At 38.0% G+C, this 119,116-nt stretch overlaps 5 protein-coding genes and 1 long non-coding RNA gene across 6 annotated transcripts; 3 read left to right on the forward strand and 3 right to left on the reverse strand.

Annotated features, from left to right (window-relative positions):
• The first annotated feature begins 2,352 nt into the window (after window positions 1–2,352).
• Window positions 2,353–11,889, forward strand: LOC140231047 (uncharacterized). Its single transcript, XM_072311200.1, has 7 exons — window positions 2,353–2,479; window positions 3,917–4,945; window positions 6,063–6,201; window positions 6,919–7,086; window positions 7,802–7,956; window positions 10,985–11,058; window positions 11,668–11,889. Exons 1-7 carry the CDS (start codon window positions 2,353–2,355, stop codon window positions 11,887–11,889), a joined length of 1,914 nt encoding a protein of 637 aa, XP_072167301.1.
• Window positions 11,890–15,457: 3,568 nt separating this feature from the next.
• On the reverse strand, window positions 15,458–17,741 carry LOC140231048 (uncharacterized). The gene is made up of 3 exons (XM_072311201.1): window positions 17,464–17,741; window positions 17,212–17,309; window positions 15,458–16,667 (listed from the first exon to the last, which is right to left on the reverse strand). The coding sequence occupies exons 1-3, from the start codon at window positions 17,614–17,616 to the stop codon at window positions 15,458–15,460; spliced, it is 1,461 nt and encodes a 486-aa protein (XP_072167302.1). The 5' UTR covers window positions 17,617–17,741.
• A 7,047-nt stretch (window positions 17,742–24,788) lies between these two features.
• LOC140230845 (uncharacterized) lies at window positions 24,789–75,038 on the forward strand. Its single transcript, XM_072310993.1, has 31 exons — window positions 24,789–24,911; window positions 25,498–25,625; window positions 26,144–26,345; window positions 27,585–27,851; window positions 28,460–28,665; window positions 29,284–29,415; window positions 30,497–30,589; window positions 31,490–31,600; window positions 32,445–32,669; window positions 33,124–33,350; window positions 34,301–34,460; window positions 36,363–36,578; window positions 39,696–39,877; window positions 40,234–40,388; window positions 40,694–40,962; window positions 42,209–42,433; window positions 43,070–43,174; window positions 43,991–44,128; window positions 44,832–45,014; window positions 45,737–45,877; window positions 46,654–46,785; window positions 61,166–61,339; window positions 62,154–62,252; window positions 62,704–62,838; window positions 65,516–65,679; window positions 66,127–66,214; window positions 66,908–67,046; window positions 67,487–67,647; window positions 68,154–68,356; window positions 69,639–69,717; window positions 72,369–75,038. The coding sequence occupies exons 1-31, from the start codon at window positions 24,809–24,811 to the stop codon at window positions 72,417–72,419; spliced, it is 4,893 nt and encodes a 1,630-aa protein (XP_072167094.1). The 5' UTR covers window positions 24,789–24,808; the 3' UTR covers window positions 72,420–75,038.
• Window positions 55,832–60,096, reverse strand: LOC140231317 (uncharacterized). The gene is made up of 4 exons (XR_011901432.1): window positions 59,990–60,096; window positions 57,936–58,120; window positions 57,118–57,230; window positions 55,832–55,946 (listed from the first exon to the last, which is right to left on the reverse strand). It is a non-coding gene; the product is annotated as an uncharacterized lncRNA (long non-coding RNA).
• Window positions 74,937–92,234, reverse strand: LOC140230844 (uncharacterized). The gene is made up of 7 exons (XM_072310991.1): window positions 91,966–92,234; window positions 89,278–89,416; window positions 88,587–88,645; window positions 87,884–87,976; window positions 86,675–86,802; window positions 78,066–78,258; window positions 74,937–77,610 (listed from the first exon to the last, which is right to left on the reverse strand). Exons 2-7 carry the CDS (start codon window positions 89,339–89,341, stop codon window positions 75,976–75,978), a joined length of 2,172 nt encoding a protein of 723 aa, XP_072167092.1. The 5' UTR covers window positions 89,342–89,416; window positions 91,966–92,234; the 3' UTR covers window positions 74,937–75,975.
• Window positions 92,235–93,776: 1,542 nt separating this feature from the next.
• On the forward strand, window positions 93,777–111,179 carry LOC140231049 (uncharacterized). The gene is made up of 7 exons (XM_072311202.1): window positions 93,777–93,787; window positions 94,463–94,527; window positions 99,541–99,546; window positions 100,326–101,496; window positions 104,145–104,283; window positions 109,180–109,318; window positions 111,058–111,179. Exons 1-7 carry the CDS (start codon window positions 93,777–93,779, stop codon window positions 111,177–111,179), a joined length of 1,653 nt encoding a protein of 550 aa, XP_072167303.1.
• Window positions 111,180–119,116: the final 7,937 nt, after the last annotated feature.

The following is a 119,116-nucleotide window of genomic DNA, read 5'->3' on the forward strand; positions in this document are numbered from 1 at the left end:
GTAAAATTCTAATGTGAATTCAAAGTTTATTTCATGAAAATTTGTTTTGAAATGGCTGAGATATCAAAACACAAAGTAAAACAAAGCAATCCTAATAAAAGCAATCCTAATAAATGCAATCCTAATAAAAGGTGGGTCTCACCTTTTATTGGGATCACTTTATTATGGATATCTCATGCAACCATTTCAAAGCCAATTTCATCAAATAAACTTTGGATTTCTCTGAGAACTATATGCTCTTTCATATTTCAAAAGAGATTTCTCATTATCTCAAAAAAAAAAATCATCATCAAAAAATGTTGGAAACCTGAAGTCTCATCTCAACCGAAACTGTACCATCTCTTTAAGCCATAGATATAGATTTAAAACCAAAACGTTTGTACATTGTACCCAGCTAACAATTGGACGTTTTTGAACGTTCTTGAAACATTTCAAGTTTGTTATTTGAGCGTTTTGTCTAAACACTTTTCAGAACTTCCTTTTGTGGAAGGCTTTCGACGTATTCAAAACGTTTCAAACGGACGTAAAAAAAGCATTTTTTTAGAGTAAGAAATAACAGATAACAATCAAAAACCTTTCAATATTTTTAAGGACCTGCTGATAACCTGTTTGAGTTACTGAGATACGTCAAAAAAACTTTTAAGAATATTCAAAACGTTCTGTTAACGTTCTGAGGACGTCCAGAAAACCTTTAAAACTCATTTAGAACGTTCAAAAAACATTTAATAATGTCTAAAAAAGTCTTGTGACTCTTTTCACACCGTTTAGAGAACCTGTAATATTCTTGTAGAACGTCCAGAAAAAGTCTGATGAACGTCTAATGTGTAAAAAGTGTTAAAAAATAATAATAAAATACTTCTTAAGAACTTGCACACAAAAAAACCGTCTTAGAACTTTTCAGGAATGTCTACAATTTCCTATATAAGAAAGCTCAAAGAACTTTCAAAAGGTGCCAAAGGGACCAAGTGCTAAGACCATAAATCATGCACAAAAAAGGGGGGGGGGGGGCAGCCCCTCCCCCCTCCCCTCCTCCCCCCTCCCCCTTACTTTTGTTCTCTTGATTATCCGTGGTATCAGTTTTCTTTATTCAAATTAAAGGTCCAGTTTACCTTTGGGAGCAGTGATTTCAAAAATGTTCAAGATATCACATTTGATGCATATGTGTAGGTCTGCTGTATCATAAAACATCCTACCATATGAAATATTTGCAATGAAACCTAAAATATTCGGAGATATCAGGGTTTTTCTTCATAAACCGTAACTGTATACGGTTTAGTCTGGAAACATCTTTATTATAACTATTGTTCACATTTTGTGTATTAAACAACACTTAACATCGATTATACGGATTCAAATTTTGACAGTGGTCGTTTCTATCCCTAACTCACATTTTAGAACTATTTTAAAGCACTAATGCTGGGTTTTTGTTTCATATGCAAATGGTAAATTATGCCTTTAATGTCGACCCTCACCAGGGCCGTGACAAGCATGTTTATAAATAACTGGTGATCTAGTACAATCGTGTTACCAGTCCGATCAATTACGGAGTACCGGCACGCGAGCTATTGGATGGGCGGGGGAGTTCAGTTGCGTTAACGTTGAAATGTCGAAACGTTTTACGGCATTCAACACGTAGGTCTTTGCGATAATAGTTATAACCTAACCCTAACCTTCCTGTCTTTCCACCAGTGTGCGTCGACAGGTTAAAGGAATGGTGTAGTTATGGTTGAGGTGGGGATTCCGATTCATTGACTTTTGTGAGATAATTATAGAAATCACTTTAATGAAATGTTAAAGAGCATATAATTCTTAAAGAATTCAAAGTTTATTTGATGAAAATCGGCTTGATAGAAAACGGCTGAGATATCCAAAATCCACCTTTTTATTCTTCGATATCTCAGCCATTTCACAACCAATTTTCATCAATGTTATTAAACTTTGAATTCCTTTTAGAATTTTATCCTCTTACATATTTCCAAAGAGGTTTCTCATTATCTCCCAAAAATAGTTGGAAACCTGAAACGCCCTATCTCAACCAAAACTATATAATATATAGTTTTGAGTAAGATTGGGTTTTTTAGGTTTCAGGTTATCAGGATATTATCATCCCTTTAAGTACACATGGAGTGTCAGGTTTTATCCCGAGTAGATTTTTAACCTTTATTGGCCACGCTCCAACTTGCGCGTAGTCATTCTTCGCGAGGGACAGAAAGAAGCCACGTCCGCGAGCCAAAGGCACGAGCAATAGAAGAAACTATTTCACCGTGGAGTAAAACTGTTGTTTCTGGAGTCCTTACTAAATGAAGCTTGATGGACTATACATGTCTGTGAGATTGTTTCAGTATATCCAACATGGCAGTTAGTAAACTGTACGTGCAGTTGGCCGCATGCTCTACAGCGCTGCTTGTAGCGGCCTTGTTTGCATTGCGTAACGCGTGTGGATCCGCGGCCGGCTCGTGTTGGAAATGCATCGGCTGGGGTAAGGAGAGATACTCGATCGCAACTGTTACATTCAAAGTTGAACGTTCATAAGCATGGCAATAAGGGCTTATGAGCTACTTCAAATCATCACCATGGTCACGCATAACATACAAAGCGTAACCACTGTCAATCCCGTTAAGTCATTGTTTCTGAAATGTTTGTTTCGAAATGCATACAGCGAACCTACTTATTGTTCAATATAAATGTGTTGAATGCATGCTAATGGAATATGTGACTGATTCATTTTTTTGGGGTGCATGTTCTTAGAATTACCATCGGTGTAAAATTTTGAGAAAACAAACAAACAAACAAACAAACAAACAAACCACAGATTGTTTAAATTTGTTACATTGATGTAATTCATTTTTTATTTGATTTGATTTGAGAAGCAAAATAAATATGAACGAACGAAACAACGTGATTCAGTGCCCCCCCCCCCCCCCCCGAGATGCCCGACATACAATTTTGGTCCTGTGAAATCCCATTCCTACATAGATGACTTCTGCTGATATGACAATGATCTTCACATCACAATTTCCTAGGGTTTGTTTTGATGAAAGTATTCATATACTTAAATTGATATTTCTGTATTTTACTGTAATCAATAAAAGAAACAAAAATCCCTCTTTTCTTTCATCGATGTCTGTCAAAGTAAAATCATCTGGCAAATCCCAATTTGTGCACCTTACATACTCAACCCTGAAACGTTTCTCACGTAGGAATGACCGATTGCGGTTCTGAGGTGTTATTCTACTCTAGATGCCCTTTGTTATTGTATAGCAGTTGACTTCATGGTCGAAGGTATTACGAACTTGAGACAAAGGATTGTGATAATGGAGAGCGTTTATTAACTACATAAAAAAAAAAGGAAAATGAACAAAAGCCTACATATTTTGATCAAATCATTCGGCTTTTTGCATTTTGTAGACCTTGTCATATCGTCAAAAGTTCATGGGACTTGATGTCACGGGATCTAGGACCTATATATACATATACACATAATTATCATCACTGTTGAGAAATTACCTCGTAGCATTATAGTTTTAACTACAACGTGAAGCAGTCGATATTTTGTAAACACTTAGCCTCACCTAAGTCCAGTCCAAAGAGACTTTAGAAGAGACCAAAGAGATCGTAGAAAATCCTCCGACATTCCGTCATATTCGACTTGGACAATAGCATTAAAATGTGTTTATATCCACGCAGGGTACAATTTTCCTTCGACTTAGCCATTTTCACCTTGTATCCAGCCGACTTAAGCAAGGTTGACAACCGATACACATTCTAATGAACGTTTAAGGGTTACTATTGGTATCAACATGAGCTTTTGAAAATATTGCTATACCTCGTCCTGCCGTTGTTCCATCAAATTTTCCTTATTTGACTCTGTTTCAGAGCCAATAACAGTTGCCATCAATATTTTCTGTTTTCTCAGGAATGCTGGGCCTTGGGTTGCTCGGGCTGTCCCTAGTGTATCTATGGATCCTTAGTCAGCGGCCATCCAGGCGGCATACCTTTAAAACTGTGAGCCAGTTTGGATTGATAGTCCTGGTCATTAAATGCCTTCACAATCTGAGGAGCTACCCAATTGCCAAAGCTTCCTGGCAAAAGCCTAGAGAGCATCAAGAGCGTTTGTTGATCGACATCATCAAGAAGAATGGCAACACCGAGTACGGGAGGCGATTTGGTCTGCAGGGGGTGAAGTCACTGGATGACTTACGCAGACGGCATCCGTTGACAACTTATGAGCACTATCGAGGGTACGTGGAAAGGATGATGAACGGGGAAACCAACATTCTCACCGCAAAAACGCCCGCTAGCTTCGTTCGAACAACCGGAACCACTGGACGGTCGAAGCACATCCCACTCACCTCTAAGATTGATTTGTTTGGAAGGATTGGGACAACGTTAAATCTGACACTAATGGAGAATTATCCAGATGTAAGTCTGCTGCAAAAACAGTTGAACTTCTACGTGTCACCCCGGGTATTCAGGGCCAAGAGTGGTGCTCTTATCGAACCAATAGGACGGTTTCCGGATGAGTATAAAACTCTTCTATTGGGCTACACTTCTCCACCGGAAGGATTCCAGCTCGAAACGATCTTTGAGGCCAATTACATTCACCTCCTCTTTGGGCTGCTCGACAGTGATGCTGGCATGATTTACGTGACTTTTATGCACTTCTTACGGAGCGCCCTCCGACAGTTGAGTCGGTGTTGGCCGGACATCGTCCACGACATTGAACACGGGACTATCAAGAGCTCCCTCGATCTTCCTCCGCATATCCGTGCCTCGTTGACGGCAGCTTTGGGAGGTGGTGATCCCGGGAGGGCCGCTGAATTACGCCGAGAGTTTGAGAAAGGGTTCTCAGGTCTGATGAAAAGAGTTTGGCCCCGCTTGAGAGTCATCAACTCCATTGACCACACGGGAATCTGGCCACAAATAGAAGGAACATGGGCCAAAGGTTTGTCCCATACTGTTACTTTTTAGGGGGTGATGCAAGAAAGTTGAGTTGCAATCAATTGCAAATATCTTCTGCAAACTTTGCAATGGATAGATCTATTGCAACTTGCAACCAATCGTAAGTTGCATGCAACTTGCAACCAATCGTAAGTTGCAGTCAATTAGCAATCAACTGCGAAGTTGCAATTGTTTTACAGTCAATTGCACCTTTCTAGCAACAGAATCGATTGCAACTTGCAATAATAATTGCAGGATTTGCCATGGACTTTCGGAAGTTGCAATTAATTTCAACTTTCATGCAACAACCCCTTAGCCCGTCTGTTAACTTATTCCCCATTCTCCATTCGCACCCTTTCAACCATAATTCTTATAGGTTTACCTGGAGACAAAGTCGTGATCGCTTTATCACATTCTCGGGTAATATTGTTTTTTAAATCACGTTTGACACATTGTTTGAGTATATGCTGTCGATTAGCTCTAATTGTTCGATGCGAGCAAAAGTTACATAAAGACATACAAGAAATATTCAATAAAATGCCCTTCCAAATGTTCCGTCCAGGGACGGAATATAAAAGAAAGTAATTGACATCCATTGACGCTATCTTGTACAATGTTCTCTTTTGTAGGATCCACTCCTTAGAATTACATGTCCCTCGTATCAGGAGTCAAAAAATATACATGAAGTTTGCAAAGTTGTAGAATTAGACATGAACTGAGCGGAAGGAAATCTGGACGTCCGTGTGCTTTCATTGAGTGCAGCTGACCTTCCTGTTTCCTTTTTCTTCCTTTTATCTGCGATTTTTGAGTGTACGTAGAGATATAGTTTTCTTCCCATTTGAGTTGTAATATTAATATTAATTTTATGATAGTGTATGTATATGATACATGTATATAAATATATTGCTTGATTCACTGACAGTTTTATATCTTGATCTTTGTAATTCATTTTTTATCCATATGTTCCTGATACTTTTATGACGTATAAATCATTGTAAAACAGCACGGGCCTTTGGATAGTAGTTTTGTACAATTGAATAGGCCAGTTCTAGCTGCAAGCTAAACTAAAGAAAAGGCAATGAGGAAAGGATGATTATGACCTTTCCTTGTCTCGTTTGCAGGAGTGGATCATCTTCCGTTAATGTTTGCTTCGTCGGAAGCTTTCATCTGCCCCTACCTGGGTCTAAAGTCCATGGACGTACATGGCCATTTGCCGCTACCCTCAATTGTTGTTACAGAATTCATCAAAGATGAGGACTCGTGAGTTCAACATCAATGGCGGATCCAGAGAGGGGCGCGCCGGGTGCCCCCTTTAATTTTTCTGAAAATAAAAGAAATAAAAAGAAAATATGGAGTCAAAAGGGGCCTGAGCTTTCGATCCTATAGCAGAATCTTCGTCAGAGGCAAATGACCTCTGACGAAGATTCTGCCTCTGACGAAGATTCTGCTAGGATGAAAAGCTAAGGCCCCTTTTGAATCCATTTTACTCCATTGCCTAGCCTTTATTGGATAAGTATTTTTCAGTAGCTTTTTTTTTTTTTTTTTTTTTTTGCTACAGAAAGAAAATGAACGGGTGCGCGTGCACCTCCCCTTTTAATAATTTGAAACCCGGAAGTAGCATCAGAAATATATATATATATATATATATATATATATATTTTTTTTTTTTTTTCAGGTCTGAGACAGATATATCTAGAAACTTGGCAAGCTTTTGGGGACTTTAGAAACTAAATCATAAAACAAAATGTGCTCAATGTGAAAAACTTTGTTAGTCGTAAATGAGGGGTTTGAAACAGTCATAAGAAGGAAATAAATGTTTTGTACTTTTGTGTACCAGGCTCCTATACATATTGTATCTATTCCCTCTGAGTTATAGGCATCATGATTTTGTATAGTTACACAAATTTGTTTGCAATGGTAGATAAAGCACAGTCTGATTTGTCTCGACATTTTTATATTGTATTTGATATTTGTCAGGGATCAGAGTCAACCTAAAACATATTTCATGGATGAAGTAGAAGTCGGACAGTGCTACGAAGTCGCTCTAACCCACGAATGGTTTGGATTCTACCGTTATCGAATGGGTGACATCTTTCGAGTTGTCGGTTTCCATGAGAATTGCCCAATCTTACAGTTCCAATACAGGTTTGTGGATCCAGCCTCATTTTCCTTTTATTCAAACTGCGCCTCTATAGGAATGTTAGAACTCTGCTCTGTTTCAAGTAAATGATATTAACATAGAGGACAAAATCAATCAATCCAAATATAAACTCCCTCAGAATGGGAATATGTATTTCTTGAAGAGTTCCAGTTATACTGATTATCATCAGGATATATATTTCGGGTGATATAATTATTAGGAATGTATAGGGTAAGGTGGTGAGCTCGTGAAAAGCCTTGAAAACATCGACTTGGTTTGCATGCTATCTATTCATGGCCAAAATATCAGAGAAGAATGGTTACCATTTCATCTCGAGAAAGATTATTACGGATGACTTAATGATGAATTGATTGATTAAATAATTCAAATCAAATTTGTGGTTTTAACAACTGATAAGTTGTTAAATAAGTGGGCGTATTTTCGTTGCACAGTGATTAATTCGTGCAATTTTATAAATGTAGTACACGAATAAGTGAATGACTAGAAGTGATGGTTATCTTCACTAATGTTTATGGATCCATTTCACATTTTTTAGAAGTGAGTTTCATTTTTTATTTTTTTTTTTAACCTAATTGCCTATAGGACCCAAGGAGTGGCATGGGTACAGGTATTTCCGAATCTCATCGGGATCGTGTCAATTCTCAGTTGCCATACATATGAACCCTCTCCCATTCATCTGTAATGTTTGCCTAACCATAGAACAGGCCTGGTTCTCAACCTGTGCTACGAGAAGCTGAACACACACGTGGTCGATGAGGCGATTAAGGCAGCAGTGGCCCGCTGGCCTGGCGTCAGTCTTACGGAGTATACCGTAGCCGAGAGTCCACTTGTTCCCGAAGATTCTCCAGGTGACAGTGTGTTTTAATAGCGTACCATAAAAATTATTTTGAACTATCGTATTATCATTAATTTGCATCAAAATGACATGTAGGACGCCCGATAAGATGAAAAACAGTTCAGCAATGGTCACACACATTCTCTGGTGTTTTGTAATATTGTAATCAATATCATTTGCAGATTTGTCCCCGCCATAAATCACATGCTGACATGCCATTTATTTTGTCAGTCACCATGTATTAACCTTGTATTAGAACTCCAAGACTGTACCATGTATTAACCTTGTATTAGAACTAAAAGAACTCCAAGACTCCCGTGGATAACCCAATCACTTTTAAGATCGATTAATAGAAAAAATAATTTGTTTTATAAATACAGGAGTAACCCTACGGATAAAAATAGACAAAAATATGTGACTTATAAAAACACGCTTACTAATTTATTGCGTTTACAAAAGAGAAAATTTTATGTCAACCAGATAATGAAATATAAAAATGATATCAAGAATACTTGGAAAACAATAAAAGATGTTATGAATACATCTAATGATGTATCTAGTATTTCAGAAGTACGATGGGGTAATACCTCAAGCAATGTACCTGCTGGTATGGCCGAAATTTTTAATGATTTTTTTGCATCGATTGGGAAAAATTTATCACAAAGTATCCCTTCATCTAATAAAGAGTTTTATGATTTTCTAGATATACCTAATCCTAAAACTATATTTTTGGACCCTACGTATAATGAAGAAGACATTGATATTATTCATAATTTGAAAGAAGGGAAAAGCCCAGGTTGTGATGGAATCGATAATTATTTGTTGAAAAATATAATTCTTCAAATAATAGATCCTTTAATATATATTATTAATTTATCACTTAGTACTTGGCTTGTACCAAGTCAAATGAAGACTGCCAAAGTTATACCTATATATAAGAAAGGGGAGAAAAATGATGTCAATAATTACAGACCAATATCGTTATTAACTTCAATTTCTAAAATTTTGGAAAGAATAGTATATATCCGAACTGTAAAATTTTTCAATATGAGTAATATATTTACGAATTTTCAATTTGGATTCAGAGAAAATCACGATACCACCCACGCTGTACTTACCTTTGTGGAAAAGATTACACATGCACTTGATACATTTTCGCATACAATAGGCATCTTCCTGGACTTTTCAAAGGCTTTTGATACGATTAATCACGGTATACTTCTTTCTAAGTTATCCCATTATGGTATTCGCGGAAAAGCCTTGCAATGGTTTACGAGTTATTTATCTGACAGATTTCAATATGTACATGTCAACAGTTTTGATTCTTCTATGAAGAAAATAGAATGTGGTGTTCCGCAAGGAAGTTTGTTAGGCCCACTGTTATTTATAGTTTACATTAATGATTTTTATAGATCTTCAGATAAACTCTCTTTCATATTATTCGCGGATGATTCCAATCTTTTTTATTCCCACCCTGACCCTAATACTTTGATTAGTACAGTGAATGATGAATTGAAGAATGTCTCACAATGGATATATGCAAATAAATTGTCACTGAATATTGAGAAGACAAAGTATATGTTTTTCAGTAATTCTTTAGATAGATTACCAGGTAATGTTATATTTGACACTACTCCTCTAGAAGAGGTTTCGTCTATTAAATTCTTAGGTGTTTGTGTTGATAATAAGTTATCATGGAAGTGTCACATAAACAATATTTGTAAAGTAATTGCACGTAACATAGGCATAATGAATAGATTGAAATATTATCTTCCTTCTTCGGCTTTGATTACGCTTTATTCAAGTTTGGTATTGCCGTACTTGAATTACGGAATTCTTGCTTGGGGGAATACATATTCGACATTGTTAGATAAACTTTTTCTTCTGCAAAAGATGGCGCTCAGAATCGTTTTTAACCTTCATATCCGAGCACATACTGACAAGCTTTTCCTTGAGCACAAAATTCTGAAAATAAATGAGTTGTATTTGTTACAACTTGGTCAATTTATGTTTCATTACAACTGCAATCATCTACCCAAAATATTTTATTCTTTATTTCACCGTAATCGCCACGTACATAATTATCCCACTAGACAATCTAAAGAATTTCATCTTCCCTTAGTTAGAACTGTACACACTCAAAATACATTTATTTATACCGGACCCAGATTTTGGAATAGCTTAGATAATGATCTAAAAGAATCTGTGAAGTTAATTACATTTAAGTATAAAGTCAAAAAATATTTGTTTTCTAAATATACCAGTTAATTCTGTTCAATGAAAAAACCCGTCATGTTTCACTTTTCCTTGAGATTTTGTAGTGTGTCCACAGACCTTTTCCATCCCTCTCCTTTTCCTTCTCTATTCTTCCCTGCTACTTTTTCCTCGTTCTTCGTTGTCCAGTATCTGTCTGAGTGCATTTCCTCAAATTTTGTTATTTCTGTGTATTGTGTTATTGTTGTTGTCGTCGTTATGTTTTTTGTGGCCGATTGCATATCTTTTTCCATTCAATTTTCCTGGCACACCTGGCCCCATAGTGTCTGTGCCACAAATGTGATATGTTATATAGTTTATACGATTGCATCCTAAAATCCTAGTAAGTATTGTTCATAGTATCAACATCATTATATCAATTAGTAAAATGTACAATAGTATATAGAAGAATTTAAATGAATATGTCTATTTGGTATAGCAAATTGGTGATGTTGTTGTTTTGTTCCAGTGTTCCACGTTTTACAAGCGTGGCTTTTTTAGTGGAACACTGTTTTCCATCATTGTGATTATTTACTATTTTTGTTGCCATGACAAAGTGCATTGTTTCTTTTTTTACGACATCATTCGTGTATAATATACTTTATATTGTATTGAAAAAATCCTTTATCGGACGAGTGTAAGAGAAATGAAAAAAAAATTGTATCACTTTGGATTATGTCAACTTTTTCTTTTCTTTTCTTTGTGATGATGGAAATAAATAAACTATTGAATTGAATTGAATTGAATTGAATATTACTGATTGTGTATTACTGCAGAGTACGAACCCAACGAAGACTTACCCTACTATTATGTCTTTCTGGAGCTAGCACCATCTCAAAAATCTCTGACTGATGAAGAGAAAAAAGCGGTGAGATCTTATTTTGTAGTTCGCAACGGAAGTGTAATTAGGAAGCTTGACTATGGAACTAAAAGTATGTCAAACATTCTTTTGAACTTTTTCGCACGGATAATAGTAACATTTTTGTTTTACTTTTTAGAGTACTGTTATATATCCTGTTCTGTTAAGTGAGTTGGAGGGTTTTTTCCTGATCTCTGTCACTAAATTCGCTACGTTATTTGCGAAAAGGTATTTCCGTTGTTGCCGATTCTAAAAGAGTATGTTTTTGTCGGTATGGTAGATGTAGGCTACATTTTCATTTACTCTCAGAAACTGTTCCGTCTGTGCCAGTAATTATTTGAGAAATCAGTGCTCTTGCAACTTTGATTACAACATTGCGTATAGATGTATTCGATCATGACGGAGGCTATCAATGCTAGCCAGTGTATCATAATGTAGCGGTGTTACGGTATGAATATCTTGATCAAAAGTTCATAAAGCTTATCGTTTATGATGCATAAAACTTACTGTCGCAAGTCTGTTGCGCTTTACTTACAGCTTTGGGTTAGAGAGAATAACAGCTTTAGCGATTAGCAGTAATAATCTATTCGTGGAAATCCCCTTTGTCATCATCCCCAGGTCGACGACGAGCTTCGCCTTCGTAACGGTGACTACGACCGCCTTCGTCGCGAAGGGAGCATATCTCACCCAAGGGTATACTCCGTCAGATCTGGGGGCTTTGAGGCGCTCCGAGACCACATACTGCAGAACACCAACGCCACGCCTAGCCAGTACAAGATCCCGCAGAAATTGCGCTCCTATTCCTTCTTTAAGATAATGGTGGCCCAAAGTTTGCCTTGAATATGCACGGACACCCACCCACCCAAACGCACACACACACACACACACAAGCACAAACACAAAGTAGCAAACAAATAAACAAACAAACAAACAAACAAACAATTTCAGAGTTGGTAATATTCATGAGATAGCAATTTGCCCGGAACATAGCCTTTTGTCAACCCTCTTTGATAATACGTGCTGGGTTTTTATTCCACATCACCGCAGGACTTCATTGAGACTAGTTTACCACGATGGAGGAGGCCGCGAGGCAACGGATGAATGCGCAAAACCACCGTCTTTTCGGACTAGGATTTGCTTTCCCCTCTCTATTAAAAAGAATATATTCTATAAGGCATGCATATACATCATGAAATATTATAGTAGTCTCTTGGCTGTGCGTCATTGCACAGTCCAAGCGAGAGATCGAAGTCCGAATCAAGAGTTTGTCTCCGAATCTTCCATTGCTTTACTAGGAGACGAAAAAGTTTTTACATGTATCTAGTTCCATACCTTTTATTGTAAACTTTGGTCGTAATAATTGATATAAATACATTATCTGATGGTTTAATTTATTACTTAATCTAAATGTGGCAACATCCAATAATATCGATGGTACCTGCCATGCTATAGTATCTCTATATATCATACAGCAATTAAGGCACTGGCCTTTGTTATTATATCGCTCTCCTCCTAACCTCAGTGTGAAGACTCGTGTGTGTCGAGTCCGATGAGAACAGAATTTATCGTCATCATTGTTTTTGCGTGTCTAGATCTGCACAGCGAACGTTGGCTAATGTTATATGAACGCTAAGCTCGCTGATTGACAGTTGCCATTGTGATATATAGATAATTCGAGCTAACATTAAAATCATTACCAAACCGTAAAGAGCTAGCAACACTACGTGTAGCTCCGCGATTCGAAATGTTTGTATATCATTTGTATAGAAAACCTGGATAGAGGGAGCTGAAGTTCATCTTGTTTTCAACGGCTAGAGTCTATAGAGAGAAAATAATGAAGATTATAAGTTGGTTTTTCCAACATCATCAGTTAAGCGTACACATACGGTGAAGAAATTCGTAACTATTATCATACATGAACACATGTCATGATATGCCACATGTGATAATATGAAAAAATAATAATACACTACATAATATCTCACAACCAGATTATCCTCTGCAGTTCTTTGATTTCTTTGCAATTTTGTTTTAACGATCTCAAGAGTGTCTTCATTAAGTTAGATAAGAAGATCGTCATTATATGTGGAACTTCATTTTTATTGTGGCTTATCCACAAGCCAACACAAATACATGTAATACTCTCAGATGATACATTACTTCTAGATGAAATGGAAAGGCATTCGTCATTTGTACCAAAGATACTCTTGTTGTGTTTCTTTATATTCATGTGTATTTCAGAGAGTGCTCAGAATGGTGTGTAGGCGCACTTTGAACATGTTGAAACTGTTTTTGTGTGCATTCCTGCGTATGTGTGTTGTTCAACAGTGTTAACAATATTATGATTCATGCCGTGTGTAAATACTATCAATACAATAAACAGAAACATCTTTGTTTCGTTTAAGACATTTTGTGAGATATTTGAATATATTTCATACACAAACTGTAACCCCCCCACTAATTTCCCTTGAAAAAAAGAAACCCTGCCCAAACCTGTACCTTCCAGGAAATACGTTTGTATGCTACAAAGATTCACAAAAATGTATAAGTCAGGCCTAGCGTAAAATACTCTTGAGATTCCGGTGAAGGAATTGAATATTGCTCGTGTGAACTGAAATAACCATCTATCGATCGCAATCAGAATTCACTACAGACACTGAATGTCAACGCCTCCTCACAGTAATTCACTTTATTTGATTGCAGTCAAAATAATGTAAAGAGAATACATGAGAATGTTGTTGCCATTTCCATCTTACTTTTTAATCTCATAATATATTAATCAGCCTTTTCCCTATCATATGAATGATCACGACTCTCGTCAACATAACAAAAAAAAAAACCAAACAAAACAACAACAACAAAAAACCCAAAACACGAAACGAACATACATGCCAACGACACAAGGTGTATGTTGTGGTTATCTTATTACGTTAATAATGGTTATTACGTTAATGAAATGCTAGTACTTAAATATGGCGTTTTCATATTTCCAAATATTCCCATTTATTTCTTAGTTCAAGACCGCTTCATTTCAGATTTGAGAGCATAAAAAAAAAATCAGTGTTTTTCTTTTTTTCGGGGGGGGGGGGTCATTGTATAGCAACGATGAAAGTAGCAACTGCAGTAGACTATGAGACATTGAAACCATTAGGCATGAACCTATTCTTAGAGACTGCGGTTTCATAGCTAAAGATGAAGTTAGATTTCAATTTGCCTTCCTATCAGATGAAGATCTGAACTTCTTCTGTATTGATCCAATTGCAAAGAATGGAAAACAAATTGCATACTATGGACTTGACAATTAAAAATGGAATTATCAAACACATTGTTGTTTATACATAATGGATAGAATTGACAATCTATCCCCCCCCCATCCGAGCACTAGGATTTCCACCTTAGAATTATGAGTAAGCCTATCTGACTGCGTAATTTCGCAGCGCCGAACAACCTGTCTCGGTTTAGAACCCCCTCCCCTACTCCCCCCGGACCCCTCACGTGCGTCTCTTTCTTTCTCCTCGTTCTCTGTCAGGTAGGACGTGATTTCAAGGTCACGGGTGAGTTTGCCATTAAAAGTATTTTCAAGTTGTCGATCTTCACGTTGAAATTTAAGTTCCGCTCGGTTCGTCCAACCAGAGGCCAAATGTGGAAGACTGCGATGTGTAGTTTGCACTAGCAGTGTCCCATGACCGTGCACTGTAGCTGAGATGCTTTGCCACAGACTCGTCTACGGCCAACAAAATTAGAGTTTGTGCCTGCATACTAAGTGATGTGCTGGGCTGATAAACGCCAGAAGCAGAAGGGATCCCGCAGTTCCAAGACCTCTGGAAACAATTCGATATCTGTGAAACAAAACATTAGAAAATATAACATGCATTTTAAATAAACACAAATACGATTTTAATAGGTTTTTGTTAAAAGGCGATTGACAGACAATGACATTATTCCACGACATCACCAATAACGGTAATATCTGATGTACACAAATACATTTCCATGCACTGACCACGTTACTTTCCTGGCTTTATCTAAAAATCAAAATCATTTTTCAAAACCATCTTTCTGTCCATTTTTTTTTTAACCTGAAATTCTTTATTTTTCTATATCAAAATTTTCATCACAATCTTTATCAAAATAAGACAATTTATATTCAATCTTCATGAGAAATACAAATAACTCTAAAAAAAAAATGTGTCAGATTGTGGTCACACCAGCAATTTACATAAACTGTAAGAAGATATCGAGAACAATGACTGCACGTAGACCATGGTACATTGTACTAACCTAATCATATGAATGGAGGAAAAGGGCTCGGATGCTAGCTGAGCAGATAGGGAAGCTCCAGTGCCCGTGTCACATGGCTCCCAGAGAACTGGTATGGAGAGCCCGCTCTTTTACCAAGGATCGAGACCTACGGAGCTTGCCTTCGAATGACCATATTAGCAAGGCTGTTCAAGATCTCTACCATAGACGGCCTCCTCAAATGGCTCTCTTGAGTGCAATGTTCTCCCAGTCTGTGAAGCACTTGAAGGCAGGATACATCGCCAATTTTCTTCAGAAGCCTGCCCAGCTGAAAAATATCACTCTGAATCGATGTCCCGTCATCAAGCACTGCACACTCCGGCGCTATGTGAGGAAAACAATTACCCTTCAGGTAGTCCTGCTTCTGGGCATCTGTAAATTGGTAGTAGAGAGGTGATGACTGATGACATAGATATCCCAAGTCAATCAGTCTACCTCGCCATTTACCATTTTGATCTTGATGGAGGAGAATGTTATCAGATTTCAGGTCATTGTGTAAGAAAGATTGAATGTGAATGTATTCCAGGCCCTTGGAGATGTCTCCAGCTATTTGCAGCCACTCATTAGGTGAAAGTGACGACTGCCCACCGTGCAGGGCCTCATACAGTTCAGTCGTTTTTCCGGTCAGGTGATTTCCGACGAACTCCATTGCTATCCCCCAATGTTCATTGTCGATCCTGAACGAACCGTAAAATCTTGGAAATGCCGGGTGTGAAGAAAAGGTTAATAACATGTTAGCCTCCTTGTCGATGTCATCCTTCACCCTTTGAAAATGATCGGGGTCAGACTTTGACGGAAGAGTGAAGAGCTTTAGGGCAACAGGTGTCTTAGACTGCAAGTGCTTCATGAGATAAACTACTCCAAATGTACCTCGTCCAAGCTCTCGAAGATAACCTGTGTTGTCCATAGGCACAAGGTCCTGAAATTGAAGACTTCCGCGAGGTATGCTTACTGCTACTGGTGCTACTGCTGATGAGGAACTTTGCTGAGGAGTAGCACCCCAAATGGTAGAAGGGGTTGCAGATGTTGCTAGTCCAGAAAGAGCTACACCCCAGATTGGTGATGGGGTGGCCTGTGCCACCACAAGTCCAGAACATGAAGAATGACTCTGATGTTGAGGCGAAGGACTGGTTTGCCCTACTGATGTCACACTGCGAACCGATGAACAAAAATGTAGTGATGGTGCTGATGATGACACGGTCCCGGAGTCAGAAGACGACGATGGGGTGGGGGATATGACTCCAGGAGATGGTGAACTTCCTGTAGAAGTGCAATGTGGTCTTCGGGGACGTCTGGTGATGAATTTAATTGCAGGTTCACTGCATAACATAAAACAAACGAAAGCAGAGATGCTGGTGTTATTCCGCAAACAAACAAAGAAGAAAAATTTACTTCATGTACTTGAAGTAAAGTCTTCCCAGAATTTTCACAATCTTAGGTGAACTTTAACTTGGAATTGCTCAAGAGGCACTCTCCTATGTATTAACTTTTCGACGGGCATGAATATAGAATAGAAATCTGATCGACATAAACATTGAGTTTGTGATTAACATTGTCTGTCTTAACGCATCATAGAGCCATTGCCCATTGTCTGTCTTAACGCATCATAGAACATTGCAATTATGAAGAATGATTACATCTTCATTTTTCGTAATTTGACTTAAACTCCTGTTTGTTTTCATCAATTGCAATATACCATCTGAGATCTGACGAAATCAACAGTATGATGTGCGAGGAAAGATGAAATTAAAATGATATGCCAATACATGCTATAACGTCTAATTGTCCGGGGGAGGTGGGGGGGGGGGGGGCTGAACTGAAGTGAACGAAATTGAAAGTGCCAAATCATGAATGCAAACTTACTGGACAGGTGATTGGTATGGTGCGGGGTTGATGGTCCTACAACTTCTCAGGTTGATGGATGAATTCCTCAAAGTAGGCGCTAAGAGGGCAGAACCGGCCTATAGAACAAAAACGACAATAAAAAACAACAACAAAGTCAAATTTGAAGACAACACACTGAGCAGTTAGATATGTATTTTTGTTATTCATTTCACAGTGTTCTCACACTTTACTGTGCCAAGTTTGTTAAAAGTTTGTCACTCTTTTCCTTACTTGGCTTGAAAGAGCCCGCTTTGCCTGACACTCTCTCCACTCCGCGGCCGCCAACCTGACCTCCATTTCAATCCTGATTCGCTCAGATTCCTCCCACATCTGAGTGATACAGTGTAACAAATGGAGATCGTCTCCATCGATGGCCACGCCCATTCGGACAGCCAGATTGTGTAGGAAAGATATAAACCACTGAGATGTAATACAATGTTACATGGCTACGTTAAATGACATAATGCTGAGCCGGTGATGTAACTTACATTATCCTATGTATTGAGGCTCCACCCCTTTCAAGCTTTATAGCTCACGATGGTGGTTTCCTGCAATCAATTATCTCTGATATTTACTGTATGTCGTATCTATGTACATTTTTTTTTTCTTGGTATGTTTACTGCACAATACTATTGCTTATGTTTATCTACTCATGCAATCTTAAGTTATCATTTCAAAATCATTGTAGTTACTATTCTTTGCGTTTGCGTCTTTGAAAATTGTCTTCAATTACTGATTGAAAATCAAAGACTAGCTAGTATCTAAATAAACTATGTTTACACAGAATCACATTTTCTCAAAGCGTATTTTCAGAGGGTTATAGTCGATATGGTAACATACATTTGGGAAATAAAAAAGAAAGAAACATTTCTACTCATTTGGATCACTCACTCTCGTAAGACTCGTGTTTTAATGAGAGATGATATTCAATCATTTCTGATATGATTTCTGACATATTGAAGATAGAAAAAAAAATAATGAAATAAAAAAAAGTGAGGAAAAATCCGAGTTCTACATGCTAATAAAAGACGTAACAGAAGTAATAATTATATTGAATATAACATAATGATGACGCCGATATTAGTATTGATACCGAAGGAAGCATATGCAAGACTTAAGCTTTGGATACCTTAAGCTGCCTTGAAAACGCATTCCTTCTCTCGGCATCGGTCTTGTACTTGACAAGGAGCCTTCCCGAGAAATACACAGCCAGGTGCTGATAACAACAGAAAATCTTTGGTCATTTGATTGGGCTATTCGTTGTATAACTATCTATTCAAATTATGACCTATATGATGTCTGCCTTTTAACATTGTTTATATTCAGCAGTTCTTTGTATTCAAGTTATGACCAATATAATAATGTCTACCTTTTAACACAGCTTATATTACCTCGAAACTAAGTTCTTCCATAAACGTGTCTAAAAATGACATAATCGACGCATCTCTTTCTTTCTCTGCACGAGGCATAATAGTAATGAGGCATATATACATGTAAGGTAGTATAACAATGTTCGATTACGAATTAAATTGAATGCTGATTTAATATTTCCATGCATGAAGTCGTTACAACCAAGTGCTGAAATCTTTGGTCGTTATTTTGATTGGCATTTTGGTTATACAAATTGTATTATGATTACCAGTGGTATGTATTCAGATTAAGACCAAGTTTACCTTTTAACACTGTTTATTACCTTGTAATAAACAGTTACTTGTTATTTCAACAAGTAACTGGCTTCGTTCCATAAACCATAAACGTGTACAAAAAAAAAAAAAAAAACCCAAACAAACATAATCGATGCATGTCTTTCTTTCATTGCACAATAGCAATAATACATTTGATGTGGTATATCGATTACAAATTTAATTGAATGCTGATTTAATATTAATAAAATTCGAGGTAAATATTAGCAGACTAAAATTTGTCCATACTTACATGGAAGTCAGGCTGTGTGCGCAGAAAGCCGTTACAGCTGAGGCCAAGACAACGCAGCCAGTAACGAGTATTTGCCGTGTGAATCATATCGATGATATTCACCCTGAAATGTTCACAATAATACCAATCTCTATACCTGTTTGTTTCACATGTCCTAATTTAGTCCCGAGATCATTCTGTGACATGCTATATTCAGTGCATTCTGTCGAAACTCGTAGCTTATCGTGAATCTACACCTTATTTGTTGTTGTTTTGAAATTGAAAATTCATCATGTAAATATCAACTCGCTATTTATGCGGTAAGATGAACATATTACATACATTTGCAATGACATAATATCTAGAATTCAGCGGCATGGATACATACAAACCTAATAATGTTATTTGACAAAATTTTGCTTCTATGAACTAAACTACTCTCATGTATAATCGTTTATTATGTTTTAGGTGGGGAAATATGTTGACGTATCAAAATGATTCAAATTTACTACGTGGAACTGTTGACAAACACTTACTGGCAAGAGTAGAAATAACTTCGCAAAAACTCGAAGAGTTCGGAAGATTGACAGCAAGCCGTCTTCTACGAACAAAATCAAAAGAGATTCTGTGTGTAGTGGATGTTGCCGTGGAGCTAACATCAGCAGCAAATCGCGCAAGATTACACTATGTCGTCATAATGAAAACGCGATTAGAAATGAATACTATTATAAGTGCGCATCGTGGACACGACGCGATCTTTTTTTTTTTTCAGTGGAGTTTCGGAGATAGTGTCTGTTGTTGTTGTTTGTCGTTTTTTTTTTTTGCATTCTTTTGTTTCAGTAATAATGTTTACCTTGCATTTTGCAGTAGGCACGTGTCGCACAGGCGTCACGGATCTCCTTTTAGCACATGTGTTGCTAACGACCAAACTTACTACTAGCACATGATCTTGAGATAATTAACTACAATATAATATAGGACCTACATAATAGAGACAGATTCAAATGTATTTTTGTTGGAGAGACACATCCACAAAAATACACTACTTAGTACTTACAAAAGAAGAATCAACAAAACACGTTTATTCGCGTAAAGGAAATATTATAATGAAACAGTAGTTTAATTCAATTCAATTCAATTCAAATTTTATTTCATTTTTCGAAAAGAACATAAACGTATCACTTTCTTTGATAACAGAGAATAAGGTTGCATAATCACAACAAAGTAAATTGAGAAAAAATATGATAATTGTGGAACCTTGGAGTAACAATACCAACTCATGAAAACTGACTGACTGAAGTGATAAAGACGATATAGTAATAGGCAAAACATCGGAAAATGAAGGGACCCAGTAAAAAGACAAAGCTCGTAGAATGTGGGCCCCTCAGGTATAATTCCATGTGGAATGCACCCTGTACTCAGAAAAGATGACACACAAATACAAAATTTTTTTTTAAGCTTTATGGCACCACAGTAACCAACGCACATACATATACCCAGGTTACAATCACAATAACTAGAATTATACGTGTATGATTATTTTTTTCCAGTGATTGATTACGCATAACTTATTACAACTCAAATCTTAAGAATGAACATCTGAAAGCGTCAACAGTGATAAGGGCAGATTCTCAATATTATACAAGTACAAAACAATCGCCATATTACACATTCCATACTCAGAATTCCTTAATTGAATCTCATTTCGCACCTATAGTTCACGCAACATCTTTTTTTTTTTCTTTTTCGTATGCCATATTACCAACTTCTTGAATTACAATGAAATCCACAGTGCGAATTCTTATCTTGTTACGCTAGCTGTATATTTTTAATTTGCTCATTTTTTTTTTTTTTCAATCTCGTTCTTATTGTGGGGGACGTTCCCCTCTCCATTGTTTTCCTCCATTATAAAGGCGAATGACAACAATATGTTATTGTCCTGATCATAAGGTGGGCTCGAAAAAAAAAAGTGATCTAAGAGCCACGAAGAGAGGAGAAAGAGAGAGAGAGAGGGAGTAACTGGGAGAGAGGGAGAGATGGGGGAGGAAGGAATCTCACCATAACTGCACTTGAGAAGAGGAAGATATAACATGCAAGATTAAAGGAATATGCTCTGGTTGAGACCGTCAGGAGTCATGTTCCTATTCTTATTCATTTATTTATTTATTTTTGTGTGGTGAGATAATGAAAACCTCTTATGAAATATGAAAGAGCATGTGATTCCGTAGGGAATTCAACGTTTATTCGATTAAAACTGGTCTTAAGATGGCTGAAAATAATGTCCAAATTAAACAAATCCTGATAAAAGGTGGGACCCACCTTTTATTTGTAGGACCTATATATCTTTGTTTTACTTTTTTTTTTATATCTCATCCATTAATCAAAATCATTTTTTTTTTCATAGAAATAAACTTTGAATTCCTCTTTGAATGGTATCCTCTGTAACATTTCATAAGTGGTTTCTTAGTATCTCGTAATTAAAAGAGTTAATTTAAGCTCAATCCTCATCTCCACCAATACTAGATACCGTCCCCTTAATGAATTGAGATAGACCCCGTTACCTAGAGATAAAGATGAGAAGAGTATGCATTATACAGATAGACCAAGAAAGATATGGGAGATCAATAAGAGATCGAGAAAGAACGGATAAGATGAGGAATTAATGGTTTGCGTTGATCCTTTATCCTTAAAAAAAATAAGTTAAATAGAAAAAGAAATGAAATACTCATAACACAGGGTGTATGATATACTTATGAAGGAAAAGAAAAACAAAACAACAGCGAAGCCACACACACACGGACCCTCGACTTATAGGTCGATCCTATACTTTATGTTCACTTCGCATGATGATGTATTTTTATCCGTCTGACAAGCAAGTGTGCCCATCCGTGCGATTGAAGGGAACCATACCCTCATTAGCATAACAAACAGGTGAGTGACGTCGCACCGTAAATAAAGAGAGTTTTGCCAGGCAACTGGTACACGCTGAACCAATATGGCCGTATGCTTCCTGGTACGATGATTCTTTATCTTGAAGGACTGCAGATCCGTGATATTGGGGGATGGTTTACTAAGCATTTCCGCGATTACTTTGAGAATGAGTAACGGTGAGTACAGAACATTTTCCACCAAAACACCAGCGAATAATGTGATGCTGATGGAGGCGGTATACCGTACTGTAAATTTAATTGATCATAAGGAGTCTCCTATCCGTAGATCTAACATTACGTGTTATACCACACCATTTCGCAACAGGGTCTGGATGTAACATGTTAGAGCTCTGTCACGTCAGTCTGTGCATTTACGACGACGTAAGAATGCTTCCGGACTGACAATCAATATTCATGTAGGTCTATTAGATTGTTATTTAGATAAGACTAAGAGTTCTAGGTCTAGATCATGTAACAGTTACGTTAGATGTAGATAAATGAATCCTGGACTTGATTAGACTAGACCCTATCAAATGCATGAACTTGAAACATGTAACGTTAACGTTAGAGTCGGGGCACCAGACTGCGGCACCCCTAGGAATATCCAACCATATCTTCAAAAGTAGAAGGATATTTTTTTTTTTTTTTTTCTAAATTGTTTTATTTGAAGAGCAACTGTTGTGAAGAGCTTTCTTTTGATACCGGAATCATGAAATAACTTGGACGATGGCCTTCATAATTCTAATTTAAACCTTCTGAGTTCTGTGTCACGCTCTTTTTAAAAAAGTTATTTCTAACGAGTAACTGTTACGACTTTCTTAACAAAACGTTAAGATTTTGTTCTGTTGCTAGGCAACCACCATCATCCCTTGTTTGTATCTTTATACAAAATCTTACTATCAAAAGAGGCCTGGCATGGTAAGGATTCCTTGTGTAACTGTGTTAAATATTCTAAAATTCATTTCCTTTGTCAGTTTTGAGGATTGCAACAGTGCATGACCAAAATGTCGGGGATGGGTCCGGTTTGCGGCACCCAGGATGGAATTTACACACATAGCGCTATATACATGTCAAAATGGGTACATGGAAGTTGATTAAATACATGCGATCTTGAAAAACTATGAAATTGTGAAGGATCGAGATAATGAATCCAAATAAAGTGTTCTCAGCGCTGCCAACATTGGAAACTACAGTTGAGAGTGAGACTCCCATACTGTAGGCCAATGCTGTAATTTAGGAGTCAAAATGAGTGAGATCAATAGAAATGCATGCAAATGAAATAAAGTTTTAGAGTGAGAAAGGACCAAAATGAGTGAGTCTCACTCTCAATGAGTGAGAGTTGGCAGCCCTGTGGTTCTAACAAGCTGAAAACTAGTTGGACCGTCAAAAAATATTTGGCTTTTGCAAAATTTTAATGTTTGAAGAAATCATGGGACATTTTTGTGTGGGGTGTTGCAAACTGGACCCCCCTGCAGCAAACCGGGTCCTCTTGGTGGTTGCAAATTTTCTACATAAAATTGATTATTATGACTAGGGTAATTGTCCACCATACAAAATTGTAATGCAGTGTCAAGAGGCCTTTGGTACCTCTTCCAATGAAAAAAAAAAGAAATTTAATTTCTGTTGCCCGTTTTACCAGAATACTACTAAATATACCCTTGAAAAGGCCTTAACCTGCCGCAAACTGGGTCCGCTACTCTACGCCCTAAATTATTGTAGAGTGGTGTCACAGTTGGGGCAATGGCATGGCCATGGTATGGGGGCCGGGATGTGCTACTAAAATCTTTAATGAACACATGAATGGGAGACCTCATTCTTGCCGAGACCCCTATGTTCTTGGGAGTACAAAGTGGAATTGTATTATGTAGTTCTTATCACATAGTATTAGTAGAAAGGTCTAGTGAGTAGTGGTACATTCCTACAGGCCCTTCACTTGTCTGGAAAGTAAATAGCACATCATGCATCCTGATCCTGTGACACACACTAAATTATAATTTAGTATAAATCTATGATCTACCCAATGTTCTGTGAGAATGTAAGTTCAAGTTTCAAGGAAGCAGACTACGTGTATTGTATAGACTAGCTGTGTACTGAAGAAAGGGGGTTGCAAAATCTTCTACGTGTGAGGGGCTTTTTCAATTTTTAGCTCATAATGGTGCGATCTTTAATAATGGTGACTATTTTTTACTTACTTTTGACAGACAAAAGGGAAGTGTATACCTCCAATTGCAACTATCACTTTAATCCTTTGAGCTAATGGTCCCGATGCGTGAGAAAAATGGGTGCCATGTGTGAGATCGTGAGACGGACCCTAAATGTGTAAATCTCACGCAGAATGCGTGAGACGTGGTAGCTCTGCACTAGATAGACAGCATGCAATGTTAACCTTGCTTTATAGAGGATATAAAGTTCTGTACCTTGGAAGCAGTGGGACAAGTTTTGTTTTGTTTTGTTTTTATTCAGCTGTAACTTAAATGTCTTATCCTCATTGTTTAGAAATAGAAATGAAAAAAAAAATCTTTTATTAGAGTCTACATACATGTACATTGTATTGGGAAGAACCAGTCTGCTGTTTTGTATTCCATTTATTCTAAATATAGACAATAAGAGCATACTGTTTAATGTATTTAAACTTTTAACACTTTGATTCTTTATCTTTCTCTGCAGATTAACACTTGGCACTCTGCGTACATGAACACTTTTGCTGGATAGCATTTTTTTTTTTTTAAACCATGGCGACTGTCCAGAGACCAGCAAAACCTAAAAAGAGAACAACGCCTAAAGTCACCCCATCAACAGAATTGGAGCGGCCGCCTTCAGCTGCTTCACACAACTGTAAGTGTGACACTTTTCCGCAATGGTTTGTAATGCAGGAACAAACCTGAGTCATGCACTGAAAGAATTCAGAGCTGAAAATTACAAGCTTGCACGATGTAATATTTTGCAAGATCTTACAGGTGAAATTTTCTGAATTTTGTCATTGCCCAAATCATACATACTACATTTGTAGACTAGCACAATTTGTGACTTGATTACTCTGTGGAAATCAAGAAATCGGTGGATACAAAATATGACAACCTCACGTCACTAATTCTGCCTGTGACTCATGTATGATGAGTGATCTTTTCAAACTCAGCGTATTTCACCAGACAGTATTATATGATGGTAGATATTTAATACTTCTATGAAAAACTTTATTTGTCGAGAGCACTCAGTTTCACTTTACACCAAGATTCATTCCCACAGATCAATTTTGGATAGTAGAGCATGCATGGTTTTTGCAGAAAACTTTCATCAGTCGGGAATGATCATGCAATAGGTTGGTAGAAGCCTTAACTTCCTATTGCATGCATGATTTTGTTGAATATGAATGTTATGACATCTTAATATCTGTCTTGGTTCTTCACCCTTTCCACCTCAGCATGGGTAGGACAAGACCTCGACGGGGAAGGAGAACTTGAACGGGTCACAACTCCCATCCAGCACCTCACACCTGGAGCAGGCAGTGTGATATCTGTCAGGGAACTAGACAATGGGGCAGATACTCAGGTAAGTACATTTACTTTCTGGAAACCAGACATTTTTGTGTGCTTGAAGCTTTTGTGAATTTCGCGAAGAGCCAAGATTCGTGAAAGTTTTGTGCCACAAAAAAGGCAGTTGGCTCCAATTCGTGAAAGCTTCTTGCCACAAATGTTTCTGGTCTTACAGTAATGATAGTGCATGTGTCTCGTTGAAGACTAGTCCCGAGTATACTCGAGCATGTGTCTCATGACACACACATAAACACTCTCGTTCATTTGCATTTGAAATTCCCTAGCATAATGTAGTGCACAGTGTAATTGCTGTATGTCTGCAAGTGTATGGCAGAGTACATTGTACACCGTAGTAGATCGTAAAAGTTTGTGCTGCAACTTCTTCTGACATGAGAAAAATGTTTTGACTATGCTTCTTATCCAAATTGATATGCAGCTCAAAAGTTTTGTGTCTTACGACAAGTTATAGACCTTTTTTGATACAAACTCCTGCATCATGTTTAATTATCTACTATTTCACTGATTTATGCTCAGGATGATCGCCCTGTGTCACCGCGTGCCCCCAGTCCAGGCAACCTCCTGGATAGACCTCTGACCCCTAGCAGCGGGCGACTGAGTCCGCTGGACGGCATCATGGGAAAGAAGAAGGCTAGAGTGATGCCCACGGATGAAGAGTTACCAAACGTCGACGTGAATGGTCCTGCTGTCCATTCACCGGTCGTAGAACCCGTTGAAGGTTAGTTTACTGTGCAAGGCTTCCACAAGATGTTCCGTACAATACTCGAAGATCCATACTTGTAGATTATTCTAACACAAATGTACTGCAAATTGAGGGTTGGAGATAGAGATCGTTCGATTTGAATCTGCATCTCTGGTCAATATTGGTGAAATCATTTCATATGAAACAAACTCAACATCATATAATTGGCATGTGTTCAAATGTACTCCTAAGATTGCACTTGCCATGCAAATGTCTTGACATAATAGCTATTGACTTAGTCTCCACCAGATAATATCATGTTTATATACAGTAATTATTTATGGGCCGGTTGTGTCCATTTTGATTTTCCCCCTTTGTATTGTTAGTTACGTATATTTATAGCATTTATATTTCTGCATATGTATTTATCATTATGTATATTTTCCTGTTTTTTCTATAATATTGGATGTGAAATAATTATGATTATGTTGGGTGGATTTAATGCAATTTATTGGTAGTGAATTTCGGTAGATTCGTACAATTGAACGAATGATTAGAGTTATTTGTGTGTGTGTGTATTTCCTAGGTTAAATGTATGCTGGTATAAGTTCATTTTAGTGTTTTTTTTTTTCTTTTTCATCCTGAAACAGCTGTTCATGTATCATGTTTGTTTGTAAATGTACTTGTATACATGTATATATTTGTGTAACTGTCAATTGTGGTGTGATGGACCGGGTCCACTGTATTTCTTTTCTTGTACTTACCTGCCTGTGGGCAGGTAGTATCCTAGGAATATTCATCACATGCTTTAATTTGCAAAGGAAATAAAGTATTTTATATATACAGATTCCTTTCTTTCTCTGTGGGTTTCTCTCCAGGTAGGTGGCCATTTGGAAGAAAAAGAGTGAAATATTGCCAGTTATGAAAGCATCAAGGTCAATTTAGAGTGAACTGTGTTTATTTATAAAACTTCTGTTTCATTTATACTAAAACGAATGAAAGTTTTTGTAAGTTGTATTTGAATTTACTGGAACTGCTTGCCAGGTAACAACTCCTTGGAAAAATGATTTTATCAGCTGCATTACACAATTGCATGTACAGTTATTGTATATTAAGTATCTTAATGTTTTCTCAAATTTTAACAAAATGAACTCATTGTAGTACTCTATTTCTTAAGATCAAACTCTTAAGTTTCCAAAGTGTTGGTATTGTGTGGAGCAAACCATATCATGAAATGATATGATGAAGTCACATTCCTGTTCATTCCCCTTTCAGCCTGGAGTGATAACAGTCAGGTTGATCTCCATGATGATTCCGATGGTCGGCCGAAGACAGCGGGCAAGACCCGCAGTGTGTCACGGACACGCACCCCCGGCGAAGGGGGTCACACGGGCAGTGTTCCCAGCATGCGCTCTGTTATCAGTGTGAAAGAGGCCTCAGAGGAACATAGGATCGATGGACTGGTATCGGGTCCCTCTAGGACAACGGATGGGAGGAAATCCCCTGCCATTATGCCTGTCACCACCCCAAGACAAGAGCCAGGTATGGTGAGACACTTCTTGCTCTGCATTCTCATGATGTAGCTTAGCAGAAACATTACTAGCCTCATTGGTACTGTGTGAAACTCAGCCTAGTTTGTTTTATTTGTTCAGTTTTGTTGAATTACTGGCACAGCTTTTCTCTTTTCTGTGGTGTAATGTACCAGTGAGTGTAAATATGTGTGTATATTTGTGCGTCCCTTCTTAATTAAGGTCCAAGGCAAGGGTCACAACTTAAATGTATTCATGGAATATTTCATGCGCATTTTTGTATAGCACAATAATTATTAGAGCCTGTTATAACATAGTCAACATGTTAACCTGTTCCATAAGGGATCACCTGGTGGTCTGTGAATTAAATCTATGGTGATTTCAGAATTCAGAAGGGAATGGGTTAAGTAAGTTTACTTGAATGATAACTCACTTGTTTGTCAATTGATTTTGCTTTTAGTAGTATGTTTCTTTAATGTGCCAATTGTTGTAATGCTCCATATTATGAAAATAAAACAGAGATGCCTTTTAGTAAAAACAAAACAACACAACAAAACAAGCAAAAATCGTACACGAGAACGGTATGCAAGAACATAACAGATTTCTGAATTTACCTTCCAGATAATCGGAGCATTGCTTCCAGGGGTTCCCGCGCCCAGATACAACCTCCTCAGATGGAGCATGAGCAGCAGGCCTACGTCCCATTTGTCTATGCCCGGGACTGCATCGCCAGGGTGATGGAGGACATGAAGAAGATGAAAACCAACCACATCCGCATCGTCCACGAGATCCAGGACAACTACAGGCAGATAGAGGACCAGACACAGGTACGTCAACTGGAGGAAGTCATCACAGGGTGTTGCATCATATTAACCCTGACTGTGCTTTGTTCGCTGGTTGGCACGCACTCTGGAGTGTTTTCTTTGCCGATTGGCATCAATGTCTGGAAAGTCACTGTCAATGAATAGCCTACCTATCATGTCAACATAATGTTAATGTTAGACTGTGGCACATTTCTACACCTGAGGTGGCTAGCCTATAACGTCGCGGATAAAAAGTTAGTTGTACCAAATTTACCAATGGTGGCCTTTGTGCGGGCAAGTAACGATTTAAGTATATCATGTTTGGGTGAATTACTGAATGCTGATGAAAAAGCTTAGTGTGGCTTATTAGCCAGTTGCCATAAACGTGTCCAACATGTTGCTTGCACCAAGCTGATGGTCCCATTTTGTTTCCACAGCATCAGATATCTTTTCTTATTGCAAAACTCATCTTGTAGAAACTCTGGGACTTTGAAGTTTTAATGGTTAGATACCAACAAAAAATTACTGTTTTTAAGAGTAGGAAGTTATAAGCAGTTTTGTTCAGTCATGTTATCAAAGTTGATAGTGATATGTCAGAAAAGATGGTGATATCCATGTTTTTTTTGTGTATGTTTATTGCAGGACCAGTTCAATGTCTTTGTTTTGAGTCTAAGGCAGCAGTACAAGGAGAAGGTTGTGACCTTTAGGCAAGTCATTGAGGTACACCGTAAGGAGCTGGACAGCCACAAGTCTTACTGGGAGCAGACTTTACTGGTAAGGGCAATGACAGACAGAGAGGACGATGGATAAAGATAAACAATGAAAACTATATTTATGATGATAGAATTACCTCTTCCATGAGCATAAATCTAACCTTTTCATCAATGTCTATGTTTCTTCCAAACATGGCAACAAGTGTGCACACATTTAGTTCCTTATTATCTGCAAAGTTTGTTGTTGTTTTTTTGGATATATATACTGTAAAACAAGAAATGTTCGCGTGCATTTTAATTTCGTGAATTTCGCGAGCGCCAAGATTCACAAAATTAAAATGCACGCGAAATTTCTTGTCTCCACTATATGCATTGAACGCCAGTGGCAATTCGCGAAAATTTCATGCCACGAAAAAGGCTGTCGGCTCCAATTCGCAAAAATTTCGTGCCGCGAATATATCATGTTTTACAGTATGATGTGAAATATGTTTATTTTGTGAAATAACTGAAGTTTCAAAAGTCATATTGCATTAGTACTGATTACTTTAAAATAATCTTTGCATCCTCTCTGGTAGAAGTGTAATATGAGTGTATATACATACTCTTTTCTTGTGCTGGTACAATTTGTTGATTGTGCCTATATTATGGGAATATGTACATGTAAAAGGGATTTTCTCTTTCCACAGGGCCGCTGAGCCTTTCCTCATGTTCTCAGTTCATTTCACATTAATTTACAAAGAAGCTTTATCAGATACATGTAACTTCAGATGTGTTGGCTCAGTGAGTAGAGCGGCTGCCCTCACAATCGGGAGGTCGTGGGTTCAAACCCCGGCCGCGTCATACCAAAAGACGTTAAAAGATGGGAGTTGCTGCTACCTTGTTTGCTGTTCAACAGTTGAAAAGGTTAGAGCAACGTCGATCTGGCGCTGCTCAGTGGCTGCCGGGCCCACAATCAATTGGGCAAAAAGAATTTCCTTTCTTGGACAATAAAATTTGGAGTTTATATCCAAAACAATTGTTATTATTATTATTATTATTATTAGAAAATGATGAAATATAGTGTCACTGTTCTCAGTGAAATATTCATAACCTGGATCTACAATGATTTTCTTCACTTCTTTTGTCCTTTCATCAACTTGTAGAGTCTGAGCCAACGTAACAAGGAATTGATGAAGGAGAAGAAGAGACTCTTAATCATCAATAAAGTGGAAATTGAGAGATTGGAGAAAGAAAAGGTGAGAAAATGTGAAGCAATCATCAAATGAGAACGTGTATTAAAGCTGAGTAATGTGAGAATATGCAGTATGTGTTTTTCGCTTTTGTGGATAGCTTGAACTCTGCAAGTGAAAAACACTCCATTGAAAGGGGATCATACTTCCATCTCACATGTCAATTTGATGCAGTAACAAACATAAGTGACAAACTGCTTTCAAGAAGAAGATAATATACCAGAGTTATATCAGGTTAGATGCATACCTAGTAAGATAGATGCACACTTATTTGTGACTTCTGTTAGGATTTTTACATGCAGACATGTCTACTTACCACAAGCCAACTTTATGTCGGTTGTTTGTACTCTATCCTTTCACACACACACACACATGGTACAAAGATACAGTTGTATAATGTATCCCTGCATATATCAGAATGGCGCCCAAACCCCACCTTGGCAGATAGAACCAACATCATGCTGTGCGTAGGGAGGGTACTGGTTAATGGATATCTGGCCTTGGCCTACTACACAGATGCACTGGGCAAAGCATGACTGGTGCAAGCTCAAACTTACAGTTGCTACATGTATAGCCTTCTCTTTAACCCGTTGAAGACAAGTCCCCAGAATACTGGGGCAAGTGTCTGTGGCAAGTGCGTGTTGTTGCAAAATCAGCTTGTCCTCATTGGGTTAATCAAAGTTTGCTGCACCCATCAATTTTTTTTAATTTTTATTTTTTTTTAAAGAATAGTCATTACAACTTGGAAGATGCGCCATGAAGCACTACCCATGTATTCTACATGGGTGCTACTGTTTACATCTCATCACCTAAAGTGTCTAAATCATGTTCATTGCAAGAGGGAGAGGAGTAAGCAAACAGGTATCAGGGAAATTGAATGTTGACACTATTCATCAATCTTTCCAGGAGGAACTGACGAGCACACTCACTCAAAAGATTGACCGTGAACACCAGCAGGTTACCAGCACCAAGAAAGAGCTGGAGGAACAATTAACTGCATCGAGTGAGGAGAAGAAGGTCAGTTTATGGATAGACTGGAGCATAAATGCTAGAATACATTTGTATGGCTGCTTGCTATCGATCTACTTGTTGTGAGTCTGATTTAGAAACTGTGTGCCTTCCATGGTTAGTTTGGCAAAACTGTTAGATGATGATACATTTTGTTTTGGCAGCCCTACCCCACAGGATAATTATACACTGTATTCCCACTGGAAAATGATGTGTCGTATCAGAGTTAAAGAGTTCCTGTGGAGTCAGATGCATTGAGGTACAAATGTTTGTATATCAGGTTGAAGATCATAAGCACATGGTGTTTATGGGACATATAATTTTCACAGATTGCACATTGTGTTGCTAATACATACATAGATACATACATACATACATACATATATTTTGCCTAAAAGAAAAATACACTGTATAAAGAAGTTCCAAGGAATGTCTGTTTAAATGACATGCATGTCTTAATCGTAATCAACTGACACAGGTAATGAGTTACATATTCTGAGATCGCTGAAGACTTCATACAAGACTCACTAGGTACCAGTAGGCAGTGGGCTGATGTACTCCAAGCAGTAAAAGGTTACTCATCTCTCAAAACACTCCTATTTCTGAAGTGCTGTAGCAGAGATTTTCAAATATAATCACTTCATCCAGAAATTGTTCTTGACACTCTAGAGTATAGAGAAAACAGTACATCAGAATTCATTTTCCGACTGAAAGCCATAAATGCCAAGCATTGGCTGGGATTTGAACCCATAGCCATCTGATTGTAAATCAAGCATCAAAAACTTCATGGCACATCCATGTCTTGGAGCATGCAAACATGTCTGTCTTATATTACTGATTTATTCTGCATTAGATTCTTGAAGATCAACTCCAGTCAGAGAAGGATGAGGTGAACAAACTGAAGGAAGAGATAGCCGCCCTCAGGTCGGCCCAGCGTGCTCCAGCGGACTCCAGCGATGTAGTGGTACCGGTCGTGGCTTCTGTGGAGTCATCAGCACCGGGCATGGATGACGAGGAGAGAATACGCCTGCAGGAAGAGAGAGATCGAATGCAGGACAAGTACATCAACTCAGAGAAGGTGAGGGATATGGCATTTTATTATATTATATGACATCAAGTATATTTTCACAGGACTGCGTATGGCTGGAGGATAAAATTACCTCGGGAAGTATATTGATTTATGATCAAAATATTCAGTTAAAAAAATCAATGACCTAGAGACTACTCAAATTAATGAATGAAGGGAAATGTGTCAATCAGTTGCAATAAAAACAACTTGACACAAGAATTCATTAGTTTGAATGGACTTTAGGTCTTTGGATTTCATCACTGCATGTTGAGATTAAATTTGATAATTAACGATGATGTGTCTCTGTGATTTCCCTTACAATAAACACCTTTATTCAGTATATATTTCAATCATAAAATCAATATTCAATGTTTCAGAAGTAGCCATGATGAAAAGTCATGGGCATACAGACCCAATGTCTTAGAACTGAATTTCCCTTGTTATTATGTGTGTATTTCCGTAGGAGCTTGGAACTTGGCAGGCCAAGTACGCAGCCCTAGAGGCTCAGTTCCAGTTGGTTGCCGTGGCAGCGGCAGCAGGAGACGGGGGGAAGATGGAGGAGCAGATAGAGACCCTTAAGAAGGACCAAGACACCATGAAGGAGGAGGAGGCCGAGTTGACGGAGGAGATCAATAAGTGGGAGGAAGATTTCAAGGAGAAGAATGGGAGGGAGCCTGAGGAGGAAGACAGGTGAGTTTTACTTTTTAGCTTCATCATCCTACGGTTTGTCCTTCTATAGCCTGTTTAAAATGTCTTTCTTCAGATATGGATATTATCTGCTTCTGTAATGTGAAGTAAATTTGAATTAAAAAGTGGCATGATAACTATTGAAGTGCTCATCCCTGCAGGGCTGTGTTGCACAGGAGACCTTGAGCGAATATTTCCAAAGTATCAAACTCTGTAGCAAGAGCTTAATTTCAGCTTTTATTAGGAATTATCTGTGTTACCCTGGAAATTGCTGCTTGTATCATTAAAACTTTATCATTAAGTCTTGAAACTGCTAACACAGTTTTGCCTAGGTTCTTGCAATATAGAAACACACATGAATATGAAGTGAAGGATTTTCATCAGGGAAGTTTATTCTACAGGTGAGGAACAGTATTATCCTGAAAACACTGTAATCTTATGATTGATTATTTGCATATAACCAATTATGTTAGGAGAATACCCATTTTAAGTGTGTGTTGTTGTTTTTTGTTTTTCATAACCTTTTATGTAATATTGAATGTTTATTTTAAAGGGGATGGCTAGTAACCGATCAGTGGGAATCAGTGGGAATGCTGAGGGATGATTGTTCCAATCCTTGTGGGATTCATTTAAGAGTACATTATATATCTATTCTTGTGTGAAAATTATTTGCTTCAGAATGGTCTCATATTCAAGTAATGTGCAGTTTAATGTTTCCAGGTAAGCGTCCCTGGTCAGTGACGGGGCATTAATCTGCACATTACTTGAATATGAGACCGTTTTCAAGCAAATAATTTACACACAACAGTAGATATATAATGTACTCTTAAATGAATCCCACAAGGATTGGAACAATCATCCCTCAGCATTCCCACTGATTCCCACTGATCAGTTACTAGCCATCCCCTTTAAGGTTAGCAGTAGTTAATTGTAACTGGTCATGTCTCTTGCAGGCCAATGAGTGTAAGAGAGCTACAGACCCAACTGGACGAGGTGCAGACGATGCAGTCTGACCTAGACACAAAGGTCACGACCCTAACAGCGATCAAAGAGGGCAATGTCCCTGAGCCGGAATCTGTCAAAGCGCCGGAGCCCATCATCAAGACAGTGGAGGTCAGTCCAATCACTACAGAGGGACACTGCCCTTTGCTATTTTTTAAAATCATTTTTAAGTCCAGCAGAACGACCTAAGCTAAACTCATTTGCATACGCCCTTTTGCTATTGGTTATGTCATATCATTGTTATGCTAACTGTGGGTGATTGTGATCATATTATCATCATGTTGAATAGCTGAGGACACTATCAACTGACAAGCGAAGCAAGAATATCTGTCAGCCATGTGACAATATTACAAAGATGATTTTATTTATTACAGTTGGTTGTGTTGTAAGGAGATTAGAACATATATCTTGACCTGACCTAGCTATATTTTTTCTTTGCTTATTTCTACAGGACAGATTAGAGAGAATAGGTAGCATGAAAGGCTTTTAAAATCATTTGGTTGTGTGAACAATGTAATCAGTTTAAAATGTTATACTTGTCTCACAGAAACTGAGTTTCAGATCCTGCACAGAAATGAGAGATAAAAGTAGTAGGCTATTTTTCTTTTTGCTTTTGTGCTGTACTGCTTGACAAGTGTGAGTTAAAGATATGAAACCAGCACTAAGAAGGCATTACATGTATTTGATTGAGATAATTCATGCATTCATTAGTGTTGCACTACTCGTGTAAGTGATAAAGGTCTACAGAGATTCAAAACTGTAACATGTAGGAGGAATGATCCTGCAACTTTTCACTGTGATAATTGACTTTTAAAGTAGATATTGTGCTACAGTCCATGGAAGTCGTGTTTTGTATGGCTCTAGAATTACCAATAACTAGCTTATAGAAATAGACTTACATTTTTGCATTACTTTCATATTGGACTAGGGATAAAAGAGTTCTAATTGATATCATGAGAAGTTTTTTTGAAGTATAGATGATAGAACTGTTCACAGCAGCAATAAAGTATATTTGTGTACAATCAGGTATGAACCCTATTTGAACCCTGTTGTGGTCTTGTTTACAACATTTCTGTGCTTCCAAGCTTCAGTGAAAGAAAAAATGAGATTTATTGATTATTTCATTATCAAAAGAGAGAGTCCAATAAAAGCCCTACCCTGATGAAGGCAGACAATAGATGGCATAACAAATAGCTCAAGGGAATAAAAGTCATACTGTGAAGTCAAGCCTGATTAGCCTGCCATGGGCAGGAATGGAGAGATTGTTGAGATATGATACAAAGGAGCTTGGGTACAGTAATGAATGATTTTCTTTACAATTGTAGTGGTTAAAGATGAACTCTGCAAGCCTTTTTTTTCATTTTGTAGTTGTGAGTGAAGATATATACGTAATTGTAAGCATGCTGGGTTGGTCTTTAGCTGTGTGGCAACAACCCTCACATTCTTCCATTACCCAGTCTCAACTCTCTATCCCAACCCCTACTGCTTAACAAAAAAGAGTGAAGTCAGGTCGATGACTAAAGTGGCAGAGCACTGAATACACTGGAGACCAGTCATTGACTCTGGTCATTAACTTGTAAAATATGTAGTGTTGTTGTTGTGATGTATAGTCACAAAAATGTAAAAGAAATCTGAGATTGTCAATGGCGTGAGACCGCATGTATGTTTACATCTGGGACTATGATATATGAAAAGTGAGTTTGTGGACATGAAGGCCTGGTATAGCTCCCACAATGTGTGTCTGGACAGAAACTTCACAAAGAGAGGTTTGAAGGATTGATTGTACAATGTCCCGTTTACCTTGACATTATGGATAACAGAATCTAGAGTAAAATCAATGAAAATCTTGCCTGAAATCAATATGTATGTGGTACACAAAAAATGCCGATTACTTCTGAAAAGTAGTTGTTCACCTTGCTTTCCCTGTATGAAATCATGGTGGAAGTAATCTCTCGATTTATACAAACAGGTTCATGTCAATACCATCTCTGTGCTTATTGTTGACCAACCTAGGTTACAGTTCCAGACCCTGCTACGGTGGCAGCCCTCGCTGCAGCCCAGAAACGGATATCGGAGCTGGAGGAGCAGCTCCGGGGTCTGGAGAAGGAGAATAAGAAGCTGATGAGCAGCAAGAAGAAGGAGAAGGAGAAAGTAACAGTGACGAGGACCAAGAAGGATGACAAGGATGAGAGGAATCTTAGAATATTACTGCAGGCCGTTCTCAAACAGGTAAATTTCTCCTTCACCTGAATGGAGACAAGTACCCATTATTTTGAGCCCCCTGTAGCTCCACAAAATTAATATATTGTGTTAGTGTGTTAAAGCTGTCTTTGTGTTTCATTGCATCACTTATAGTGGGAAAGCCGTGATTCATCCATTTGAGAGCGGCAGTAAAGTTATCCTAAACAGACTGTATTTGTTGTGCAATGTCAACGGTTACTTGGGGTAGTTATATAATATTGGATGACCTTGAGGTTAATACAAGGAAATATTGGACGAGCTATGCACAAATATTGGATGAGTCGAAGACGAGTCCAATATTTTGCTTAGCGAGTCCAATATTTCCTTGTATTGACCGAAAATAGATCATTATTATCCTACAGAGGATTATAGCAAAGAGTATTTTCACTTACCTTTTCTGTCTATGAGTGCTGTATGATCGAATTAACACACAACGTAACATGCATGCAAATGCAAGCGGCGGCCGGCTATATGTATTTGTATATCGCGGGCTATTTAGCAGTAGCGCTGAGCTGATCGATAGTTGCCTGCACAAAAAATGCAACTTGTTTTCATCAAACCTAGATTTAATTTCCTGTTATGAAAGTGATATTTTCAAAAATTGTATGAAAAACAATTTTAACTAATTAATATATGAAATTTGTCTGTATAAACACAGAATTTTAGAAAAAAAGCGATACTTTAGTTAATTCGTGATTGACCAATCACAGATGTTTTTATGCCTCCGCCACGAAGTGGTGCCGGAGGCATTATGTTTTCGGGTTGTCCGTCCGTCCGTCCTTCCGTCCGTCCGTCCGTCTGTCCTTCCGTCCGTCCGTCCGTCCGTCCTTCTGTCCGTCCGTAATGAATTTTGTGGACAAGGTAACTATCGAAACCTGTTGAGGTATCCTAATGAAACTTGGCATGTATGTGTATTAGGGGGTGAAGTTGTGCCTATCAACTTTTGGGTGCACATGCTCATGGTCAAAGGTCAAAAGGTCAAGGTCAAATACATAAAATTTCACTATTTCCACCATATCTATTGAATGCCTGAAGAGATTTTCTTGAAACTTAGTGTATACATGTATTACCCAATTAAGATTCTCTGGTGAAAGTTTGGGTCATGAAGTCAAAGGTCAAAGGTCAAAAGGTCAGGGTCAAATACATAAAATTTCACTATTTCCACCATATCTATTGAATGCCTGAAGATATTTTCTTGAAACTTAGTGTATACATGTATTACCCAATTAAGATTCTCTGGTGAAAGTTTGGGTCATGAGGTCAAAGGTCAAAGGTCAAAAGGTCAAGTAAAAATATTAAAACTTCTCTTTTTTTCTCCGTACCTTGGAAAATTGTTCAAGGTATCTTCATGGAACATAGTATATACATGTACTGACTGGAAGTGATTATCTAGAGAATGTAGGGTTCATGGGGTCAAAGGTCAGGGGTCAAAGGTCAAGTGCAAGACTTCAAAATTTTACTATTACCCTCATATTTATGCAATGCAAGCAGGGTTATTTTTTTTTACTTGGTGTATGCGTGTGTAACCTAATAGAAATTCTCTGGAAAGTTTTTTTTTCCTCTTTTTGCCTCAAAGGTCAAAAGGTCAAAGATCAAGTGAAAGTGCTGAACTAACTTTTTCCTCCATATCTCGGAAGTGGCTCAAGTTACCTTGAAACTTAGTACATATTATGCATGTTCTACCTGAAAGTAATTATCTTATGAATTTTAGGGTCAAGGGCCAGATGAAAATGGTAACAATTTACTATTCAATTCAGAAATTGCACTTTTTCTCCACACCTGTACCTTGAAAATTACTCAATGCCTAAATGTATGAATGGGTCAAAGTCAAGTTAAAGTCCTTAAATCCCTAGATACATGCTCTCTTATTCATCCAATTAAACCTACGTCAAGGAAGGTGAACATTCAACACATTTGTGACAAACTTGTCATTCCAATATTTTGCCAATTTTGTGAAAATGTAATCACACAGTGTCCACATGTACTATCTAGACCTATTGGGAAAATCATGCATTATGGCGGAGGCATACCAGTCGCCAAAGCGACATTTCTAGTTACTTCATATTTCAGATCATCTCGTATATCTCAACCAATCACGGTGCAGTTTATAAAAACTTTGGGGAATCCCCCTCTTGCCGTCCAATATTTTAAATAATTGGTCGCCTCGGCAAAAAATATTGGTTGAGTTCAATAAACTTTCTAAGTGGGTCGGAGGTTATGAGGTGCATCGACAAAATACAATTTGTATTTGGGCTCTAATAATCCTCTGCATGGATAATAATATGCAATATTGTATGAGTACCCAGTTTCCAATTTGCCACCTCAAAGTTTTGGTATATAGGGATTAGGTGTCTACAGAATAGATAAGGGATTTCGTGAGTAATCATTCACACCCCTTAAAAAAAAAAGAAAGAAATCTGGTAACCTTAAAATGATATATAGTGAGGGCATTATAGCGATCGAAAGCAAACATTTTGTAGGATGCCGTGGTCTTACAATGGCGTTTGCATGAAGAGACTTTTAGTTGTTGTCTCTTATGGCTTGCTGCTGTCATGATGGGAAGCTGTGAATCCACTGAATAAATTTATTACCTACACAAGGCTCTTGGATAGTTGCAAATCATGAATGGAATGGCTTAATGGACATTAACCACATCGAACTGTGGGCTTTAGTGGATCATGTACTATTCTTTGTGATGTGTATAAAAGTGCTATAAAAGTTGTTATTTTCATGAATTTCACAAATCACTGTTGTGCCACGTATCTAACATCGCACAAAAATATCGCCTCATGATATTGATTGAATCAAATTTGTGGCACGAAAATATCAACATGCTCATTTCGTGGCACTCGGTCATATACTAACTACATGTACAGTAAATTGGCAGAGTGAACGGACAGGCATTGATGTACTTATGATGGCCCCGGTGTAAAATTTGCGGAAGCATCTCATGAAAATGTCTCTGACCTCATACGTGAAAAATATCTGTATGTATGTGAAAATAACAGCTTTTGCAGTTACCAAATGTGCTGGAAATGGCTTGATAGACATTTACCTTATCAAACTTTGGTCATCTGTCTTCCTTGCCTGTCGTCTTCCTCCCAGATCCATGAAATCAACGAGGAGGAGATCACACCCAAGGAGCGAGTGGCCACCAGACTGGAGGAGGCTGAGCTGGAGAAGGCCGGCCTGGGGAAGACTCAAGACCAGGCCCGGCAGGAGGTGGAGAAATGGGAGGAGCAGTACCGGGAGGAGAACAGTGGAGAGGCACCGTCGCAGGATGACAAGTAAGATCCGCCAGCTCAGTCCAGTGATGAGGGATCACTGTGTGATATATTGCACTTGTTTGTTTAATTTTCTGTGTGCTCAGCTCAGGTAGGTTCATTGTTCGTCATTCTTATGACTATGTTCTTTTGTTATTGTTGTTATGTTTTTTGTTTTTGTTTAGCAGACTTTCAAATGCTGCAGTGTATCTTCATTGCTCAGCTTATAGCGTCAAAGTCATGTATTTGTGACTAAGAAGGGCTACATGTATGCCGTTATTATTTTTTTGTTTCTTTTTTAAAGGGACTGCATTATATAGAGTGTAAGAAAAAAATCTTAGATTTTTTAGACGCTTATCATGATGCACTCCATGTTCCAGGGATGAACAAGCTGGACAGATGTATGCTGCCCTCAATGAGGCCAACCAGAAAGCTGTATCTTTGGAGACAGACATCCTGGCTCTTACCATGATACAGACGGGGGTGATCCCTGAGGAACTGGGAGGGATGATTGCAGCTTCAGTAATTGTGACAGGTAAGACTCGTATACAAATCTCTTGCTGTTATTATTACATCTTTACGAATTGACTCCTTTCTTCATAAATGACATCAGAAACCCAACTGCAAGTGCCACTACTGCTATTACTACCACTCCTCTCTCGTTCAGTTTTTGTATATTTCCCATATAACATCTGCCATTTTAATTGGTAGTATAAATTCTAGAAAGGCATACAAGTAATAAGGACAAACCTATCAAAACACATGATGCCTTGCCAGTTAAATTTGCTGCCATTGACCTGAGGGACATTAACCTCTGTCTTCCTTGAAATCAAACTCCAGGTGGGAGTGGTAGCGCTGCGGGCGGAGCCTCGGACGAGGAACTTGAGGAGCTGAGGGCCCGCATCGAGGAGCTGGAAGAGAGGAACTCGGAGCTTGAGGACAGCAACAAGGAGTTGGAGGAGTCCAAGGAGGACCTTGAGGAGAAGATTGAGGAACTGGAAGCAAGGATCAAGGAACTTGAGGCAGGAGGTGGTGGGGCAGGCGTCGGAGGCTCTGCAGCAGCAGCTGTGGCCCTGGCAAGTCTGGATGTCGATGATGATGACATGGAGGTTAGTGCCTGTGGTTTCCTAAAATGGCCTGCAATATCAAGTCTTCTTCTTAAATGCAGTGTATTGACACTCCCTATGCTCATTTGCAAAGAAGGCTCGAAGAACCCAATTTTCCCTTTGTAGAAGTGGTTGTGTGACTGCTGTAAGATATTCCTAAAGCAGTTATGGTATGAAGTATGATTTAACAGGCTTTTTCTGATTTTGTACTGGGATTCAGTTTTTGGGGAAAAAGAAGGGACAGACGTGTGTTCATTTTTTGTCTAAAGAGTTTTTCCTTCTTTTATATGCAAGTAGAATGTCTTTCAGCTGTTTTGCAATATTGCATAATTCCATTATTGGTCATAGGGTTGTAGGTTCAAACCCCTGTAAATATTGCTGTTATATCCTCTTGGATGATATGTCTGCCAAAATGTATTTTTTTCATCCAAGAATGTATGGGGACCCAGTAGTATTGCGCTTTGTCTAGATACTCATTGAAGTAGCAGAGAAACACAGAAACAATCAAAAAGCATCTATATTTGTAGAAGGAAATGTTCTCTGTAGAATGAAGGTAGTGCTCATAATTGCAGCTACCAGAGTACCAATGCTATTGCTCACAGCTGGTAGGTTGTAAGCTAACCTTATTCCATAGTGCCAATAGATGCATTTACTTGTACTATTGGTAGCAAATGCTGCAATGTGTTCTTTGACCAAGGGACCAGTCATGAGACTTCTAAAATTCCATCAGCATTTCTACAGAAATATTTTGTGCGTATGGCAAGATTCTGTAATGCTGCCTAGTTGCCCAGAATGTTATGAGACCCGACTTTCTTGAAAGTGACAATTTAAAGGGATGGTACAGTTTTGGTGGAGATGAGAATTAGGCTTTTAACTTTTTGCGAGATACCAAGAAAACACTTATGATATAGTACAGAGCATACCATTTTAAGAGGAATTCAAAGTTTATTTGATGAAAATCGGATTTGGAATGACTGAAACATCCAAAAACAAAGTAAAACAAAGCGATCGTAATAAAGTGTGGGTCCCACACTTATTAGAATCGCTCTTTTATGGATATCTCAGCCATTTCAAAACCAATTTTCATCAAATAAACGTTGAATTCCTCATAGAATTACATGCTCTTTCATATTTCATAAGAGGTTTCTCATTATCTGACCAAAAAATGTTAGAAACCTGAAATTAGGTCTCAATTTAAACTATGCGATCCCTTTAAAGTATTTGCTGCTGACCGATATTGATCTCACAGGGTATGAGCAGCCAGCTGACAGCACTGCAGCTGAAGCTGGACGCTCTGGAGAAGGAGCTGCGGGAGGAGAAGAAAGCCCATGAGAAGACCAAGGAAGAGGTGGAAACTCTGGAGGAGGAGATTGAGAGGCTCCGCATGGAGAAAGCAGACAGCTCGGCTGGCAGCGATGCCAAGGTGGAGGCGGCTAATGCTGCCCTCACTGCCGAGATTGCCCTCCAGGCTAAGGTAAGAATTTGAGTTATCACCACCACCACCACCAACAAGAACAGTAACACAGAATACCCAACACCAACACCAACACCAACACCAATACCAACACCAACACCAACACCAACAATGCCACCACCAACAAGAACAGCAACAGCAACAACAACAAAGGAGGTGTTGCACTAACTGTCTTTGTATTGCCACACAAATGGGTCTCACCATTCGTGATACTCATACTTATTACCTTCATATCTATTTTACTGCTGCTACATACATTGTTCCCACAGGTGTCTTTTTTCTTTGTTTTGTATTAAAGAATGTGAAACATGCCTTTGAAGTAAAAACTATCTTAGCTTTGGCATCAACACTACACGATAGGGTTTTGCATTTAAGTACATATTCTCCCCATAAATCCATGAGCCAGCTCAGACTAGATTTACACAATGTAAATTGTATTTCTTTTAAAAAAGTTGTTTGTATCCATTGATATTTCTAGATATACTGATGTTTTGTACTATGTACAGAAACCTCTACAAATTCACCTTGTAGAATTAACATATAACTGCCCACTACTGACCATTATGCTAACATTTTGTCAGGGTACACTGACGATACGTGATTTTTGTTTTCATTTATCACATGGGAACTTTGCAGAAACTGAAAGAAAATGAGGCGAAGATTGCCCAGATGGAGCAAGAGCGACTGAAGAACGTCCCTCCAGAAACCGCCAAAGAAATCAACAGTCTCTACGACAGAGTGGTAAGCAGAAACTCTATCATTTTTTTCTCTACTTTTTCTACAGAAGCAGTGACAGTCTTAAATTGCATCAGAAAGATTGTTCGTAAAGCTGAATATTTCAGCTTTAGGTTTAGTGCTTCATATATTGTTCAATCCTTTAATGATGAGGATGGTGTTTTCAAACAGTCTTGTAAACTGACAAATGTTTCTGAGTTCCTGCATGGTCTAATATACTAGGCTAATTTTGGATTTGCAACATGGCCTACATATGCTACAAATCCAGATGTCTCCAAGAGACATATATCCCCGATACCTTTTTTTTTTTCTTCACAGGGTAATCACCTCTCTCTGTTGAAGCTGCTGTTGATACTATATATGAAGAGTTTGATTGCAAAATGGGATAAGTGCAGTTTTTTAACATTTTCCAGTAAATCCGTCATTTGATAAACCAAAATAAAACCTTTCCGGAGATACATGTACCTCACTTGTAACATTACAAAGAATATTCTGACGCTTAAAGTTGTGATAAGAAATATCACATATTTTCTTTCTTTCTTTTTTTTTTCATTTCATTTACATTTCATTTTTTTTTTTTCATTTTTTTTTTCTTTTTTTTTCATTAATATTTTTAACAGCTTTTATAAAAAAAAAATGTCTCAATTTAAAAGAAATGGAGTTAAGTTGTTTTGCTATCAAACTCTTCTTATCACTTTGATGCACTCTTTTGGAGATAGGACATTTGTTGAACAAGAAGGCCCTAGGTAGATGGAAAGAGTCACAAGTCAATCCAAGTAAACAACTGTCACTTTACTCTCTCTTTCTCTGTTTGAACAACAGAGGGAGCTAGAGAAGGAACGCGATGCAGCCCAAAAAGAGGCAATTGCCAAAGCAGCTGAGGCCAACAAGATGAGTGTGGATTTTGCTAGCACGCAGAAGTTTCTTGAGAAGGAACGCGAAATCAACAAGAACAGTCAGGTAAGAATTTACACCCCCTCTCAATTTCTCTTGAAATACTATTCTTAATTATTTTAAAGGACATTGGGATATTCTTTGTGTTAGTGTCATAAACACAACACAGCTTACTTGGTCTTTCATTTAAAAAAAAGAAAAAGAAAATGATTCATTGGATAATCCTTTGTGTTCTAAGTTTGTAAGTATTGTTTGAAATCATAAATCTTACTGCCAACTGCTCAGTCATTTGAATTGTGATTGAAGCATTATTCATTGCCCTGTATACTGAACTATGAATGTGTTACAATAAATTTGAAAAAATATAGGAGTGCATGTTTAATAAAAAAAATTTGATTCTATTTGTGATTATGTGTGTGTGTTTCAATTTTTTTTTTCTCTTTGAGGCTGGATATGTATCTAACAGGTGGTGTTGTATGATTTGCCAGTAAGTTCTAGGTTATTTTGTCAGAAGTTTGATGTCTTTGCCTCATTATGTGAAATACATATGAACAAAAAAAAAAAAAAAAATGCGCAACCTACAATAATGGCGTAACAAGGCGGCATTGCTGATGCTGCCAATCAGCTTTTAACATTTCATTTGTAATAGCTGCAATGATGGAAAGACACCAAGATGACAACTGATTTATATGTGTAAGAGGGGTGTAAAGTTTGCATGGTTCTGCTCATTTTTGGGATGGTCCTGAGGCATTCTCTTCTTCTCTTTCAGGCAACACTGAAGAAGAAAATGGCAGAGAAAGACAAGCACGAGAAAGACATGATAGCGGCCACGGAGAAGAAATACAATGATCGACTGAACGAGAACAAGCAGCGGATAACAACACTGGAGAAGAAGCTGAAAGAAATGGCGGCTGCGGGGGCTGTTGGCGCAAAAGCTGGCGGAGGTGCAAAGGTAAGAATCTCCTTGATTCGGTGTACAATGCAGGGATCATAAGTTTTCATGCTTGGGGATGAAGGAAATAGATGAATTCAAAAGTGGATAGACACAGGTTCACACAGCAACCTGGTATACTAAAATATGGTGTACTAACTACAATATTGTACAGATGTAAACATACATAATGAGTCTAACAGGTGCTATGTGGAATGGACCTCTCTGTATCAATGTGCTACATAGTTTGTATTACTGATACACCTCATGAGTGGAAAGTATCAACATTTTACAACATCATCAGAGTGTGTAATTATTATGAGGATGGCTTTCCCTGTTTGTGGTGTCTTTAACCTGTTGAGGATGGGCTAATTTTGCTACAACATGTATTTCCCATAGACCCCTTCCCGAGTATACTCTGGACTCGTTTTCAATTGGTTAAGCTGTCACTGTTGCTTTTGTGTGCAGAAAACATGTCAAACATAGTTCTGTCTTCAAAGCGTACTTTAGGACATTCGATCGACAAATTTTTGATTATTGGTTTTATGTATAAATCTTTTAAAACTGCATATTACATTTTTTGAAAGTGTATGGATCAATAGACTTTGACTCAGCAAATAATTATGCAATATGCAGTCCAAAAACATTTTTCAGAGAACTGTAGCCTACATTGCCAACATGTCCATACACATTGAGCAGGTTCCTATGTTAGCTCTGTGTTTCTGCTTGTGGTATCCCACCAGACGGACGCCAAGACGGAGAAGAAACTTCAGATGCTGCAGGAACAGAACACAAACCTCAAGAAGCAGCTGCAGGAAGAGGTGGCCAAGTACAAGCAGCTGGAGAAGGACATGAAGGAGGCCAAGGCAGCGGGAGCTGGAGATGTGAGTTTGCTCCCAAAATTTCTGATAATGAAAACAGAGTAACACATCAGAATAACCCTAAAAGTATTCCCCAACAAGTGTGATTATCATTATGTATAAATGTGTATGTCTATTAATTCATTTCTTTTTGACATCTTCTGTTTTGCCAGCTCTTTGATACAAACCCAATAACATCATAACTAAATTATCACAAATCAGTAATTCCAGAGTGAGGCTAACCAGCCATTTTCATAATTACTTGCCCCTGCCGACTTCGCTCACACTTCTAATATGAAGAAACCCTTTCCACCATAAATCTTGGGAGTATTAAAGAACTGTGTTTCCATGTTGATTGAGAGGTAATTTGCACCTTTGCTCGCCAAAATGGTGCTGTCCCATTGAGTATTTCAGCAAGCTCTTGTGCAGTTAATTCTACTTGAATATTCTGTCCTACATCTGCTGTTTCCAAGTGTATGTGGAAATACCCAGTTATTATGCTCAGTTGTATCTGGGAATACTCAATTAATGTTGGATTTAATCAGTAGTACTTGAATATACATCATTCTAATTTTGAAAAATTACTTAATAATAAGCATCAAAGAATAGTTGACAACAGGTGTAGGAAATCTATGAGACATTGGAGATGTAACTAAAGAAGAGAAAGTGAAATTAAAAAGGCAGATTCTCTATAAATATTAGTGAAATCTGAGTGCAATTATTCTTGGTTTTACTCAAGTTTGTAAACAATCTCTCAACATGTGGATCAACTTGAATATACAATGTCTTGGTTCCCATAGAAACAAGCTACTAAAAAGATTGAGAAGCAGATCAAGGACCTGGAGAAGAAACTGGAGATGGAGACGAAGAAACACGAGAGGGAAGCGAAGAAAGCCACGGAGCTGGACGCACAACTCAAAACCACCACAAAGGTACGTTGATTATTGCAGAGTCATTTCTATACACTATGGAAAAGGTAACAGACATAGATGGAAACACATTGCTCGGTCGTGATTTGGCAAAAAGGTGTATGTCTGCCGTTTTACAGCGACTACAAAGCCGAGAAAATCGACTTTAAAGTTTTGGCAGTTTCCTTGACCGTAAAAGCCACCTAAACTGTGCAACTCTCAGGGATTCAATTCCATGATTTAGTATACACTTCAAATTTCATTTCCTGATAATTTTCTTGCATCTAACTTTAAAGAATACTTCAGAATTAGCACTTTTAGCATGTTTAGAGACATACACCTTTTTGCCAAATCACGTTTACAGGGACTGCGACCCACGCTATTTTGGCAAAAAGGTGTATCTTCACATACACCGTAAGAAATCATGCATTTAACTTGGCAAAAAGGTGTATGTATAGAGATACACCTTTTTGCTAAATCACGTTTACAGGGACTGCGACCCACGCTATTTTGGCAAAAAGGTGTATCTTCACATACACCGTAAGAAATCATGCATTTAACTTGGCAAAAAGGTGTATGCATAGAGATACACCTTTTTGCCAAATCACGTTTACAGGGACTGCAACCCACGCTATTTTGGCAAAAAGGTGTATCTTCTCATGCACCGTGAGAAATCGTGCATTTAAGTTGGCAAAAAGGTGTATGTATAGAGATACACCTTTTTGCCAAATTAAACGATAACAAAATATACCAGAGATTTTGTAGGGAGAAGGGTGTATGTGAGACCATTTCTAATCAAATGTTAACTCTTGACAATCTTTACTTCATTATTACAAAAAGATTTAAAAAATAACAATAAAGAAAAATATCAGGATGCACAACTTGTTCATCAAACATAGAAAAATGTGCGCAAATTACAACTCACCCTAGAGTCTAAATATTAACAAAACATGGTCTCATGGATATGCATGGTTAAGGATTACAGCTGAAGAATTTTTCTTCTTCCTTCTCCTCCTTTTTTTTCCAAAAACTTCTACTTCCAATGAGATGATTCATCATATTTTTAGCTTTGTGCCCCTTTTTTTTGACAAAAGGTTCGTTTGTTTTCTCTACTGAATGCTTTAGCAAACAAAGAGGCAGTTGTTTGCACATCATGTATCTGTTCTTAAAAACGCAGTTATCATGCTGCTCCCAATTTTTGCAATAAATTCAATAAATGTGAAAATTCAGGTAGGATCATTTAACTGTTTGCATCCACTGAGCACTTTGAGCAGTACATCCAAGTATCATTTCCAAAGACAGGGACACATCTTTCTCTAGACCTTTGTGTGTAACTGCCACTAAATGTCTGTTAGGTAACAGCCCCATACGCATAGCGTAATGGGTAGCCGATCTTACAGTCACACAGCACACCATTACACTATGTACTAACTATACACAGCCCAGTCGCTGTACATGGTACGTCGCGACAGGGCTGTACGCGCGCGACCACCAACCACTAGGAGAGCGACGTAATCGTATTACGATAGCTTTGAATTTTGATACTTAACATCATTTTTGTCACCTCAAACTCAACGAGTATACTTTTCAATATTTACTCTACATCTGATGCTATCAGTATTCAAATGTACGCAATGAAACTTACCGAAATTGATCATCATATCCAGCATGTCCACACGGTACAAAATCTTTCACGCCAGGCCTAACTATACACAGCCCAGTCGCTGTATGGTACGTCGCGACGTACATTGCCATGTACAGCGACTGGGCTGTGTATAGTTAGGCCTGGCGTGAAAGATTGTGTACGGTGTGGACATGCTGGATATGATGATCAATTCCGGTAAGTTTCATTGCGTACATTTGAATACTGATAGCATAAGATGTAGAGTAAATATTGAAAAGTATACTCGTTGAGTTTGAGGTGACAAAAATGATGTTAAGTATCAAAATTCAAAGCTATCGTAATACGATTACGTCGCTCTCCTAGTGGTTGGTGGTCGCGCGCGTACAGCCCTGTCGCGACGTACCATGTACAGCGACTGGGCTGTGTATAGTTAACTATGTACAGGCTTCTACATGCAGTGCACAGCACGGACAGTGCAGGGATCACTGTCATTTTGAAGCGTAGAGAACTCTCATCCCACAGCCACACTTGCCGGAAAAGCTGTCATTTCAACAGAAATGCTAGATTTTACGAATCTGCGCATCTAATGGCATAGAAGTGGCCATAGAAGTCTAGGACAAACGTTAGATCTGAACTTCTAGATATTAGGTTCTATCTACTCACCAACTAGCAACAAGGAGAAACTTCTGCAGTGCAACGGGCTGCCAGTTTTAAGTCAGGAGCATGGCCCGCCACCGCACCGACCGGTGAAACGGTACACATACATGCCAGCAGCACGTATAAACAACAGAGTATATAATATACACAGAGTATAAAAGATACACCTTTCTGCCTTATCATACTTCGCAACTATAATTCATGATTCATTCGGCAGATGGATGTATCTAAAGATACACCTATCTGCCAAATCTTTAAGCGCTCCCCAGCGTGCACGGTTAGAGGTGTATCTAGAGATACACCCTTTTGCCAAATCATGTAGTTCTCTATCCTGGTACGTCATTGTACGTCAAGGGTGTATGTAAAGATACACCCTTTTGCCTAATCAAAAGCAGGAAAATTGATAAAATAATACAGAGATAGCCCCAAGTATCTCGGAAACAAATGATCGATGACTTATGAAAGTTGGTCACATGAAAATTTCGGCATCGAAAACCCCCCAAATGGTAAAAACCAAAAACATGATATTTTTCAGACATACACCTTTTTGCCAAATCACGACCGTGCTCCTAAGATAACACCCCTGGGGTCCGTTTCATGAAAGTCTTAAGAGAGACTTTCTCTCTCCTAAGTCATACTTAGGAGAGACTTTGCTAAAAACCGTTTCATGAAAAAGCTATCGCATAAAGCTATCACATAAACTCAGACTTAGGAGAGACTTTTTCTACAAACCATTTCATGAACGAAGCTAGCACATAAAGTCTCTCCTAACTTGGCAAAGCTATCACATAAATCTAGGAGTGGTCAGGAGCACTCCTAAGTTTATGTGATAGCTTTTTGAGAGTCATTGTATCAAACTTTTTTCTCATTTTTGGAGTAATTGACCCCAAATTTGGCATGTGTGACCACTGTCAAAGGTAGATGTGCAAGACATCTTTTTCGTTAATATCGCGTAATGCTTTGCCATGGCAACGACATATTTTCATAAAAATCATACAAATTATTGTGGATTACACTACTACACTCAGTTTTAAAGCAATGCAGTTGAAATTCAGCATAGAATCAGATCAATGTAATGTGTAGTTGTGCAAGACGCTTTTTTCCCTGTGTGGATGTGAAGAAATCTGTTGCCATGGCAACAACAGTTTTTTCCTATACCAATCATACAAAGAAATATGTGGATTGATCTAACTTCGTATAGTTTTTTAGCATTTGACCTAAATTTTGGCACATGTGACCGCTACAGTATGTAGATGTGCAAAACTAATCTTTTGTTGATGTTGAACAATGCGTTGCCATGGTAACAGCATTTTTTTTTCACTTAAAAGCATCTAAAATATTGTGAATTCAGATAAATTTGTCTTTGAGCAATGGCTTGAAATTTGGCACATGTGACCGGTATAGTACGTAGATGTGCAAACTTCATTTTTCGTCATTGTTGAACAATGCGTTGCCATGGTAACAACAGACTTTGAATAAAAAGCATACAAAACTATTGTGGATTCAGCCATCTCCCTCAGCTTTTGAGCATTTGGCTTGAAATTTGGCACATGTGACCACTATGCTATGCAGTTGTGCAAACTTCAATCTTTCATATATAGATATGGAACATTGTGTTGCCATGGTAACAACATTTTCAATGAATATAATACAAAAAATTTGTGGATTCAGTTTACTCCTTCAGTATTTGAGCATTTTACTTGAAATTTGGCACATGAGACTGCTAAAGTACATTGACTGATGTGCGAATTTCTTCTTTGATCGTTGTCAATGTGTTGCCATGGTAACAGAGTATTTTGAATGAAAATCATATAAAAATACTGTGGATTCAGCTAACTTCCTCAGCTTTTGAGCATTTGACTTGATATTTGACACATGTGACAGTCATAATATGTATTTGTGCAAACCTTTCTTTCAAATTTTCTTCCATTAATATTGGACAGTGTGTTGCCATGGTAACATCATTTTTTAATGAAAATCATAGGACTTACCAGCTTATTCATCCAACTCCCTCAGTTTTTGAGCACTTGATTTGCGATACGTAATTATGACACATAATTTAATGACGAACAGATTTTTTTAATAAACAAAACATGACTTTATTCTATGTTGAACAATGCGTTCCCATGGTAACAACTTTTTATAAAAAATAAAACCGTATAAAGTTAGTGCTGGTTGAACGAACTCCCTCAGTTGGAGGTGGGGGTAAAAATCACAATGAGTGATAGTTCAAGTTTCTGCAGGTATTCATGGTTTCATACTTGGATTTGATTTTACTCATCAATTGCCACAATTGAAACACATTTCATTTAAAGATGCATAATGATAAGCGCCGATAATGATTCAATTATTTAATTCATTCACCACTATCAATTTCATACTCATTAACCCTATTAAGCCCAAGCTATTTTGACCCTTCCCAGGCCCAAGGGGGGGGGGGGGGGGCACATTGTGCCCCCCTATATAACTTTGTTATTGTTTGATGTCTCATCGTCATATCTAGCACATGGGTAGAGCAACTCATACTCTACATGACTGCATACTTGAGTTGTTTCAAGGTCACCCATAGAGGGCGCTATTTATCAAAATATAAAGAAATACATAGGAAATATGCTAAAAACATGATTTTTTTGTATAATTTCTTTATCCCCAGTATATATGTCTTATCATAGACCAATATTTTTCATATTTGCCACAAATGATGTGCAAGTCAAAGCTGATTATTTGTTATGGTTGAAATTTCTCAAGGTCACCACATGGGGGCGCTATTCATAACAAAATAAAGAAATACATTATGAGACCTATGATGTATTGTTTGGGATAGGTACATGCATAGTAATCATATTTCATATTCCCATAATATTGGAATTTTAAGTTTGCAGATTGATAATGTGATAAACAAATGATATTAGAGGTATAACTTGGGTGAAGGAATCAAAATGACACAAATAGAACGTCAATCTTTGGAAAATACTGTTATTTTCAAGCATCTCTATTATATCTATTGTTTTATGCTGTTGGCACAGAAAAACAAAGGAAATAATAGGAAAAACATTTCAAGGCCATAATTACTTCACATTCTGCTTCTTCAGCAAATTTCAGCCAAGAAACGCCCATTTCATACATTATAATATTGTAAATTTGAATTGGAATAGAAAAATACGCAAAAATCTGACTGAGATGGTTGTCAGTTTATGGTTGCCATGGCAACCAGCAATATCAAATATAGCTAAATTATATATCAAAACGTTTGGAATAAGATTTTAGGAAAAGTCACCAAATTTGGTTAAAATTGGATAAAGGGCGAAGGAGTGGCGAATGAAAATCTGGTAGGGGGGGGGCACAATGTGCCCCCCCCCCCTTGGGCTTTATAGGGTTAATATTAGTTCTACACAATTTAACTACATGTCATGTGACAGATTATGTAACTGCAGAAACTATTGAAACAGTTGTTGCTGTCAAATTTTCATATTCTGGTTGCCTGATTCATTGGAAAATCTGATCTTGAAAACATGTATTTCATTATTCAATATCGTCATAATCACAGCACAATTATCATAACCACAATGATGATACTGGTAAGAGTCTTTGTGAAATTATTATCACTCACAGTATTTTCTGGTATTACACTCTACTTCATTTCTACATAATAAGTTATTCTTAATTATATCTTTCTGATCAAATTATAATTGCCCGCATAGATATAATTTTCTAACTTGGTTACATAAAGTTTGCCGTCACACTCCTGGAAACAATAACAAAAATAATGCACTGCAACGTTCACTGATGTATTTATGTTTGGATCACTTATACCTCAACACATCTTTCATAATCATTTGAAATATTTTCATGGTTTATTAATCAAATTGTGAAAGCAGCTGAACTTCAAGCAATTCTATCATTGCAAATATTTGGTAAGCATACAATGATATGTGTTGCAATCCACTGTTTTTGCACTCTGAGGTTCCCTACATCAGAATACTAATTATGATAATAGTACTAATAATCTGCTGCACAATAGCTTTTATTCATCAAAGCAATCAGAAATCAGACTGTTATGTGCTGACAGAGATTTGCATTTGTCCATTTTAAAATGGTTTCTTCCACTTTACTATAAATCTTCTTTTTGGTTTTTTTTTTAATCTTTTTTTTATTTATTTATTTATTCTTTTTAGTGTGCTTCGATTCACCCGTTTGCTTTTCACCGACTTTTTTGCATGCTTAGCTGTTCTGTTTTGTTTTGCAATGCATTTGTTTCTCTTTTCTTCTAAGGGGGATTTGTCTCATTTCTGGTTTTGGTTAATGCCTGGCAAAGCACTTATGCCATCACCAATGGACTCATCTATGACAAAACTTTGAGTGAAGTTCAGCAGTCAAACTGCAATAGTCTGATTGTAGCTTCATATCTAACACTGCAATTGTGACTCTGCATCACAAAACCCCCAAAAAGTCACAAAAAGTCACCAAACATGGATTTCTGGTTAAAGGGATGGTGTAGTTTTGGTTGAGACCTGGTTTCAGATTTTTTTTTGTGTGTGTGTGATATAATGAGAAACCTCTTCTGAAATATGAAAGGGCACATAATTCCAAGAAGAATTCAATGTTTACTTGATGAAATTGGTTTTGAAATGGCTGAAATATGCAAAATAAAGCGATTCCTAATAAAAGGTGGAACCAACCTTTCATTAGAATCGCTTTTACTTTGTTTTACTTTGTTTTCGGATGTCTCAGCCATTTAAAAATCGATTTTCATCAAATGAACTTTGAATTCCTCTGAGAATGGTATGCTCTGTAGCACTTCATTAGTGGTTTCTTAGTATCTTCCAAAAAGTTAAAAGCTCAATCCTCTTTCTGAAAGAGCAGACTCTAAGATTTAAAATGATGTACAACTCAATTCAGATGGACTCTCCTAACCTATTTGTATATTAGAAAAGCACAACCTCTGCAAACTCATAATCCTTTCCATGTTAGTTCCGACTTCCAGTTGTTTTGCTGGTTGTGAAACATTGATGTGTATACTACGTAAAAGATTACAGCCGAAATAATTAATGAAATCATCGTGATGTTCATATTATTTCACACTGTATTTTACAAATGAATAATTTCATTCTTTCAGAATGGTCCGTTATAATGAGGAAGAGATAGTCGTAAAAAGGATCACGAATTCAACCATGTCGTGTACCTTTCAAGGACACATGTACAAAATGCGAAGAGATTTTGGGGAGAAAAATACAAAATGCATTTTCAACCCCTGCTGGTGCAAACATCATGGAATACAGCCTAAATAATTAATAATGTAATCATCGCGATCCCGCTGGGCGCACACAGCGTAAAATAAGTTTAATAATGCATGTTACTCTGCTTGCACCCATGTTCAGAAAAAAAGTAACACATGTTTTTAATACAATGTGATTTTGTTTATTAAAATTTTATACTGTGTTTCACAAATGATATTTTCATTCTTTCAGAATGGTTCAATACACGAGGAAGAGATACGTGTAGAAAGGATTACGAATTCAACCCTGCCGTGCACTTTTCGAGAAGGCATGCACAACAAACGCGAAGAGATTTTTCAGAAGAAAAACAAAGAACGCGTTTTCAACCCCTTCTTTTTTTTTTTTATTCTTTTGGTATCAACTCACAAATGATTCCTTTTTATCCTTTCTCAATAATAATGATCCATTTACTTGTGTAATAACAACACAAAGACTGCTCATAAGTTTGATTGCTTGGTATATGTGACTCCATGCTTATGTTTTCTTTGTTTTTAGTGCGTACGGTTATAACGAGGAACCGGTTATAACGAGGCAATATTGGCGGTCCCACGGACCTCGTTATAACGGGGTTTCACTGTATATACATTGATTTTGAAAGATTACATTCATATATATATATATATATATATATATTTACAGCCGTAAAAACTATCATATGTTGCATTCAACCTGTCTGCATCACCCTCGGCAAGCTCCATGCCTTGAGAGTCTATATGAAAGAAAAAAGAAATACAAATATGGAAAAACAAATATTGGTTACATACTGAAATTCTATGACACGCCATTCATCCCCTCTGCCTGACATTATACAGAGTGTTAAATATGTGGGCTTACAGTTGAATGAATACACACACGACTGGCACACATATCATTACACAGAACTACTTTTCAGCAATTTCTTATACAGTATATTAGAAACAGTTTAACAGCATCTACGAAAAAAAACTAAGAAAATCGTCTGGGATGTCATACACAAGAATTAGTGTAGCAGATTCTTCCTGATAACAAAAAAGGTGTGACACAGACTCAAAATGAGAATGTGATTGTGACTTTAAACACTCGTCTGACAGAACGTTATACATTCATGACTTTTTAAAAAGGATTGTAACTTATGTCAGGCAAGCTGGGGGTTCCAAAATAAACAGAAAGATGATTCAATGGGTTATGCAATAAATCAGCTGCATTGCTATGTCAGTGCGTTAATCAACTAATGTAAGCCGTACTGAATTCCCAATTGTGGCTGATATAGACATAAACATTAAATCAACTCCCAACTGGGGTGTATAAATGCACTAATTTCTTCATTTCTCGTATGGAACAGTTCACATATAGAGGTGACATTGTTTGTCCACCAAGTCTACAATAATTGCTAAAATAAGAAAGACCGAATTACCTGTAACTGATATGTCATCAACAGAGGTTGCCCTTTTTCAACTGTTATTCAAGTTGTTTATTTTGTAAAATCTTTATACCTTCAAGTTTAATTTGAGAAAAGCATACCTGTGTTCTGTCGTAGATAAGATGCTGCTATACAGTTTGTAGTCCAATTGTAGTCTGACTCTGACCTGGGTGAAGTTCAGCTGCAGTTGTCTGTCCCAAGGCTTGGTGAGGTTCAGCTCTCTTCAGGCCTTTGGGTGTGCAAATTTAAGAACAGTTAAATACCATACAAACAGAAACATCGGATGCACAAATGGGATAGTTGGAAAATATTTGAGATGAGCGTACATCTTTATTAAAACAAGCAATAATAACAAAATGTTCATTAATGATTATCAATTTTGTAAGATATATTATGTGAACAACAAGTTGTAATTGCCAGTTTTCAAAGTTTGAATCACTATGTAATGAGCCCCTGTTAGCAAATTGTAAGAGTATGAGGTAATTTTAGTAATGAATGAGAGGGTAAATTAATAACAAGCATTCACTTTATTCAGTTGGCAGCAGAATTATTCACCCCCCTTGCATTATGGACACTATAGCAAAATAAATAACATTACAATTACTAAATCATATACAAGTGGTGAACAGATAGTTTATGACAAATGCCTACCTGATCAATAGTCTTTGATTTGCATATAGTTAGAAACTTTGATCATTCATGCATGAAGAGATAAGGTCCAGTGAGCACATTATGGTCATTTCAGACCTTTCTGTGATCACTGAAGCATGACGTGTTATGGTCTGATGATAACGATTAATTTCTTTTGTTTTTATGGAATTTTAAATAGTATCTTGCCATTCTATGCACAACTCTTAGCATTTCATTGGGTTATATTCATTTTGACATGACTTAAACTTTGAATTATTAATATCACGGCTAAACCTCTGTACAAACTCTATGGTGGCAACTTTCACTAGAAATGAGTTCATTTAGATATTTTTGTACAACGAAAAATGCCAATTGAAATATTAAGAATCCTACATCAAATTCCATCATATTGTGTCACCTATCAAAACATTGAGTGAACAAACCATATTCAACGAAGCATTTCAGTGATCACTGAAAGGACTGAAAATGACCATAAATGTGCTCATTGCACCATATCTCTTTATACATGAATGATCAAAGTTTGTAACTATATGCAAATCAAAGGCTACTGATCTGTTATTTACTTGTAGCAAACTATCTGATCACCACTTGTATGATTTAGAAATGATCTCAGTTATAATGTAATTCATTATGCCAGAGTGTCCAACATGCAAGAGAGGGGCTGAATAATTTTGCTGCCAACTGTAGATGATCAAGATAACATGATTTCTCAACTTGCTTCAATAGCTAAAAATAATCATTTAACACACCAAATGAAGATGGTGGAATATCCATGACACTGTCACTTGACTTTTCCATTTGCATCTTGCCCCCAGTCCTTAACTCTGAAGTGGATGAAGTTCACATGTTGTCTGGTCCTTGGCTGTTTGGAGTTTATTCAATATACAAGAACAGTTAATATCTTACAAACAAAACAATAGTGCAGGACATGGGACATTAGAAAGTATGTTAGAGATGGTTGCTTTGCCTTTGCTATAACAAGCTATAGCAATCAAATTGAAAAGCCCTACCATTGATTTTGAAAGAATGAATTCACTAGTATCTACTGATCCATAAGCTATAAATAGGACTTTTCACAGTTTAAAATGATTAGCTATGTCGAATATTCTTGTTTCAAACACTGTAAGAGCATAAGGTGGTTTTGATACTAGAAAAGGGAGAGGGTAAATAAACAATCATAGTAGGGCCTACATTATTAAGATAACGTGACTGCTAAAGTTTGTTTCAGGAGCTTGATACATGTAGACATGCAGGTACCCCCCCCCCTTCCATGAATTATCTCTTTTCAATTGGATCAGTATGTAATATTCTACAGATAGTGACATAAAAAATGCAAAAAACAGTTGTTTCTAGAAGGGTCACTATTCACTGGATAACAATGTTTGTTTTCAATTACCAAGATGGACATTACAGCAAACATTGTTTTCAATATTTCCTGTCTAACACTATTCAACTAAAAATCCAGAGACAATTTGATGTGCAAATGTAAATAATGTTGCAATTGTAGTATTTGAAAATATACAGATATGATGTCTGCTAAAATAGTATTATAAGCTAAAATACTTGCATTCTGTTGAAGGTGACCATGCTGGTAGATACATCGTAAGTCTCGACGAAGTTCAGTAGCAGTCTAGCTGTGGAGAAGATGGAAGTTCAGCAGTTTGGTTCTGTGTTCAGTGAAGTTCAGCAACTGACTCTGGGCTTTATTAGATGAAGAAGTCTGATTGTAGCAGTCTGACTGATGTTCCATATCTAACATTATAATTAAAAATGTGAATACAAAATAGAAAATGTGTTTTCAAACTGTTGTTTGATTATACAAGATTTTACACACAATATCTAGAATCTGCATGAAATTTGAAATCAGTTCACATGTTTTTGCAGTTTAAATATATAAAGGATCTTATATTATTATTTTTTTTTTTTGGGGGGGGGGGATGATTAAAAGACATAATACTAGTATTTGAGTTGTCTCAATTCAACATGTGTAAGCCTATAGTTTAGGGTATTATGACTTCTTGAGGTTCTAGATCTTGTCGCTAGGCATCCATGTTGCAAGGTCTACATCTACCTAAGATCTGGTAGGACCAGCTGTACTGTGGCTTCACATTCGGGTTGATCACAGTTACAGCCTGAGATGCAGCCACAGTCTGACTCTGATCATCAACTGTTGTCATGTCATCATCATCAGTTAAATTGCTAAAAGAAGTTGTGTAAGCGGTATTAGCATCGGAGTATGGACCTATAGAATCTACTAACTGCCTAGATAGATAGCACTATTAAGAAGACCTATTAACTTCCTTACTGATGAGTGATAGGCCTACTTATGTTAATGATAATATGTTTAAGAATATCAAGGCAAAGGGTCTAGTCTGGTTATACTTTTGGTATACACTGGTTAAGTAGTATCTAGGTCAGTAGGTGCTACTCAGGATCACTATACCACTGGATTCTAGATCTATAGACATCTGGTAGTATAGCAGTAGAATTCTAGAGGTTCCATGCCTATGAATTTAGTTAAACATCATTCTCTATCTTATTGTGACACATGCATTGCGATTACAGTGCTGTATGCACTTAGAATTGTTGAAGATAGCTTTCAAGTGTGAACCAAGATCTGAACCATGGTTTCCAATTCATATTCTGTGTAGACCTGGATCTACGTACTACTACTAGGCCCTACTATTACTACCGTACTTGATCTAGTTAGTCTAACCACTGTCGGACTCTCCAGATAGTACTACCGGCCCTAACCCCAGGGCACTCCCTGTTAGTTGTACCAGTACACAGTGCTTCGCGTTCGGGCTGGTCGCAGTTATAACCCCTAACCCCTAGTATTTTACAAGTTTTTGTTGTAGACCTATATTAGTAACGTTAGATAGTAACATTAGGACTTGTAAACGTAACAATGACCCAGGTAACGTACAGCTGGTTCTCTGTAGTGTAAATGCTAACGCTATAAGTTCACGTTAGGGCCTAAACTAAAAAACATTAGGCTTAGGCTAGGCCCATAATTCTGTTGGACAAAATAACCTGAGATTTTCTAGACTGAAAAAAAACCCCCAGATCTTTCCTGTCGATTTGACACAAAACAGAAAATTTGTATCACTTCTGAATACTATCCACACAGCTAGTGACAGTGTAATTATTCAATGTTAGACACGTCTTCAAAAATATAATATTAATAATAAAATGCAGACCAATTCTTTACTTATGAAATTACCGGTTTCTTCTTCGATCCCTTCACTATTCACGCCTTAAGTTACCTGCAATTCACCCATACATGAACAAATCGGGCAATTGCTCTCATGAAATATCTGCACGCTAAAAATCAACCCACAAACATTTCACTATTACTTGTAGAAGTTGTAGTAGCCCTAGACCCTACCATGCTAACATTAACAAACTACCTAACTCAGCTGGCCATTTGGTCATTCAAACAAACGGCGATGTGGCTACGTGGGACTATTGTGATAACGCTACTACCGTTAAGATTAGATCTACATCTAGCTAGCCCTTGGAGAATTGTAGAAGATTCGAACAAAAATATATCCAAATAATATCACATTATGAATCCACATGCATTACTTTTTAATTGCAGACAGCTTTAAATATACTCACTAATAGAAATATGTACTGGTAGCGGTGTAGAATGCAACTTAGCCTTCAGGATCTTGCCTCCGTCGTAGATCTGTTACCTCTGCGCTGTATACACTGTGTGTATACGTGCTATGTCTAGGTAGCGAGTGCTCACCGCATGTAACACAATAGGGAGAATACGTTAATGATATGCTAATGATATGTTAATTAGTATTACCCTCGAACATGACGATTGAAAGAATTAAAGTCTCTCATAGCTTAGGAGAGACTTCGTGAAATGGTTTTTACTTCTCTGTGAAAGTCTCTCCTAGCTTAAGAGCGGCTTGGCCATTTTAAGATTTATGTGATAGCTTTTATGTGATAGCTTCATGAAACGGACCCCAGTACTTGCGTTCATTCCATTATGTAAATATAGAATACCTAACATATGACAGTCTGATATTTGTAGAGGAGTATAATCTGCTGAATGATTATGGTCTTTACTTTGATACAAAATTTGTCCTTTTGGTATAAAAAAATATTTCACCCTGATAGTACTGTATGCTATGTAACTGTGTTGAAAATTTAGATTTGAATTGATGTTATGTGTGTCAGGATTCTGCCTGCATATGGCAGAATGCATCCCTGCTGGCAAGAAAACTACTCCCTGGAATTTATTGGAGTGACAAATGATAGGGGACTTCAACATATTCCAAGCTCATGACACTACAGTGTGTACATGCATGCAGCAACTTTACCATGAGTGGCTTTATTCCTTTTGGGGGCAATGATATGGCCATCTAAGTGCAGTCTGAAATGATTTCAAAAGTTTGATTGCAAAACAAGCTTACTCCATTATGGTTGAGATTGCAATTGAAGCTGCCTAAGAACAAAGAAACTAATCAGAAAATATGATATATTTTTCATCATAACTTCCAGAATATTCCTTGTTATGTTACAAGTGATATATCACCGGAAGGGTTTAATTTTGCTCTATCTGATGATGGACTTACTTTGAAATGTTTAATGGTGCTTTATAGCCAATTTTGAAATCAAACTCTTCATACAATTCAGTTATTGTAGTCATACTCAACTCTTTTGCAAAGAAAAGATGAGAATCATGATTTCTAAAAGAACCATGATGATTTCTAAAAGAATTGCAACCTTCCTGTTCATTTTCTCTTATCTTATCTATTTTTTCCCCTCCTTGCCCCCAAGGATCGAGATGCTCAGAAGGAGGAGGTTGCCAAGCTGACGGCCCAGATCGCATCACTGGGCGTGGCTGCCCAGGAGGCTCTGGAGCTGAAGGAGAAGGTGACCACCTTGGAGAAGGAGCACAAGGAGCTACAGAAGGAGCTGAAGGCAGCCGTGGAGAACTACAACAGTGAGAGGGTGGGTGACTGAAGGGGTTGCTGGGGGATAGTTTCCATGGTGATGGAGGCTTCATGCTATTGCTATATATCAAATCCCCCCCTCAAATAATCAGAGTTACAAAAAAATAAAATTATCAAAAGCCCCAGAACCTAAATGTTATTATTAATCTTTTGTTTCAGTGCCATAAGTATATTTTGATATCAATAATGGGATGATTCTTTGATTCTATCTCTGAGATCTTTACTTTGATTAAGCTATCAGCCAGAAACTGTTTCATTCATATGTTTCATGGTAATACGTTTGAAGATACGAGTTTGAATAGTCAAATACCAGTCAGATATGGGAAAACACTAACTGTGAGATCTCCTTCCATGGGGAAAATTTTTGTGTCAACAAATGACAGATGATAATGAGTGATAGAAAGCGATATTTGTTGTGAAATTTGAAATATAGCTATTCAATTCAATTTGTGTATTCATCTCATTTTATGAAAAAAAAAATATATTGAATTTTACAATGCAAGGATCCTGTTGAAGAACATTATTTTGCACACCTCAAATACCTTATAAAAACAAGGTACTTAGCATTGTTATGTTTCCTTCAAGGTTTACTTTTTTATGCTATGCATATCTACTTCTCTTTATTTTCCATGTTCCTCTAAACCATTTGAATTTGTTTTGAAGCTTCAAGTGACATTTTCTCAGATGAATGATATTTCAAGAGAACGATAATACTGTTTTATGAGAGAGTAGAGCTGCCAGGTTTATTTCTGCACATTTCATGATTGCAAGGCAGTCACCTGAATGGACTGGGTATATGTACTTGTTTGCAGGTTCTGAGGAAGAAATACTACAACATGGTGGAGGACATGAAAGGAAAGATCCGTGTGTATTGCAGAGCCAGACCTCTCAGTGGGTCAGAGCAGGAGAGGGTGAGTGCAGTGCATACAAATGTACATCTTTGTAGGAATTCTTGAAGATTGGAAAATTTAGAGCTAAGAAATGGCCTGACGAAACAATCTGATAAAAGAAAGACAATTTCTTTCAATTATAACTTTATTCTTTTCATGCAAATATGCAGGAAAACACCCCACAGAGGAAACAATTGTGTAAATAGATTTATATTATAATAATGATATCTATCTTCAGTGAATGAAATAAAAAAGTAATTATGTTAGTCCCACACATGCACATTTGTGTTGGATGTTTGCAGAAGATGTGTTGATGCCACCTACATAATCAAATAATATTCATAATCATGATAGGCAAATGTACAATGAGAGTCTATTACCTTATAGTCTACACATGGGATGTTATGATTTTTTTTGTTTTTTTTTTTTGTTGTTGTTGTTGATATATCATCTTGTGCTTTTATTCATCTAGGGCAATCACTCAATCCTCAAGGCACCGGACGAGTACAGTATTGAGGTTGCAGGTGGGCGTGGCACCAAAGAGTTTCAGTTTGATCATGTCTTCATGCCAGAGAGTTCACAGGAAGATGTCTTTGAAGATACAGACGTGAGTTTTGAGCCCCTTTCCTTTGACTTGCATCAGAGTCAGCATCAGAGACAGTATGTTGACTAACATGCCTACTTTAACTGCATCTTTTAAGTTATAAAGGCAACTTTCTTCATCATTATTACTATTTTTTTATGCCTCCGCCAACGAAGTGGCCGGAGGCATTATGTTTTCGGGTCGTCTGTCTGTCCGTCCGTACGTCCGTCCCGTTTTGTTTTTGTCGATATCTCAAGAACCGTGAGGTGGTTTTGCATCAAACTTGGTATGAGGGTATATCCTGGGGGGATAATACTTTGTTTCGATTTTAGGGTCACGGGGTCAAAGGTCAAAGGTCACAGGTTATTTTGTGAAAAAAAGGTTGAAATTTCATGTTTTTCTCCATATCTTGCAAATGGTTCAAGGTATTTTCATGGAACTTAGTATATATGCATGTACCTATGGGCAGTGATTATCTAGGGAAGTTGGGGGTCATGGGTCAAAGGTCAGGGGTCAAAGGTCAAGGTCAACTCCTCAAAATATCACTACTTTCCTTATATTTATGCAATGCCTGAAGGATTTTTTTAAAAACTTGATGTATGCATGTATAACCCAATATGTATTCTTTGGGAAGTTTCTTGCCAAAAAGTTAAAGGTCAAAAGGTCAAAGGTCAAGTGAAAGTGCTAAATTGCACTTCTTCCTCCATATCTCAAAAGTAACTCAAGGTATTATCATGAAACTTACATATTTATGCATGTTCTACCTAACAGTGATTCTCTTTGGAACTGTGGGGTCAAAGGTCAAAGGCCAGGTTTCGATAATACTATTTTACCATTTGATACTGAAATTATACTTTTTCTCAATACCTTGAAAATTACTCAATGCATAATCTTGTAAAAGGGTCAAAAGTCAAGTGAAAAATCATCAGTTCCCCCAAATACCTGCACTCTGACGTTTTAATCATTCATCTAATTGAACCTAGTTCTAGGAAAGTGAACATTCAGCACATTTGTGGCAAACCTGTCATTTTAATATTTTGCCTATTGTGTGAAACTGTCATCACACATTGTCAAGACACTGTACTATAGACCTATTAGGAGAACCATGCATTATGGCGGAGGCATACACCAGTCGCCGTAGCGACATTTCTAGTTTTTAAAGGGATGGTATAGTTTCAGTTTATATGGGGCTTGAGGTTTCTTATGTTTTTTTGATGATGATTTTTTGAGATAAGGAGAAACCTCTTATGAAATATGACAGGGCATATACATTGTAATTCCAAGAGCAATTCAAAGTTTATTTGATGAAAATTGGTTTTGAAATGGCTGAGATATCCAAATCAAAGTGATCTTAATAAAAGATGGCCCCATATTTTAATAGGATCGCTTTACCATACTTTGTTCTTGGAATATATATCTCAGCCATTTCAAAACCGATTTTCATCAATTAAACTTTCAATTCCTCTTAGAATTGTATGCTTTTTAATATTTCATAAAGTGGTTTTCAAATATCTCACAAAAAGTTAAAAGCTGAATTCTTACCTCAACCAATACCATAATATCCCTTTAAGTTTTTAAAGTGTTTTTAGGAGAAAATCGAAAGTGTATTTTGCAAATTTGGACTAGCTATGTGAGACAATAATATAAATGGTTGAAGTTGCAATTGAGAACCAGAGTAATAGAATGAGGAATATCTGTTTTCCCTTTTTAGGGGAAAAGTTTGTTATCTTCTACCATGGTGATTATACATAGCGCATTGTATTATGAGATGCAATATTGCAAGTTGGGAGATGATTCCTTTGTGAATAGTTTCAAATCGAGAGAAAAAGGGAGAAGAATCACATGTTTGCCCAAGTATGCATTGCAGTAGCACAAAAGAGAACAGTATGTACATTGTATCAGAATAAAACTTTGCGTAAAATTAACTTGTTGACAAAGTGATTTTTGAAAGCTGACAAAATAACACTTGCTCAAGACAAGTTGACTACCATACCTCTATCTTTGGTGTTCTATGAAAATACTGTACATCAGTTCAAAATGATTTTAAATTTTGTTATTTTGTCTTCCTTTGCTTCCCACCAAAAAAAAGATATGCAGAACGTTTACATCAATCATGTAATAAAATCTTGAATCAAATTTCGAGAATATCTCTCAAATTCAATCACATTAACACATGTCAATGTGGACTGTGTTTTCATAATAATAATAATAATAATAATAATTGCATTTATGTAGCGCTTCATACTGACGTTTCTAAGCGCACTTTGCTGCTCATACAAATAGACTAGAAAACACAATAGCATTAACAAAATCAGCGTTAACAGTAACAAAAGAAGAAGAAAGAAAAAGAAAAGAAAAGAAAAGAAAAATACATTTGATGTAATGGTACAATAATTGATAACTGTGTGCGCCTCCAGAAAAAAAAAAAAATTACAACTGATTAAACAGGTGAGTTTTGAGAAGAATTTCAAATGATTCGACAGATGAGGCATTCTGAATATAAAGAGGGAGTTTATTCCAAAGAGTGGGAGCAATGGAAGAGAAAGCTCGGTCACCATAACGGGTTTTTGTACGTGGGCCATGAAGTAATTGGAGAGAGGAAGATGAACGGAGGGGTCTGGCAGAAGAGGAGGATCGGAGAGAGACTAGGTTTTGAAGATATATGGGTGCATTTACTGGTACTTGTGTTTGTTTCTTGCAGCGATTGATCCAATCGGCTGTGGATGGCTACAATGTCTGCATCTTTGCCTACGGTCAAACTGGGTCAGGAAAGACCTTCACTATGATTGGCGACAAAGAGCAAAGATTCCCCGGTATCGCTCCTAGAGCCTTCCAGAGGATCTTTGAAGTTACGGAGGAGAACAAGTAAGAACAAAATCAGTCTTTTTTTTTTTTTATTATATGAAACAATATTTTTTTTTATATGAAACAAACAAAATGAAGAGTCAATGACGTAGATACACAGTAATGAGCCAAAATATGAAATTAGTAGAATTGATAGAAATTGTAGAAATACTTATGTAAGTAATTTCTGCAGTTTACATTACCACTTCAATGACCTAGTATTGTTTATTCAAATTCACTTTCAGTTTATTTCGGCATTTTTGTTTTTTCCAAGAATACAATGTACAAATGAAAATACAACAATAATGCAGAGATTTTAGTAATATAATACTTTCTGATGAAAATAAAGTGTAGCAAACAGATCTAATCAATAATTTGTTACGTCAATACCCTATGTTTTACATGATTGAATTTTTGATGTGAATGGCAAACACTGAAATTTTTCCCATGTCAATTCCTTTCCGCCAGGTCCAAATTCTCTTTCCGGGTCTACACCTACATGCTGGAATTGTACAATGACAAACTCATCGACCTCTTCAACAAGACCAAGGGAGAGGTGAGAACTGTTGCTTTTACATACATACAAGTTTGGCTGGTGTACTCTTTTGAGATATGTATATATGTGTGTGTCATTGTGTGACTATCTCTTTCAAATTGTGCAAGATCATATTACATAGAATTACAGTGCATTCCCATTATATTGAACACGGTTTAATACAGCTAAACTTCGTTCCAACAAAGTAAACATTCAGGTCTCAAAATTGTTATGTATAATTATACTCTGTTTGTTTAGCTGTAAGGAAATGTTTATATAAGGAAAGTAAACTGCTGGTCCCAAGGATTGTGGTTTTTACGGGAGTTGCATGTAGATCATAGTCAAAATATGTATGCACAAGTGTTAGGAAGTGTGTAAAACCTGTGTAAGCCCCTTAATGTCCCTGTGCAGATTTTGTAGTGTGTAGAGGGCGGTATGTGTTGTCAGCATTTGATTTTATTTGCCCAGTAACTCATCCTCAATCCTGACTAAGGTTGCCCAAAACTAGATGATGATGTGAAAGGCAATTTCAGACAAAGTGATTTTGCAGAGAAAATCCAACTCTTGTAAATTGCATTCCATGAGGCACAAATTCTACAATGGCCCTTGCAAAATTTTGGATGGAAATGTAATAGCAATGAATGTCTGTGAACATGTAAGTATGCAACTTCGGAGTCTGTTCACCTGATATCGTGTCCTTTATTTTGACCACAGCCACCCAGACTGGACATCAAGAAAGATAACAAAGGACTGGTGTTTATCAATGGGTCAGTCGTCCAGCAAGCAGGCAATGCCAAAGAACTCATGGGTCTCTTTGAGCAGGGCTCGGCCAGCCGGCATGTGGCATCAACCAGTAAGTAATCAATTATCAATTCTTCATTCATCATTAATTTAGTAACCAATGCACATTATTGAAAGCATGTTTTCACTTGCACCAGTCTTGGCAGAAAAGGTGCTTTTGTCCCCACGTTTTGTTCCAAAAGAAGAATATTACAAAGTAGATACTGTAGAACCAGAAACGTTCACGGCATGAATCTTTTGCATAGTGGAGCAAATGACCCTTTCTGTGGCATGAAACTTACTCAAATTGGCAACTATTTTTCAACACATTGTGTAGTTACACATTGTGTAGTTACAAACTTTTGTGTACATTTTACTTTCACAAATCTTGTCTCCTCGCAAAATTCATGAAAGTTTCATGCATGCAAGGCATTCAAGTTTTACAGTATTGTGCTGCTGCAGCAATGAAAAGACAATAACATGATGTCTCCCTTACCCTTTCCCACCACCCAGAAATGAACTCTGAGAGCTCACGTTCCCATCTCATCATTGGAATCATCATCGAGAGCACCAACCTGGGCACTGGGACCGTCACCAAGGGCAAACTCAGCCTGGTGGATCTTGCGGGCAGCGAGCGTGCCGCCAAGACGGGGGCCACGGCTGAGCAGCTCAAGGTATAGCATTAGTGTCTTTTGAACAAGCAAACAATAAACAAGCAAATAAACGAACACCCAAACAGACACAAAATAGGAACATTGCCTTGCTTAGAAATACTTGCTTAGAAATAGTAAAGTAAAAGGCCCAAGACTCTGATGTGTGAAACATTGGAAATATGTCATTTATTCCACTTCACGAGTCATGTAAATAGTGAAGATATTCTCTATCTTCATGTGTGACACTCTATGCTTGCGATTAAGTTTCCCTGCTTTTGATATGCACATTGAATACTACTCAACATATTGCAGTTGGTAACATTTGTGGGTATAATTCACGTTTGTGCAAGTATAGGTGTTTGGGAAAGTTATTGTATTCCCATTGTAAATTGTTATTCATGTTTAGGTGGAAAATCAGTGGACTAAAATAGAAATCCCGCTTGAAAAGCTTGTAAACACGTTTTAAATGCCAATCCATCTTCTAACCCTGCATATTTTCTCCCTTCCCCTTTGCATTGGACCAATAGGAAGCCAACTCCATCAACAAGTCACTTAGCGCCCTGGGCGATGTGATCTCAGCCCTGTCCAGCGAGCAATCCTTCATCCCGTACAGGAACAACAAACTGACCATGCTGATGCAGGACTCGCTGGGCGGCAATGCCAAGACCCTCATGTTTGTCAACATCTCACCAGCGGACTACAATGCAGAAGAAACGGTCATCTCGCTGACGTAAGTCTACTGGTTGCATGGAGTTTAAACTCTTGTTCATACGGCGTAGGTTTATTGAACTCGTTGCATGATGCTTTATATATATGTCCGCTGAGTTTAATAATTGCAGCAGATGACTTTCAACTCTTTCAAAAAGTCGATCGAAAACTCAGACTGGATTGACTTACAATATTTTGTTTCTTCCATTTATGTTGTTACTAATTAACATATGTGACCCGCTACAACAAAATGGTCCTAAAGTCGCGCACGGTCGAAGCCGTGAAAATCGAGTTTGAAGTCAGAGCATCAAAATTGGTCAAAACTTACGATTTTCTGAATTTGACATATCATTAGAGTCTGACATGTCTTCTATCATCTGTCGAAATTTTGAAGCAAAATGATGAAAGGAAAGACCAAAAAATAGCGTTATTCTGGGCAATGTTTTTTGGCGTTTCAACGAAGCAGAAACTGGTTCGAACATTTGGATCGAGCGCCACACAAAGGCTCCGCCCCTAACAACGACCAGCGTGATCTCATTGGTCAGTTTGCCGCTTGCCGCTAACCGAAGCGTGAAGCTCGCACACTGCCCAGTCGACTGGTGCGTGCTGGCGGGGTGCGCTATGCCCAGCCGGCCCAGCCGCTTCTCCTGGCATCCTGGTCACTGATTGGTCGGTGAGGAGACCGCCGATGCTGTGTTTGAATGAGCATTTCGGGGGTTGCTAGGGCTTACCTTCTATTGTCCGGAGGTGAATACTGACTGCGTGTCCCGTGATCGTGATTGCGTCGCAAGGAGAACTTTTAGGGCGCTTTTCTCGAAACTGTGATTTCCCAGACGTCTTGACATGCTCTCTTTTAAACATCGATATCTCCGCAGCCGATTATTTTTATAAGATGTGTTATATATCAATTTAAAGCAGAAAGATTAGGGAATTGTGTCATGCAATTTTCAGATAATCGACCTCGCCCGACTTTAGGATCATTTTGTTGTAGCGGGTCACATATCATGTCCAGTGCACTAGACCTATCAAGTAGTAAAAACTGTGTTGATATACAAGGCCGAAAGGGGTACCACGATCAAGACTTTGCAGCAAAAAATATGAATGCAGAGATTTCACAATCTTTTAATCTCAAACGTTGCTATTAAAATAAGAATTGTGCACCATCAATTTTTACATGAAAGTCTCCCAGAGTAAAATTTAAAGCACTAAGTATTTTATGTCATACTTCTTTATTTCTTGTATTACTGCTCTGTTGCTCATAATCTAATGCAATTTGCCATTATCCGTTGGTTTCATGTCCACAGATATGCATCGCGTGTGAAACTCATCACAAATGATGCCTCAAAGAATGCAGACAACAAAGAAATTGCAAGACTCAAGGAGGTAATAATACATCTGCTTTACATCCATTAACTTACCGGTATATAATTATCTCATAAAAAGGGCATGCAAAGTGCTTTCATCAGAAGAGAGTAGTACCCAGCAGGTGATGATTTACAGACTTGGAGTGGTATTCTAAATCCTTCCTAGGAAGAAATTTCTTCCTAAGTCAGGATTTTTAGCTCACCTGAGCCAAAGGCTCAAGTGAGCTATTGCGATCGCCCTTCGTCCAGCGTCCGTCGTGCGTCGTCCGTCGTCCGTCGTGCGTCGTGCGTAAACTTTTTACATTTTCATCTTCTTCTTGAAAACCCCAGGACCGATTTTCATCAAACTTGGCAGGTAGCATCCCTAGGGGGTTAGGAACTCAATTTGTTAAAATGGGCACCATGCCCCACCCAGGGGGCCCCCAGGGGGGCCCAAACCCCCCAAAATTAAGGAATCTTCTTCTCTAGAACCAGAAGTGATAGAGCTAAGTTAATACTATGAGTTAGTACATTGATGACTGTAGTTTCAAGTTTGTTCATGGCAGGATCAGGGGTGCCCCCTTTGGGACCCAGGGGAGGGGGTGGGGAGGGGTTCTAATGGGGCCTAAATTGTACATTTTCATCTTCTTCTTGAGAACCCCATGACCCATTTTCACCAAATTTGGCAGGTAGCATCCCTAGGGGGTTAGGATCTCAATTTGTTAAAATGGGCACCATGCCCCACCCAGGGGGCCCCCAGGGGGGCAACCCCCCCCTCCCAAATTAAGGAATCTTTAAAAATGTTCTTCTCTAGAACCAGAAGTGATGGAGCTCAGTTAATACTATGAGTTAGTACATTGATGACTGTAGTTTCAAGTTTGTTCATGGCAGAATCAGGGGTGCCCCCCTTGGGACCCAGGGGAGGGGGGTGAGGAGGGGTCCTAATGGGGCCTAAATTGTACATTTTTATCTTCTTCTTTAGAACCCCATGACCCATTTTCACCAAACTTGGCAGGTAGCATCCCCAAGGGGTTAGGATCTCAATTTGTTAAAATGGGCGCCATGCCCACCCAAGGGGGCCCCCAGGGGGGCCCAAACCCCCAAAATGAAGGAATCTTTAAAAATCTTCTCTAGAATCAGAAGTTATAGAGCTAAGATAATACTATGAGTGAGTACATTAATGACTGTAGTTTTGAGTTTGTTCATAGGAGATCCAGGGGTGCCCCTCTTGGGGGCAGGGGTGGGGGGGGGGGGGGTGGTTGGGAAGGTCCAAATGGGGGCCTGAATTGTACATTTTCATCTTCTTCCTGAAAACCTCAAGATGGATTTTCGTCAAACTTGGCAGGTAGCATCCCTAGGGGGTCAGGATCTAAATTTATCAAAATGGGCACCATGCCCCACCCAGAGGGCCCCAGGGAGCCCCAATCCCCAATAATTAAGGAATCTTAAAAAGTTTGGGCCCTTATTGTACATTTTCATCTTCTACTTGAGAATGCCTGGTCAAATTTTGGTAGAGCTGTGAATAATTTAGATTAGTGACTGCGTGAAAGGTGAACTTGCGATACTCAGGTGAGCGCTAGACCCGCGGGTCTCTTGTTTTCTTAAGTGGTATTCTGAACATCTTCCTAAGTTTCTTCCTAAGTCTATTCCTAAGTTGTTGTTTTTTTCCTATACTCAGGAAAAAACATAGGAAGGGGGCGGGAGTATGCAAATTTCTGACTTAGGAAGAAGTTGGTATTCTAGAATCCACTTAGGAAAGAATTTTAGGAAAATATTTCGGAAAGCTCCACCCCTGTCCCAAGTACGTTGTTAAGAATAGCAAGCTGCAAACATCGTGATAGGCGCACTTGTCATTAAATGTGCGCACATGTACTTTGATGTGCGAAATGAGTGTGAGAAAGGGGACATGCCGCGCATTTTGACCCTACATCATAGTAATATGCAATTGTCATTGGTTGGTTCCTTATGATACGGCACTTTTTATTGGCTTAACCCGTTGAGGACGAGTCCCGAGTATACTCGGGCAAGTGTCTGTGGGAAATGCGTGTTGTAGCAAAATCAAACCGTCCTCAACGGGTTAAGAAAGGACGTGGGCGGGGATAAGAATGGCCTAATTTGCATTAAGAAGTGCCTAGGAAGACATTTCAGAATACCAATTCTGTCTTTCCTAGGCACTTCCTAAGTTTCTGACTTACGAAGAAACTTAGGGAGAAATTTAGGAAGATTTTCAGAATACCACCCGTGGTTTAGACTATTGGTTCAAGGCAGATCTTGCTTTTGCATAACACACATGGTATTTAAAAGCTTTTGTGTAAACATTTCTCTGCCATCCACGTGGAAGGAGATATAACATTGGGAAAAGGAAAGAATTTCTCATTTTATTATTGTTTTGCTTATGTGATAGCCATAGTTAACTTCTATTTTGCCAATTTGAGAGGTCATACTTCATTCCGAGCCTACATCACTGTAATAGCAACTACCACTATTTCATGGCGTCCAATTAATTGGGGTGACGAATCGAGTTGCTTTTCTAAAAAGATTTTAAAGCTTTGCCATTGGTGTGAGCGGTGGACTTGTCAAGTTTGCAATATTTAGATGCAAATTCTCCCGGTGTAGTAAGCTTGTTGGAATTTTCTTGTTTGGCAAGTTATTTGATCTTTTATTGTATTTGTTTTCTTTTCTTTGTCTCAGATCATTGCCAAGCTCAAGCAAGGAGAGACGGTGGAGGAGGAAGACGCATAGAAGAAATTCTGGGAATGAAAAAAAAAAAAAAGAGGAAATAGACAATCATATTGTTTTCATTGTTTGAAGAGCAGGGATGTATTCATGAGGAGCATGGAAGTTTTACTTTCATTTTGGATTAAACAGCTTGTGGCTGGCAGCATCACAGCGGGGCATCATTGCCCTGCAGTGACTGCCACCTAAATTTGTGGTAGCCAACACACCCGTTTGCTATCCTGGTAGATGCTCTTCTTGTAATGTTCTATCATGAAGAGGTTTTAATGTGACATGTTCCTGAAGAATTGTTGGTAAATGTCTCCCTGGTATGTCTTTTCTCTTTGGTGGCATATAAGTTGCTAATTGCTCTTAGTGCGATGTGAGATAGATAGCCTCATTTAGAAATATTTCTTGTCACTTTTTTTGTGTGTGCTCATCTGCAGATTGTCTAAATGAAGAAGGATTTAATGTGTGTGTTGTATCTCATGTAATCTTAGACATAATATTGTAGTTTGCAAGTGGCCACGACCATTTCCAGTATGACTTAAAGATGAATAAATGGGGGAGGTGGTTGCTGGTCCTAGAATCAAGAATGGACTGAGTTTACCTTTAGGTTACTAGTACAGTCCTAAGAACTCCTTCTCCAGGAGCAGTGTCCCTCTTTCTCTTTATGGTATGAAGGTTTCTTTCTGGAAGAAATGAACAATCACCTTTGGGAGAAACCAAGGGAAGTTTCCAGCAAGTTTCTGGTTCTATGGATACTTGGGGGGGGGGGGGCATTATTCATAAATGCTACTTTTGTTTGTTTACATGTCCATGCTTTTTACCATTATAGATTAACTTCAACCCAGAAGTGATCATTGCAATACGCAAATAAAATGTATAGGCTTACTAGGAACACAGGTCACTAGGAGAACAAATGTTTTGTTGCAAGCTCTTTCCAAGTGAGATAATGCATGTGCCAAATTTGTTCTTATAGAAACTGGTGTCATGTTTAGAGTTTGTGTTATTGGTGACAACATACAAGCACTTTACACACAAGCATATATTTGTACAGGGATCAACACTACCTTTTTTCCCTGGTGGCCTGTTCTGGCCTCTAATTTCTTTAAATTTCCAATTTTGGTGGCCCCAAATACGAATGTATGTAAAATAAAAGAAAACATAACAGTACCGTTCTGAATCATAGTTGCCATATCGAGCCACCGAAAGATATGCTTTTTGAAAGTTTGGTGGCATGATATAATTTTTTACTGGCCTTGGACCACCGGGCCACCACTAATGTTGAGCCCTGCATGTATATAATATAATATGTATATAATAGAGACATATTACGTGAATGAATTACGCTGAAAAGAGACGATTTCAAACAGTAGTGTAACAAGTTTTATATACACAATCCTGAGATTTGAGATTTGATGATATGAAATGAATTGACCAATACATATAAATATGAGCTGTACAAAATAGGAACTGCATAGGGCTTGGAACCATGGCGCTGCATGTAGTAAGATGTTCTTCAAATCACGCATGGTATGGTGGAATCCGACATTTTGGAAGATTTATTCTGCAAAGTAGATGCATGTGCCTCTCAATTCTTAAGGATTCAACAAGACAAATCATGTGTGCTGTAACTAGGTTTGTTTATTTGTTTTGTTTTCCTAGACGATGACAAGTGTAAAGATTTAGCATTGCTGAAACTGTTCATGCATAGTACTAGTATAATGTGATTGGTCTTGTGCATTGTACACAATACACATACCTTTAGAAATGAAATCCAAGTGTAATTAAGATTATGTAATTACATCATCTTTTATACGAAGTATTTTCAGCTAAATTGTTTGGATTATACGCATGCATACCTTATATACCACAAACATTTGTACAAATATCTGTCGAATTATGTACATAAGACACAAAATTATTTTTTTTTAATACTCATTTAATCATTTTTTGTATGATGAAGAATCACACACTCTGTACATTTGATCTTAACAAAATGTATTTACATAGATGCATCTTCTAAGTGATATACAGTTTTACTTAATATATTTATACCATCATAAAGGCTATCGGAATGTAAATATTCAATCTGATTATTGCGTAAATTATTGAACAAATGTATTCTTGTCTTTCCGTCCATTCCATTCAAACCTTGATTTGTCGTCAATTGCTAATACGCTAGAGCTGTGATGAATATGCCTGCATGCTGTCAACTAGTTTCTCTCTTATTTCAATTGATTACTCTCATGCTGCTTCTAGAGAATTAATGTGCCTCGATTTATTCAAGACTGTAACGTTAGTCATTCAGCAGGCTGTATTCAGATTGATCTGTATGTGATAATGTGCTTGTTTTGACGTTGGTCAGTGTGACGTAGAAAAAAAAAAGAAAAAACAACCCAAAAAACAACCAACAAACATTCATTTCTATATTCACGCTAACTTTTTCACTTTTTGAAGTAATGAATTGGTAAGAGGACTCCATTCTGCGACCTTTTAATTTCCACTAACTTTCAAAAGGTAGCGCTGCAGGTTCTGAAGCGTTCACTGGTATACACAGAATATAGAATCTATCCTTTGTGACTGTGTGTGTGAACATAATCGTTATAGAGCCTGTGAATAAAGGCAAGTTCCGAATCATGATATTCGAAGTGCTTTTGTTCTTTTTACGTCTGTACGTTGTAGCGGAGATCACCCCTGATAAGGAAAGCAAACTTCTGCAGTGGAAGGAAGAAATGTGTGTGAGAGAGCAAACCTGTTCGATTTCTCGACATAAAAGGTCAATTTTCTGTTGAATTTGTCTAGTTCTTCACCAGCATGTAGGAACATTTGAATATGAAAGAAAATTTACAAAAGCTTGAAACTAACAATAAAACCTAATTACCGAGTGTATATACATTACAATACGAAAAGAGCCCATAAACAGACGATAGTTACATAAACACGGCACGCGCACAGAAGCACATACAAATTAATAAGATAGAACACACAGGCTACACGTTTACACAGTCACCGTGCTTTTGATATGTACGTTTAGCAAATACAATAATGCGCTAACTCTTGGTCTTATAATCGAAGTACTCGAATTCCACGTGCAACTGTGCGTTTGTTATGTACGCATGGCTATGTACAATATTACGCCGTGAAAGACCGAAAAGAAAGGGCAAATATGGAACCCTCCCCCTCTATTGAATACTGTATCTTAAAATTGAGGACTTCAAATGTGAAAGCCGAAATAAAAAAGGGGAGGGGGCCAAATGTCGGACTCCCCCCCCCCCCCCACTATCTTGAAATCAAAGTATTAAAATTCTCTGAGCAACTGTGCGTTTGGTATGTAAATATGGATATGTTCAATATCAACCCGCGAAAGATCGAAAAAAAAAAGGGGCCAAACTATCCTTTCTATCTACTTTAGATCTTAAAATCGAAGTATTCAAATTCTATGTGCAGCTGTACGTTTTATGTGTAATTATGGCTGTATACATGTGTATTTCGCCATTAAAGACCGAAAAGAAAGAGCCAAATATAGGACCCCTCTCCTCTACTGTAGATGTTTAAATCGAAGCACAGTATTCAAATTCTAGGAGCAGCATGTATGTCGCTTGCCAGTGGTGTAGACGTGTTTGTCGCCATCCTGATGAAAGCTTTCGTCTCCATCGCGAGATTGCTTTCTCCGAAGTCTTCGACTTCGTCGTGGCTTCTTCGCTTTTCGCTCTTTCTTTGGTTGGCGAAGTCGTCGCTTCTCGCTCTTTTTCTTCTCGGCGGCGACAGTCTTAGTCAGTGGACGCGGCGATCTGAGGAGACGAGATAGGAAAGAGTTTTCCTCGACCTGTGAAGGGCATTTTACCGTGTTGCATTCCGTGCCTACGTCGACGCTGCGCTGACTCGAAGCCGTGTCCTGATCCGAATAGGGTGTTTGGTTATCACAGTCAGCAACTGTTGCGTCTTCAGGGAAAGCACAAACGTCCATTCTTGAAGACATGGCTGCAACGGTAGCTGCAGTGGTGAAGGGAAAGTTTGGGTCGTATTTGCCCAGGATGGTACCTGAGGAGCTGGATGGAAAATGTCCTAGCGATCCTAATCTTGGTTCTACTGTCGGCGTCAAGGATGAACCAGAATTTCCCTGCTGTGTATCACTATCTTCAGAAGAGACTGCGCAATGTGAACGCTGGTACACAGATAAATGAAGTGCCGGTGAGCGGGTCGATTTTTGACCCCGGCTGTCATAACGCATATTTTCACTGGAAGAGTCGCTGGCGTGGATGTCAATGGCATCGGAAGTCTTTCCGCTGCAATCATCAGCGAATGGATCTTGGGAGTCTATCAGGCTGCAGACATCCACCGTACTGCTCTCATCGCCTGAGACCGAGTCACTGGCTGTAGTCAAATATTCAGAGGTCATCGTAGAGACGGCCTCGAAATCGTCGACAATTCCACCTTGCGATTTCCTCATTAAAATCTCCGTCCCTTCATCCCCGCATGTGTCAGGATCAGTTGTCTTTCCTTTTTTGGTCTTGTCCTGTTTCCGTTTTTCTTGCTTATCAAGCCACGCATCCGCCCGGCAGAGCGCGGTCACTTTCACCATGTTCGCGCGCTTTCTCCCGGTAGGATTCCTCTTCCGCTTCTTATGTCTCTCTTTCGATCGTTCATTATCAATGACGAGCACCATTTCATCTTCATCTTCACGTCGACTCGTGTTTGGATTTCCATCCGACGTTTCTTCTCCGCTTTGTGTGTTATCGGTATTCTGTGTGGCGCCATTTCGTTCCTTTACACCAATCATGATGCAGTGACTACCTACTTTTCGTAACAGCATGTCTTCTTCCCGCGCTCCGAGACGACGCACGCGTTTCCGTGTGCTTACTCCCTCTCTGTTCTCGGCGTGGGGGTCGCTGTTCACGTCAGAATCTTTCGCGCAAATTTCAGGTGAATATATCGTCTCCTCGTTGTCATTCAGACGGGAGGTGATTAGGTCATCAGCGCTGTCGCTCGCGTTCGCCTGATCGAGCCTCCTTTCGCCGCCATCCGTCAGAATCGAATGAGCTGCTCTAGTGCCGCCGCTGTTCTTCTTTTCTTCAACAGGCATCATCGCCACTTCAGAAGGATCTCGTATTTGGGGTGTCTTATCAGAAGTACCATGGGAATGAACCGTCTTCCGTGTATCTGGCTCCTCTTGGTTCGTTGCATGGAGCGAAGAGCGCAGTGATGCTGGAACCTGCAAAGGTGAGTTAAACTTTCTCCTTTTAACTATTTAATGTAATATAATATGCGTATACGTTGACATGTATATTTTTCACTTTAACCACACAGAATCGTTATATGTAATAGGCCCCAAATCGAATACAGAAACCGACTTATGGGTATACATTGAACACAAGTCAAGAATCAGCAAATTTCAAGTTGCTGTCCTGTCCTACATACTGTAATTACAAACCTTTTGCGTGCCTCATCACTTCAAACTGGAGATTCACTACTTTGGCTAGCTCATTATTTCGTCAAGATAATGATATCAACCTCCTTGAGTCATGAGCTTCGTGCAGGCAGTTTTACAGTGCTTTTTTGTTGTTATTTGATGTACATTTGTGATTTTGCACACGCGGAAATACTGTAAGGGAAGTGGTGCCTTTGATGATACTTTGCAGAGCAACTCATCTCAATAACTCCTCTTACCGCAGGGTATAACTGTCTGCTCATCTCAAACTCCATGGACGTACTTCGAGCGTCTTTGTATCTTAACCTTTCAGCCGACTCCTTCCCCTTCGTTTGATTGGACGTTGGTCCGTGCTCAGCGTCGAGTTCGCGGGCGTCCACATTGTTGTTAGCAACGTTATCATGCTGATCTGGGCCGAAATCGGTTCGTGTTCTGTTAAGATAACCAATGAAGAAGGCAATGGTATGGATGTGTAGTTGAGTGATGCATAAGCCCTACATAAACCAGGGGCTGATACTAACGTTTCTCTTTGGTGATCTGTTTGGGTCACTAAAATCTTTAAATCTGAAATTTTGGTGGCCCGACAAAGAAATGCAGTAACCCGAAAGAAGAGCAAACGTAAAATCAATTTTGAATCTTAGTTGCCCGATACGGACACCAGAAGATAACCGTTTTCGGCAAAATGGTGGCATGACATCAATTTTTAGTGGCCCCAGGCCACTGCTAATGTCGAGCCCTGCGTAAAGACACACATATATATACACACTTTCTCACACACACACACACACACACACACACACACACACACACACACACATACACATGCACCCACATAAATACACTGACATTGCTGCTCATAGCATTTGGTAATGCTAATATCTATCATTTTTACCCAAACAGTGCATACTATTATACTCCTTTATTTCGCCAGTGAAGATGTTGATAATTTCAACAAAATTCTTAAATTTTGCTACTCATTTTTTTTTTCTGAACAGCAGAAGTAACAGCATATGAAATATGTTATATCATAGGAGTGACTTAAACGTAAAGCAGCGTATTTGGAGGAGCTGGAGAACTGACGTGACTTAGTTTGATACAGGACAAATTATTTTGTAGCTTAATGTTGGCGTAATTTCTAATGATAAATGGAATAGTGTTCTTGGGGAAAAAAAAGAGCGAAAAGGCTTTACGTTACCACACTTACTCTACAAACAAATGAAAAATCATCAAGTATTGATGGACGGGAATGTTCATTATTCATGGTGAGGTTGGGATTGGGATTAGAGCGTGGTTGGTATAAATGCTCTTCACTCACGCCATCAGGTAGGGAATGTTCAAATGTCTTTTGTATCATGTTCAGGATCATGTATTGCATTGTCATCTAGCTGCTTTTCCAATTAACGGGATGTGTCATTTTCTTGCAGCATTACGATTCTCTTTCTTTCCTCCTCCCTGGAAAAATAGTCGCCTCTGATCAATCATTAATATGCCAAGAATGGCACTTTAAAATGTATCATCCGAGACACGAAATCTCGGCTGAATATGACACACAAATATTTTATGAAGGATCGTTCCCCTCCCCTCCCCCTCCTCCCTCCCGGACGAAAGGTTTCCAGCTATCCTGTGTCGTTCTTCACGCAGACCTCGAGAGCTGGAGGCGAGATTGCTGCCTTGGGCTCAGCAATCTTCGCGCGAAGATGTTCACTTTCGGGTGTTGGTCATATCGGGTACGAAATGACCACTTAACGACTCTAACTCCAGCACCAGCGGGCATCATCCCCGCGGGTGTGCCGTCGCCATGGCATCTCATCAGGGAGGGCAACGGCATTCTCGCCTAACCGCCCTCAACGAAGAATTGCACGCTTCAATGAAAGCTGGCCACGCTACCTCATGGGTAATTGGACAAAGTCCCCCCCCCCCCCACCACCACCATCCTATCCCCTCCCTTCCTTCTTTTCCCTGTGCGCCACTGGTTTATAGTCTGCGGAAAGAACTATGATAGCAAATCAGAGCAGTCAAGTCGAACGAGGGGAGCACAAACAATTACGAAAATTCACTTCTGTAGGAATGACGCTGTTAACGCCTGCGGCCGACTTCTCCTGGCATCGACACGTATCTACGATTCCCGAAATCGGCTTTCACTTCTAACGTAAGTAAGGCGCAAAGAAATGCAAATGACGCAAATGCTGTTTAGTCTGAGCCGTAGTATTTGTAACAAATGGAACTTGCCAGCGTGCCAGCGATGCGTATCTAATTAGTATTCGGTGTCGAAGACGGGAAATTCTGTGGCCGGAGAGTAAGCATTTTGTGTTTACAGTCGATACAGCATTGTTTCTGCTGAAAATACCACTCGGTTCGTTCCAACACGTGACGGCCAATTTAGCCGTAATTGGAATTAAACAAAACAAGGTAAAAAGGTATACCATAGAAAATCAGTTATGGATTAATGATTATGCATTATATAGAGAGGGGTATGTATTAATTCTTCATTTTGCAGATCACTGATCAGTTTTGGTCCCCCTCCCCCCCCCCCCCCGAACAAAAAATACAACAACTTTACAATACTCATAATGTACATTCGACGTATATAGGTAAAACATTCTTCTGCTGCTCGCTCGATGAAATGTTAAAGTTGATTATTTTGTTGTTACACTCAGTCTTATATTCAATGCTTCAGTATGCGAGCACAAGGCCATGTTGTTCTAAATTTCACCAGCGTATGTAGCTTCCTACACTGCTCTATGGACATTTGAGCCAAACGACATTTAAGTTAATTGCCTCTGTTATTATTAATAAACTCTTCTAAAATCTAAAACGAACATGAGGCCAGAGGCCATATGGCAGATTACTCGAGAAAGGGGCGCTGGAATGTAATGAGGAATCCAGTCCGTATCTCATTTTCTTTTCCTCTCTCTTTCTCTTCCACTTTCAGACACATATTCAGGCAACCTTTCAGTCTAAGATCCAAGTGATTGATATAGGTTCAAGCATGTACAACATTCATTTACCTTTCCAAATCTTCGTATAAGTACGAAATCTTTTTTCGACGTTAATCGTCTTTCAAATTTACGATGAATATTTTGTATAAACTTTGTAATTCTGATTTTTCAGTTCATGTGCTATAATATCAAAGGTTCAGTATAGACCCTCTAATATTCAATTTAAAACCGATACTGAAACACGCAAAACAAATTGAAAGCATATAAACACTAACATTTACGTTTTCGAAAAAAAAAGAAGATCATCAGTCCCGTTCATTTCCCCTTTACTTTCCTGAAACGTAAGCGATTGCATGCAAATGTATTGTGTTTGTCTGTGAGCGTTTAAAGTGAGATTGTCGATTTGAGAGACAGAGAGAGAGAGAGAAAAAAAGTGGATTTTCAATTTGATTCTACGATTTTAAAGATGTCGTGTTTCTGTCGTAATTTACCACTGTTTTTTTTTAATCTGTCTATACGCCTTTTAGTGGGGGGCGCAAGGGATTTTTGGTTCAATTTTTTCCAAAAGCACCAAAATTTGGCACACATGTAGCCCAAACCATACTATTTCAATTTTTGATGGGCGCCAAGAAGGGCGCCCTCTGGGGCGGCCATATTGGCAAAATCCAATATGGCCGCCATATAGGTTTAAAGGTCACTTGCATTTCAACACATAGAAGGGTTACAATCATTTAAAAAGTCAGGTTAAGAGGTTTTCTGGGTCAAGGAATTCGAATCTGAAGTTGTTTTATGGTCTGAAGTCAATTTTTCCTTATAAGGTCACCTTAAGGTCATTTAGGGGTCAAGCCATTGTATTCATAACAGTTTATTGAAGAAATGGCTTGCCCATGGTCAATATTCCAGGAATGCCAGCCTAAGTAATAGAATTGCAGTTGTCGACGGCTGAAAAAGGCGTATTTCTTGTAAAGGGCGCCCTCCGGGGCGGCATATTTACAAAATCCAATATGGCTGCCACCTACGTTTAAAGGCCAGTCCATAACAACAACAACAAAAAAAAAAAAAACCTTTAAAGTGTTACAATAATTTGAAAAGTCAGCTTTAGAGGTTTTATGGGTCAAGGGATTCGATTCTGGAGTTGTTTTTATGGTCTGATGTCAACTTTTCCTTATAAGTTCTCCCTAAAGGTCATTTGGGGTCAAACCATCATATTCACAAAAGGTAATTTAGAAAATGGCTTGCCTATAGTCAATTTAGGAGGAATGCTAGCCCTGCTAATAGAATTGCAGTTGTTGAGGGCTGTGAGAGAGGGAGAGGTGGGCTTTCTCACGAGTAACATCAATATATCTGCTTTCGTGTTAAGATTTCAAACACTATATGTATACACTCATGAAATATAATAAGAACCCCTTTCTGAGAGTAATTAGGTTTAACAGTGTTTAAGGGATCTTACTACGGTAATTTTTTTTTTTCTGCATCATTTCAATCATGGCCTGTTATAATATGGCTATACAAGCTTTTAAGTGAGGTTCTGTCCAAAGCTATGGAATATCATAGTTCATGTGACAATCATTCCATTAATTATTTTTACATTGCAGGCGCTAAGAGGAAATGTCCTCACCGACTGGTCATATCTGCGGAATTCAATATATTTGCATTTGCGTTAATGGCAGCCAAAAGAGCTACTCAGTAGTTAGAATTATGGGTAATGCCCTTTAAAAGGGTTTTCAAGATTTGATTATGGGATTACTATTTTCATCTTCATCTGCAAGGAATGCAATAAAAACATACATATATGAAAAATAGAATCCTATTGCTACCTATTTATATTAATCGTTTAGCAATAAGAGGGGGGGGGGTACTCTCTATATTCCCTGCGTCCTTGACGTTGCCACTAAAAAGAGATGTGTTTTTATTTCTCTGTTGCAGTTCAGGGATCCTCAATCACAATAGATATTCATAATTCAGATTTAAATTCAATGGAATAATAACTATGAAGAACACTCCTAATCTGGATGAAAAAAAGAAAAAAAAAATCTGTCGCGTTTAAGAGAGTTTTTATAGTACATTAGGTTGGCATCAATTTGCTATTTTCGAACTTGTGTAAGAAAGTTCGATTCTAAAGTCCTTGTAGGAAATTTATGTGCCTCCACAGCTAAATATGCCGTTCAGAGAACATGACGGTCCTGGTGACGCCATGTAGGGAACAAGCATATTTCACAGGTGCCACAGTGACACCATTAACAGGGTACATATTAGATATGCTATAGTACAACTTTCATGACACCTTCTAGGGTCTGTTAAGATTCTAACCAAAGTGCTTGGACGCAAATTGGTATGATATCACAAGACTTTATAAGTTGGTATCTCGTTGGTATGAAGACTACTATAGGTTGTAACTCTACTCTCTGCAACATCTCTACGACGCACGTCTCCTGGAGACGAGCCCAATCTCCAGGATTGGCAGGAAAATCGAACATTTCCGATTTTTGAAGAGACTATTTCCGTCTTCCAGCTTGTCTCCGAGACGTCTCTGCGAAGTCTCCATCACTGTGGCCATGTCGTGGGGACTAAATTTGTCTGCAACATCTTCGAGATGTCCCCGCATCTTGTGGAGACCGTAATAACATAATGGCGACGAAAGGAGAAGTCGCCGAGAAAAGACGTCTCTGATAAGTCCCTGCGACTGCAAAAGCCGTGCCAACATCCCTGTAACTTCCAAGCAAATAAGTTGTCCCTTTGTTTGAAGACGTCTTGGACGTCGCCCTGGAAATCGCGTTAGTTGTGACAGCGAAAATAATTTCTTCGAGACGCTGGCATTGCGACAATGTCTCCTCCCGTCAGATAGGCCCTCAATCCCCTCCCCCCCCCCTACTTTAAGTTTGCAGCAATATCAAACTACTGTCGTCTGACACCTACTCTACATTGTGCATTTTCACCTTCATTCATTTATTCATTCATTCATTCATTCATTCATTCATTCATTCATTCATTTCATTCATTTTTTTTTCCACTTCCATGTTTTCCACCTCCCAATGCATGCCTTGAAACAGCTGTGGTGCAGAAAAATGAAATTTGGTACTGAAGCATTGCGGAGAGTGGCTGATAGTACTAGTAAATGTCATGTACCTGTGCCATCTTTCTTCCAACTCCACTCCCTGAAGTCAGGGACCACATCAGATAGGGTGGTTTCTGATGATCTGCTCCCACGTTATGACGAGATGATGCCTACCCTCGTTGACGCAGGCTGCCCCATAAACCTTGTTGCTCATTAGTCCTTGCTGGACATGAGCACGATTATTAAAGTACTGTGTAGTTAATGTGTCAGTGAGCTCTGGTTTGCTGATCCATACTACTTAGGCATTTTGCATGCCACATCAAAGCAAGTCTGAAGTAATGTCGCACCCTGTCAGTGCCTGATGTTGGGCTCTGGAAGAGACGTATGCTGTACAGGAAAGAGCTGAAAAGGCCTTTATCTTTTCAATACCACGACCCACCCGTAACTCCCTCAGACCAAAGGGATTAAAAAAAAGCACACTACCGAAAATGTGATGTTATGCTCATCCATGCGATTGTATACTGTTTTCAGAAAATGCTTTCAGAAAACATTATGTCATCCTTTGTAAGGATATCTTTGCGTAGATCGCATCTAAGTTGTTGGAAAGCTGAAGGGTTGTGAGATCACAATTCCTGTTGGATATTTCCGTCTCGAATCAGGTGCTCAGGATGAGTTGTCCGTCCCATTTATTCTTGGATATCTATGCGCTGATAAATGAGGGCAGTTCTTTATTTTTCAATCTTAATTTTCAGGAAGCCGCTACGCTCTTCCGATTATAATTTGAGATTTGAGCGGTGCCATCACCATCTCTTGTCAGAGGACTGCACAGTGTTGCTGCGCAAAAATGTTAAGATTATTTTCTTCAGGATCAGTATCCCATACAACATCTCTAGTCATTTGCGCTTTCAGTAAAGAAACGATTTCGTTTGATAAAAAGAGAATAAAAAAAGATTAAAAAAAACCTTTAGCTGAATTGTCTTCACATACTCTGATACGATATTGCCATTAAAGGACTTTAATGATCGAATTTAGTTAACTGCTCCTAGAATACTGGTCTGACCTGGATTGAGGAGCTCGATTCCCCGGAAGCAAGGGAGAGCAGGCATACACCAATTTCAGCAGGAGGAGAATCATATCGCTTGCCAGCTGGAAAGTTATATAATGACCATGAAAGGTGACGAGGTGGCTCAGTCGGTAGCGTATGGCTTGCGGTCTAAAGACTTGTGTTCCGGCGCGGGTTCGAATCCCACTTATCTCAAGTCTAGCTGAGCAATGGCGTCTGTTGTCATACTGTCCCCTCTAGTAGAGGCACAACACTTTGCACCTCATCACTTGGATATAAAAAGTGGAAGTCCCTTGTGTGAAAGAATCACAAACCCATACACATGAAAAGATCCTGAATCGGCATTCCGTTATCGGAAAACTCAAGGTGCATAAACCGGTAAAGTGGTCCACCCCAAGTACATACAACTGACCAGCTAGTTGCATACGGGCTATCCAGCTATCTCGTCAGAAGGAAAAACGAGGACAAAATAAGATTAGGCGTGTTTATTACCCTCTTTGCCATTGCACCCTCATTCGGCACCTTGGAATAGGATGGCGGCCGTATCTAAGCATATATATATATATATATATATATATATATATATATATTGAAACAATAAAAAGTAAAACGGACCAGAAACGATTGAAGGGGTCGGTGCAATATAGTGCTAACCCACACAATAGTCATTTTGAGATAATCGCTGTTGAATGTTTGGAAAGTCCATACATTGTACATTAATAAAACATGAATGCATGCATTTTTCACCATCTTACTGGTTGAATTCAAATATGATATTTTCACGGAGGTTAGAGTGAAGGATAAGGATTATGAAAATGCATGTAACTCAATGTGTGGGTTAGCACTATATTGCACCGACCCCTTCAATTGATAAATGGTAAACCTTTGAGCAAAGAGAATGAGAAAAGAAAACGAAACCGATGGAAGCCCGTTTTCTGTGCTCAAAATTTCAATATATATCTTAAATATAATTTTTCATTTATTTGTCATAGTCATTATTGATATGTAGGGGGATAGAGCCGCTCTTGGCCCTAATTAACCATCGAAGGAGAATGGAAGAGATGACAAATGGGACAAAATAGGGGTACCAGTGAATTGCAGTTGAATGCTCACAGACGCCATTTCGAAAAATGCACAAAACGCCTGATTTGACCCTTATTTGACCTTGAAAGTGACCTTGAGAGGTGATAGTGACCTTGAATTGCAGAAATTATATTTAGAATCACATTCTCTAACCCCGTAATATCTTCCACATGGGATTCATAACATTAATCAACATTTTCAATTTGTAACTGCAGTTGACCTTTAACCCGGATGGCGGCCATATTGGATTCCACCAATATGGCGTTTTTTAAGGGTTTTTAGTCTTGGCGCCCATCAAAAATCGAAAGAGTATGGTACAAGGGACCTATGAACCAAATTTGGTGCTTTTGGAAGAATCTGAACCAAACAACCCATTTTGAGCCCTTAGGCCCCCAACTATCCAGGTGTCTACCTTCAAACCCGACATGCGCATGCAAGCAGCGTGTAGCGGTGAAGGCCTATGATTATCTCTTTCCTTTATGCATACAAAAACACAACAAAAGACACGCATGTATACAATAATTATATTATGAATTGTCTTCTCGACAGCAAAATCATGCATATGTATTTACATTTCCTATCCATTTCATTTTCAAACGATTGTTCATTTGTTCCATATTTAAACAAGTTCATTACTGATTAATTTGTGATCTATCTATCGATCCATAAATTGATTAATCCATTCAGTCATTCATTCTTGTAAGAAACCTTGTGTGTTCCAGCCAGTTGAGGTAGTGGTCCCTCTGGTGGGATACATCATGTAAGAGTGACGTCACCTCCAAGGCCAGATCAGGATAGTCTTGGAGCAGATGGACAATCCTTGTCTCTATCAGCAACTTGGCGTTGGCATGGTAACAGAGAAAAACAAAGTGCTACTTCGATTCTTTAACATGTTTAACGTGAAGAGACAATATACTTTCGACCTAAATGATTAAGAGCAACCTCTCAAAAACAGAACGGTGGAAAGTTCGTTGAATTGGACAAAAGTGTTTGGAAATCAAATGGAGTTTGACAGTGTCACTCACACAGTAATGTTGGTTCCAACCCACTATAATATAGTGGGTTAGAATATATAGTATATATATATATGTATATTTATATATATATATATATATATATATATATATATATATATATATATATTTATATTATAAAAATGAATGATACTTATCAGTCTCATCAGAGTAAGGTACCGTAACTAGGGACTTTGGAGTAGCTCTTAAGGAATGAAAGATGCAGCTTTTAGATTATTCCCCTTTGTCTTTCTTGTGTACGAGCCGATGGGAGAACATTGTGAAACGATGACATCATCATCCTATCTGATTTGCATACAGAGCATGTAAATGTTTTCCTTTCTCATGTATCACACGTGTACGACCTTCCTATAGTTTTGAGAGTAATTCACGTCTTTTCCAAATGTAAGAAAACCTACATTAACGGCAATATTAAGCTGATTTTTTTTTTAATACCAATGTAGTCCAATCATAATTATATCTTTGTGTTGCCGCCATACCGTACTTCAAAGTGCGCATATTTTCTATCTATCTTTATGATAAACCGTGTTGATGCAAACTACTCAAAACGTATTGACAAGACAAAACGATAATTCACGGCGATTTTAAGACCCTGAAACATCGATAAAAATTGCCCCGTGTATGAAAAGGGAGTTAAATAAGACGCAATCATTAAAACGTCATTGAACTTATGATCCAAAATTGTTCATCTCACATGACACCAGTCCGACTAAACACATCATTTTAAATGCAAACCCAAAGAATTTGTCTTAACGGCGTAGACTCGTTTAAACACTACTCTTGGATCTAACTCCACATGTAAACTCTTGAAGTACTGAGTATTCAACACACGACACGAGCCCAATTGAACATGATTGTGGTTTCTGCTTGCTGCTGTACTTACGATGTCATATTTGTTCTCAAGTGGCACAGGGTCAAAGTCGATTTGTAGTAGCAAACTAACCAGGAGCCGAAACTTGTCGACTGGAAGCTCCGTCTATTCGAATACATCAGGATAATTCTGACACCATGAGTGACGAATAATGATTTGTAGAAAATCACATAAAACATAATAATGGTACACTTCTTGCAAAGTTTAGGAACAAGGCATTCCTGCCGTTGTTTTGTTTCGTCTACAGTCTGAAAATTAATGAATTGCACAGTACCCCGAGGACATAAAGAAAATTGCGAAAGTATTAATGCTATTCTGAATACCAGATATCCATATGAATGAGTGAAAATTAAAATAGTTGACACCACGTGAACTAGTATAAATATTCTTTGTCAATGTTATCCTTGACAATGAGTACAATTAGAGTAGCAAAGATATTTAGCACATACTTCAGCGTGTTCTTATTTACAACCTCCCAAAATTTATATTCATGAAAATGATTGGTCGTAACAGCACAAAGGAAATAAAAGATATAGATATGATCTGAAGGAAATTGATTAAACAATCAATTATATACATTTATTACACTTTGGAAATGAAATATTCAACTCTTTGGTGAATTTGCTTATAGAATTGTTTGACTTCAATGCCAAAAAGTTGTCAAATTACAATGTAATAGAAACAGAAACAATTAAGTTACCAAGTTACGCTGTACCTTGATTTTATTGAAGAGATTAACCACAGGTCGTATACTCTGCTCTGAAATGTTAAAGGCTGGGAAATATAAAAAGGAGTGATCAAGGTCATTTAGTGTTTGGCATTTCATTCGCAGCTTAATTTGCTGCTCTGAAGATTATCTGACCGGCCAAAATTTGGACGACGAAATTTACGTAGGATGTGTAAAGAAATTCTACAAAGACAAAGATTGACGCCATTTATATTGCTTTTCTCTTTTCCAGTCGTAAAGTGTTTTGATTTCATCAACGCAAAAAGAAAAAAAAGAAAAAAGAAGTATACACTACACCAACAAAAGGGTCATACGAAATAGCTATAAAATACAAATTGAGAAAGAGGCAAACGAATTCAAGAATGAAAATCGTTATCGTAACTTTGATTATTTCATGCCTCAGTACCTGGCTATTGAATATCATAATATGGGAAGAAAACAATACAGACGATCGAAATGGAGAGAGAGAGAGAGAGAAAAAAAAAAAACACGTCTTGATATGCAGTCACGTATGACAGCGAGTGGCCTATGTTGGAGTACTGAATTGTAAAAGTAACATGGATACAAATAATGTGTATGCTATGATAATTGTTACAACAGCATACTGAGTACATCATTCTAGCAGCTGTACTGGTATCTGTGCATTAAGCGACAGGTTTTTTACACTACCACTTTGTACCTGGAGAGAAGGCGGCACGTAGCACCGTCTGCGTGTCTTCGCTGAGGTACTGTGTGGCGAGCATTGTTCCCTCTAGAAGTGGCGTAACATTTGCCCAGTACTTCAGCGGATGGGAAAACACCGGCCTTCAAGCTGTCGCCTGTACATGCACAGATGGAGAGGTCAATTTTTAGATAAACACAAGAGTGACGGAAGTTATTCATTGTTATTGGGGAACAGATATAGAGAGAATAGAGAAGAAAGATGGAAAATGGACGAGAAAGAGTGTGAGAGAGAGAGAGAGAGAGAGAGAGAGGAGAGGACAGATAAAGAGACACGGAGAGAAGTAGAAAAATAGAGTTAAGAGAGAGGGAGAGGGAGAGATGAAAAAAAAAAAGGTAAAATAGAGATAGGGGATGGGACATATTTCTATACCACTGCGATTATATATCACTGAAAACTATGATCAGGTACTTTCTCCTCAACTTGTGTTTTCTTGCTTTGTTTAACTCTTTCAGGGTTTGGCAAACAGTCTGAATAATCTTAAAAATATGACACCTGCATGCTTTCAATTCAATTTTCACTCACATCGTATGATTACATTAACAAAGCAGAACATGTTTAGAGCAATACACAGCGGCTTGATGACAGCAACGATAAACATTCATTAGTTGATGATATGCGAGGCTCAGTAGGATAATGGTTGGTGTTTATTTTATGTGTATGTGTGTGTGTGTGTGTGTGTGTGTGTGTGCTGGACATCATATATTTCGTTATACATACACTTCCACCTTGTTTCAAACCGTGAAGATATTGTGGTCTGTGATGATCACTACACCTTGACTGAATGCCATCATTCCATTTTAAGATGAATGATTCCTGCATTATGGAAGAACACATGGTCATTTCTTTTTGTTACCAGTCAATAAATCATGTCATTACAAGTCTTCAAGAGTGATCATAATTAAAATATTAACATTACATAATATCATTGAATATTGCACTCTCCTAACAGGTCGAGCTCCTCAAAAAAAAAAAAGGAATGTGAAGGAACGAAACAAATAATGTGTATTTTTTTCCAAGAAAAATAATTGACAAACCTGGACAAGATGTTAGGCCTACACTAAGAGTACAAGTGTTTTTTTCAAAACTTTATTTTTCTCCCTGAAAGTGTCCGAACAAAATTCCAAAACACTTCAGTCTTCTGAAGCTTGACCGATAAAAAGCCCTAACTGGTGCAAAAAAGAAAGAAAAAAAAAAAGAAATCGTGTAACTTCACCTTCTAAGAGAGAGAGAGAGAGAGAGAGAGAGTCCACCAGGAGATTTAGATATGGAATACTTCCTTTACCTTGCCTTTTCTTTTCATTACTTTCGTTCTGGGACTTTTAATCATACAGGTCTATGATTCGTTTTATAGAAACAGGAGAATTTGTGGGGTTTCATGTGAAATGCTAAACTTGCGATGATTGATGCTTTTGCGAGATGATGATCACGACCTGTCAGTCGTTATTAATTGTAAACCAACCACAGCTCGTTTGGAGCTGGATTGGAAGCGTGTTGTTTTACGTTTCAAAGCTAAACATTTCTAATTCGTTTCTGTCCCTTTTCACGTGATAAGTATAGCTGACAAACGCACACACAAACACACACACGCTCGTAAACAGTGTAGACCTCTAGGTCCTACTGGTAAATGAAGTTTGACATAGTTCTGAAAAGTGAAATATATTTCTGATTTCGCATGAAAACACTCAAAGTACTCTAGGCCCTAATTCTTTTCACGTCTATCTGGGACTCAGTGGGAGATCTTAGTTACTGGAGGATCTATGACCTGTAAAGTTTTGAACATTTTCTCAAATAAACATGAATTTTCATTCATTTAAATGTCTGCCAATGGCAGGTTTTGTTTTGTTTTGTTTTGTTTTGTTTTTTTCAATTGTGTATGGTGTTCACAACGAATAACATCTGTTACCAAAAGTTGAAAACTCTGCTGGAATTTGAAGCCATGTTTTCTTTTCAAATGTTGGCGTAATTTCAATGCTCTTATAGAATCTAACGTTTATCATTTTTTATTTCAGAATGTTAGCTTTGCTTAGTTTTAAGGATAATATTTATGTCTGAGGGTTGGACACCAATAGTAACGTTAGGCCTAGATTTAACGTCTAACAACGTTAGGCCTAGGCCCCTACTACTAACTAACGGTGTTAGTGTTAGTACTTATATTTGGTACTAACTGTCAGTGTTACTGTTAGAAACGTTTCTACCAACGTTAACGTTAGATCTAAAAGTTAGAAGTTACCAATCTAAGAGTAGGGTATCTATTGCAATAAGAGTAAGACACTTAAGTATCCAAAACATGCAAAATAACACATCAAAGTTGCAATTCTGGAGATAGACCGTAAGTAGGCCCTACCGACTGCAGCTTTCACTTTAACGTGTGTGTTACCTGTATAACGGTTAGGCGTAACTTAAGAATATTTTCTAAGATACGAGGTAGATTCTACTTTATCAAAAAGTGGTCGATACGATGAGCAGACCCTGTTGAAGTTAGTGCCATGATAATCAACCTATTGATTGTGTTCACCTTCGGCAAGACAAGACAAGGCCTAACATTAGCTGTAATTTTTCTTATCTAACGTTAGTTAGACTCTAACATGCTAGTATTAAACGTTAGCTGCAGTACAGACACACAACTCACACAAACGAGTTTACCTTGTCTATCTAACGTTAGATTGCATGCTCTCCATTACCGTGGATGACAGTGGTGCTGTGATGGCATAGCAGGGCCTACCATCGGACCTCCGGCTAGCGCTAGCGTCTAAATAGCGGCTCGTGAAATCAGGAGGATATTAGCCAAAAATCCTGCTTTGACGCTTGACGCACAATAAAATCAAACACTTTTTAGATTTCAACAAGTAAGTAGTTAGACGTATTAAGACACCATGGTTTGGCAAAGATTAGGTAAAGTGTTGTACGCGTACAAAATGATGTAATGTGCATATTATAATGGATACGTAATGCACATATTATGCATGCATGATGAGAGGGTAGGCGCGGCGCGCGAGTCCAATCTAATGTATCGAATGTACTGTACAGCGTATACAGTAGAGGAATGTAAACTGCGCGTGAAGTGTGTGAGCGTGTTGAAGCCACTACACTACTGATTGATGATGTTCGATGCGCGTGATGCGCTGTCCATCCACAGGGGAGGTAGAGGCCCTTGTATCAAAGATCGTATTATATCTTTGCTTGTACATGTATCAGCGTGTGGGCAGTCGTCGATCTGTTACCGACCAGTTATAGGAACTAGCAGAATATCCTGGGGTGGTAGGCCTATTCCGGGCACCGTTTCATGAAAGTTGTCAGCCCTGACAAGTTGTCTCTGACAACTTCAGCAAAATCCTAGGTTTTGATTGGCTGAGAAGCTCTGGTGTCTGACTGTTACCATGGTAATTGTCAGAAACTTACAATTTGTCAGGGCTGACAACTTTCATGAAACGGTGCCCCAATGAATGAATGAATGAATGGATTTTTTTTTTTATTATTACCAAATGAATGAATTTTATTACCAAATTTCAATGATACATAATATTTGATTAAATCACAATGATACATATCATATACATCTCGGTAAAGGGTGCTAACAATTAGCATAGGTCCTATATATGCAAATCGAGGTTAGCCCCATAAGGTTGATTACAATAAGCAATATCAGCAAATTGACTGAAAGTTTACATCTCTCAATATCTACAATATTATGAATAACAATTATTCTGAGGTCGTAATTGATTGTGTAATTACAGGTATCTGTTTTCAAGCGATTCAATCGAGATTTGGTTTTCATGTTGATCCACGTGAAGTTAAGCGTAAAAATGTGCATGACACATTTTTTTTTCAACAGTTTAACAAAAAGGGCGTTGTCATGGTAATACGGCACTGATACACAGACGGACTCAAAATCAGGCAAAAGGCCTGCGTATCGAACTACTCCAGTTCATCATTGACTCACAATATTATAGGCACATTAGTGTTTCAATGTACTAAAACATGTGCAACTAACACGGACACATATTTCAAGAGAACTGGAAAGTGTGTTGCCATGGTAACAGCATATTATGACTTCCAAATCAAGAAAAGGGAGTTGCAAATTGAAATTTTTTCTCCCAAGTAAATAGTTGAAGTGCGTTGGGATAGTCGCAGTGCATTATGGCCCAAAATCAGGTAAGAGCCTTGCAGAGGAATTTTTCCTCCACTTTTTAAGCCGTTCAAATCAAATTTAGCACACTAGTTGTAGAACTTTAATGAAAAGTTGTGAGGACATATTTGTAAAAGTGGAGGAAAATGCGTTACCATGGTAAAACTATTATGGGCCCCAAAATCAGGAATAAAACCTGGCGGATTTATTATTTTTCCCCAGTTTGTAAGCGAATACAGAAAAATTTTACACTCAGCATATTATGCTCAGTGTGACTGTGATTTCTATTCTGCAAGATATAGGGCCTATTTTCAAAGACTAGTAAAAGATGTTGCCATGGTAATAATAGCACATACAAATAAGGTTACTTTGCACTTCACAGTATTCTTGTTAGTGTACAGGGATATAGATTACCTGTACCTTTTGTGAAATTGTGAAATAAAAACAAAAGATAACAGCAACTCGTATCCGATCCATACTACACTGCGACTAATAAATGGATCATAATAATTGTCTTGTACTCCTATTAGACGCATATCCAAAAAGGTCACAAAGTTATTGCAACCATTTTCGCGTTACTCTTGATAGGATCATACTTATCATCATTTCATGTTCCATCTAAATGATAAAATGTTATAATAATGGGTTCAACGGATGTCTGAATGGGGTATCTATGTAGGTCTATTGAATTGTTTAAAAAAAGCATTGAGTTAGATGCTGATGATGGAAGATTATGGAAGTTGTACATGGATTGACAAAGTTACATCTGTTACATTTCAGTAATCTTGTGGTTTTTGTTCTGAATAAACAAATCATTACTGATGGGTGTATAAACGCTAGCATATATTAATGGTTTACCTTTCTAATATTTTTTTTTTGGATAAAGCCGAGTAATGCTAACGCCCACGTGTTTGATAACCATAATTTAAATATGGAGAGATTAACAAAAAATAAGGTTATATGAGTTTGAACAACTTGTTGCAGCTGCAGGTGCTGTTCCATGTGAACGCCAAGGTTTCGTGTTTTATTTACCGTGAAACCAACAACAGCTACAACGATTTGGAAAGTAGATGGACTGAGCAGCGATGAGAAATGCAAAATCTCAGTCTTTTGGACATTGACTTCAAGCACATTTTCTTAGCCCATGCAGCAACGTCAGCAAGACATCTTGTTGATGCCGATAAATATATTGTTCGTCATAAAGATAGAAAAAAATGTTTAGACTCAATTTCACAGTTTCCTTTGGTATTTGACAGTCTACAGGTAAATAAAATGGTAGTTGAGTGATTACTGTAACGTTTCCCCATTGTAAACGTGATATATACTGTTAAAACATGCTACGAATTTCTAATTTCTCCCTTTTTTGTTTATTTGTCAGTTTGTTTGTTTGTTTGTTTCACTTCCATCTGAAAAAAATGCTGGAAAGTCCATAATCGAGATTCAGCTGCAATATTTGGTTGGTCTTCCATGGGATCCAGTTGGATGTAAGGCGGGACCAAGCTAACATTAACCCTATAAAGCCCAAGCTATTTTGACCCCTTCTAGGCCCAAGGGGGGGGGGGGGCACATTGTGCCCCCCCCTACATAACTTCTTTATTGTATGATGTATGACCGTCATATTTGGCACATGGGTAGAGCAACTCATGTTCTACATGACCTACCATTTGAAATTTCTCAAGGTCACCCACTGAGGGCGTTATTTCCCAAAATATAAAGAAATACATATGAAATTTGCTAAAATCATGTTTTTTCTTTCTTTTTCTTTATCCCCAGTATATATGTTTTTATTTCATATCAATCATTTTCATATTTACTACAAAGGAAGAGCAAGTCAACCTTCACTATTTGTTATGGTTGAAATTTCTCAAGGTCAACATGTGGGGGCGCAATTCATTACAATATAAAGAAATATATGAAACCTATAATGTATTGCTTGGAATGGGTACATGATTATATTGGTATCACATTTCATATTTCCAAAATATTGAAATTTTGAGTTTGCAGATTGATATTATTGTAAACAAATGATATTACAGGCAAAGCTTGTGTGAAGATAACACAAAATAAAAGGTAATTGAAAAATGCTGTATTTTCGATTATTTCTATTATATCTATTGTTTGATGCCTATTACAAATAAGAAATAAAGTAAATAATAAGAAGACCATTTCAGGGAAATTCTCAACCATAATTACGTCACACTTCGGTCCTTCAGCAAATTACAGCCAACAAAACTCCCATTTCATCCATTATTATATTGTTAACTGAAATTGAAACAGAAAATCATACAAAATCTGACTAACATGGTTGTCAGTTTACGGTTGCCATGGCAACCAGGAATATTGGACATACCTAAATCATATATCAAAATGTTTGCAATAAGATTTTAGGAAAAGTCGCCAAATTTGGTTGAAATCGGGTAAAGGGTGTAGGAGCGGCAAACGAAAATATGGTAGGGGGGCACAATGCGCCCCCCTTGCGCTTTATAGGGTTAATTGGACGTTTTCTGAACGTTCTTGAAACGTTCCAAGTTCGTTATTTGGACGTTTTGTCAAAACGTTTTCAGAATGTCTTTTTGTGGAAGGTTTTCGACGTATTTAAAACGTTTCAAATGGACGTTATAAAAACGTTTTTAAACGTTTAAAAACCAATAAAAAAACCTTATACGGAATTTTTCAGGACCTGCAAAAAAAAAAAAAAAAAAAAAAACCTTTTGGACGTTATAGACGTCAGTAAAAACCTTTTAAGAATATTCAAAACGTTTTGCGGACGTTCTGCGGACGTCCAGAAGACCTTTAAAAACCGTCCAGAACGTTTAAGAATGTCTAAAAAAAGTCTTATGACCCGTACCAGAACGTTTAGAGAACCTTTCATATCCGTGTAGTAAAAAAAAAAAAAACCTTTCAAAGCGTCTGTTTATTTTCTATTTGGTATTAAAAATATATAGTTATGAGATTATACAGGCACAATGTGGGATTAATGTACCTATATAATCCTATCCTAACCTGTTCCTAATGTCCTACACCTATAGGGCTATCTATACTACATTCTATTCCAAATTGATGAACCTGTATCACATTCTTTTATATTCCAGCAAAATGTTGTACTGCATGAAGACATTGTTACTAAAATTAAACCACACACACCTGAATTAATTAGGCCTATTAAGATATGAAAATACCTCTTCATAACACAATTTGAAATTGTGAATAACTGAACAATAACGTAGGTAAGTTTATTTTTAACACAGAAAGTTTGAACCCAGCATAAGGCTTTAGATTTCAATGTCTTTTATTTATTTTCGCCAGTTTTCAAATCTTATATTTTCTTATTTGAATATTCATGATAAGGAAACCAACGACGAACACGTAGTGGACCAAATAAAAACGTTTTTTAAACGTTCATTAAAAACAAAATCGACGTAGCAGACCTAATAACAAAAAAAAAAAAAAAGCTTTGTGGACGTTTATAAAGGACGAAGACGCGGCAGACATGATAAAAACGTTTTGTAACATCTATTGACGTTCTTTAAACGTTTTCCAAAGAAAAAACCTGTGCATTGCGGTAAATGCTAAGTCCCAACTTTAACGTTGTATGTATAAGTTTTAAAAAGTTCATTTTATACGAAGACGTACGGAACCTAAAAAAAACAAAAACAAAACAAAACGTTTAGGAAACGTTCAGAAAACGTTATGTGTTTGCTGGGGACCATTTCGACGGGTTAAACACCCTGCTCATTGCGATGAACAAATAAAGCGGGAGCTTTTACGTGCGTGAGTTGTGACTCTCTCACACGCGGGACCTTCATTTTGTATGTCTTATCAGTTTGAGGAACAGAGTGTTTTGCCTCTTTTATTCTAGAGGGGACGAAATGTTTACACACAACATTGCTAACTGGGATCTGGGAATCGAACCGGGGTCTTTTGGATCGTGTGGCATGCAGATGCGCTACCGACTGACCTAACTCGCCGCCAATTCATACAATACTGAGATTCTATTCTTCTCCCTGATTCAACGCATGCGTTGAACAAGCCCCCTTTTTTGAGCTCTTTGAACCGTTTGTAATAAAAGTCGGTTTAGACGTTTCCTATGCTATGCCTGCTCTGCGCGTTGGTCTGATGGAATGGTGGCACTGCGCCCGGACGGCTATACACAGAGATATATCGAGGATGTCCTCGCGGCACCACAGAATACAGACTGTAAGATCCTGGAATTAGGCTGCCTGGAACGCCACGGCGAAGCATGGCATGTGCAGCTGCGGAAACCTCCAGAACATCAAATCTTAACTACAACGAGACGAGACAATGTTGCAGATTGTTGAATCTCTGCAGGAGAAACGGGAAATTATATCGTCGAATCATCTTCAACGCTCTTGGATCATGGGATCGACGTTTCTTGGTCAGCCGGTAGGAGCCCTAACCGGAGATTGCTCGGACGCAACATGGTTACCAAGCACAACGGTGGACCACGCCTGGTTTTTCGCCAGGAGAACAGCCTCGTCTCCGCTGGTCTAAGGAGCAAAGAATGCTTCATTTTGGACACTGGCGACATGTTGTCTTCGAGGACAAGAACCACCACTTGACCGAACAGATGGGAGACAAGGAGTTCATTGATTAGCCGGGGAGAACCTCCTTGCTGACTGCATCAACGAGACGACTCAAGGTGGTGGCGGCTCAGTGACAACATGGATCGGCATCCATTACGGTGGAAAAACGCCACCTGTAGGAAATGTCATCACCGTTGTGTACAGCCCTACATGCTTCTCAAATGGTGGGCCTCGATGTCAGCCAAAAAGAAAACTAAATGATAAAGACTGGGTTGATTTGTTTCTTGGTAATTACCATGGAGTCTTTGATCGGAGAATGGCAATGCCTTTTCTTGATTTGTGCTTTAATATCAAGAACATGACGTACACTTTTTATCATATAATGATGATAGACACTCTATTTTATCAGGAGAATCAGTGTTGACTGCAGATGAGAAATCTTGCACACGCACACACGTACAAAACTATACTTCAAAATCATTGTGTTTAAGAATCCGGCACAAAAGAGCTTTCTTGACGACTGTCGGTCGACCAATTTTAATGGCGACGGTGAAGCCCACTATTGGTCAGGGGTATGATGATATTTAACCTTAGATGCAATTTTTATCTCCTCATCAAGATTATCATGGTGAAAATCAAAATGTGAGTCACGTTGAGTATTTGTCAACCACGTTTCAGTGATACAAATCAATGCTGACCTCTTTCACAAAATCACATATTTAGTACGAAAGTATTCCCTTGTTTTAAGTGATCTGGTGTTCAGTCCAACATGCTGTTGCCCAATCTGTGTTAGATCTACAACATTCCGCTTCTTACAGCGACCAGCAGGAGTTTTATTTCCGACATATGAAATGTTGGACTCAAGAAAAATAATGCGTTTTTCAATAAGTGATAGAGCAACATCATGGCATTATATTCCTGTTGATTTCGGTATTGCAGACTTAAGCAGAGCTCTTCTGCCTCTGCGAGTCTCCGTCCTGAGGCTAGTGCTGCTCGAGTGTGAGTTACAGCTCATGAAGAGAACTGACATCATAAGACAGCCGATTCAAGGTCGTAAAAACATTATGACTCGAAGAAGGAGAGGGCTGAAACTCTAGGCCCTGGACTTGGGTTTATACCCCCTGATTTATATCAAAGGAGTGACCACAAAGTTGGCCAAATGTATCAAAGTTGTGCACACGAGGCCCAGTCTAGTCTGCAGAGGCCTACTCTGGTTCTGCAGAGCAGGAAAAAAGAAACAGAATATGAAATGTACCTCCACGCATGCTTGAACTTCTCAATACAATGTGTTGGCCATTCACCCATCCAAAGATCCTATCACTTATTGATCAGGCAGGAAACTGTTAAAATGTGGAAGCCACGTACAACATGGCTGGGACTCCATGTATAAGCAAACAGACCATTGTAGAAATGAAAAGAAGAAGAAGAAGAAGAAGAAGAAGAAGAAGAAGAAGAAGAAAAAAAAAACACTTTCCACAGTAATTCCGGGTTGATGTTGAAGTTTGTGTGTAAACTGAAACCCAGTTCCACGATAGACAACAGAAATAGGCCTAAGTTTTAGTAAGAAGTAAGAGCAAAGTGAGGGGGCAGGGCCTGTCAAGCACACACTCAGGAAAGATTTGTTTTACACATTCTATCAATACGAACATTCCAAGAAAGTTTATCGTCTAAAAAGACAACGTGAAATTTATTGGCAGTAACTATAGTTAAGAGAATATCATCTAATGATATTGCGTTTGGAAGATCAGTTATGTTATTACTAAGAACCATTATGATTAGTATTAAATTTCCCAAATTAAGGGGGGAAAAACTTGTTAGCTCTCATCCAGTCAATAATTATATGAATGACTTTCTTGTTCAAGTTGGTAACATGTTCAGAAGGGCTGAAATGAGAGTAACATATGTTGAAATCATCTGCGAATAGTGTAAATTGCAATGATTGAGGATTTTTGAAAGTCATGCATCACGAGGAATAGTAGTGACACCGCAAGAGATCAACTGCCATGAAAGAAGAGGAACCATTCACGTTCACATTTTGCCTTTGGTTTGATCGGCAACAGCCTCCGAATCATTCCAGACCTTTACTGGAATTCCGGAAAGATTCCATCAGTATGATGAAGAGACAAGACAATGGATTTAGAATTAGCAATTTTGGTTCCTGACTGTCAGAAGGGCGTGCGATGTGAAGGTGTTTCTAATGAAAGCCACATTGTTTGTGGGTTAAAATGCTGTATTTGTTTGAGAATGTTTGTTTAGAACAGTAGAAAAACAAATTATGTTAATTAATGTAATGAATAAAGGTATTTTTGTAATCTGGTTTTTCTTCTTTCCAGATCGGAATGACAACTCCGAAATGGGTCGATATCGTCAAAAGATCGCTCTTCTCTTCTCGATCGCCTGCTTCGTCATGCTCTGCCAAATATTCCTCGCTCTCTTCCACTCGGATAGGATTGAGCGAAGTTTGCTGGACGTCGCTGACAATCAATCAGGCGACCAAGGTGGTGACAAGGTCCGCGAGAATTTTCATGGGAACAGTTCCAACACCGCTCACCGCTACCGCTATCGCACCGACAGTGGTCTCACTCACAACAAGAAAAACATGGCAGACGATCATGGTTCCCATAAGGCTGCCGAAAGTGCCAAGGATATTGACGGCGACAAAATCAATGAAAGAATACCAATAGCGGAACAAAATGTTGCTCAAAATATCAGTAAGAAAGAACACAATGACATTCAAGACCACTACATGAGACAGCCGAGTCAACAAACTCAAGATAGACCACAGACGGATTCGAAACCAGAGCCCGCGGTAAAGTATGTCTTACCGTTATTACTAGGTAATCAGGGGATGAATAATCAGATTCAGGCTTTTAAGTTGATCTGTATCATCGCCTTGAAGAGGAATTTAACGGTTGTTCTGCCCCCGTTTTTCGACCACTCTCCGTCACCGGAAACCCAAATGCTACGGACGTTTGACGAAAGCTATGACACCAAAAGTTTGTCAGAAATGGTTCCGGTCGTTTCTTTGCAGGAGTTTAAGCGCAAGTGCAATAACAAGGTTGACGCCAGTTTTCTAGGCACCAACATGGTTGAAAATCAGACTGAAGCCGATAGTCAGCGCATCAACGAATTCGTCGAACGAACTCTAAAAGTCTTCACCAACCACACAGGAGTCCATGTACCAAGCGTACTTGACAACTTGAATAACTCGGACGTAATTATTCAAATAGCTGATGACCTCCCATATTTGGTTGCGGTTGATAACTTTCTTGACATGTATCCACACGCCCTGGTAACGAAGAAGCAATGCAATGCATTCCTCTATGGCTACGGTTACTTGGGTAGATTGCGGTACATGGATCACATCATGCGCTACGCACAGTATTTCGTGAAATCTCTGAATGTCCAGACGATGGCCTACACGATCGTCCAGCAGGGTCTGATGGCCAACCAGCCATATCTGTGTATTCACTGGAGATACAACGATGAATGGTCAAAATCCTGGTAGGTAGGCCTAGACACCTAAACAGCACCGGTAGGGTACCTGATAGTATATTCATGTATCCGGGCTTAGTTTTGATGTAAAATTGCAAATGAACACAAAAGGGAAAGAATGGATATTGACAGAAAGAATAAAGGAATATTCGTTGTGATATTTCATTTTAGTCATAAGGATCATAGTATAGTAATAGCAGAAAGGTGTATAAGTCACCGAGTTTCAAACACTTTTTGAACTTATACATTGTATATAATGTTTTTGTTTATTTGATGGAAATGAAAATTAATTTGAATCATGAATCTTGACGTTCAATGAACTCTAGCCCCAAAATGCATGTCATATGACTATCAGGCGTTTATCAAACGAGCTAATGGTGCTAAAAAGACGCACTGGCGTTGTCACGGTGTACTAGGAATGCGAAAATAGGCAAAAAATGAAGAGACATTATTCCCAATGATGTGACCAATAATGAACACATCGTGACTGGGTAACTTGATGAGAAGGAAATTAACACACAGCTTGATGTATAACCCCAGAAGAAAACAAGTAAAGGATGACATAATATGGAAGAGAGCGAGGGAACACACACTGTGCAAGGGGAAGATAAAATGTATTTAACCAGGATATACATATATGGCACGCTGGCAATATTGGATTTAAGCATTGTTCTATTTTCGGCAAGGACGTGATGAATCAAGAGAAGAGGGGCTTCATATTTTTATGTTGACACACAGACGTCCCTTCAGATAGGGAACTAAAAGGATAATCAATTTAGTTCAGTAAATTCTGAAAACAGATCTAATTCTACAGTCAATAGATCAAATAATATTAGCTAACACTGATTAACCATGCTGTTATCGGAATGTTATAGGCCTATTATTTTCTAATGCCTATAGCTTCGTTGAATGCTATGGGTTGGGGTAAAAGCTACTGTGAATCCCTCAATTACATCCACACACACATACGTGCACTCACACAGATAAGTATACACAGAAACAAAAGCTTAAAAACGCATGGTATTATCATTATTATTATTATTATTATTATTATCATCATTATTATTATTATTATAATTGTTATTATCATTAACAATGTGCGTTTTTTTTTTCTCCTGAGAAAAGTACATTAGTCCTATTTTGAAACAACATGAACTATATAGATACTGAAGCATTGTCATAATCCTATACACAGAAACACTTGTTCCAAACGCGTCCTGTGAGAGTCGTAATCAAAGATAGGTCACGCATATGTGATTTGTATCTCGATCAACATCTTGAACAATTTAGGACAGTCATTACTCTGAAGTAAACACCATCTTCTGCATAATATTGGACAGCACAGAAAAATAAAGAGTGTATGCCTCTTGCAACGGCATTGTAAGGGGTTTGCGTGGTCGAGTCATATATCATGGGCACATGGACAATTAAGTCCGCGTGTTAGTTTCTTCAGAATGCCTATAGTCATATTATAGTGTTGTAGAAAAATCGGGGAAAGGGTCCGATAACCGTGAAATGATGTCATTGCGTAATTCGACAATTCACTATCAAAGTCCCTGACCCAACCCTGTTAACATTACCTTTTTTGTCGTTTTTGTTCGTAATGCGGTTTTAACGAAACGCTTCCCCCAGAAGTAATGAGAAAACATAATTCTGAAGAGAGAGAGAGAGACAGACAGACAGAGACAGAGAGAGACAGAGAGGGAGGGGGCGGCATCGACCTGCATTGAAGAACTAATAACTAATGCATGCACAACGTACAGAAGATTTGTGAGAATCTACGATTATTTTCAGCCCTAATTTTCATGACGTGACATCTGGATGGGAAACAGCCTCTGCTCAGTCGAGAAAATACGCATGGTAGACACTTGACACATAAACACCATTTAATGCAGCCTCGCCAAGAAAATAATTGTGTCACTGAACATCGATTATTTGATAATTGGCATGTTTACATTTTCCAGAGACTTAGCGTCCAAACAAAATGTTATTTTTCAAAATTAGCTTCCAAACAAAACGTAGTTTTTCAAAATTAATTTTTCCTAGCCCAAATATTATATGACTTTGTGTTTTGATAGAAGGCCGTCAAGCGAGCAGATCAAATATTAATGTAGGTAACTGGGAAAAAGAAGAAGCGATAACAACATTTCACTGAACAACCGACAGTTTTATAATTAAAACCATTCTTAACAGTCTTAACGACATTAAAATAAAACGTTTCTTAGATATCAAACTTTCGTTTTTCATCAAAATCATCCTGTTTTGCATTTTTTTTTTTGGCATCAATAATGATTCATGTAAAATCCACTATACGTCCATATCTTTGTAATCATGTTTATAAAGACATGTTGTAATTATTTAATGTATTTGACAAAACATATTTATGTTACATATAAAAAACCCATGATTTATTTTTCCATGCGTTTAATATTATGATTGAAAAAAAAAAATCTGAACTTGCTGTAAATGGTAATCTACCTCTCGATTCCTATTCATCCTCTTTTCACGCTGCCAGATTGTGTACTCTCATCATGAGGCTTAAGAAAGACGATTAGTAATTATTAAAAGATACCTAAACTTCTGTATATAATAATGTATGTCAATTAACGTGTATTAATTTTGTTGATGTTACTTTCCTTTGTACTTTGCATTTACAGGTGTAAGCATGATTACGTACAATATATTTGTAAGGTGCTAGATCAGATTTCTCCTGCTGCCCTGGCGAAAAACATCACAAACTTCGCGACGCAGAGACATTTGGAAGCCGTTTACTTCGCCTCCGAGTTTTATGAAAATGTAAGTCATCAGCTATTCAACCACTATATCCTGTTGCTCGAAACAGTTTCACCATTTTAAAAGACCTTTGAAATGGTGAGTCTGTGTTTTGTTTGAATGTAATATTTATAGAGGGGCACTGTCAAAAGTCATATGAAGTATTCCGGCATTTTGCTCACGTATCGGCTTGCTGAGTAATTCCCGGCGAAAAATTTGAATGCCCCCCAAAATTACGACCGTTCCTTGTGGCAGTTTAATAGGCCCTTACGACATTCCAGTTCAATCTTAAGGATTTTCAATGGTTTTCTTGGCTCTGTCATTTTCAAGAGGGAGTAATAGAATCCTTGATTTAAAAAAAGCGTTTCCTTCATTTTCTTATTACCTGGAAAGAGCAACCACTTGAAATTCTGATCGCATTTCAAACATTTTTGTTTCAAGTATAGAAATAACGATCCCTGGTTGAAGACTGCTGAATAACAAGAAAAAAAAAAGGGGGGGGGGGTTGAACGCGCTCAGTGTTGAGGGCTAATAATCAAATGCCACAAAATTCGCTTTGTGAATTTTTCATCTTGACAAACAAACCGTCTTCAATATATGTCGACATTTTCTTGCTTTATTTTGAATTTTATAACGCTCTAATTTGCGCTATTCCTATGTCTTTTTATGCATATCGTGAAAGGAAAATAGAGGTTAAAATACAAGTTTAGGGTCTCTTACTCTTTCAGTTTACGTATTTAAGAAAATCTAACTTAAAATCAAACAATTAAGTGCAGCGATCTTACCTGAAGCAGCAGCCATTTTGTTTGGGCGGGGAAAATGTGAGGTTTTTGCACTTAACGTGTGATTGACTAACGGAGCTTACACTCACTACTAAAAGCAACGATAGTTTTAGTCCTAATTACAACTTAAAAAAGAACAAATTTCTTACTAAATAATTCATTACCTTTAAACTTTCTAAAGTTCACCGTTTTTTCTTGTTTAAGAGTGTAAACTAGATGAAAAATTTTTCACTATCAAATTGATCATTGAACTCCACAGCAGAAACGGATTGTTTGTGTGTGTGTTGTTGTTGTTTTTTTTTATTATTATTGTACTACAGCAAACACTATTTCTGTCACTTCATTAGCCGATCGTGTTTTGCTTTTTTGTTGTGCTGGTGAAAAGTTTCAGTGTTTTAACATCATTATTTATCATATGCAATCGGTAATCCCCAGATTTGCTACTTTTTTGTATATAAGATGGCTTGCCCAGTGGCTTACTCATATTATATGAAGAACGAGAATTGACCTTTTTAGAGCGTGAATTGGAGCGCGGCAGCGACGGTTTGATGCACCTGCAGTAGGAGCAGCCGGGAGCGGCACAGACAGCAATGATGATCGCCCAACTTTCCTCCGGACCGGTTGGCGAACAATCATTAGTGCCGTTGTAGCAACTGTCAGCCACTAGATTCGGCTTTGCATTGCCGATGTTGCCAAGAGGTGACAAACTGTGAGAGATTTGTTTGTTAGTTTTTTTCTCTGGGTTTGGGAGGGGATGACACGTTTTCCCACTCGTCTTTCCACTCTTCATATGCTCTTGTTTGTACATCGATTCGAAAGCCTGAGAGCACGGGTAAGCGGCCAAGAACAAGCGCACTCATTCTTCACCGCTGCGTGTACAGCAGTGGCGTCGACATGGGGGGGGGGGGGGCGGTCACGATATGTTCAAATAACCACACACGCATACCTGGGAACTGGACCTAAGGGGAGGGTGTGGAGCTTTTGCATTGTAGAACTGAAATTCAACAATTTGGTCCACACTTCTTTTTTTTTTTTTGAAGATTAGGAATATTGTCAATAATTGAAAAGTAAGAAAAAAGTTAACGGCTAATGTGGTATTTGTCACATCGTTTTTTCGCGTCTCCGCCTTCGTAATATGAGTAAAAGTATACGGAAATGGAAAGATAGAGAAGGGTATGGGAGAACGATACCCCCCTCCCACACACACACACACACACACAAACACGAGGAAGCTTCTGCATTTTTACAACTGAAAGTCCAACGATCTTGTGACACACTTTTGAGGGGATATTGGGAAAGTTGTTCAAAAAGGGAGGAAACCAAGGACATCGCATAAGGCTAAACTGTGTTATCTGTCACCTCTTTTTGAAGTTCATGGATCTGGACCAAAGGAGAGTGTGGAAGGGGGATGCATACCCCTATATCCCCGCTGTTTACGCTCCTTCGCAGCATTTCACAGTACAGCGCAATTTCGTCATTTCTTCACGGGCAACGGGGGTCTCTGCATTCCTATAAAGTGGCAGCACCGTAAAGACCGAATACACGTCTCGTAGCGACGATAATTGCATTTTAAGATTGGAATAACTTTGTTATTTTGGGGGCCTACAGATTTGCCAGATACGTCAAATCGTAGGTAGGCCCTAATAATGTTCTCTATTCAGATAGAATGGTTTATTTGCAAAACCTTTATTCTCCCTAAGGTGTTCGGCCAGTGTAAGCTTAAATATATTACAGGCTTCTGCTTGAAAGGTAACCTCGTCGTCACTATCACTTTCTCGTTCCTATATGGATATATTGTAAATATCTACAATTCATTGACCACATCAATTCTTTCCACAGAACCATCAAATTCACTTCCGACTTCTCCCAAGAAGAGACCAACTTCCTTGATGTCACCGTTAGAAAGGAGTCTAACCATGTCACCACCACTCTCTACACTAAACCCACAGACACCCATCAGTACCTTCACTCAGCCAGCTGCCATCCCCGCCACTGCAAAACCAGTATCCCTTACAGTCAAGCCCTCAGACTTCGCCGTATCTGCTCTGAGGATTCTGAGTTTTCTTTCCATGCCAGGAACCTGAAGAGACATCTCGCAGCCAGGGGCTACGGTACCAGGAGAGTTCAACAAGCCATCAACAAAGTTCGTTCTCTCCCCAGATCTGAAGTTCTCAAACCGAAAACCAACAAGCAGGACACCACTGACAGAATACCACTCGTGACCACTTTCCATCCCAATCTACCCTCTCTCCACAATATCCTTCGTGATAATCACCATATCCTACACACGTCTGATCGTCTCTCCCAGGCCGTCCCAGATACTCCCATCCTGGCGTACCGGCGCCCCCACAACCTCAAGGATCTCATCGTCCGTGCTGAAGTACCCTCCCTCACTGACAATTCTTCTCCTTTACAGCATGGCACATTCAAATGTTCAGCCAGCAGGTGCATCATTTGTAGCATACACATCCATGAGAGTGACTCTTTCACCAGCAACTCTACCGGCCTCTCTCACCACACAAAGGGAAACATCACTTGTACCACCACTAATGTCGTGTATCTCATCACTTGCAGAATTTGTAGAATCCAGTATGTTGGGGAAACCAAGACAACACTCAAAAGACGCTTCTACGGACATAGATCTACTGTCAACACAGCCAAGCTCGACACTCCAGTGGGCCATCATTTCAATCTACCCGATCATTCCATCACTGATATGACTCTACAGGGCATTGAATCTTTAGGCACTCGTCCAGACACAGTCAGAACCAGCAGAGAGAAGCTCTGGATGAGACGACTTCACACCATCCAACCCCATGGCCTCAACATCCAGGAGGGAAATGACTAACCACCTCTTATATCTCTAATATATATGTATATGTGTATGTGTATATATATATGGATATATATATATATATATATATATATATATATATAGGCGTACCTGTGTTTTGGTGCCTTGTCTGCTACCGGCGGTTTCACGCTGTCGCGATCCTCAGGCAGACATATATATACATATATATATGTATATATATATATATACATATATATATATATATATATATTATATATATATATATATATATATATATATATATATGTATATATATATATATATATATATATATATATATATATATATATGTATATATATATATATATATATATTCAATTATTATTATTACCATTATTATTCGCTTTTTCATTTTTCAATTTCATTTTGTTTTTTCTTTGTGCCTTTTTCCATTTGCAGACCCTTTTTTCCCCAATTGATTCCTTCCTCTAATCCGAGTCTCTTTTATACAGTTTTTTCTACCTACACACACACACACACACACCTGGTTTTGTTTGTTTACACATACTTGTGCTTATCTTGCCTTGCCTGCTTTTTGTGTACTTACAATGTACACAGTTTTCTCTCCCCCAGTTTTTCATATGTGCTTTATTTCTTTTATCAATATTCTTTTCATTACTGTTATTTCATTGTCATTATTATTACTGTGTGTGTATATGTATACACATTGATATGTTTGATTTCTTCCCCTTGTTGCCTCCTCCTGGTACACCTTTCAGGGCTCACTGTTTGCTCAGCCCCCCCCCCCCCTCCCTTCCTTTTGCTGTTGCTTTTTTCACTCTTTCCCTTTCCTTATCCCTCTGGTGTTCCCTATCTTCTTTGATGTTGCCTCCCTATTCATCCTTTTCCTTCATTGGTTGCCTCCTTGATCCTCATGATCATCACTGACCCCCTCTGCCTTTTGTCTGTCCCCTCTCCTCTGCCTATTGTCTGTCCACCCTCCTGCTTTAATCCCCCTCCTTTTACCTGTTGGGCTCCTTGCCCATGACCTCCCTCTCCTTTGTTTCTTTGTTCTGTGTACCCAGCTTGTCCCTGTCTGTTCTTGTTGTGTAAAGTCCTTATATGTGATTGCTTTCCCTGCATGTTTGTCATTTTGCCTCTGACGAAGATTCTGCTAGGATCGAAAGCTCAGGCCCCTTTTGACTCTTTTTTATCTACAATTAGAAGACTTCTACGAGGTGAATGGATAATCAAAAGGTCGACTGTATTAATTGGAATACTTGTTGCAAAAGACGCTTGAGATAAGGCTTAAAATCTCAGATTTGCAATGTCTTCTCTCTTCAGACAACACTCATCAGTGGTCTGCGCCGGAACCTCGGTCTGACGAAATTCTTTACTTCAGCTGACCTCTTCCATTCGGGTGGTCGATTCCTGAAAGACGACAACTTTCTCACGTCCCTGGTCGAACAGGAGATCTGCAAAAGTGCGTATTTCAATCCGTGATATAAACTTATTATTCATACAGGGACAATATCAAAACCCATTTTATAACCCTCCATGTCCTTGAATTACATCTCACTGTGCCTATAAGACATTAGAACGGTTACAGTTCATCATTTCGAATGTTCGTTATGGACGTATTCTGAAGTTTCATTACTCCGAAAGTTTGTTATTCCGAATGTTTTCGTTATCCCGAGGTTTCGTTGATACAAAAACAAAATAAGGTTCGTAGTTCTGAAAGTTCGCTAAAATGCACCCTTCTCTTCGGAATTACGAACATCACCCGCTCTGAACAAATTCTCTTAATATTATAATCTCTCAACCAATATCAAAACGTTGTGTAGTTTCTTTTTACAATGAATTAGACAATATATAAATTATGCACTAATGTGCTGTAAATCACTGTCAGTAGAGTATGTTTTACTTGACGACAGATCCCAAAACAAAGGCACGATACAGATAAGATGCTCTATAGGCAAATAATTAGTGTTTACAACCCTAATACATAACAACTAATCGAGACTAAAAGAATAATTAGCATAAACAATGGTGCATTGGAGATATGGTATAATAACTAAAGGAGCAGAACTTTCAGCATCCATATAATTATACTTAAAATCAGATAATCAGTGTGATGTAATTGATTGATGTCAACTTAAAATATCTTGCTTGTCTCTCTCCCTTCCCATATTGTAAATATGAAGAGTTGCTTTCCAAAAGTTACTAAATCATTTTTTCATCAAATTTGACTTTCTTGACAGAAATAGATTTTATTTTTAGTATAGTTTGATAGAGGAGACTCTTCAACGTCTTTTAAAATCGGGCGATAAAAATGAGTTTTATTCCAAAGGTGCTAAATCCAGCGGAATCCGGCCAAAAACCAGTGTGTATGTTTGACTGCACTGTGACCGCTGAGTAATGCCAGGCTGGCTAGCTGTCCTTGCTGTGTAGCTTCCCAGATTGCCCACATTATGTGATTATCAGCTGTGAAACATTTCTATTCATATAAATTTCTTGAAGAGAACTGAAAAAGAATAATTATGTAGAAATAACAAATAATTCCAGAAAATGTAATACAAAGACACAGAAACTACTCGCTATAAACAGCATTTAAAATGTTTTACCTCACCATAATATACAGTGGATTCCCGTTATACAGTATTTGTAACGAAGTCCTCGGGGCCGGCAGTTTTCTTTCGTTATATCGAAATTTCGTTAACCGAACAACAACAACAACAACACCAACAACAAACCAATAAGAATACATCTGTACATAGACAAAGATAATGTTGCGGCCTGAATTTTCACTTCTTTGTTACCGCAATTTATAACCATGTTCGCTATAACGCGAGTGCATTGTATCATGATCCCGCATAATCACCGTACTGAAAGTTTTGTTCCAAAAGGCGCCCGGCAAAAGGTGTTATCACAAACCCTCCCATACTAATTCTTTAAAGATCAGTGAGGGTTTTGTTTTTTTCTGAGCCACATTTGCTTTGACCCATTATAGGGGACTCTTATGAGACATAAAGTCATTGCATGAAAACATTTAGAATCTTGTGAAATAAAACTCCAGCTTTTTCTTTATCATTAAAAGCATAGATTATAGTAATTTTAGGAAAGGAACTCTTCATTAAAATGCACCAATAAACTGTAGCTTCACTTCCTCTTTATAATACATGAAAACTGACGGCGTGTTACCTTATTTCTTAACACAACTAGGGTCTGCGTTCTTCCTCGCTAGTTCTTTCTCTTCCTGGTCGGATATGGTCATCGAAGATCGACTGGGTAGGGACTACGACCTGATTGCTGGCGCCCTCTTCGGCGTGGAAGCTATTGGATAGAGACGGCAGCCCGCTTGTGGTCCCATAGGATTCAGCCGCGGCTAGTTAAAAATTGAAGTGCATGTATGCCAGATGTATACGAAGTCCAAACTACTGATTAATATCACTTGACTTTCAGAAGTTTAAAGGATAAAACTTTTTAAGATTATATTTTTCATAGAATATTTGGCTAAAAACCAATGTATCATAGAAAAAAAAAAACATTAAAGGTAATTAAATTGGCTATAAACCTAGTAGTTCAATTAACTTTCCGCATAAGTGAACACATTCGTTTTTTCTTCCAAGACACAAAAGTAAAAATTGAAAAGAACTTTTTATTTCAATTGTTAAAATTGTCATTCATGCTCTTCAATGAATTACGAGAACCAAAGACAAATTTAATGCAATTAAGAATCATGAATTAATTTGCCCCCCCCCCAAAAAAAAAAATAATAATAATGTATGATATAGTAATTATAATGCCTTTTGTAGACCCAAAAATATAGAAAAGCTAAAACTACTGGAGGTAAATGAAGAATCTTCCGTCAACTCCAAATTTAAATGGCGTAAGAGAAAATCAATGGTAACAAAAATGGTAGCAATTCGTATTGTTATTTCAAATGAGAAAAATTGAAAATGATATTTGGCTCTTGAATTTGCCTCATGAATGGTTGAATTCTTAAAGTAAAAGAATGAAATAAACAAATTCTGTTCATTTCATTACCTTTGTGGCTCTACTCCCTATGTAATGTGAAGTTTATATGACAGAAAATTCCTATTTCCCCATGTAGTTCCCCACTTAGTTTTTGTTTGGGGCTGTAAAGAAAAAACAGAACAAAAACCTGTTTGTTATCATTCTTATATTAAATGTCATTTGCAAATGAATGACAACATGTCAATTTTTGCAATTTTTACTTTCCCTTGGAGGATAAAAAAGGAATGTGTTTACTCATGCATAGGGTTTCTCTTTATATTGAACTACCAAGTTGATAGCCAGTTAAATGGCATTTAGTAATCGTGTATGGTATAATACACTGATTTTATCAAACTCTTCTATGAAAAAGTATGAACTGTAAAAAGTGTTATCTTTCTTTCTTTTCTTTTCTTTTGTGCTGAACGTATATCATAACATGATTATGCTAAATGCTAAATACAAACCTTAAGGACGCAAATCTTTTGAATGGTTTATATCATATGTATACATATACACACACGTAGTAAAATTATAATGTGTATATACTTCAAATCATGACTACTGTAAAACACACGTCTTGATAATTGGTGCTTATTCACATCGGAGGGCAATTTGTCAATCACTATTTGAAACGAAAAGTGTATTTCTGAAACATTTACTTCGTTGTAAAGGTGTGTGTATGATATATCACAGCACACAACAACAATACTAGTAGGTAAATCTTCCCCGCGATTGTATAAACGTGAGGGTTTTTTTTTTTGTTTTGTTTGTTGTTGCTGTTGCTTTTTTCCCTAGCAATACAGACGATGGCTTGAACAAACTGTGCAATAAAATAAAACATTGTGTCATTGAACAGAGGCCTTTATAAGGAGAATATTGGTTCCCATGTCAGTGGACGTATGTGCATTTCAAAATTTATACATGAGGTCTTTTCACAGTTGTAACAAATGTGTTTTATGTATGCATATATTTATATATAACATATACATCATGTATATAATAATATTATTATATCTTCCACACATGCATAAATAAAATAGATTTTTGCAATCATTTTAGTACGTTTGTAATTCAATTCGCGGTTTATTCAAAATTGCGCAAAAAAAAAAAAGTTGAGAAGAAGAAGATTCATGAAGGTTCATTCAACTTCGCACTTCGGCCAAACAATATTAGCATTTACTCCATTCAAACAGGGAAGTATAAGAGAAGGAGAAAAAAAACAACAACCAAGAATCTCTCCCTTCTTATCAATCCACTCTTTTCCCTCGACTTTTGCCTTGACAATCGACAGCATCTCTGTTTAACTGTGCATTATTCCCCAATCACAACGAACCAAGCAGGAAGCACCTCGCTGTCCCTTTCAATATTTTCAGCAGCAATTATTTAGAGTGTCGAGAACAGGATATACGCGAAAAAGAATCTGTAAAAAAAAAGAAAAAAAGTTCTTCTTTAAAGGAAAAGTTCACCTTCATATTCATGTGAATGAAGAAAATGCAGCAATATTGATGGAACACATCAGTGAAAGTTTGAGGAAAATTGGATAATCCGTTCAAAAGTTATGCATTTTTAAAGTTTCAGTGCTGGCATTGTAGGGATGCGAAGACTACTACATCTTGTGATGTCACATGTGTACAACGATATAAAGAAAGTACGAAGAAATTATTTTCTTTTTTACTATTCTCGCGTAATAAAAAAAAAAAAAACCCACTTGACTTGCCTCCAACAGAAGGCAGGGGCAGTGATATTGCCCTTAACATATAAACGTCAGTGGCAAGTCGAGGAAAAAAAAAATAAATTTTGTGAAATCTTCTTCCCATTTACCCTATATCATTCTACTCATGTGACATCGTGAAAGCTATGATAGTCTTCTCATCCAGAAGTGGCTACGCAGAAACTTTCAAAAATTAAATTCATAACTTTTCAACGGATTATCTGATTTATCTCAAACTCTACTAATATAGGTGCATTCACTCAATCAACATGTACCTGAAGGTGAACATTTCCCATTAAACTGCAAGTGCTTTTAAACACGCAGAAACACGCATTAGCTAAATACTCAGTCGAAAAGATTTCATACTCAGCTACTGAAGCTGGTGAACAAAATTATGCACAAATATGGGCAAGATAGTTAAATATTCACTTCTTGTGCGCTACTAGTATTCTTGTTTCTCAGTCATGGGGGTATTGATAACAAGATTTGAAGAAAAACTTAAATGATTTGTTTCCTAGAATATTACCAAAAAGTTCCATGGTAGGATTACAACGTTTTCTCTGAAATTAAGCTTAAGTTTAAAAAAAAATCAAATCAAGAACCTAGCCTTTGGTCTCCATGTCAAAACTAGTAGGCCCCCTATAGGGGAGAGCGGCCTGGAGCATAGTACATCAAAGGCAGTGAAATGCTTAGCATTTTGATTGTCATGCTATAGAACCTACGCATAAATTTGCACAAATAGAGAAGAGATTCCACTCCTTCTCTAACACCTCTCTGATTCAAATTAGAATGCCCATCGAGAGCATTCGAATTTGTCCGAATGGGAGGGCAGCGAAGGGTTGGTAACCGGGCAGAAGACGCTCACCTGACCATTCAGTTAAAAATGTAATCACATGTCATACAACAGGTCGGAAAGCGTACCATCAACACTATCACCCCAGTAAAAATATAGATACTCGTTTGCATATTATCTACAATAGACACACCCGGGCCAACTTTCCTAGATGCCTCGACCACCAAGAAAATAAACGGCTTATTCCATCTAGATTATCTCGATGCATTTTTTAATATTTATATCAAGATAATCATAAATCAATTATTATGTAAGTGTGCATAGCACCAGTTTCCTGATGAAAAAAAAAGGAATGGGAAGAACACCTATCACAACATAAACTGGTATTCAAATGTTTCAAATGAAAGGAAATGAGCATTTGTTCAAAGTGTGAGAGAAAATGAAAATGATGGAATACGATTTCATGAAGTTTGTAACAATTAACGCATACCTATGCAGATATTGATGAAAACATAGACAAGAGGTGGGCACAAATCAAAGTTTAAACAATAAATCAAAATACTGACTAACGATTATGTTAATGATGATAAGATAACGCCAGAACACTGTCAGGCTAATTTGATCGCTCGAAGTGTTAAATAGATTGCTCCTAAACGAATTCAAATGCTTGAATAACGGCATTAGTTGCGCAATCACATTCCCGTATCTTGCTAATAAATAGAAAGACCGCTTTGTGCAATTGAATACTTTCTACGAATTTGAAAGACAACATTTTTTTATTTGAATGACATAAATGCAGATTCGACTGATCGAAAAAGAAATTAAACGACTAAACGATCGCGTATGACTGAAATCCTAGAAATTGAATGATCTCAATATGAATATGACTGACGAACTTACGAAACAGACCGCGAAAACCTATATACCTTTATTATGTATAGTTGTGTATCAATTCATTTTAAATGCATTGAATTTGTAAAATTAATTGTATGTATTATGTATACGCGTGTGTGTCACTTTTTGTTTCAGTCTTTAAAATGTTATGGGGTAGGTAAGAATTTGCTTTTTCTTTTATGCCTTACATTTTTTTTTCCACCTCAGTTAAAAAAAAAAAAAAAATGGGCTTTAAGATCCCATTTCTGCCACGAGGAAAATTTGTTTGATTGCAGCTTCAGAGAAAAAAAAAGTTAATCCATACATTTGCATGTGCACGGAAATAGGTTTTTAAATAGAAATTGATGTCTTCAGGAGAAAATCTCACAGAACCTTGTAGGAACAGGGCAGATAATGTTTAGGACATCATGTGTCATGATCTCATTCAAAGGACTTAGATATTTGGAAGATGTTTAAGAGTTGGAGTTCCATCTGGCTGTAATTATTCTAATTTGAACAGTTGTCAGTTTTCTATTGATGTACAAAAGAATTCCACAGGTGCACTTGTGCCTTTGATGATTCATGTTCGATACCGCCGTCTTGCTGAGCAGTCTGAAAATTCAGTTTGAACGTCAACATAATGTTGGCTATATTTTCCTAGTTAATTCATTAAATGAAAGGAAATTTCACTTCATGATAAAGCAATAATGTAAAACAAAAGTCAGTCCCGTACAGAAATTTGTGCAAAAGTGTAATCGGAGCTGTATCATATGAAAGTGTTTAAAACTGTACCATCCTGGGAAGCAGGTTTTATAATTTTTCCACTAATTCTCACAAATAAAACTTATATGGAATAATCTGCAGGTATAAAGATATAGCAGATTGGTGCTCTGGCATGCCAGTCGACTAATTATGAATTTCTATTTCATCATTTTTTTTTTGCACAATTTCTATTCGCACATCCCCGTGTCTTTACCATATCATCTATCTTTTTACAAGTAGGGATGGCGAAAAGTAATTACCATCACAAAGTCATATCTTCCTTTGAAAGTGGCTGGTGATTACACAATGAGACACGAGTCAATTGTCTTCCTATCTGCACGGCAGATCCATTTTGGCACATGCTTCAAATATTTTGAGTGGCGGTATCGAACATCGAGAAAAGGAAATAAGATGGTTGTGACTCCATTCTCATGAACCTCCTTAGATATCCTAAGGTTGGCATGTGAACATAGTCCTCCTTGCATTTTCTATTCATCTTTAACGATAGTATAACAAAGAGATTCGACACAGTAATTTTGGACTCTGTGAATATCAAGCAAATTTGTGATGGTTATCTTACCTGATGAGACGGGATGCAAGTTAGTTCCAGTTCGAACATCAATAATGCTTTGTGTTTCCTAAAGATGATATGTACACCAAAGGTGTGTGAGATATACGGTAAATGTGATAACGTTCTTGTAGATTATCTCAAATGGAAAACTTGTTAGATTAGAATAATCATGAGCATGTACAACCGCAGTAACTTATGGTGTTACGCTCCTACCGCCGTAAAAGAAAGTGGAAGAACATTCTTTTGCCACGACATTAAAACACAAGTGGAGAAACATTCTGCAAATACATGCCCGTCTGATATTTGCTAAATGTGTGTGTCAGTAGGTTGCACTAAAAATTGTCAAAAGTGACAAGTGAGCATCGTTTGATCTAGAAACATGTGTACACTGCTGCCGTAAGTATAGTGTATTACATCAGGGAGGTGTTAGAGAAGGAGAAGAAACAATGAAGAACCTCTCCTTTGTATACCAATGCTCCACTATCATCACAGGTGTTGATGAATTGCCTTGACATAAAACAACATTTCTGTTTAAGTACAATGCATCATTCATCAATCACAACGAGTCGAGCGAGTAGCAGTCCCTTTCAATATTTTCGGCAGCAATTGTTTAGTGGGTGTTGAACAAGACAGGGGAATAAAAAAAAAAGTTTCAACAAAAATTGTCCTTTTTTAACTGTGAAATGCTATTACACGTACATACACACGCACATGCTTAATACAGAAGATTTCACATTCAACAGTTCAAATATAAACCTGGCGAACAAAATTAAGCGCAAAATGTGCGCAAGATCTGTTGGTTAAATGTTAACTATTTAAGAGATATTATAATTATAATATTCTTTTTTTTCAGTCCTGGGGTATTAATAACTAGTTAGATCTAAAGGAAAAGTGAACATTTTGTTCCGTAAAATCTTGCCAAATAGTTCTGTGGTAGGATTTCAATGTTTCCTCTGAAATACAGCGTCATATTGTTTTAAAAAAACCCTCTTCTTTGGTCTCCATATCAAAACTTCAAGGAAGAGCGGATTGTAGTATGGACATGATGGAACTTCAAAGCCAGTAAGAGTTGGGATTCTATAAGCATTTAATTGACACGCTGTAAACCTATACGCATGAATTTGCACAAATTGGAAAGAGAATTCCGCTCCTTCTGTAACACATCCCTGATTACATAGAGTTTGTCTTTGTTAACAGTAGCAAAGTTTTTGATAAAAATGTTTCCATTGTGGACTCTGCAACAGAGCAAGTTGTTGACTTTACATAATTTAATCATGTTCACACATACAAATGAGCTTAATATCTATCTCTCTCTCTATCTCTCTCTCTCTCTAACGCGTGCGCTCTCTGAAACTCCTTTTTGGATTGTTTGATAATGATACAAATGATAAAGACAAGAATTTCATCCATGCAGGGTGTTCATCGTTGCCACTGCTCTCCTATGCATGGTCCTGCCGTTCTTTCGTCAAAGCGCTGTATACCTACACCAATACAGCTATAATGGGTAAAGAGGGACATAGTAACAGCATCAAACGTTATGTCTATAATTTATTATACGGACATAAACACTGCATTCGAACTTGGGACCTCTGCTTGTAAGTTAAGCGTCTTGCCCGCTTTGGTGTCCTCTCCATAGATTCATGATCATTTTCATAATCAAGAAAGGGGATATCATCCATTTTAATTGCTTTTATTGTGTGATCAGCATTTGCGAAGACGAATTGGATTTCCTTTGATTACAGACACGGCACATTCCACACGCACTCAAACAAACACTCTGTCATGTTGCACAAAATGTGTTATAGTAATTTCGTCGTCCATACGACACGTTTACATCTTTCCTTGTGTAGCTCTTATGAAGCGGAGCTAGTATAGGTTTATTCTATTATAAACAAAAAAGAAATGGAAAACAAATATCCAACGACAAGTTCGTTGCATCGAATGGACGCTAGTGACAGTGTCCAACACTCATACATAATCATAACAGGTCTCGTCACTAACTGTCTTTCTCTGGGTGTCCAAATAAAACGAAACATCAAAATCCATTTCAGATCTTAAGTGCCCAATTGGGCCGCTAAAAGATAAACCCTTGTGGAAATTCGGTGGCCGGACATCAATTTTTCAGTGCTACCGGGCCATGCATCACCCCTAATGTCAAGCCCTGCACGTAGAGTTTGTATGTTCATACGTGATATATCTCACACCTCGGTAAGGGATACTGCTTGAGAATTGGATTGCACCCATAGAGTTACATAAACTACGGAAAGCGGGACACATCCACTCACAATAGTGACGGTGCTATCATGGAACGTACGAGGCCATAAAAGGGACATTTCAGACGATTTTATGTAGTACCAAGGAGGTGTTTTTTTTTTTTTTTTTTTAATACACGGAGTTCCAACTGGCTATAATTATTCAAACTGTTGTCAGATTTCTATTGATGTACAAAAGAATTCCACAGGTGCACTTGTGCCTTTGACGATCGATGTTTGAAGCCGCCGCCTTGCTGAGCAATCTGAAGATTCATTTTGAACGTTATCGTAATGTTGGCCAT

This window comes from Diadema setosum, chromosome 7, assembly GCF_964275005.1.
Source record: "Diadema setosum chromosome 7, eeDiaSeto1, whole genome shotgun sequence".
Lineage (NCBI taxonomy): Eukaryota > Metazoa > Echinodermata > Echinoidea > Diadematoida > Diadematidae > Diadema > Diadema setosum.

What these genes read in the sequence shown, in the direction of transcription:
- LOC140231047 (XM_072311200.1), top strand. Translation starts at nt 2,353, where the DNA reads ATGGCAGTTAGTAAACTGTACGTGCAGTTGGCCGCATGCTCTACAGCG. An exon ending in ATCTTACAGTTCCAATACAG is followed by an intron (nt 7,087 to 7,801) that starts GTTTGTGGATCC and finishes GCCTAACCATAG; the next exon opens with AACAGGCCTGGTTCTCAACC. An exon ending in CGAAGATTCTCCAGGTGACA is followed by an intron (nt 7,957 to 10,984) that starts GTGTGTTTTAAT and finishes AACCCAACGAAG; the next exon opens with ACTTACCCTACTATTATGTC.
- LOC140231048 (XM_072311201.1), bottom strand. Translation starts at nt 17,616, where the DNA reads ATGGGCGTGGCCATCGATGGAGACGATCTCCATTTGTTACACTGTATC. An exon ending in AGCGGGCTCTTTCAAGCCAA is followed by an intron (nt 17,310 to 17,463) that starts GTAAGGAAAAGA and finishes TTTGTTCTATAG; the next exon opens with GCCGGTTCTGCCCTCTTAGC. An exon ending in CCATACCAATCACCTGTCCA is followed by an intron (nt 16,668 to 17,211) that starts GTAAGTTTGCAT and finishes TATGTTATGCAG; the next exon opens with TGAACCTGCAATTAAATTCA.
- LOC140230845 (XM_072310993.1), top strand. Translation starts at nt 24,809, where the DNA reads ATGGCGACTGTCCAGAGACCAGCAAAACCTAAAAAGAGAACAACGCCT. An exon ending in CATCGAGTGAGGAGAAGAAG is followed by an intron (nt 31,601 to 32,444) that starts GTCAGTTTATGG and finishes ATTCTGCATTAG; the next exon opens with ATTCTTGAAGATCAACTCCA. An exon ending in GCACCGTCGCAGGATGACAA is followed by an intron (nt 39,878 to 40,233) that starts GTAAGATCCGCC and finishes TCCATGTTCCAG; the next exon opens with GGATGAACAAGCTGGACAGA.
- LOC140230844 (XM_072310991.1), bottom strand. Translation starts at nt 89,341, where the DNA reads ATGCTCGCCACACAGTACCTCAGCGAAGACACGCAGACGGTGCTACGT. An exon ending in ACGTGCCGCCTTCTCTCCAG is followed by an intron (nt 88,646 to 89,277) that starts GTACAAAGTGGT and finishes TATATTTCCCAG; the next exon opens with CCTTTAACATTTCAGAGCAG. An exon ending in GCAGACAGTTATACCCTGCG is followed by an intron (nt 77,611 to 78,065) that starts GTAAGAGGAGTT and finishes TCACCTTTGCAG; the next exon opens with GTTCCAGCATCACTGCGCTC.
- LOC140231049 (XM_072311202.1), top strand. An exon ending in GATGAATGGTCAAAATCCTG is followed by an intron (nt 101,497 to 104,144) that starts GTAGGTAGGCCT and finishes TTGCATTTACAG; the next exon opens with GTGTAAGCATGATTACGTAC. An exon ending in CCTCCGAGTTTTATGAAAAT is followed by an intron (nt 104,284 to 109,179) that starts GTAAGTCATCAG and finishes TTCTCTCTTCAG; the next exon opens with ACAACACTCATCAGTGGTCT.